This window comes from Lemur catta, chromosome 16 (genome assembly GCF_020740605.2).
Source record: "Lemur catta isolate mLemCat1 chromosome 16, mLemCat1.pri, whole genome shotgun sequence".
Taxonomy (NCBI): domain Eukaryota; kingdom Metazoa; phylum Chordata; class Mammalia; order Primates; family Lemuridae; genus Lemur; species Lemur catta.
Window position 1 is genome coordinate 16,123,736 of NC_059143.1, and position 130,317 is coordinate 16,254,052.

General features: G+C 49.8%; 1 protein-coding gene and 1 long non-coding RNA gene across 3 annotated transcripts; one reads left to right on the top strand and one right to left on the bottom strand.

Moving 5' to 3' along the window:
• Positions 1 to 9,325: 9,325 nt before the first annotated feature.
• On the top strand, positions 9,326 to 112,985 carry CABLES1 (Cdk5 and Abl enzyme substrate 1). 2 transcript variants are annotated; one of them, XM_045527482.1, is made up of 11 exons: positions 10,116 to 10,221; positions 10,329 to 10,412; positions 52,226 to 52,297; positions 57,576 to 57,668; positions 74,673 to 74,750; positions 91,130 to 91,226; positions 92,154 to 92,310; positions 93,351 to 93,454; positions 107,118 to 107,224; positions 108,601 to 108,808; positions 111,705 to 112,985. In XM_045527482.1, exons 1-11 carry the CDS (start codon positions 10,202 to 10,204, stop codon positions 111,843 to 111,845), a joined length of 1,161 nt encoding a protein of 386 aa, XP_045383438.1. In that variant the 5' UTR covers positions 10,116 to 10,201; the 3' UTR covers positions 111,846 to 112,985. The 2 variants fall into 2 exon arrangements, with proteins under 2 accessions (XP_045383437.1, XP_045383438.1); XM_045527481.1 differs by having other exon boundaries at positions 9,326 to 10,412.
• LOC123621618 lies at positions 105,644 to 118,512 on the bottom strand. Its single transcript, XR_006729200.1, has 3 exons — positions 117,815 to 118,512; positions 115,042 to 115,295; positions 105,644 to 105,781 (listed from the first exon to the last, which is right to left on the bottom strand). It is a non-coding gene; the product is annotated as an uncharacterized LOC123621618 (long non-coding RNA).
• Between the last annotated feature and the right edge of the window lie 11,805 nt (positions 118,513 to 130,317).

A 130,317-nucleotide genomic window follows, 5' to 3' on the forward strand; every position in this document is an offset into this window, starting at 1 on the left:
AGCTGTAATCCCATCTCTGAGTTCCTTGAGACCATCTATATCCTTCGGATAAACTCTCCTTAAGCTTAGGTTTCTGTCACCTGCAATCAAAGAAAATGGCTGAGTAATGAGTTGTTTCCAAAGCCTCCCCTTGGGTGTATCACAGAAGGGGGCCAGAATGCTGGTGCAGCTCTGACTTGCGTCCCAGAGGGCAGTGGAGTGTGTGATCGTGGCCAGGGCATGGGGCTCCGAGGCCACTGTCCTCAGCTGCCCACTGCATGAGGCCACAGGTAACCACATGGGAAGGCTGTGCCAGTACAAACCCAACGCTTGCTCCCTTTCAAGCTGATGAAGGCAGGTGACATTGTGATTCAGAAAAATGAGCTGGCCTTGGACTCCTCACTGGGCCACCCTGTGAGGGGGTAGGACAGGAGCTCCGCTCAAACGTAGCCAGCGCTTTACCCTCAGCTCTGTTCTCCCCTCCCCAGGGTGCTTTTGGTTCCTTCAGGAATCACAGCTGCTGCCCAGGTTGGACATGTGCAAGCTGGTTTTTCCTCACAATGTCTCTCATATGTGACCCCTTTCCCAGTCTCACCGCCAAATGCAAGTCTTATTACCTCAGACCTGAATTGTCATAGCAGAGTCCTAATGTCAATGTCCCTGTGCCTATATGTGGCCTTCAACGCCCTGTCTCGTGTAGACTAGGGTCTAAGTTCAAATATCACCCTGTCTCTGGGGCCTCTCTGCCCCCAAGGAGTCACCGTCCACAATCTCGGACACAAACCTCCACGCTGATGCAGCACAGATGGTAACTATTCAGGGCTCAGCTGTGTGACCCGTGGCATGTCACATGCTTAACTCTGTGCAGCCTCAGCGTCCTCATCTGTCAGTTAAACAGCAGGCTGGTGGTGAGAATTCAATGAAACTGTGTACGTACAGATGACCATTTCAGGCCTTGCACACAAAAGGTAACCTGTCCTTGTCCCCTTTGCTCACTTGGCCCAATTTTCTCAGCAGGCTGTTAACTCTTTGAAGCCTGGAATCTTGCTGTTACCCTTGGTGCCTAGCAGAGAGCATGGCATACAGTAAATGCTCAATGAATGCTGAATGAATAAATGCATAGGTGGAGGAATGAAGAAAAAACCCTCTCCACTCCTTTAGACCTTCTCTTTAATCCCTTGTGCACATTTGCCAAATTAATGCCCCTTCATTGTGGCTTTCAACAAACATGTCACTTCTTGTTTAAAAATCATCTATGCTTCCCTAGTACCTTTAGGTTCAAATTCTTTATTTTATTTTTTATTTATTTATTTATTTTTATAGAGATGGGGTCTCACTCTTGCTCAGGCTGGTCTTGAACTCCTGAGCTCACGCCATCCTCCCGCCTTGGCCTCCCAGAGTGCTGGGATTACAGGTGTGAACCACCACACCTGGCCTCAAATTCCTTATTTTAGATTCAAGGCCCTCACGATCTAGCCCTAGATGTGGCTATTCATTATATCTGCCATTTTTCACCACTACAATCCTTCTAATCAGTCATCCTTGGTTCCCTCACCAAGAGGTATTTCATTCTCCTTTTTGCCTAACCACGTCCTACCATCTGTGGCAGAGAAAGCTAGGTGTCTCCTGAGATTCCTAAAGAAACTGAAAAAATAAGTCCCTAATAATTCCACCATGTAACGTTTGGGCATGTATTCTTATTCTTCCAAGATTTATTTCCATGCATTTAAAATATATTTGAAAAAGTGTTAATTGGGAAGCGGTTCCTATCATGATCATGCATATATTTCTATTTAAATAAGCAAAAAGAGGCAATTAAAAATCACCATAACCTTACTAGCCAGTGATTTAACCTTATAGTCATACACAACCTTTAGACATGTATTAGTATTTGACACAATTCTATTTATTTTTTTAAGGTTGAGGTAATTGTTATAAACCTAGTTTCTATTCTATTTTATCTGGTTAGCATTGTTTCAAAAACATTTTTCACATAATTAAGAAAGCTTGGTAAAGATGATTTTTTAAAAAATGGAAGCACAATATCCCATTGTTTGAGTAAACCATAATTTACTTATTTTTCCATTGTTCCACATTTAGGGTTTTTCAAGTTTTCTTTATTTTAAATGATGCTGCAATGAATTCTTTTGCGCATAAATCTTTGACCTTGTTTCTCAATAGCTACTCAGAATTACTACAGTAATCATATTTCTTGAGTACTTACCATGTTCCAATCATTTTTATATGTTACTGCACTGAATTTTTATACAATGCTATAAGAGAGAGATTATCATTTCCATTTCACAGATGACAAAAATGAAGTCCAAATAAGTAGAGGAACATGCTCAAAGCCATGATGGTGGGGCCAAAATTTAACCTGCTTCGGTCTGACTGCAAAGCTTATGCTCTTATTTGTGAACTTTTTAAGGCCTTTGATGCATATTGCTAAATGACTTCCCAGAAGGGTTGCTCCAACTTGCACTCTGCCAACAGCATGAGAGCGTCTATCATTTTCACTTCTTTTAAGTGATCGCTAGGTATTTGCATCTCACGTTCTGTAAGCTCTTCTCTTCATGTAGTGTGCCCATCTACACGGGCAATGAAGGGCTACCATGGCCCACCAGTTAGTCCAGCTGAACTGCCCAGTGGCAGGCAAAGTGGTGATGTTGCCCCATAATCTGACTAAGTCCACCCCACTCTGACGCTAGAATGATCTGAACAAATGCAAACACAAGGAAACAATGCTTTTACGCTGGGAGACTTAGAGCCCTCTAGGCGGGACTGCCTCCTGCCTGCCTATTTGTGCACAATCGTAATTTCCTGACTGATATGGGTGCTAGGAGCATTTTTTGTTCTACTATTTGGCCTTTAATCCTGGTTCCTGACACAGAGCTCCTAAATTCCTTGTAATTTCCTGGGTTACAGGAGTGTCTTTTTTTCTAAAGAGGCAACTCTTAATGGGCTCCCGCAGAGCTTCAGAGTCCGGCTGGTCCCCAGGAAGACCAAGCCACGACTAGAAGCTGGGAACTTTCAGCCCCACCCTCCATCCTCCAGGGAGGGAAGAGGGGCTGGAGACTGAGCTAATAATCAATCATGGCTACGTGATGAAGCCTCTATAAATGTCCCTAAAAGACAGAGTTCGGAGGGCTTCCAGCTTAGTGATCACGTGCACGAGCTGGGAGGGTGGCACTCCCCAACTCCATAAGGACAGAAACTCCTGAGCTTGGGACCCTTCCAGACCTTGCCTTGTGTACCTCTCCATCTGGTTGTGTCAATATCCTTCATCAAATCCTTTATAATAAACCAGTAAATGCAAGTGTTTCCCTGAGTTCTGTGAGCTGTCACAGCAAATCTCGTAGGTCCCGATTTGCAGCCAAGCCAGACAGAAGTGTGGGTAACGTGGGGACCCACTACTTGCGATCGGTGTCTGAAGTGGGGGGCAGTCTTGTGGGACTGAGCCCTTCACTTGTGGGATTTGACACTAACTCCAGGTAGACAGTGTCAGAATTGAACTGAATTGTAGCACATCCAGCTGGTGTCTGGAGAGTCGGAGCATTGGTTGGTGTAGGAACATCCCCCTCATATATTTGGTGTCAGAAGCATTCTGCGTGAGTAGAGAAAACTATTTTTCACATGTGACAAGACATCTATGGCCCACTTGTTCAGCAGCATCCTTCTCTGGGGCTCACTGTTTATAGCAGGCCTTTGAATAATGACAACAGCCACCATATACAAGCACCCTCTACGTGCTGGGCAATTGTACGTATTTTGCATACGCTTTGTTTCTTTCCTTCTTCTTTTTTTTTTTTTTTTTTGAGACAAAGTCTCGCTCTGTTGCCCGGGCTAGAGTGCCATGGCGTCAGCCTAGCTCACAGCAACCTCAAACTCCTGGGCTCAAGCAATCCTCCTGCCTCAGCCTCCCGAGTAGCTGGGACTACAGGCATGTGCCACCATGCCCGGCTAATTTTTTTTTTCTGTATATATTTTTAGCTGTCCAGATCATTTCTTTCTATTTTTAGTAGAGACGGTGTCCTGCTCTTGCCCAGGCTGGTCTCGAACTCCAGACCTCCAGCATTCCTCCTGCCTCGACCTCCCAGAGTGCTAGAATTACAGGCGTGAGCCACCGCACCCGGCCCACCTTGTTTCTAATCTGCATAATCCAGGTGAGGTAGACAGGACTTGCTCCAGCCTACAGATGTAGAAGCTAAGGCCTAGAGGTCACGGAGTTAGTGAAAAACCAGATCTGCAAACCCAAGCCCGTAGTACCCTCGCACCCCACAGGACCCTCTCGTGCTGGGAGTGCTTGCTGAATGGACCATTCATTCTGAATGCCTCACTCCTCCTCCACAACTGGCTGTGCTGCAGCCAAGGGAGAATTGTGGTGAATCAGAGGAAATTTGAAGAATAAATGCATCTGCACTATTGTTCTGGGGTAACTACTCTAAAAAGACTGGAAATGAGGAAGGGTTACCGGGAACATCCACACTTCTCCCCAGATTGACGAGATACCAAAATCCATTCTTGGCATGAGCTATTGTCCTTGATGAATTACTAACACAGGTTGGGGTGCCTGTTCCTACAGTTCAGTGGACACACCCCGTCCCCTATTTTTCTCAGTTTCTCACACAAGTTATAAAAGCCTGAAGGCTCTACATCGTTATAGGCAGAGATTGCAGTAAATATTCCTCTTCCTCTTTCTCCCACATTGTGTCAGGGGTCCGGAGACAAAAAGGAGCCTGTTTGGGCCTATGGTTGGATGGTGTCAGGGGCTGCTGATGCCAGGCACCGAGGGAAGGGCAGGTCCTCAGGCAGGAAAGGAGACTTGCAGAACAGAACTTTGGCAGGGAGTGGCAGGGACACCATGTCCCCTTGGCATCTTTTCCTGTTTAGGGAGAAGAGGGTGTCCTAGATGGGTGGCCTGGGGGATAAAGGTTGCAAAAGCCTCTTCTCAAGGGGATTTAATCCCCTTGGGGGTGAGTTGAACCCTGTGCAAACAGCTCTTTTTTTTTTTCTAACACTTTATGTATTATGGTGAAAATACTAGCATGACTTTCTCTGATATTAGCTCCAGGATAGGACACATCCTGCCCTCCTTTGTACTCACAGACTCTAACCCAGACCTGGCATGGGACTGGCATTTAGGAAATATTGGGATGGGAGTTACAAATAAGTCACATTTTGTAAGCTGCTATGTGGGGCCATATATTACTCACTGAGTTTACTTCTTCATCTAATATCCCTGAGCTTCTAGTCAAGTCTTATCTAAATGTTGTATCTGATCTCAGATGTCCCAGGGGAAAATTAAGGAAGGAAATTAAGGTATTTATGCCTCATTGTAAAGGGGAACAATAACCTCTCATCCTCCCTCCGCCTCCCAAGGGAAGGTGACTCCGGGGAGAAGGGCTGGGACATCGAGGATCACTTATTGGACATTATTTCTAGAGAATTTAACTTTCACTGGATTAAGGACAGCCATAGGTTTCTCAAGGGCACTATGCTTATGTGTTAGATCTACTAGTTTGGTGTGCGCTGCCCGTGCTTTGATGGAAAACACAGTAAAACAATCTTATGTGAACCAGAGGTGACAGCTGAAGTTTCTCACTAGTGAAAACTACAAAAACCTAGAACCTAAAACCTAAAATATTTCTTGTGTGTACCTTCTGTATTTTCCAATTTTCTAATAACAGCTATCCACTGAACTCCAGATACTCGGCTAGTTACATGATTTTTATTATTGGTAATACTCACAACTGTGCAAGGTAAAATATTGCTAAACACCTTACAGATGAGGCCACCAAGGAACAAAGTTTATAATTTGCCCAAGTGGAGAGCTTACAAGCTCACATGCTTATAAGAGCCTACGCTAATTTTCAGACTTCTCAGTCTCCTGAATTATTATTATTTTTTAAGGGTAAGTGATTATTTGTAGGTTCTTTTCTTTCTTTTAAAAAAATTGACCTGTATTATGTGTCATACAAAACAGTACATGTATTTTGGGTTTGTGCATGCGGAATGCTCGCTTGGAAGGGGCAATATGGAAGTAAAGAGGGTTGGGGAACTTGGCAGGCTAAGAAGAATCACATTTCAAGTTCTAGTCCTCTCTGCCTGCAAAGCATGAGGAATCTGTATGTAAAACTTCCTCTTCTGGAAGTGTCGTCCTTCATCTCCTAGGTCAGCTCAAATCTTCGCTTTTACCTGGGGCCTTCCCCGCTAGCCCTCACTTCAAATAAAAACCTCTTCTTCCATATCCTTTTAGCATTTATACATGTGACACAATCAGAGTTGGCTTTGAATTTTTGTTTAAATGTGCCCTGAGCTTTTGTTTTCCACTATTTTAACTACCAAAGGCACTAGGGCTGAAGGCCACACTTCTTTTTATCCTTTTGTCACAAGACGGTACTGTACACACAGAAGTTTCTCAGGAATACTTGATCGATGAAAAAATAGCTGAAAAATAAATTAATTTGCAATGACTCAGGGACTACGTAGATTAGGATGGTGTAAATAACAACTGACATTTTAAAAAGCACTTTAAGGTATATAAAATGCTCCTCGTGTATTCTCGTTTCTACCTCACAATAACCCACAGAGGAAATTGGGTCAGAGAGGTTAAGTGACTTGTTCTTGAAACTCAGATCCTTTTACTCCAAAGCTTGTACCATTTCCATTATATTGATAGTTTACTGTCCAGTATGTGTAAGATTACATCTGGAGACTGCCCCCCATTAAACATCCTCACCAGCAGAGGGCGCAAGAACACGCCCGGGTCTTGGAGTCAGACAGGTTTGCCCACCAGCCCAACCACTTAGAGAAGTAAATGATTTTGCTGAGCCTTATCTGTAAAATATGGATGGTAATGTCCTCCTCAACACCACCACAGGGTGGTCATAATGATCAAAAATATTCTGTGGCTGGCACACAGTAGGTGAACAATAAATTATCTCTCTCATGATCTCCATAACAGGGATCACACAAGCCATTTGGAGGTTAAATAGACATTGATTCTTGTTTGATGCTTTAATAAATATTTGAAATTAGTGTGCATACTTGACACTTAAAATAGGCCAAGAGTTATATCAAATGAGCAAAGAAATGGATATTGAGGGAAAAGTTTTTTATATTTTTTTAATTGATATATCATAGTTGTACTTTGGGGGAGGCGGAAAATTTCTAACACCCAGCAAGATTGTGAGGAAGCAGATTGGAACAACCTTTCTGGATGAGAAGCTTTAAAAACATGACATACCATTTGCCCCAGCATGTATTTAACCTAAGAAAATAATACTGGATGGTAGCAAGATTTAGAAAAACAAAGGATGTCATCATCACCACATTAAGAACAAAAGTGGAAAAAACAAACTTATTAAATGCACAAATTAATAGTGTCTCCACCAAATTGAACACTATGTAGTCATTAAAATGATGCCATAGAAGAATATTCTAAATGGAAAGATGATCACACCACACCAGGCAAAAATCACAAGATACAAACAGCCTGATTTTGCTTTTGTCTAAAAATATACACAAGACAGAAATCAAAATTTTCAGTTATTTCCATAGGAGATGAGATTGTTAGTGATACTTTTTTTCCCTCCTCTTTGCTTATCTTATGTCTGTAATGAACATTTATCATTTTTATAATAAAAGAAAGCAGTTTTTTCTCTTACAGGAGCAGAGTTGGATTCACTTAACACTGCCGGCCTGCAAAACCAAGCCAGCGGTCATGTAAATTAAGTCAATTGTAAAAAAAGAGGCTTGGAATTTTCAAGGTAGTTAGTTAAAGTATTTAAAATCCTGATGAAATTTCACAGAGCTGGCCATCAAGCTCTGACTTAGCGGCTGTGAGGCTGCTGTAAAAAGATACCAGGCTCCACTTTTTCAAAAGGCCTAAAACAGCACAAAATATGAACAATTGTACATGTCGAGGGCCATGTGCCATCATGTCCCCAACAAATGTAATCTGAGACCCACCCCATCTCACTCTCCAGGTTGGCTGCACATCTCTGCACAGGGTGTATTCGCTCTCCGTTACTCAATTTACTTTCCTGAACTTGAAATGGAGTGGAATTTCAATGGTGAGTTACCCATTCGCTCCAGGGCTAAATTTAAACCTTTAATTAAATTAATCCGTTGATCTTAAACACATTGCTTCTCCCCAGCAAAGTGCAGGGAAGTTTCTTAAGTGTCACCGAGCTTAATTCAGAGTGACAATTGCTCCTTACTGCATTTGGCTAAGTCACCCACAGCGCCTGGAGACACCCGCACAAGTTTTCAGATCGCTGGTGGTGAACGCCCTCCGTCCCCACCCCACCCCCAGCCGTGACCCGCACTTGGGGGTAGGGCTGCAACTCCTCCCAGATCCAGAGCTGCTGTTCTAGAAGGGTCATCGCGTCCTTGGGCAGGAACCCACGTGTATAGAAGACATAGGAGGTGCCAAACTGATGTTTATGAAATAAACGACAGAGTTAACTGTCCATTTGGTTCCATTTTATGTGGGGGAAAAACATTTGCAAGGTGACAAGGAGAAAAGAGTGTGAGGCCCTTTTAGCCCACCTTAGTCTTTCATAGAAAATAGCATATTTCAGGGCCAAAGTAAAAATTTATGTTAGCCTTTACTAAAAGAGAGATAAAACGTGACAGCACCACGGAATGAGGATGTGTAAATTAGTCTGGCCACAGGGAAGATGTTCTAGCTCCTGGGCTCTTATGCACCCCAGGGCATGTGCATTTATCTCGGGCTGAATCCTTGGCCTGCGAATGAGACCCAGCTCTAACAGCTAGCGACAGCTCTAAGGTGGGACTGTCCACGTGGGCGCTATGTAACTTTTAATAAGGACCTATTTATTTCTCGGGTCCCCACAGCAACACGGGGTCCAGTTAACTGGCTCGCTGTCCAGAACTCTGCTTCGCTCCAAAGCGTCCTGCAGACCCGCAAACTCTGCCGGGAGCACAGCCCCAGGCAGTAACTCACCAGGTCCTGCTCGCGCCCCCAACTCCCGGTGCTAGCGCGCCGGGGCAACGTGCTCGCCTCCCGCACCTGGCTTCTGCGCGCCCCGGGAGTCACCAACTCTCCCAGCAGACAGCTCGGACGAGCTGGACGCCCCGGCCGATCCCCCGCCCCGCCGCCCGCTCGGCTCTCCTTCCTCCTCCTCTTCCTCCTCCTGCAGCCCCCTAGCCGCCCGCCGCCTGCCTCCGCGGCCGCCGCCTGCGGCTTTGTTTTCCTCCCAGGTTTCATTCCCCACACGTGATACTGTGTTATTGCAAAGAGCGCTTCGGAGCGCGAGCGCGGGGCGCGCGCACCTATAAATACGGACGCCGGCCCCGGAGCCCGAGCCCCGACTAGCAGGCGAGCGGCCGGCGGGCGGGCAGCCAGCGAGCGAGCGAACGAGCGAGCGAGGCGCGCGCGTGGGCCGGGGCGGCGGCGCCCCCCGCCCGAGCACCGAGGGGCGAGCATGGCCCGCCCGCGGGGGGGCCGGGCCGCCGCGCACGCCGCCCGCGCCCCGCGCCCTGCCCAGCCCGGGTCGCCGCCGCTCGCGCCCGCCGCTTAGCACTCGGGCGCCGCTCGCTTCCCGGGGCATCGCGGAAATACCGCCGCAGACGGACACAATGGCGGCGGCCGCCACCACGGCCGCCTGCAGCAGCAGCAGCGCCGGCACCGACGCCGCGGGCGCCAGCGGATTGCAGCAGCCGCCGCCGCCGCCGCAGCCCCAGCCCGCGGCCGCCGCGCCGGCCCGGCCGCCGCCCGAACCCCCCCGGAAGCCGCGCGTGGACCCGCGGCGCCGCCAGGCTGCCCTGTCCTTCCTCACCAACATCTCGCTGGACGGACGGCCGCCGCCGCAGGACGCGGAGTGGGGCGGCGGCGACGAGAGTGGCGCGGCCAAGCCGGGCGCCGGCAGCGCCTGGGGCGCGCGGACTCGGCTCAGCCTGCTCGCCGCCGCCGAGCGGGGCGGCTGCAGCGCGCTCGCCGCGCCGGGCACGCCGCTGGCCGCCGGGTCCGGCGCCTGCTTCCCGCAGCCCTCGCTGCTGCCGCCCCTGGCCCCTGGCGGCCACGCGACCGTGCCCGGCCCCGGCGCGGCGCGGGGATTCGCAAGCCCCCTGGGCGCCGGCGGGGCGTCGGGGGAGCAGTGGCAGCCGTTCCGGCCGGCGCCCTTCCCCGCCTGTGCTCAGCCACAGCTGCCCGACGGGCCCCGGGGCGCCGGGCAGGAGGAGTTGGAGGAGGACGATGCCTTTACCAGCGTGCAGGTGCCGGCGGCCGCCTTCTTTGGCTCCGGGACCCCCGGGAGTGGGAGCGGCAGTCGGGGCCGCCTCAACTCGTTCACTCAGGGAATCCTGCCCATCGCCTTCTCCAGGCAGACCTCGCAGAACTACTGTCCGCTGGAGCAGCCGGGCCAGGGCGGCAGCACCAGCGCCTTCGAGCAGCTGCAAAGGTCCCGGTGAGTACCCAGGATGCGACGCGCACCCAACCCTGCGACCCTCCCTGCTCGGTCTCTGGCCTGCGGGACACGGGTGGTTCCCACTTTCCCACGCGACCTGCCAGATCCTGTGCTCCTGGCCAGAACCGCTGGGGCACGCAAAAGAGGGAGAGTCCCCAGGAAGTGTGTGCACGAGCCTGGCACTCGCAGAGCAAGAGCAGCATGCTCGTGCAGTGGGTCGGGACTTGGGAGTTACAGGAGTCCCCTGAAAAGCGCCACCAAACCTTCCCGGCACAGGGAGGAGGAGATCACGAACTTCCTGAAACCGGGTCCAGACCCGGAGGCGCACTCTCCCCACGCCGGGCGCGACTCGGCCGGGCGCAGACCTGAGCAGTGGCCTGGCCGGCAGCTGAGCGGCGCGCGTGAGCCTAAACTCGTAGCAGACACGCGTGATCCTCCGCAGAAATTCCTGCCTGCGCTCTAAGTATTCTTGCGGCCGGGGAGACTTGGCGTTTTCCTTTTGCTTTCCTGAGAAGTGGAAAGTCCTTAGTTCCATTGAACCAGGCCCAGCGGGTGGGGGGATGGGGAGGAAATAGGGCTTGAGGATCCCCCCCCATTCCAAGATGAATTTGCTTAATTTAGTTGAAAGCTTGTTGTACTTGTTATCTTAAATTCTCTGCAGGTATTAGGCATCTTAGCAAAAATACGAAGTACTGGACGTTATGCTTATTGTTCAGGAAATAGCTGGAGCTTGTTGCCATATGTTCCAGGGGGCAATGGAAGGCAGGAGAACCCAACGGGTCAGGAGCAGGTGGGGAAATGCAAACCTGTTCCCTGGGTGTGTCCTCCCTTGTTAGTTAATAATTAGGCCTCCTGTGAAGTTAGTGATAGCATAGACTCCACCTTGGCCCAGTTATTTTAACATCCCGGGGCCTCAGTTTCCTCTTCTTGGATGCTGCGGGCATCAAGATGGGAAGGAAGGACAATCTCTGTTACAGCCTCAATCCTGTGATGCTCATCTGAAAGCTCAGGCTTGGTCTGACCTAAGTAAGAAGGTGGCTTGTTGGAAAACTCGCTCTCCTGATGGACAAACAGGGAAGAACATGCGGGGCTCAGCCCGAAGTTTGCTCTTAGTGTACATCTTCCCAAGTGGCCTGGGAAGTTTGCTCTTAGTGTACATCTTCCCAAGTGGGTGAGAGTATGACCGTGCTCAGTATGTAGCGTTGCAGTTGAGTGCACGTGGGCCCCCAGGCAGGGGTGTGGAGTCAGGAGAAGCAGTCTAGTGATTGCTGGATGAATTAGCGACCCTGGGCACAGGTGACAGCCCTGCTCTGGCATTTCTTGTCAGAACACGCATCTTCCCACTAGCGGGCGAGTGCCAGGAGGGGAATCCCTTGTTTCTGGGCGAGTCGTGCACTCTCAGCAATTTCTGGGCAGCTCGGTGTAACTGCTTCACTTCACACACTGACTCATGATGACTCTAGACTATGCGCCCAAGCCCAGCAGTCAAGAGAGTTATGACAGGAATTGTAATAAACATACGTGTTATTCTAAGCCAGTGTGCAAGGCTAGCCCGTGTCTCCTAATGGACAGATGTGTTCGTGGTGCTAGACAGAGCTGGAGATCAGATTCCCTCACACTCTTTGTCCAAGGAGCTCATTTCAGGGGATGTGGAGGACCCTGTGTGTTAGTATTTCTGAGCCAAAGACTATGCAGAACTACATCCCCGATCCTGTAAGTGTGAACTTTCTACACGTTTTATTGATCCACGCAGTACACACAGTAAGATGAGCTAGTCACCGTGAGATGCTTCCTTACCTGTCGCATTCGTCTTACTCTTTCTGAATAATCCGTATCTGGCAACTCAATAGGCTTTTACAAATTACAGATGTGAACAGAAACAGCATCAAATTTGATGTACAGAGGGGAAAAATAGGTAAAACTGATTTAGGAAAGGCCTTTTAAAAAAAGGCTAGCTTGGCTGTGGACTGGCTGTGAACTTGAAATATCCTAGGCTGTGTTTCCTGCACTGTGCTGTGTTTATGATCACAAGAGAACTTTCACTTGCCTAGAAAAGTATGGTTTAGACAAACTCATTTGAAGAGGGCCCAAAGCCAGCTTTCCTGGTGTGCCTCCCTTTAAAAAATCCGGCAAGCCTGTGTGGTTCTATATACACTACTTCACTGATGTTCTCCTGGGATGTTGTTTTCATATCAAATGATACTTTCCTTGGATTCATTTCTTGCTATTAGAGGCATTCCATAGACCCTTGCTGCTCCAAAGTGTGGGCTCTGGAGCGTCATTGGGAGCACTTAAAATGCAAACTCTCTGGCCCCACAGGAAGATTCCCTGAGTCCAGATCTGCATTTTAACAAGATCCTCAGGTGGCTCATACACAAATTGAAGTTTGAGAAGCAGTGCTGTAGTGAATCTGAAATCGACCTTTTTTATGAATTTGAGATTTCATATATTAGTTTTGTTATACAGGTGTAAAAATTAGAATTTCCTGATCTGAAATCTTGAAATTCTTTCTTTTTGATTACTTCCATCTGAACGGTTGTAAAACCAATCACCGTTAATTGCTTGCACTTCCAAACTCTGAAATACAACAGGGAGGAAAATTTCTGCACCTAGGCCTTGGCATAAGTGGGTGCTCAGTAAATGCATGTTGATGCAGTGATTACACCATATCTGTTCACTGGGCTGGACTTGACCTCTGTCGCCCTTAACCCTCTCAGTCACCCTGTGTGTAGATGCTCTCACAGGTGAAGAGGTCCTGGGCTCAGAGAGGTTGAGTAACTGCTGTAGACTGGCCCAGCTATGGAGATGCACATACGAGGATCAGACCAAGCTCTGCCACTCTGCCATAGCACTCTGCCTGGCACACAGTAGGCCCACAGATAGTTTTTGAGCTGTTGACTGTAAATGTTTGTGATTCAGTAGGCCCATCACACTGATATGATTCTGCACTCTCTTTCCAAATCACCTCCTCCCCAATTTAGCTTCTTTGTTCAGAGCCCCCAGCTTTGCTGCTACTTCCCAGTCTCTATTCTGTTGGGGTGTCTGGGGAAGCCAGGACGGTGGGTCTGGGGATCCTCCCAGCCTCAGGGACAGGACTGAGTGCTGGGAAACCAACATACTGGTGGTTTGCTCTCAGGTGTCAGAGGAGGGAAGCCAAAAAGATGCCTTTGAGCTTCACACCCTATCGTGTTTCTCCACTGGGCATCAGGAAGGTGTTAATAGGTGAAAGGGAGTGTAAATTTATAAGGTGTGCTTTAAGGCTTCCTTTTACTTTAAAAACTTCGACTCAGGCAGCAGCTGGCCCCAGCCCTCGGTCACTCCACTTCTCAGAGCTTCTGACTGGCAGACTGCCACCAGGAGCACATGGAGTGGAGCCCAAGTGAACCCGTGTGCTGACAGAAGGGGTGCAAGGTGGCCAGGGTGCTGTTTTAAAATTAGAGTTTTGCCTCTTAGAGCACCTGAGTTAGCGTCATGCCTCGTGGAGAGTTTAGGAGGGCTCGTGGTGTAGAAGAGCCCTAAGTCCTGGGTTTGGATGCTGGTGCCACCGTGACATTGTCTGACCCTGGCCGGGTTAATCAGCCTCCTGGGTCTGTTTCCTCCTGAGAGCTTTGGCCTGTGTTTTGGGCCCTTTCAAGTGCTAATTGCTGTTGCATTTATTATTGAGGACTAAGCATGGGCTTGTGCCGAATGCTTTATATCTGGGCTTCTCAAACGTGAATGCTTTTAGAGTCACCTTAGCATCTCTTAAAAGGCAGATTCTGTATTTCCGACCAGCTCCCTGGGAAGCAGATGGACTACACTTTGAAGAGGTGGGTTTTACTGTGATTTGTTCCTCTTGTAAGACTGGGGAAACCAGGGTTCAGAGATGCTAAGTAACCTGCCCAAGGTCATTCAGCCAATTCGAGGCAGAGCTCAGGCTCACACTCACCTTGGAGCTTCTGCCCACCCCTCCCTCTCTGCGTTGCCCCTTTCGGTGGGAAAACTGGGCTTGAGCTGCAACTGTGATCTCAGTGTCTTTACTGAAAAGTAAAATGTGAGCCAAGCATGCATTGAGAACCAGAGTAAGAGAGATGGGTGTCCTTCCTAACTTTGTCACCACCTGCTTTGTGACTTCAGACAAGTCACTCTTCTGGATTTGAGAAGTCCGGGAAGGACTTTGATCTCCGCAGTAAGCAAACACAAGTTAGCACTGAGCCATTTTCCCAGCAGCCTGAGTTATAAAAGGCAAAGCTGCAGCCCAGGTGTGGCTGGGCCCTGCTGATGGCAGAGCAGCCCGAGACCCGAGACCCGCCTGTCGCCCTTCTCGCAGCCACAAAGCCTGCAGTGTGGGCGAGCCCAGAAGGTGAAATCAGTCGGAATCCTGCTCGCTGCTGGCAAGTGCCCAGGGAGGGCAGCGAGATCGAGTGTGACCTTTTGCTCTCTGCAGAGGGTGGGGAGCCACTGCGTGGCCCTGGGCCAAGCTCAGCAGCTGTCCCGGGAAGCTCCGAGTGCCTGGACTTTTTTCACTCGTCGTAAAGATAGTTGTCGGTGGGAGAAGGCCAAGGGCGGGCGATCCTGAGGGCAGAACGGGAGGGAATGGCAGGTGATGTGAGCCGACATGGAATAAGGGCGGTCAGGCTGGGACTTGGGACACCTGGATTCTGGGTCCTTATTGAATTCAGGAGTTGGGACAGACGAGCCTGCTGCCTCTTCCACGTCTTGCATCCTGAGCGTGTCAGTCGTGTGCCCTGCTGAGGCCTGGAGCGTGTTTCGCTTGGGGAAGTGTGCGTAGTCTGACCTTAGACTCAGATGTACAGTGGCGCTGGGTTTGTTCTGGGGAGCTTCCGTGGGTAAAACGCTCATGAATGAATGGGCTTCCCTCAGCGTAAAGAATTTTAAAAATCACCTTTCACTGTGCTCCTTCAGGCAGCATCGGTATCGCATCACACAGCTTTAGGAGGCCATCCACGCAGGAAGCCAGTGCCTGGGGAGGGCGTCAGTCCCCCAGCCAAAACCACCGCCTGTCTCGAGGACGTGATCTGTCGGAACCGCTATTGCTAAAGGGCCTGCAGGTTTGGCGAGTACTTCTGTGGACACTGATTTCAGACCCCAAACGCCATGGAGGGGCAGGAGTGTAAGGTCACAGAGTGGGCAAGGGGTGACCTCAGTGCTTTGTTATTTGTCAGGTATGTAGTAAAGGAAATTCTGTATGTAGACTTAAAGCCTTCTATCATTTGTTCACTCAACAAACATCGAACATGATATCAGTTATGAGTCACTACAGTGATAGTCATGGGTGATATGGACATGTAGATATAAAACATAGTCTCTGTTGGTGTTGGGTAACACGAGTAAATGGGTGCTTTGGTACAGTGGTGAGGGTTTGATTAGAGGTGAGCTTATCGTCTGAGGCCCCACTGGAGCAGGGATACTTCATACCTTCCCCCGTGGGAGCTGGCACAGGGCCTTGGACACAGTATTTTTATCTGACAAACATGTGGCAGGCATTATTCTAAGCACTTTATGGGGATCGAGTCCACACTTAAAATAACCCTGAGACTATACTACTATCATCACCTCCATTGGGAAGCACAGAGAGGTTAAGTAACTTGCCTGGGGTCCTTCAGCCCACATGTGGGAGCTGGGTTTGTAAGCCAAGCGGTCTAGCTTCAGAATCTGCGCTCTGACCCACCTCCCTCCACTGTGCTGTGGTTTAGGGGTCGGGCTCGTAAATGCTTGTTAAAGCGGCTTCAGCCAAACTGGGCAGAAGTTGACCTAAGTGGCCTCAAAGGTCACTGATCGCTTGTGATTTCCTCATTTAGGTTTCCGCCTTTCTGTCGTTCAGGGAGGACCTCTGTGCACATGGGCCCGGAGCACAGGCCAGGATAAGCAGGGATTCCTGTGACTGCAGTAATTAGATCCTGCACTCTGCCGCCTGTGCTTCCCCTCTTCTCAGCCACAGCCTCTGTCACCTCTGTCCCCCTTACGTGGTACTTTGCATGTCTTGCGTTGAGAGAATGGTACAGTGGAACGGGCCCCTGGTGTCCCAAAGGATAGTGTCTGCAGCTCCACCACTCTTCTGACCAAGTTCTTATCCATGAAATGGGAATAATAAACTGCCTCCTTCCTGGCCGTTTCCTTCGTTGGACCCTCTGTATCTTCTCAGCGTCACCCAGCTGCCACCAGCCTGTTTATAAATAACACTTTCTTGGAAATAGTCACGCCCACTCGTATGTGTTGCCTCTGGCTGCCTTCGTGCTACAGGGACAGAATTGAGTAGTTGTGACAGTGCACGTGGCCACCAAGCCTAAGCAGTTTGTTCCCTGGCTTGTTACAGAAAGGTCGTGTGTCCCTAGCCCAGTGCTCTGGTCTCATGAGGTGCAGGGGGCCCTTGGCCGCTCGCTGTCCTCGCCTCGTTCCTGCCCTGAGTGATGTCATGGCCGGGGAGGCTCCTGACTTCTGCTGGGACCCCTGTCAACTGCTTCTCCCAGGGCTGCCAGAGGGACCTTTCTGAAAGCCACATCTGACCCCAGTGGTCCTATATCCGTGTATTTCAGGTGGGGCAGATGCTGGCCTGGCCTGGGTTGCCGCTGCAGCCTCCCCTGCTGCCTGGTCACCCCCAGCGGCCTGTCGCTGCCACGCTGTGCTGGCCTTACAGAGCGCGCCCACCCTTCTCCCCAGGAAGGGTCCCCACCGCCCTCCCACAGGACGCCCCTTCCTTCCAGATCATCACCCCGCAGAGCAGCCCTCCCCGCGCTGGCCCCTGGCTCACCCTCTTCCTTCCCCTCGGGGCCGTGCGCCAGCCTGGCCTGACACCGCCACCCCGTTGGTGGTTGAGGCTCGGCGATGGGTGGGCCTGGGGCTGGCTCTCAGCGAAACGGACCAACTCCCTACGGAGAGCAGAGTGAGCACGGGACACGGACGAAGCCACCGTTCCCTGACCCTGTTAGTAGGGAAGTCTGACCCCAACTACCTGCTCCCCACTCCCCGCTTTCCAGGTCTTTCGTTTTCACCCAGCAGTCACTCCCGACCCTCAGTTCTGCCGTCTGCAGCCGGAACAAGCCTCCCGACCTGAATGTTTCAGTCCCTGTCATGGGGCTGAGGGTGAGACACGCGTGGGTCGCACCACCCGCCTGCGCCTGCTCCTCCTGCTCCCCGGGGAGGGGAGGTGGCACGTATGGAGATCCGAGCACCTCTCGGGTGCTGTGTGCTCTGCACGCATTGTTTCATTTTATTTATACACACGTGGCAATTCTTCGAAACGAGGATCATGTCCATTCTAGAGCTGAGGAGACTGAGGCTGGACCGTTAAGGAAACTTGTCTAAGGACACATAACTGGAATCTAGAGCTAGAATTGAACCCTGGTTTTTCTGACTTCTAAGCTGGTTTCTGCTAGATCCCTGGTGTGCTGTAGCTGGCTCCTTTGGACTCGGTAGAGACAGTTGAGGAATCCGTGAGCTGGTTGGTGACATGAAATCGGTCACAGTGGGAGCATTTACACCACAGGAATCGGCCAAGTTACAAGTCAGGATTTTTTCCCTCTTCCAGAGAGCTGGCTTATCAGCGTGTGCACGAGGGGCTGCCCAATATCTTTTGTGTTCTGTTCTTCCCTTTGGGGGCTGTGCGACATGTTGCTATGGAAGGAAGCATGTTGAAAACCATTAGTTTGTATAAGAATTTGCTGTTTAACATAATGATGTGAATTTTTCCCAGGGTTACCACCCCCCCTTTTTTCCACCTCAAAAAAAAATATCTGTCCTCAAGTTTCATCCTGTGTACAACTTAAAAACCAAACTTTTCACAGACACTGGGGTTCAAACAGACCTCTCAGTATTATGTGTAGGAATCATAAAATCATTAGCTATGACTTTGTTTTACAAACTGTGTAATGTTGTATTTTTATTTTTGTTTGGTTTTTAAAAGCCTCCAAGAACATATAATCAATCAGGGTTTCCTGGGTTTTTCCCCCCTCTTTGTTTGTGTTAGTAGTTTGGGTAATTGCGCACCAGTTTATATTTAACAAGGTTATCATTAATGTGGTTTGGGTTATTGCTGCACATTAGTCACAAGACAAAAGCTCGTAAAACAGAACATGCAGATGCTACGGTTTGTAATGGTAAGTGTGTACAGGACAGGACCCAATCTGGTTCCTGATTTAAAGCACAGGATATGCTTAAATCTAAGTTTCATGATAAATAGAAGAAAAATCATTCAACAAGAGATTAGTAAAATATTCAAGAATGCCAAAGATTTTTATGTGCCTGGCACGTTGATTTTTATTTTATAGCACTTTCCTCCTTGGTCCAATTATTTATAAAGCAAAATGTTTACTTGGATAGTTTTAGGAAGGATGTGAAGAACAAGAAGACAGGCACAGTCTAAAGAGTTATTTGTTTTAGGACAAAAATTGGCCTGTTAGGGGGACAAGATGTTGAAAGGTGGTTCCTGATGAACTATTATGTTTTACTGAGTTGAATAAAGTTTGCTTTTGGAAGATGAATAGTGAAGAAGATAAGATTACAAATGTCTAAGCGAATTGTGAGGTTTCAATTTAGCCATCACAAAACTAACAACTGATAACATATGTTCTATTTATTTGTTCAGTGCTTTACATTTTACAAAGTGCTTTTGCATATATATTTTTATCAAGTCATTTAAAAAAGGCAATGTGGGGGCTGTTTTTGTGGATTTGAAAGTTGCTGTATGAGGTAGAGCTGGAATTTTTAGATCTGTGTTTTCTCATTCAAAGTTGAGAGTTTTAAAACAAACACTCTACCATAGCTGTACCATTTAAGAAAACCTTAAGAAAGAATCCTATTAAGTGCTGTAAAATTTTATTCTCCTTCCTGCCCCGGATCTTTCACTTGTTATTTGTTAACCTCCAAAGAACAAAAATGCAAGGGCCTCATTCATTTCAGACTTAGGGGCTGGAGTCAGTCAAGGGCAGTATGTTAAAGTACAAAGAAATATTGTGCTATAATTTTGGCCGGCCCAGGGCCTTCTCCTCAGGGGAGGATGCTGATTTTTCGTGTGATAACCTCCGGGGCAGGCCAACAGAACCCTGGTTTGGGGCTTAGTCATGGAAAATTTTCCCAAAAATGACAGCTCTCTCCAGATAATAGTTTGGTGTCAGTTCCTCCCACAGGGAGTGAGCTCTTCCTTTATTCCCACACCCCTGCCACAAGTCCTCTGTCCCTGCAAAATGGGTGAGCAGATGCAAGAGAGGAAGAACAAGCTTTGGAATCCGATGGCTCTGCCACTTGGTGGCACCTTTTGAGCAACTCACCTAACTCTTTGGAGCCTCTGTGTCCTCATCTGTAGAATGGGGATAGGAAGTCCTTTCTTTCCGGTGTGTTGGAAGGATTAACACTGAACACCTAGCAGGGTTTTTTGGCCCTTAGTGATTGAGCAGTGAAACTGTAGCTTTTATTTCTATTCACAATTGCACACCACGTAAGAGGCAGTTGAAACGTTGGACAAGGTCTACAATCCGGGGGAGCTGACGCTATGGTGCCCTCAATAGATAAGTTGCTGCACTGTTTTAGTTTCATAGGTAGCAGTAAAATCGGAGCAGCAAAGGAAAACAGTAACCCCCTCTGTTAGGGGCTGCATCGCCCCAGCTTACACTGGAGTCTTGACAAGTCCTGTTGCCAAAGTAAAGCAAGGCAGGGTGAATTCACGTTCATCATTGTACCTTTAGAGCAGTGAGACCGTGAGGAGACGAGCGACAACCGGTCTTGCCCACATGCAGGCCCACGAAGGCGCTGCCCTGCCTGGCGGGTCCCTGCAGCCCCCGTGGGGCACACGTGGGGAGACGATTTGGGAAGATGTGTTCCATTTGCTCTCCCTGTACGGAGCTGTGGCCTTCTGTGGTCCTGTGCTGCCTGCTTGGCCTCCCTTACTAAGCAGGGTACCCTCTCAAGTGTGAGGGCTCCTCAGGGGACCCCCAGGGCCAGCGTGGCAGCTGTGACGTGTGGAGTCAGAGTTGTGTGCTGCTCTGGGGACTTGGCCTTACTTACCGTTCACCTCTGTTTCCCCTCTGCACGTGGCCCCCACCTCCTCTCCCTGAGCTCCTGGTTAAACAGAGGTGGGGCTTTGCCCAGGGCCTCCAGGTGTAGCCTGTTTGGCATTGGGTCAGCAGGGACATCAACTCCGCACACGCATCTGCGTGCCAGGCAGGGGTGGCTTGGCTATTCGGAGATTGATGGGGCCCAGCGCCCACTCCAGAAGAAAACTACAGCTCGAGGCAGCTGGGCTTCCAGGTAGCAGGAGGGGTCTGGGGCCACTGGTCACGCATTGGGAGTGGTGGTCGTATGGAGGTGGCCTTAGAATTGAGCCCACAGGTCGGCTCAACCGACCTTCACGGTGGGTGCATGATGGCAGAGTACACTGGCTGCTCCGTTAAGGAGGGTGAGTTTTATTTCAGTGGAAAAAGGGAGGCTTGTGAGCAGAGCTGTGTTTTTCAAAACTGGAGGCAGATTGAAGGGAAGAAAGAAAGCACAGCAGTGCTTTTTGCCCTTAACCCTTTGGGCATCCTAGTTGTCTCTTCAGAGAAATGAACCTGTGCACATCCACAGTTTGTACTTCTAGGGAATGTGTCTACTTTGACATGTACTGAATTTTAGAGTTTCAGGGGGTTCGTGGACCCTTGGAGATTTCTCCCTACAGGAGACTGATCAGGAAAGCTGGTGTAAGGAGCCCCAGGAAGGGTGGGGCCCAAAGGCAGAGGCAGTGGCCTGAGACTGCGGCTGACCCGCGACACTGGCTTTTCACTGCGGTGCTCGGTCCCTGCATGGATTTGGGGCACGCCCTTCAGCGCATCACTGCCTGCAGCCCCTGGCGACCTGTGGGTCCCCCACCTCTGCAGCACCTTGCTTTTGCTCATGTGGCCTGTACTGGGTTGAGTAACGCCCGTCCCTCCGATTCACACCCACCTGGAACCTCAGAATGTGACATTATTTGGAAATAAGGTCTTTGTGGATGTGAATAGTTAAGGTGAGGTCATGCTAGATTGGGGTGGGCCTTAAATCCAGTGACTGGTGTCCTCATAAGAAGCCGCACAAACGCACAGAACAGAGAGGAGAGCACCGTGTGGAGACCGAGGCAGGGATTGGAGTGCTATGTCGCCGGCCAAAGCATGCCAAGGATCGCTGGCAACACCAGAGGATGGAGGAAGCAAGGAGGGGTCTGCCCCATGGCTCCAGAAGGAACCAACTCTGCCGACACCCTGATTTTGGACTGGTATCCTCCTGGGCTGTCATTTTAAGCCGCCCAGTTTGCGGTAGTTGGTTACATCAGCCCTAGGAAACATGCACAGCAGCATCGCAGAGTCGCAGCTGGGACTGCCTGCTCTGCAGAGGGGTAGCAGCCTTCCCCTCCCTGGCCTGCAGGAGCGGACGGAAGTCCCTGTGCAGAGCCCAGACTCGGGGAGGATCTGTAGGTGGCCGCGGCACTGTGGAATTTTGGGGGAAAACTTAAACTCTATTCTGGATACTTCCATCTTTGTTCAATTCTTTGGCACGGCTGTAGACCAGTAGTTCTCGGAATGTGCTCCCTGGATGCGCAGCTCCCAGGACCTCGCCTCGGCTCTCCTGAATGGGAGGCCCTGGGGCGGGGCCGGAATCTGGGCTTCCGCAAGCTCTCAGTGTGTGTCTCATGCCTGTGTGAGTTTGGGACAGCCACTGAAGACAAGCCTCATGTGTCTCGAGCTTTACTGGGCCTTCTGAAAGATGTGAATGGTATCTAGTGCTACATGAAATATTTTTATTTTACTTCCAAGCATTTATTCTAGCACAGATCAGTGGAAGTTACCCTGTGGCACAGGGCTCCGCTGAGAGCCACGGCAGGTCAGGTTTGAGGCTCCACGTGACCACTATTAGGTTCTTCACCCCCTTTCTGTCCCCACCACGGCCACACTACATCTCTGGTAAACTTCTAGACTCTGGTGAGTCCCTTCCGCATTAGCTTTCCCTGCCTCCTTGTGCTTGGTGTATCTGTTCCCTATTTGTGTCCTGAAGTATTTTATATCTGCCTCTATTTTGAGGTTCTAGCAGGTTTTTCAAGTATTCAAACACATTCGCTGACAGCCTTCTGCCCTGTGCCAGGCACTGGGGATTCAGGGTCCCCCAGAGAGGTGGGGCCTCTGCCGCCGTGGACCTCAGTGTCTCGTGCTGGAGATCGGGGGAAAAGGACAAAAAAAAAAAAAACTACAAGTAAAGTAAATTCTTGAGGGTGCTCTGGAGGGAGTCATTGGGGTCTGTGAACATCTGTTAGATACGGTGGCTGGGAAAGGCCTTTCAGAGGAAGATGAGAAAGCAGTTAGCCACCTAAAGGTGGCACGTAGGTTTCAGGCCTTGGAACTTGTGTTCTAGGGCCCTGAGATGTCAGTGAGCTTGGTCTGTTTAAGGAAGAGAAAGAAGGCCAGGGTGGCAGGAGCACTGTGAACTCAGGGGGTGGAGGAGGCAGCCCCCGGAGTTGGGCAGGGGCCACGTAACACCAAGAGCTCTCGTGTTATAGAAGCTGCAGGGAGTAGTGTGCTCTGGCTTATGCTGGATGTGGGAGCTTGTTGCTTCCGGCTGACAGCGTCCTGCTGAGAGACACAGTGGCCCGGGATGGAGATGGGGAGGGGTTGATGGACTCGGTGCGTTTTGGAGATAGAACTTCTAGAACTTACAGGTGACTTGGACGGTCCCTGTAACCCCAGGGTTTCTGGTGTGTGGACTGATTGGACGGCCGTGGCCGTGGCATCTCTGAGACAGGATGAGGGTGTGGCACGATCCAATGTTAGGAGTTTCAAAAATGCTACCTAGAAGCAAAATTGTGCAAGCGAAGAAACTCCTGTCTCTTCTTGTCTTTTCCTCCCAATCTCCTGCCTTTACTTTCCTAATAGCTTGAGGTAATATATCCATAGGGTCATAAATAACTTTTTGATGGAATATATACATATGGAGAATTTTCTTTTCCTCCCAAGGTGGAAAATGATGTTTATGCTTAGAGATCATCCCAAGTTTTGTACTGATTGCCAACTTATTTGGCCTAAAATTTTTAATATTAACCTTGTAGGGTAAAGGTGGGACATATCAATTTCAAAAAAAAAAAAAAAAAAAAAAAAACCACCCAAATCAGATTTCATTCATTTAAGCAAGATCATTAGATTTTTCAAATATTCCTAGTTCAACTTGCACATATTTGCACCTAATTACCAAGTGCTGAAGTCTGAGCAACCTGGGATGCAAAGAAAGGTCTGTTCTCCAAGAGAAAAAAGATGCCTTCTGGAAACTGCACAATCACATGCTGTGGTAACTAAACAAATGCCCAGTGTGCCCAAGTAAGGCGGGTGTGGTCTCAGTACTACAGCAGCAGCTGCATCTTTCTCCTGTTTTATTGGTAGTTTTTTTATAATAATTGTGTGCTTGTTGAACACTCACTGTATGAGCTGCCTAGCCCTGTAGAAGTCGCTTCACATCCCAGATCTGCCCTGTCCTGGGCGTGTGGCTTTAGGGAAGTCCCTGATCTCCTTGAGCCTCAGTTATCATCTGTGAAGAGTGAGCGATAATATTTGATAATCAGATACTCTGTAGCGTGACTACAAAGAACAAATCCGATGATCTCTGTAAAGCACTTATCACAGTACCTGGAACATAGTTCTTGATAGAATCTGATGTGATTATTGTATCCCAGATACCCTGCTGGTGCTTTACAGATTTTATAGAAGCTGATACCACCATGTAAACAAGGGATTTGAACTTCAGAGAGGTGACTTTTCTTGCCAAGTCACATGGGGCTGGCAGAGTGGGGAGCCCCTCTAACTTTGAGGCTCATGCTGTCCCCAAGCTGCTCTGTTGCCTTTTCACACATGTAACATTTTCAACCCAAACAAGTTTTGTGACCTTCTTGAGCAAAATGAGTTCTGTTTTAGGATCCAGGTGGTGTTTCTTGACACCTACCCTGTTGGGCACTTTCACAAAGAACGTACACTGATGTTCCTGTCATTTACCAATCCAGCCCCTGTTGGTGGGAAGCTGCTATGTATGTACAGAGTGACTAAACCAGACTTTTTTATTTGACCCTATTAGCTGCAAATGTAAGTGAATAATTGGGGGTCTGGTGGATTGGAAGTGATGGGAACGATATATTTCAATGCAGTGATCCTGTGAGCAGTATTTCACAGAACTGGAAAGAATTTAGCATGTAGAGCTTATTATAAGAGGTGCAGTGTTCGTTATGCATAACTTTAGTTCTTTTGGAGCCAGGAAAATAAAAGTCAAGACTGAAATATAAGGAAATGAATAAGATACGTGCAGGCTGGTGAAATCTGGGATAAAACAAAATATTTACATAGGAGTTCAGCTTTGATTTTATATTGTCACAAATTGGTACCAGATGCCCGAATTTCAGACAGACTCCCAAGCTGATCCGAGAGTGTGAGTTGGAAAACAAATCACTTTGCCATTTGGAATGCTGATTGATATTTTAGGAGTTTCTTTTTGTTTTCAAAAGGAAAATAATGCATATTACAGACCCAGAAAACAGAACTTTTATAAATGGCAATTAACAGAAGATGCCCTAGGGAGGAAGTCTCCGGTTTCTTTTTATAACCCTGGCAAAAGTAATCGAAGTGACATTTTATTAACATTGGCATCTTCTGCTTGCACTGGGAGTTAGTTCAGCCTTGTGTAGCCGTGTCCAGAGCTGGTAGCTCCATTTCCATTTTCCTTCAACCTCAGGGCTGAGGGGAAACACAGGAGTATTTCTGTCTGGGGCTGTGGTGGCTTGTGGTCTCCAGATGGCAGGATCTCAGAATCCTGGGTGGTGGTACATTTTTTCCTGAATGGTTTAAAAAAAATGGCTTTTCGTTTTGAGTCTTAGATTTGATCTCAACAGTGTTTCCTTATCCTACAGGCCGTTTTACTTGCTGGCGTTTGTGAATGACTCATAAAATGTGTTTTGAATGGTCTGACACCTTTGCCTGGGCCCTTGAATGCTTTCTAGGAGGCGCTGCCATGCAAGAATATATGCTGATTTTCCCATGTAAGTTGTCAGAGGGTCACCTGGATGACAGGGAGAGCTGAGTCTGTATTCTGGCTCCGACCCTTGGATGCTGTCAGACTTGGGTGAGAATCACTCTCTGAGGCCCAGGCTGGAAGAGAAATGTCGATCCCGACGTGGGCCAGCAGGGTGCTTAGAAGTTGGTATGAGTAGAATGAGGCCATCCAGAATAGAGAGGGGCTCCTTGGAGGGTCTGCCAACCCCCTCCTGACCCCTAGGCAGGCCTCAGTATTTCCTACAGCTGCCTGGCCGTAGACTATCACGTGGGTGAGAAGGAACCCCAACCTTGGAGGCCAAGAGAGGTGAGGCTGTTGTGCACTTCTGAGCCCCGGGTTCATGGAAATGAAAGGGCGAGAGCTCTCATCCCTGCTCTTTGGCCAAAGGCTTCTCAGCTATAAAAAGAGACCCAGAAACCCAGTGAGACAGCGGCACCAAGACTGTTCTTTAGAGCCAGGACTGTGGACATCAGTCTATGCCAGCAGCCTCGACTCTGAGGGAGTGGGTTTCTGCTATAAAATTTTTAGCTTAATATAGTCAATTCTCACTACTCACAGTAGTTTGTTTTATGAAGTTGCTGAAGTCACTGAATTGGAGAATACTGAGCCACGGCTCCTGGGGGGACATACAGGGTGAGGTTCCTGCAAGCCTCTGGCCACATGTTCATTGTCCAGTCAGTATGTAACCTTGTTCCATGTGTGCTTCTGTTTAATACCTACCGTTGGTTCATCATTGAACTCATAAACAACAGCACTGCAACTCGGGCCTGAACAAAGCTTTTCGAACACGCATTTTCTCGTAAGGCGCATGGCAGCCTCCTCCTGCTGAAAAGCACCAGGCAGCACCTCAGCACCATGCTTGGGGCCATTGAAAACAGCAAAATGTGCAACAAAAATGCAAAAAATGTGACACTAAAAGTTTCAAGAAAAGGACACCAAGTATGAGCTGAAATGGCAAAGGGTCGCCTGGTTCACCTCAGCTGGGAATGCGAGTGTTGGGTGACTCAGATTTTTTTGCCACTGTGTCCGTGCACATGACTGTGAAAGTGCAGTGTGTATTGATTTTGGGATTATGAATAAATTGTAGCAAGTAGGTGAATTTGCAAATACAGAATCCGGGAATAATGAGGCTCCACTGTCCTTTATCCAGGGGTGTTTTGAGGTGCTTGCCGTGTGCCGGGGGCTTACCTAGGTGGGCGAGTCCTGGAAAGAGTCCGTTCTGTCTTCTAGGAGGGTGTGCTGCGGCCCATCTCGTTTACTCCTTGTAATACCCTTGAAGTGGGAAGGGCCGGCCTTACCATATTCCCTTTATTGGGGGGGAAGCCAAGAATCAGAGAGCTGACGTGACCCGGGAAGAAATCTGACTTCAAGGCTCTGAATTGAATGCCTTTTCCTTCCCGCCATGCTGCGCAGGCAGTAGAGAGGCAAGATATCAATAGGATGAGCGCCTTACATGATAGAATTTAAATGCTGACATCATATTTCAATACTGTTTAAAAAGTTACCCTCTTCCTGATAATTTCTTGATGAGTTAATTAGATGAAAAGCAGCACGACATTGTGATTAACAGCAGAAATCCTCGAGCCAGACTTCATAGGTTTGAATCCCTGCTTTGCTGTCCCCTTCCCTGGGGGACTCTGGGCAGTTTATAAATAAAGTAAAACCTTTCTGATCCTTGGTTTCCTTATTTGTAGAAAATAGTAATAACACCTAACATGTGGGCCCAGTGTGAGACAGTGAGTTAATTCGTATTTAGTGCTTAGATCCATGCCTGGCACCCTGTAGGCCTTCTGTGAGCCTGAGCTGTGATTATCATTTAGTGATAGGTGCTCAGGGAACGCGTGTTGGGCCCATCCTTGATGACTCCAAATAAATTAGGGAAATGGTATAGTGCGGTTGTCACTGCACGGTGCAGAGCCAAGAAGGGATTTTGCAATTTTCCAGTCCTTTTGATCTGTTTGGGTTACATAGTTCGGGCCTGGAAAATCTGGTTTAGAGCTTTATTTATCCAGTTTAACTGTCAGCAGCGAGCAGATTAAGCAGACCTTTGTCAAGGCTGTGTCATTTTTGATGAGTGGACAGCTAATCAGATGAGCAAATATTCCTGGGCACCTGCCAGGTTTAATAGTCCCGGCCTCAAACGTGTGAAAATTCAAGTAACAGAAGATGAGAATAGGAGATGGCACAAGGCAGAACATAATGAGTCACAGAGAGGGCAAATTTCCGTGCCACCCCAACCCCGCCGTCTTTGCAGCTACTAAAGTATATTTAAAACTGCCGGTTTTCCTTCCCCGCCTTTTACTCGGCATCTGGTAGAGATGTTAGTGAACAGCAGTCACGTGCCCCACAGGGCTGGGCAGGGGGGATGCCACATCTCATGGGGGGACCCTAAACTGAAGTCATCCCTGGACCCATGAGACGTGCACCTTTGTAAACAGACCTCAGGCAGCCACACCTAGCTGGTGCGATGCCTCTCACCTCTCCAGCAGGAGATAATTAAAAAGGACGTAGAGTCATTTGACTCTGATCTCACAGTTGAGTGACACACAATTAATCTTTGGGGCGATGCTTCAGTTAGGAACAAGTAAACAGGACAAAGTCTACGAGAGCATCTTAGGAAATTCCTATTTGCTTTCGTAGAGACAAGGTCTTACAACCTTCCAGGCCAAGGTGAGAGGGGGAGGCGTTCTGTTATTTTCTTATAAAAACTTGCAGCCCAAAGTTCATGTTTGGCCTATCGTCTAGTGTTAACCTTTGCTTTGCCTCACTTGCTTGCATTAATAACCTTACTCTGAAGTGCTTTTGTTAGAAAAATCCTATTTTCTCTAGAGAAAAGGGCACCTTTCCTTATAAGCAAGTAGTTTGTGACACGTTTTAAGTAGATCTTTTACCCTAGTTTTTTTTTTTCTACTTTTTGTCGGTGAACAAGTGATTCATTCTCTGCGTCTGTGTTTATTCTGACAGAGGCGACGGTTCGAGATACACTGCTAAATAGATTCCAGTCAGATGATCCCGACTATGTGAGCTTATAAAAGACATCTGTTTAAGCTTAAAAATAAATAATTAACACACATGCACAGACAAAAGGTTGTTGCTCCTAGCAAGATTAAAATTAGTCTGCTGTTGCTGAGTCTTTATATCTTAAAAGAATCTATGGTTGTGGTTCCCCCCCCCCATTTCTTCTAAAGATAAAAGTTTATGTAGAGAAAATGATAACGGTTTGGTTTTTTCCTTCTTCTTTTAAAAAACTTGTTGGCAAGTTACACAGTTATGACGGTAGGACTCTTTCATCTCTCTGGAGAATCATAAGGGAACTCTTTTCTGTGGCTACTTTGAAATTACCTAGATAAGATAAAATTATCTCAACTTTCCAAAAGGTGTTTTGATTTTCAGGTAGCTGTTTTGGTAGATGATGGATTACTAGAATCTTGAATTTAGAAATGGAAAAGACATGGGCCAAGTTGTCTTTTGCAAGACCCTCCACCCCAGGTACGGTGCCAAGCACAGGGTGTGCACAGAGACCGAGCGGCACCTGCCTCGGGGTCTGCCCTTTGGTCTGGTGGCCGTTCCTGGAGGCACTTTGGGCTTGTCCATTGCCTGAGGTTATTGCAGCAGAAGGTCAGGTGTGGGGGAAGGTGGCCCTGGTCATCCTTCCCATACAGTTACCTGTGTGCTTTATAGGGGCCACACGTCCTATCTGGTCTTCATTCTGGGACTCCCTTGTTAACAAAGGCCCCTTCTAAATAAAAGCTGGCCTGCAGACTGTGATAAAAGTCTCACTTTGAAAATGTAAAAAACAACTCACTTTATCTATCGTGTCTTGCCTTCATATTTTCTCCTAAAATAGTAGTGTTGTGTGGGGTACTGTCTTCCAGAAAGGTGGTATGTAGAATACAGTTGTGTTAAAAGGGAGTGACAATTAAAAAACACTAAGTAAAATGATCTGTAATCACATTGCTGCTGAATTTTGGTACACTTACTCCTAGGGTGGGCTCTGTCTGCCATCCATCCATCCCGTGTTTCTTGAACTATGTGCTGGGCAGCAGGCACCGGGCTGGCACGTGAGATGAATCCCAGCTCTGCTCTTGTGGAGTCTGGGACTAACATATCTGTATCTGTGCATGTGTGTGCTTGTTTTTAAAATGGTATCATGTTTTGCATATGCTTTTGAATTGTTTATTTTTCACTTCAGGCAAAAAAGGACCACATTTTTAAAGTACCAAGAGAACTGCAAGAAATCCTTTGTAAGAAAATTTTTATAATAGAGAATAAAATGTTGCATTCTTTTTAAGCAAGACACTGTTAGCTTAGACAGCTGGCTGCTTGATGTCCTGATGTCCTGCCATAAACTTAGGCGGTTAAAAGGAGGCACCTGACATTAGCTGACATAGTTTTTCATTCAGTTCATTGTTTGGGGAGAGGTTTATTGAACATAAGCCTTGTGCCAGGGCTGGGCATAGAAGGTTGAACAAAATATCCTCGATTTCCACCCTCAGGGAACTTACAGTCCTGGTAGGAGACAAATAAACAAATGAAAATATGAGTATAAATTGTGTTAAGTTCCCTGGGAGAAAAGAATGTGCACCGTGAAAGAGAATAGCAGAGGAGGGGAGTACTGCTTCTGCCTGGTGGAGTCAAGGAAGGCTTCTTGGAGGAAGTGTCTTAGGCCACCAGAGGAGAAGCCACTAGCAAATAAGTGGGAAAGGATTCAGGATGAGGTAATGATGACATGTTCCAAGCCCATGTGGCAAAAAAGGAGCCCCTTTGGGAGAGAAACCAGTGTGGCTGAGGAGTGTAAGCAGGGGAGAGGGTGGCAAGCCTGGTCGTGGCCTGTGGACTTCATTACAGGGTTAGTATTTTTTAGTGCAGTGGGAAAACAGTGGATGTGAAGGATGGAGCCACAATATGGAGTTGGCTCCCGCCGGCTGATCAGGAAACTAGGTGGGAGAGATGGTGGTGAGGCAGGCGGGGGTGGTCGGGCACGTGAAACGTTCAAGGTCTATTTCAGAAACAGACAGGACAGTGCTTGGTGAGGCACTGAAGGTGGATGTGTTGGGGAGAGCATGTTGAAAATAACTCCTGGGTGCCAGCCATGGTGGTACGCACCTGTAGTCCCAGCTACTCGGGAGGCTGAGGCGGGAGGATGGCTGGAGCCCAGGAGTGTGAGGTCACAGTGAGCTATGATGATGCCATTGCACTCTAGCCTGGGTGACAGAACAAGACCCTGTCTCTAAAAAAACAAAACAAACAAAAACTATCCTGAATTTGTGTCTTGGCTTCTTGGAGATCACTGGTACCACTGAAATAGGGCGACGTGAGTGGGGCCAGCTTAATGGGGGAGGAGGAGGAGATTGAATTTGGCACGCGGAAGTTTGAGCTGCCTGTGAAGATACGCCACGTGGAAATTTTAAAAAGGCACTTGGATGTTCTGGAGCCTGGAGCTTTAAAGCAAGGTGGGGAGTGTTAGAGGAACAGGTTTAGACGTCATCAGTATGTATTTAGATGATGTTCAAAGCCAAAGGTGAAGATGAAATCACGGTGGTGGGAGGGGCAGTGTAAGGAGACGACAAAAGTCCGAACCTTGGAGGGTCTTCCGTATGTATGGAGAGGTGGAGTAGAGGAGCACCTAGTGGCAAAAACAGGGACAGGGTGGCCATGATGTGGGAGCAGAACCAGGCAGGGTGCTGGCGGGGAAGCCTGGGCCACTGAGAATAGGATGCAGGAGGGGCTGGGAGAGGGTTTGAAGAGGGAGAAGAAAACACAAGGTAGCATTTTGGGAGTACGGAGAGGGAGTGGATAGAGAAACACAGCAGGCTGTGGGCCCCGAGGAGTGCCTGCTCTTAACTGGTGAGCGTGGATTTGTAGTGACATCAGACTGCTTCACCGTGTGGTCATTTAACACCAGGAAGCAGGTAACGGTGATCGGGAGGAGGGAAGGGTCCTTCCTTCCCTGCATGGAGGAGCATGTCTTTCCCAACTGCCTTTTGCTATATAAATACTTTTATGTTCATTAGGATTTGTTTTCTTTAACAAGTTTTAAAAGCAAAAGCTTAAAAAATATTAACATGTAATCTGTATAAGAGTCCTTTAAGATAGGTCCTGTTTCCCTGGTAGGGAAATTAAAGGAGATTATTGAGGTCATCTAAAATCCCAGGACTAAAAAGTTATGCTGGTTCCAGGATCAGTTTCCTAACCACTACGCCATGCAACCTTTGGGGTTCTGTGGCCACTGTGGTGGCCACACTCCTTTGTAAGGAAGTCACATTATTTCAAAAACTTAATGTAGTCAGAAATACCACTTTCCCCTGAGCACCCAGATATGGCATCAGTGGTTAATTTCACTTTGCAAGTTAGGGTCCGGTGGCTCTCCGTAGCATGCAGGGTGTAGCCATCCCATGCAAGTGTGTTGTTCTTGGTTGGTCCCTATTTTAGGTTGATGTTGGCCAGTGTCTATCATCACAGGACCAGCAGCCAGTGCACACCTGGCCCTGATGGTGTCCTCCCAGGGACTCCCGCCAGCTCCCAATGCGGGGCAGTGCGTAGGCACACCAGCGGGCGTCTGGGCACACGTCCTCGGCTGCACAAGTGGGAATGAGATTCTTTTCTCATGTTAGGTTTAACTAAAGGCCAGGCTCCCACTTGAAAAGTATGATGTCAGGAAAAGGGGTTTCCGTGTGCCAGAAATTCCTTCATGCATCTGCAAATCAAACTGAGCAGAGAGTGCAAACCAATGCCACGCCTAATGCTTTTTTCCCTTTTGCTAGATAATTTTTTTTTATTTCAGTAGATTTAGGGGACACAAATGGTTTTGTTATGTGGACAAATTGTATAGTGGTGAAGTGTGGACTTTTAGTGTACTTGTCACCTGAGTAATGTACATTATACCCAGTAGATAATTTTTCATTGCTCATCCTCCTCCCTTCCTCCTTTCTGAATCTCCAGTGTCCATTTTGTATTGTTTGACCATGCATACCCATAATTACTGGATAATTTTTTTAAAATCTTTAATTGTGGTAAAACATCAAAATTTATCATCTTTTAGCCATTTTTAAGTGTGCATTTCAGTAATGTTTAAATATATTCATGTTGTTCTGCAGCCAATCTCCAGAACTCTTCATCTTATGAAACTGAGGCTCTATACCAATTAAACAGCTTCCCATGGCCCCGGCCCCGGCCCTCTGCCCCTGGTAACCCCCATTCTACTTTCTACCTCTGTGATTTTGACTACTCTAGGTACCTCAAATAAGTGGAATCAGACAGTATTTGTCCTTGTGTGACTGGCTTGTTTCACTTAGCATGACGTCCTCCATACTGTGGCCCGTGTCAGAATTCCCTTCCTGTCTGAGGCTGAGTAATGTTCCATCATATGTGTATACCACATTTCGCTTATTCTTTCATCCTTTGATGGATACTTGGTTGCTTCCTCTTGGTTTCTGTGAATGATGCTGCTAAAGCTTTTCCTCCTGTCTGGAAGGCACCTCTCAATCTCTCATACACGGGCGAGTTACAAGGCAGGAGGGAGGGCTGGTCTGAATGCAGTGATTCCTTTAGCAAACATGATGCCTGAAAATTCATATTTCAAGGGAAATAAGTGATTTTCTGGCTGCTGGAGAGAAGTGACTCTAGGGATTGTGTGTGTGTGTGTGTGTGTGTGTGTGTGTGCGCGTGCGCGCACATGTGTAAGCAGCTAGGAAGTTACTTAATCACAAGCCATCTTATTAAGCTTTCATTCTGTTTCTTGCCCTTCTAGTATGTTCAATAAGGCAGCCAATTGATTTTTGAATCCTACCCAGGATACCATAACAGTATACATATATACATACACATATTTATATCTCCGTGTATAATTTGCATCATTTTTTAAAACAATGTATTTTTTCTCTGATAACAAAAAGGAATACTTACGTGAAACATTTGGAAAAAATGGAGTTTGAAATTCAGTTTGTTCATAAACCTGCCACCCAGAGCTGACCAGTTAATATTTTAGTGCAGGACATGCGCACACATGGGTGGGTTGGTTCTGTCAGTTATAATTTTTAAGGTGTATGTGTAGATGCAGATTTTTTAAAAATTAGAGGCCAAACTGCATGTGCCATTTTTCTAAATGTCCTTTTCTCAGTAACTAATATATTGTGGGGCTCCTCCCTTGTCCTCAGACCCCACTTCCGCGTGTGACGGCGTGTGGCTGCAGAGGGCTCCATTCGTAGGGACACGTGGAATCCTCAGGGCGGCTCCTCGTCAGAAGTTGGGGTGTCCCGCAGTGTCTGTGCTGTGCATGATTTCTCTGCTGAAGGTCAGGACCGAGTAGGACGGGTGGCATTTCCCCCATTTTATAGCCAAGCAAACAAGGAGTCGAAATCAGCTCCGAATGACTTAACCAGGACGGGGGGACGCTGGAAATAGAAACCAGATCACTCATTCCCTGCCTTGTGCTTGATGCACTTGATAAAGCTAATCTTAAGATCATTATCAGCGGAAATTATTTCCCCTCCTCTCCTGGGACTGTGCTTAATTTTATGTTTGCTCAGTGGTCATTTCAATTCTGCGTCTTTCTTTTTTTTTTTAAAGAAAAAAAAAATTGCCAGGCTTCTTTGGGAGACTTCCTGAATGTTTCCTATTATGTGGTTTGAAACTTGAGCAGCCACGGAACAAACGGGACCCAGATATGCTGAGGGCACTCTGCCCCTTGGGCTTGTCCTCCCCCGTGGAGAATCATTGTGCTCCATATGGTGAAGCCGTGGGCCAGTTTTTTCCAAAGCTGTTTGGAAATCCAGGGTCTGTTTCCTTTACCAGATTCCTCTTTCTGCATTATATTAGCTCATGCAAACTATAATTGAAAAGGCTAGCAGGGTGCCGTCCATATGGAAATCATATCGGTTAGAGTCTGTTGATTATCATTTATATGGTGTTGATTTGATGCTAATTATTTTGGACATTTTAGGGGTCCTGGGTATTTTTGGTTTGTTCAGTCATTCAACAGGCATTTATTGTGTGTACCTGATAGGAGTTACAGCCCTAGAGCTAGGGAACCCTAAGTCACTTAGGAGAGCCAGACAAGAAAGTCCACCCCAAGAGCGCAGGACTGCAGTAGAGGGGTGCCCAGGAGGCCATGGGAGCGAGGAGGGGTCTGCATGCTGGTGGGAGTAGGGTGAGAGGGAGGGAGAAGGAGCCATTCCAGGCTACCCCTTCGCCATCCCCCCAAGCCCATGAATATGCCCTTGGGGACTCCAGCAGGTGCATATGAGGGGAGGAGGTGTGTGTTCAGGACAAGACCAAGATCCACATGGAGGGGCAGGGGCTGTGCAGGGGCTTGTGCTTTTCAGTCCAAGCCCACACTTAAAAGCAACTGCGGGTTCCTGTAAACACCACGGAGCTGAGCTGACGGCTCTCAAGGTGACGCTGGCAGCTGTATTGTATGGTCAGGACAGGACTGCACGTGGGAACACAGGGGATTGCCTCTGCTGGTTTTATACCAGAGCCCCTCCGGGCCACCCAAGGGCAACCCCAGCCTGGGCGGCTCGTGGCACTGATGCCAGCTTGCCCTTTCAGAGCAGGAAGAAACAGGCGTGGAATTTGCACACCGTGTTCAATAGCCAGAAGATGGGAGCAGCCTAAGTATTCATTGGGGAACGAGTGGATAAACAAGTGAGGAATGTACATATAATGGAGTATCATCCAGGCTTAGGAAGAAAGTTCTGACACGTGCTGCTTCATGGAAGCACCTTTGAAGACACGCTAAGTGAAACAAGGCAATAATAGAAGGACAAACAGTGTATGATTCCACTTACATGAGGTCTCTAGAGTGGTCAGATTCACAGAGACGGAAAGTAGAATAGTGGGCTTGGGGAAGGGGGGGGAATGGGGCGTTTGCATTTGGTGGGGACAGAGTTTCAGTTTAGGATGATGAAAAAATTCTGGAGATGGATGGTAGTGATGGTTGTACAATGGTGTAAAGATACTCAGTGCCACTAAATTGAAGACTTAAAATGATAAATTTTGTGCTATATATATCTTACCATTTTAAGGGAAAACAAAAAACAGCATGGAGCAAAGCTGTGTCCCCGACTAGGGACTGACATCCGTCAGCCACTCCACTGCCTCCATCCAGAGTCACTCGGCCTGCTCAGCCCCCTGTCCGTGTCCCTGCTGATGGGGCCCTGGATGCTGGAGCAGAGTGATCAGATCCGTGCGTGTGCCCATTGCACGATGCGGGAACCCTCCAGAATGTTTTTAGGCATCTCTGATACGTTATGTCAGAGACTAGTCAGAGGCACCTGAAGACCTGATCTAATGATTAAAGACATTACACACGTCACACCTAACAGTTCGCAGAGCAGCTGCCTGGCCTGTCAGAAATGTTCGTTCTTTCTTTTAATATTGAGATGGGGTCTTACGTTGCCCAGGCTGGTCTGGAACTCCTGGGCTCGAGCAACCCTCCTGCCTCAGCCTCCCTAGTAGCTGGGACTGCAGGCGTCACCACACCCAGCAGCGACATTATTGCTAACGTCACGGGGGCCTCTGAGGTCTCAGAGCAAATCCCCCAACCCTCCAGCCCAACCCAGGCTTCCAAAGTTTATTCTTTTTTTTTTTTTTTTTTTTTTGAGACAGAGTCTCGCTGTGTTGCCCGGGCTAGAATGAGTGCCGTGGCGTCAGCCTAGCTCACAGCAACCTCAGACTCCTGGGCTTAAGTGATCCTACTGCCTCAGCCTCCCTAGTAACTGGGACTACAGGCATGTGCCACCACGCCTGGCTAATTTTTTCTATATATATATTTTAGCTGTCCATATAATTTCTTTCTATTTTTAGTAGAGACGGGGTCTTGCTTTTGCTCAGGCTGGTCTCGAACTCCTGAGCTCAAATGACCCACCCGCCTCGGCCTCCCAGAGTGCTAGGATTACAGGTGTGAGCCACTGCGCCTGGCCCAAAGTTTATTCTTTTAAAACCCAAGTTATTCTTCCCCAGTTCAGTAAAATAACTTTCATTTGAAAAAAAACTTTGAAGCCATTTGAAGCTAAAAGAGCTTTTTTTTTTTCAAACGCAGCAGAAACAGTAAAAGAGCTTCACTTCTTTTGAAACAAACTTCTGGGGAAGTCATCAGAATTTGAAAGGCTGCGGGATAGATGCCGTGTTGCTGGCATGAGTGCGTGAGGAGGTTTGAAGTGGCGTGTGGCTGTTCAGGCTGTCCCCAGGTTCCTTTGAAAACCTGGTGGTTCCTCTCATTGGAGTCTGCCGCCGTGTGGGGTCATGGCAGCCCTGAGCAGGTGGCTCAGCCTAGACTTGGGGGTGGCGATGGCTGCAGGCTGGCCCAGGGTGGGGGAGGGGGGGATGGCCCAGCTGTCCTCTGTCCCTCTGCGGCTCTGGGAGGGCAGAGATGCAAGAAAGAATGGGACCTCAGGCTGCTTAGCAGAGAAGTTATCCTCACCTGCCATCTCCTGGCTGTGTGGCCTCAGGCAAGTTACATACTTGAAACCTCAGTTTCTCCATCTGCAAAATGGGAGGGAGTCAGCATAGTACCCATGTTACAAGGGTGTTGTGAGAATTAAATGCAAAGATGTCTTTAAAGCCCTTAGCAGATTGCTTGGTGCCAATTTACCCAAAAGGAAATATAAACATGTAACTAGGGCCCGCCCGCTTTTGATGTGGTCTGTTGTCCTTCCTAGGAGCCTCAGAGCTGTGTGAAGGCCTGCCTGGCCACAGGTGGAACGATGTCCTCTTTCATCCACACCTGCCCTCTGGCCTCTGGAGGGTTTGGTGGGCAGGGTTGCTCCAGAGCGTGCGTGATCTGAGTTCCAAGACCGCACACCCGGGGCATCTCCGGCAGCGTGCGGGTGGGCCTGGGGTCCATTTATGCCCGTTGTGCTTTTTCTTGGTCTAATAGCAGCAGCCAGATTGCTGGGTTTTTATGAACCCAGAAAAGTGGGCTCTGGACGATGGCGAGGCTTTAATCTCAGTGCCGGTTTCACAGGCTCCGTTCAGCACCAGAGTGAGCCTGGCTCGTCTTGATGCTCGACAGCCTCTGTTTCAAAGAATATTGTGAAAGTGCACTTGGTAGAGAACAGGTGGAGACTGCCTTTTCCCGTAGTGTGGGCTGCAAAGAAGGTGAGTGTTTGCTCTTTCCTTTAGAGATTAGATTATTAGGGGGACAGAGTGGCGGCTGTTTGGTTTCATTAACATGTGAGCTGTACAGATGGGCTGTGGTCTCCTCTCCCAGGTTAGTGATCTCCAGGGTCCGTCCTGGTGCGAACACCAGGAAGCCGTCTCTGATTCGCTGCTACGTGTCTCCACCCTGGGCTGGGGTCCTCCTCCCATAATATATTGGTCAGCGAACTCTCCATTTTTACAATTCTCTCTTAACACATTTTCCCACCAGGTTGCTCTTGAAGGCAGGGCCTGTGCTCTAGCCATCCTCAATTCAGCAGCACCTTGTAGTGGGGGCCTCACACCTGAAGGCTGGGTGACTGCTTGCACGAGTACCTGTCGGTTTATGATGTGGTGAGCTCAGTCCCAGGGTGGTGGAGGGTGAGGAGGGGTCCTGTGCCTTGAGCCTTTCGCTAGTCTGTGCCGTTCTCATCACCCTTGCGTGTCCTTACCCACGCCTCCCTTTCCTGGCAGAGCTTTACCAAGTCTGGTTTGCTGTCCTTTATTCCCCTTTTCATAAAGTGGTATTATTTCTCTTGTGATCCTTGGGAATCTACATTTTCAGAGAGGGACCTCATCTCTTCTTTTGGCGTTGGTTTGATGGTTGTCTCTTTTTCTAAGATCCCTGACACACCTTCTGAACCCGTAGCACCCTACAGAGGCACAGGTTTGGCACAGGTACGCACGGGCTCCCACCCACCACTGTGCCTTTGTGGGAACGCTGGTTCCCCACGACCCCATCAGCCTCACACCTGCTGAGCCCGGCACGGCTCAGAGCTCGCCTGCATTCGAAGCTCTGGCCTGTGAGTATTGACCAAAGCCTGAGAGTTTCGGAGCTGAGTTTGTCCTGTCTCCCTACTAGGTCACGAGCCACCTAAAACAGGGTCCAAGTCTTACATTTCTTTATAATTCTTTGTATCCCCAGCACCTGGGACTGAATATTTGTGTGCATGTGGTGATGATAGCAATCATGATGACGATGACAACTTGCTTAAAGTCACACAGTAGAGACAGCATTGGGTTTGGAACCCTGCCGGTCCTGACTCTGTCGTCACCTCTGTTAGCACCATCCTTTTTGCTGTAACAGTGGATTCTAATCTTTTCTTGGGATCATACACTCTGTTTTAAATAAGAGGGGAAAATAGACACACGTACACACTTTGCATCTGATTTTTGAAGGTTCACAGAATCCCCAGGAGGTCCAGTGACACCAGTTTAAGGATCTTGCCCTAAACAGTGACACCATTAAACAACCTTGGGAAAATCAATGGTATTTGATCACATTTATTTTAGCCTGTCACTTTCTGAAAACGTTGGTTGTAAACAATGTATCCCCCACCCTCCTAGTTGTTAAGAATGTATTATTTTCCACAATAACCAAAGTCTTGGCTTAAAGGGTCCTTTCAGACTTCTGAGATAAGCCAGGGCCAGTAGCAGTGGAATCCGCCTTGCATCTAAGTAAATATTCATGTGGCTTTAGGCATAGCTCTCGTGCTGCAGATTCACTCTGGAAACCTTTCCTGAACAGCCTGGTAATTAGCACTGTGTGACTAATTACGTATAAGGTGAGGCAGGTGCATTAATAATATTTTCAAAAGGGCTCTGAGCGAGCTGTTAAAAATTAAACTACCTCTGCCTGTGCTGACAGAAGCACCCAGAATGGTGTATTGTCTTCCCTCTTGGATGACGAAGGCGCTCACGTGTTCTCCTCCTGAAAATAGGATCAGCCTTTGAAAAAGGGTTTGCCCACGTCCACTGCCTTCGGTTCTAACCCGGCGCCTGCTGCTGAGGGCCTTGGACAGACACTCAAGGGACCAGTTTAACCTGCACTCCAAAGTAAAGGGAACGGCTCTGAAATGAGATCGTGTGGTCTCTGTTCCTGCTTCTCCCACCGTCTAACTGTGGCCCGGGCAAGTCATTCAACCTCTCAGTCTGCAAATCTCCAGTAAAAGGAAATTGAACTAGGTCCATGGTTAGTTTTCACATTGTGTTATCTGGAGGTCTAGAGGTCTCAGCAAGGACTTTAGGAGTTCCAAAAACAGTTGATTCATTTTCACTACATGCTTTTTCCTCTATATTTTTTTACACATGTAAATTTTATGTATCATATATAAATATTTTAATAGCCTTATTGACATATAATTAATATACCATCCAGTTAAAGTTAGTATTCAGTGGTGTTTAGTATATTCACAAAGTTGTGCAACCGTCACCCCTATCTAATACTAGAACATTTTCGACACCCCCATAAAGAAACCCATCGTCATTAGTGGTCACTTCCCAGTCCTCCCTCTCCCATCCCCAGCCCCTGGCAACCACTAATCTCCTTTCTGTCTCTCTGGATTTGCCCCTGGACATTTCATGTAAATGCAGTCACGTATATATACTTTGTGGTCTACTGGGACCGGCCTCTTTGGCTTAACAGTGTTTTCCTGGTTCGTGTTGCAACACGTATCAGTCCTTCGCTCCTCCTTGTGGCTGGATTATACTGCATTTTATGCATCTATCAGTTGGCGGACGTTTGGGTTTTCACCTCTTGGCTATTGTGAATAATGTTACTTGTGAACATTCTCGTATAAGTTTTTGTGTGGATGTATGTTTGTATTTTTCTAGGCCTTACATGCCTAGGAGTGGAATTGTTGGTCATTGGAAGTAACTCTGTGTTTAACATTTTCAGGTATAATTTCCTTGTATATATGTTATATACTATATATATAAAATATATACATATACTAAAGTGTTTTCTGACTGCAGTAAAATGTAAACTCAACAGCATTCTATAGCAAAGCCTAACACACTGGTGACCTACGCATCAATTAACTAATAAACCACACATTAACTAACTCATGCTGCCAGAGATGGTTGATTTTGTGCGAGTAAGCCTCACCTGCCAAATCTATTAAATTGAACTGGGTCCTGAGATGTTTTTAAGTGGTTACTATGGTCACCTACTTATCTCTGTCAATAGTGATTATGTCCCCACTGTACAACCAAGACCAAAAGAAACAAATCAGATGCTGAGGTTGATTTTAGATGAGAAATGTCACCCATAACTTCTGGTTTCACATTTGTGCACTAAAGTTGCTTCACTGCTCTTGCAGTGCTTGAGTTGTGAGTCACTATTTTACACTCAAATTTATACAATTTGTAATTGTTCTAATCTATCTTATATTTTGGGGATATGTTGTAAGATTTCGTTCAGGGGGAAAAATCATTCTGCTGCTCAAAAGAAATTTGAACATCAGTGTTGTAGATGACTTCTAAGGTCCTGGCTTTGGTTTTCAACTTTATTCCTTATACAGCCTGAGTCTGTATTGGTTAGCCAAGGGTCCCAGAAGAGAAGTGTTAAAGATTACCCCCTGGAACTCAGGTAACATGCTAGTCATTGAAGGGGTTTCAAAGAAGGAGTTATTTGTCCTCAGGGTACCTGCATTCAAGTTGGAGATCAGTAAATGTAAAGTAATAAGCATAAAGTCAACCTGTCTATAAGTATTTAGATAGGAATATTTACAAATGTAGTGAAGATACCAAGTGTTACAGGAATTCAGAAAATGTCAGGGACAGCTTTGCAAAGCAGGTGGCACCTGCACTGTGTCTTAGGAGGAAAGTAGGATTTGGGGGGATGGCAGGAGGGTAAAGCAGATTCTGAATTTTCTTTTGAACTAAGATTTGGTGCCCCATGGGGCATCCCCTACTCCATAAATCCCTTATTATGAGGCCAGCGATTCAGCTGTACCCAGTCCCCATTCAGCTTTCAATAAAGGGAATAAATATGGGTGGCCAAGGAGAAACAGCCATTGTTTAAAAGGCTTCCAGAAAGGAATCCGAGATAGTTCAGATACGCAAGGAAGAGGCATCAATCTTTGTTGCCATAAACTGCTATTGAGTGTGGGCCTCAGTTAATCTGAAAACCTCCTAGAAAATAAAGATTTACGAAACCCCATCAATCCCTAATTTGCTATAAATAATTGCATGCTGTTTGCGAGCTGTCAAAATCCATCTCTGTTGAAGGCCCTTCAGAACAGGGAAAGGTCAAGCTGGAAACCGAGGGGGAGACTGCGGGGAGCATTTCTGCTGTGTCCTCCCTGGGAAGGCAGCTTCCTGAAGGTCCCATTAAGTACTGACTTGGCTGTAACTAGCCCCGCCTGAGTCCCTGCTGATTCTAATTAAATTAGCTCCATTGACATCTCGGCTCTCCCAACCGTGCAGGCAGGGAGGGGAGTGCACCTGCAGCAGGGTTGGGCTTCCCCTCACCCTTCTCCGGTCTCTGTGTTGCCAACCCGACAGAGCTGGGCACAGAGGGTCCTCCTTCTCCATTCTAATGAAAAATAAATGTGTGTCTGGCTGAGAAAGTCTTCAGCACGTACAGGCATTCGCCCAAAGCAACAGTAAGTCATCCCAGTGAGTGGGAAAGGAGGGTGAGGTCACCAGTGGTCAGGCCATTGTCAGGCTTGGAGTGTTTAAGAGAAGGCCCCCTCTGAGTAGCAAAAAGTGTCCAGGATAAGACCCCAAGAAGGCTGGAGATGAGTGAAGGCTGGGCTCCATCAGACAAGGGTGCTCGCAGCCCTTCTGAAGGCTCAAGGACAAGTTCCACCCGGCTTTTGTCTGTGGAAGTAACTCTGGCCCACTGTCGGCACCCTCCCACCCTCGATTTCCCACATTAGCCCTGCAGGTGTTCCTGCACCCCCTGTGCTCTGGCGTCAGACTGAACTGCTCTGTGCGTGTGCGTGCATGCACCCCTCCCATGCACACATATGTACACGTTTGTTCCACGTGCATGTGTGGCCAGCCTGTTCACATGGCTGTTGGGGGTCTCTGTCCAATTCCTCGTGGAGCCCACCCTGGCCATCTGGGGGGCAGCCTGTCTAGGTCCTGGCTCCTGAGGCCAGACTGTGCTTCAAGGAACTCTCCCTATGCCTCAACCCGAACGCGGTGTTCCGTCCCGTGTGGCTCTGGCAAGGCACACGTGTGAGAAGCCTGTCCTGACATACACACACCCCTCAGACCTGCCACAGGCTGCTCTCCTCCACATGTTGCACACCTGGTCTGGCCTGGATGCTGCATCCCCAGCCTCCCTCCTACCTGGCTCAGGGAACCCCTTTTGCAGAGAACATCTGGATTTAACTCCTTGCATCCTGACGCCTGCACAGAACATCGTGAGTTGGCCCCAAACCCCTTGGGCTTGTGTTAGATCCACAGGAGTCTTTTCTCTCTAGAGGCAGCCAGCTCTTTTGCTTTGACTGGTTTTTCCTTTCTGGTATCTCTTCCGACCCTCAGCCTGTCCTGGCCTGGCCCCCACTTGTCACCCCCTGCCCCGTGTGTATCCAGTGTGTTCTGTAGCAACATTAAGGCTGTTTATCTCATCAGCCACACACAACCTTTAAGGACCCTGATTTTTTTTTTCAACCATTATGCAGTACCTACTTCTGCTTCCTGCTATTCTGCACATGCCGTGAGCATGCAGGGCAGGGCCCCTCCCTCCGGGATGAGGCTGAGTGTGAGTTAGAATGCAGCTCTGTCACTCGGCCAGCGGCCCTGGGCTGGCCCCTTGATGTCCTGAAACCCCAAGGATGTCCCGGGAGACTGGGCAGGTGCCTTCAAGATGGCCACGTGTGCTGCGTCCGCTGTTGCTTTCCGACCGCCCCTCAACTCCCTTTGTCAGAGGAGTTTGAACTTGTTCCCGGAGGGAATCACTGTGGATCTTTGAGTTGGGGACCAATGTGATAGAAAGGGTGTCTTATGGGATTAGCTGGGCAGCAGCAGGCAGGGTCGGCTGGAGGACCTGCAGGGGTGAATTCCTGGCTGCTCTAAACTGTCCTGAACGTGGAGCTAACCTCACACTTTGGTTTTCCAGAATTTGGCCAGTCTGATGAGAACCCTTGAAACAAAAGCAAACTCAGGCTTGCTAAGTGCCTTTGTATTCTCTGTAAACATTTAGAAAGTCACTTTCTTGACCTGCTTATGAAAATGTAGGAACAGATTTTATTTGAACAAGCTGATTGACAACTTTTAGTATATTGATTTTAATTTGATTTTTGCCTGATTCATCAGCTGGAGACTTTAAAACATAGCCAGATTCAAAATCAGTTTTGTAGCATTTTGTATTTCTTTTAAATAAAAAAATCTAACCATCCTTCCTTTTCTTAAAGATAATCCTATTTTCCTTCATTTGCAAGAAAGACCCCAGGGACTGCCCTGGGGATTTTGAATTGCTTCAGTCTGTGTTCTGGGTTTTGATCTGGCTTTAGGCGTGTTAGCTGGGGCTGGATGAGATGGTTTTCCCTGCATGAAGTGAGCCAGCTCGTGCTCCTTGCTTGGGGCCACGGTAGGCGTCGGGCTGACTGGTCCAGGTTGGGTGTTCTGCAGGTCTCCCCAGCCTGGTGACCTGGCCCAGCCAATGTGCCACTGTAATGTCAGATTCCAGGCTCTCCTCTGGGATTTCTTCGACCGTCTAACAAGCAGCCATTGCCAGGTGAGTGAGTCAGGGCCATGCTTAGTTTCATCAGCATGTTTGCTGCTCCACAAAGCTTTAGGTCCAAAACTAAGCACATATGTACTGAATGTGTCCTCAGTCTGAAGCTAAGGCCATTTTGCTTTAAGACTATGTCTCTTCTATTAAGAGGTGACAGCTGACTTTTCTTTCTTCATCTGTGAACACATATGTATTGGTGCAAAACTGTTTGCTTTTTAAGTGCCCACAGTCTGATTTGACTTCTGCTAAAGGAGCATCTGGAATCCTGGCTTTACACTTTGCCAACTCATGAACAATGTTATTGTAACGTGTTTGCTGACCGGGGAGCAAGCTAATGGTGCCGTGGCCTTTGACAAGTTAAAGCTGTGTTAGAGAAATGAAGGAAATAACAGTGGGGTATTAGAGGAGTGTTTTGCTCTAAGAGAGCCTAGTATTTGAAAACCAGCATTTTCACAAAAGATACGTAAATGATAGTATAATTCTTGGGTTTATATTAGGTCATTAAACATGAAGTGTCCAATTTCAGATCAAAAGTTTAGCTTGTATCTCAAACAAGAAGCAGTCCAATTAATCAAAGTATGTGCCTAAACTATTGTCACAATTTCGCCATCTTAAAGGTAGCTTGTTGTTTTTTTTTGTTTGTTTGTTTGTTTGTTTTTTGAGACAGAGTCTCACTTTGTTGCCCAGGCTAGAGTGAGTGCCGTGGCATCAGCCTAGCTCACAGCAACTTCAAACTCCTGGGCTTAAGCGATCCTACTGCCTCAGCCTCCCAAGTAGCTGGGACTACAGGCATGCGCCACCATGCCCGGCTAATTTTTTCTATATAGATTTTTAGCTGTCCAAATCATTTCTTTCTATTTTTGGTAGAGACGGGGTCTTGCTCTTGCTCAGGCTGGTCTCGAACTCCTGACCTCGAGCGATCCACCCGCCTCGGCCTCCCAGAGTGCTAGGATTACAGGCGTGAGCCACTGCGCCCGGCCATTAAAGAAAGGTAGCTTGTTTATGCCAGCAGCAAAGAAGCCTAAAGAGCTAGTGGCAATGAAATCAGGAAAGGCATTTTCCACAGCTTGTTGAGAATTGAATATTTTTCCTTGCAAGAAGGGGTCCAATGCCTGGAAGAAGGGGTAGTTGGAGCAAGGTCTGGTGAATATGGTGGATGACAGAGAGTTTCCAAGTCCCCCTGCTGTAGTTTGAGCAGCATTGTTTTTTGCAGCATGTGGTCTTGCAAGAGGATTGGCCTGTCTCTGTTGACCAATCTCGGCTGCTTAATCGCAAGCATCCTCATAATTTCATCCAGTTGGTTGCAGTAGACATCCACTGTAATCAGTTGACCAGGTTTCATGAAGCTGTAGTGGATAATACCAGTGCTGGACCACTAAACAGACACCATTAGATTTTTTGGATGAATATAAGGTTTTGGACTGTGTTTTGGCATTTCATCTTTATCCAACCATTGTGCCGAACACTTGTGATTGTCAAAAAGAATCCATTTTGCATCACACGTAACAATATGGTGTAGAAATGGTTTGCCTTTATGTCGTGACAGCAAAGAAAGGCAAGCTTCAAGACAATTTCTCTTCTGATGTTCATTTAATTCAAGCGGAACCCATCTACCCAGCTTCTTTACCTTGCCCATTTGTTTCAAATGGTCCAATATTGTTGGAATAGTAACGTCCAACCTTGCTGCTAATTCACACATAGGTTGAGATGGATTTGCTTCCACTACAGCTTGCAGTTCATCATTATCCACCTTGGTCTCAGGTCACCCATATGGCTCATTTTCTAGATTACAGTCACCAGAATGGACCTTCTCAAACCATTGATGTACTGTGATGTGGGGATACAAAAACCAGGGAATGGAGGCTTTGCCCAAAAAGTGTGAGATCTTGTAACATTTTACCAAGAGATTTTCTAGCTGCCCAAGAGGCAGCTCTTCTTTCTAGGTGCTGTGCCCCAAGCCTTTTCTTGCTGGGTCCTGGTTGAGCACCTTGAGGCTTTGAGACTTTAAATCAGCAAAGGAACCCAAGAGATGTAGCTCACTGAGTGTGTGAGGTTGGAGTGGAACTTCTCGCTGTCCCCAGGCCCTTCCCCATAACCTTGTCCTGAGGCATTGGGAAGCTTTATGAGGATGATTTCTAGGTTCTGTTGACCAGACTGGGAACTCATATATTACATAGATCAGGCCCACTAATAATTGTGTGGAAAAGCATCAAGTGGAAGGTCAGGGGCTCTTTGGGAGAAGTCCAGGAATACACCTGCCTGGTGAGGGCGTTCATTAGTGCATTCAGCAGCCATGATTGGGAACCTGCTGTTGGCTAAGCATGGTCCCTCCCCAGAGACTCACAGGAGGGGACAGCATGGGCCTCCCTGGACCACCTCACTGTCTGGGATGGTTCAGTTCTGTTGGAGGGAGGGACTTCGGTCATTGGCAGAAAGACATAAGTACCAAAGCAAATAAATTACAAGCTTGGCAGATGTCTTGTGACTATATTAAGGTGTTATTTTTATGATAGGGTTTTTTGGTCATAATAACTGTCTGAACAGGTGTGAGGTAGTCATGACCTCAGCTCCCCCATCACCTTGTAATTGCGGTATCCGTGACCCCCTCTCTTCTTCCACCCTGTGAAGAGGTAACTGTGCCGTTTGGTGGCCCAGCTTGTAGCCAGGAAGGGAGATTCCTGCTTAGGGAACACTAGAGCCATACAGAGAGTTCTTTTTTGTGAGTAGAGAGGCGGTTGGCCTAGGTGTCTGCCTGTCCCTTCCTGCTCTCAGAGCTCATGTTTTGCTCCCAGAGAACACAGAACTAGTGCTTTGCATGTAACGTGGATATATTACGTACATCATCCACCTGTTTGTACTTGCAGATCTTTGGTCTTCCTCCAGCCTCAGTTCTCCAGCCTAATTAGCCCCTTTCCTTTTGCTTGTTGAAACTTAAAAGACGCTTATTCAAGGGTAAAAGAGACAACTTACTATTTAGGGGTTGGTTATGATCATTTCATTCCCAGGTTTGCTGATGCAGGAGAGTGAGGTGAGTAAAGGGAGTGTTAGGAGTCGATTCTCAGCCACCTTCGGCCTGGGTGGGACATTGGAGATGGGTGTTCAATGGGACTCAACTGTCCCACTCACTCGAATTCCCTGGGAGCCTTTAAAACTTACCCAGACACACCCAGACCAGTAAGTCAGAATCTTGGGGGGCAGGCCCAGGCTTCAGTGATTTCTAAGGCTCCCCAAGGGAGTCCACTGTGTAGCCAGGGTTGAGAGCACTGACCTAGCCTAACATCCATGCGGTAGACTGGTCCTGACTCTCGGGCCAAAGCTTTCCCCTGCAGTGCCCGTGCCTTATGTTGTCCTTTGGGCTCGGCTGCTGTCCCAGGTGGCTCCATAAGGAAATGGGCCTTGACCAGCTTGTCCCACTGGACCCCAAGATGGCCCTGACGCAGCCTCACTGGTCAGCAGGGACAGCAGCGACAGCAGCGACTGCCACCTCCCGCCATTCCTGGCACTCTGTTTCCCAGGCTAAGGAGAATAGGGCCTTCTTCCAAAATTGCTGATGAGGGTGCCCTGACCATGCACAGCTCCCACCCTGCCCGTCTCCTGCGGTCCTTCGAGTTGCTACTGACCAGGCCAACAAAGCATTAGCAAGGAGGGCCTTTCAGTATGGTCAGGCCTCTGGGCCTCTTTCCCCCTGGTCAGTGAGCTTGGATGGTTGCCCACTGTTCCTGCCCTGGAACTAAGTCCAGTGACCCCTTGATGCTTAAAAGACACTCTAGAAATGCTGGGCCTGGGTCCTGCCTCTCCTAGTCTTTTGTCACCCCAGCCACACAATTTTCTTTGTAATATTTTCCTCCCTCTCTTCCCCCAGTGACCTTTCCTTAAGCCTTCAGTGTAAGTGGACTTACTATAACAGTACGATTGTGACCAGCCCGGGGACCCAGGAACATACAGTGGTTTGCAGCTGCAGATGAACTGTTACTCCTTAATCATAAGGGGATTTGTTTGGTCTAAGTAGGCATGTCCAAATGTGCGATCACGTATCATGGGTTGTGACTTCCTTGCTCAGACAGAGTCGGGCATTCAAAGGATATTGTTGTAAAATGACTCTGGGTTCTTTTGGGAAGCTGGCTCATGCATGAACATTAAGTGTGAACCACATCGGCTTCAAAAGTGTGGCCAGTGTGGAAGGTCCTGACTTGTCATTACCAGATGAGTTGGGGGCCCTGAGTGTAAGCTCCATCTAGAGACTAGACAGACACTTCCATTGGGTGATGTCAGTGCATGATGCTTTTGCTTTGAGCCCTGCCAGTATCTTACTGAATGTCTACTTGGTTAGGAAGGTAGCATGCTATTTTGGTCCAAGGCTAAGTATTCTTTGTCAGCCATTAAAATACGCAAAGACCTCTGCTTGTTAACTGTGCCCATGATGAGGAGTTTGCATAGTAATGGGCTTAGTTTAGGAGGCAAATCGCAGGGTGGAAAGTGGCTGGTTAAGATTGGCCGTCTGCCCTCAGCCTTCTCAGCCGGTGCAGCCCCCTGGGGACAGAAGGGGAGGGGCGTGTTACTGCATACCTTGGAAGGATCTAGCAAGGTGGTGGGGGCATAGAGGAGCACCACTGAGTTCCACTACCAGTTCACAGGGCAGTCTGGAGGCAGGAGACAGGTCCTGTCTAGGCAGGAAGGGCCATCACCTTGGGGTAGAATGATTTCTTTACAATGACCGCTGGTGGTCCCTTTCTAAGCTCTGTGTCACCATCTCAAAGAATATACTGGCTGGTTCCATTCACAAAGAAGGAAAGTACATCTGCTGAATTTAAAGGAATAGGTGGGCATTTGGGCTTTGGATTATTTTTCCTTCAAGGAATCTGGACTTTAAGTGCCCCTGTGCACACACACAAGTGTGTGTCTGTCAGTCTGTCTGAGTTCAGACTGCTTAACAAAGTACTGTAATAAACCAGGTGGCTTATGAACAATAGAAGGTTATTTTTTCACAGTTCTGGAGACTAGAAATCCGAGATCTGGATGTCAGCACAATCGGGGTCTGGTGAGGGCTCCCCCGGGTTACAGATGACAGCCTTCTTGTGTCCTCACGTGGCAGAAGGGGAGCTGGGAGCTCTCTGGGGCCCCTTTGACCTGGGCACTAATCCATTTGTGAGGGCTCCATCCTCATGACAGAATCACTTCCCAAAGACTCTACCTCCTAATGCCATCACAGTGGGGTTAGGGTTTGAACACAGGAATTTTGGAAGGACACAGACATTTAGTCTACAATAATGTGTGTGTGTGAATCTATGCCTGTGCAACTCAGGAGGAGAGTTATTAGATGTGTTAACTTTTAAAAAAATAAATGTTATAACCATATAGAAAGGTAAAGTCTATTTTGGTTATTTTCCAGATAAGCACCTCTCTTTTCCAGTATGGGAAGAGCTGGGTGCAGCTTTTAGAGAGGGGAGTTGTCAGGACGTGTGGTTTTGCAGATGGGCCTGCTTTTTGGGGGGGACGAGAGTCTGTGGGGCGCGAGGCTGCCCGGCAGGGCCATGTGTTTACTGTGGGATTTAGTTGGAATGTTCTCCTTACTGCAGCCCCCAACAGCACTGCAGCCCCCAACAGCATGGGGGGTGGGAGGGATTGTTAATGGGATTCCTCAGTGGCTGCCATGCTGTGGGTTCCCACTTGCCTCTGAGGACAGGAGTGCAGCCTGGTTCAGCCGTGGTCCCCAGCAGGCTGGGCTCGTGGTTACGTGGGTTGAGCAGGTGGACGGGGGGCGAGGGTGCATGGAGAGGATGAACCTGCCTGGGCCATGCTGAGGCCTGGGCTGTAACTGTGCTGCCAGGAGCCCATCCTGAGCTTCCCTGGGACCTCCTTAGGATAACTGGGGGAGGACAGCTGGCCATCCTTCACTGGCACAGTTGCGTCGGTCACCTGGCTTGCAGAGTGAACAAAACGTCCAGTGCCTGTTTGCTGATCACCTGGAAGTGCTGTTCTACAACGGACAGCACACAGCGTGGCAGGACGTGTTGAGCTTTCCAGGATCTGAGACCTATGCATTTCCTTCTGCCTATGGGTATGAGTTATCTCTAATGACAGCTTAGGTGTGCACACTCAAATTAGTCTTTCATTTTGGATTTAAAAACTCAGAACATTCTCCAGAGATAAGCAGAGTAAATATTTTAATCACTACCTCCTGGCTGCGGGGAGAGACATGGGCATTAAGTGAGGGTGGTGCAAGGAGGCCTGGGGACACCAGTTTTTTAGGAGATGTTGCTTCCCGGTGCCCCGTGTTGTGTACACATGCAATTAGTTATGCTTGCGGGGGTGTGGGTGTGAGCCCAGTGCTCACTTGCTGGCTTTCCTAGGATTCACTGAGATTGCAGAGGGGCTGTGCCTCAACTGACAGCCTCAATGCTTCGTCGCTTGTCACAGGAGTCTTGGCAAGCTGAGTCCACAGAGTTACGGGGCTGCACAGGGAAGTCCTGTTAACTAATGACCTGGCCGCCTATAACATCAATTTCCCACCCCCTTAGGTCCCCTTTGCACCATTCTCAGTTAAAACCAACGTCTCCCCGACAGCTCTGGCTGACTTTTGGAAATCTGGCAATATTATGGAAATGGAACTTCATTTTTGGTCAATTGCAGAGTGAAACCGCAGTCCTGTGGCAGGTTGATTATATTGTGAAGACAGAGATGTTGGAGAACTGCTTGGTTCACACACATCGAGGAATAGGATCTGAGAGAATTTAGACCAGTTTACAGTTGGAGGAAAGGAAGAGGAGGATTTTTGGACATAGGGTCTCGCTCTGTTGCCCAGGGTAGAGTGCAGTGGTGTCATTATAGCTCCCTGCAGCCTCCAACTCCTGGGCTCAAGCGATCCTCCTGCCTTGGCCTCCCAAGGAGCTGGGACTACAGGTGCATGTCACCAGACTCAGCTAATTTTTTTGTTTTTTGTAGAAATGGGGTCTGTGTTGCCCAGGCTGATCTCGAACTCCTGGTCTCAAGCAACCCTCTTGCCTCGGCCTCCCAGAGATGACAGCCACTGTGCAGGCACTGAGGAGTATTTTTTAAAGGATTTGAATATCAAAAGATTAAGAAAGGGTCTTGGAAAACTGATGGAGCCTTGGAATAGTTTGCAAAAACGACCTTTCTGATTGTCTTATTAAAGTAAAACATGAAGCAGGAGGTATCAGGGTTGTTGGTCAGAACAGGTATCCACAAAATTTTTAAAAACCAAACAGTTGTTTTATTTTTTGTTTTATAGAACAAATTAGAACATTATAATTGCGTGTTCTTAACCTAACTTTTGTCAAATGTAATTTTAAAAAGACCTTTATATTTCTAGCCCCCCCTCCTTTTTTTTTTTAAAGGTAAAGACCCAGTTGAACTTTCCTATCCACTGCCCCCCCACCACATAATTTACTATGAAATTATGGTCCTTATTCAAGTGGACTTATTTTAAGTTACCACCACCCCACCCTGCTCCCTGCACCTGATATTCTTAGTTAACTAGGACCTGTTCTTATTTCAGCCTGGCAAAAGAAACTGGTAGATTGAGGAGGTGTTAGCAGGTGGTTTGCAATTCTTTAGCAGCCCAGAAGAGGTAATGTTTTGCATAATCATGCCACATATTTATTCTTATGGGTCTCTGAGAAACTCTCCCCAAGGAATAATTTCTTCCTATTTCTAGTTGCTCTTGAAATCATGGCTGTCCAGAGACTATAACTTTTTCATTGCATCCTAGTGCTTTTGAAGGTTTATTTAATAGGGTTTTAAAATTTAATATTTGTCAGTTACCTAGTTCAGAGCACTGATATTTGAATACTTAACAGTATGCTTTAGAAAAACTGCACACAGTGCCCAAGTTATACTGTATGTTACAGGAGGGACCTTGTCTTTTTTTTTTTTTTGGTCTTTGGGGAAAATCGCAGCATGAAAAGGGCCACTTTCTTAACCACCACAAAGAGGCCTTCTACCCGGGGAGAGTGTTCGGAATTCAGCCAGGCAAGATGGGCCTGGTATTCACTGTGCAGGGTGTGGACATGGCATCCTCTTAGAGACAGCTTTTGTCTGATCTATTTTTTTTTTTCCCCTATGGACTTCATTTTGGGGGATAGTTTGAGATTTACAGAAATGTCTGATCAGTTTTACAATACAGTTTTAACTCCTAGAATTTTTTTCCCTCTCTCTGCAGACGGCGCCTCATCTCCCAGAGATCTTCCTTGGAGACCCTGGAAGATATTGAGGAGAATGCCCCTCTCCGGAGGTAAGTCCTCAATGTTTCAATTCATGCATATGTGAATGGCTTGTAGTGTAAAATGACAGCCAAAGATTGATATTTTTTTAAGTCCTTGATGTACAGAATAAATTTAAAAAATGACCGTCTGAATCCCAGGAACTATGGAACATACTTCTAGTTTGGAACCCCACCCCTGAGGAGCATCGGAACTAAAAAATGATCAAATCTCAATTATGTATTAGAACAGCCCCCGTTTGCTTTTCTGCCTGTGGTTTCCTTTTCATTTCTAAAGCTACTGCTCAATGAAAGAAGAGCCCAGAATTGTCCTGGCCCTTCCCACAGGTTCAGTTACACAGTAGTTGTGGTCCTGGACTTCAGTCTTCAGCAAGAGGGACACCAGAGCTCCTTAGGAGGGGCCCTGATGTCACCCCCTCCCTTGTTGCTGGGGAAGCCCAATTAGGACAGTGTGAGTGCTCCCTTGGGTCTGAAAGTGCTCCATTTCTCTCTTGGGATTAGAAAAGTGCTTGCGGGCATCTTTTTGGCTGACAGCAGTTGCTGAGCTGAGCTGTGCTGTGCTGTGCTGTGCCTGGCAGGTTCCTCTCCTGTAGTCCAGCCACAGTGTCCAGCCAGGCCCTCCTTGTGGGGGAGAAAGCGCTCAAGTACCGCATGTGCTTTCATCCTCCCTGCAGCCCTGAGCTGGGTGGGGCTGCGGTGGGGACCCTGCCCTGCAGAAGGATCTGGGAAGATGGACGCAGGGTCTTCACAGGAATTGCGGGGGAGGTGGCAGCAGGGAGGACTAAGGTAGGATGTGAGCACCCAGGGGCTGGCGGGGGAACCCACATCTTCACCCCACGTGCTTTGTCACCCGACCAGGATGGGGGAGTCCCTGGCTCCTCCCTTTGAGCCCAGGAGGTTGCTGCTGTGGAGCGGGGAGCCTTACCCTGGGGCCTGCACCTGTTGTGTCCACAGGCTCCACCCACACAAAGAGCACGGACAGGCTTGGGGTCCAAGCAGAAGTGTCAGGCATCTGTGAACCTCATCCCTGATGTCATCCCAAAGACAAAGTCAGGGCCAAACAATCTGATCTCCACTTTTAAAGTCTTTTTACAAATGTAGGTAACCTGTAGGAGCTTCTTAGGATGAATGGCGTGTGGCTGCGTGGTACACGTGGCTTGGGCACGAGTGTTCTGCGAGGCAGTATTCAGTGTTGGGAGAAGGCTGTCCCTGCAGGAGTCGTACAAAAAGCTACATTACAAATCAAATTAGGGAGTTGGCTTCGGTCCAGACACTCAGCGAGAAGAAACGTTCTCAGGCACACCAGGTGGCTTTGGCGTTAGAGCACGTGAGGTTGCCATCTGACCAAGGTGGTCCCTCACCCTCGCCACAGACAGGAGGATCAGTGAATAAAGCTGAGAAGCCCCCAGTGTCTCAAGAGGCTGCTAGAAGCCAAGGTCCTTGGAAGAATAAAGAATGTGGTAACTGTGAGCCAAAGGAAACCAGGTGGTGCAGGGTACAGGCTAAGAAGTGTTATTCCCTCCTCAGGGATTTCCAGACAGGACTGTGGAGCCTCAGGGCACAGGTGTCCTGGCCTCTCAGGGTAGCTCCGAGGAGGCCCAGGGAAGACCTGTGTTCCTGCTCTGCGCCCTGTCACCCCTGTTCCCTGCGCGAATCTCTGCCCTTTGCTCCTTAGCCCTGTGGTAGCACAAACGAGAGGAGTAAAAACTGTGACTTCGTTCAACTCTCACTTACCGAATACTACGCTGAATTTCTAACGAATCGTGTGTTGTTATAAGATTTAAAGACTAAGTCGGAAATCAAGGGAGTTTGGGCAGTTTTAGAAATCTTTATTCCCTACTTGGACTTTTTTGGAATTTAAAAAAGATTCTCCTATTTACTTAGAAATTAACTTATTCCTAGGAAATAAAACTAAGCATAGTGTGGAAGAAGGGACATGAGTTTGGGAGTCAGGGGACCTGAGTTCTTGGCCTGACTCTTCCAACTGCTTATGTGGCCTTGGGAATTCACTTAGTGTCTCTGGGGCCTCTGTTTTCCCATCTGTAAAATGGAAGGGCTGCATCAGCTGGCCTCTGAGGTCCTTCCCAGTCTGTGAAATGAAGGTACCAATAATGATGCTGAAGTGTTTTGGGAATTGTGGGGGCTGAAGGCTATTAGCCCAACTTGCTTTCAAGCTTAGCCCAAGAACAAATTGCTCCAAGGCATCTATTAAACCTTTTGCATAATTAAGTGTATCCTGTAATCAGTGCTAACAAGAAATAGCTAATCTTTCATTAAATTAGTTTTTAATTTAATTCTATCCTAATTTAATTTTGCATCATTTAAAATGTGTGTTTTTAAATGGATGTTTACAGGTTAATGCAGGCAGCTTTGAAATTAATTGGTTCTTCGCTTAACCTGCCGCAACCTGAGCGCTCAGTGTTCCAGTTTCCTTGGCGATTGTTGCTAACGCCACAATTCTCTTAATGCATTTCTTAGATTCCCTGGTGGTTTAGTTGAATGCTTAAAAATATGCAAGACAACAAACAGCTTGCCGAATGGAGGGCCAGATTAGTAGGGGGTATATATAGTTAGAATTGGGTGCTGATGGAAATAAAAGACCTTTGTTAAGTCCTCCTGTCAGAAGTCATACTTTCCTCTTGTACATCACAGTTTGATAGTGTATTTCCTGTGTCCACCCAGAACTCCAAGATTTAAGCATTTATAACGAGAGGACTTGGACTGAGGCGTTTTCTACCTGCCTGGTAGTTACCCGATGTCCAAAAATAAGGACTTAGGCTGTCTCTACTAGGTGTCGAGAGACCCTTGGTTTGTCTGTGGCAAGTGTGACAGCCGTCAGCACCTGCCCTGGCTTTCCAGACGTCTGTGTTGATGGGTGCTCTGGCCACAGCTGTGAAAGCGATCCCGGCTGCCGCCTCCTTCCCCTGCGGGTGTGGACTGGCCCTTCGGCCAACTTGCAGTTCCAGCAGAAGGCCGAGGAATTTGGGGCCCCTCTTTCGGCAGGCACGGGCGGCAGGGAGCAGCTCAGGTCCTCCGTCCTCTGCTGGCATCGGTGCCGGCTTCCTGCAGCTGCAAGTGGGAGGAGGAAGGTGCTGGAGCGTGCTGAGGTGGCAGGATCCGTGGGCTTCCAGAACCCACTCTCTGTCTTGCTCTTGGCCCGCTGCCCTCAGATTGGCTGGCTCCAGGGAGCTCTGCTTTTGGGGAGGGAAACGTGGGAAGGGTATGAGCACCCCTGAACCCTTGGCCCTGTCCGACTCCATGTTTCTAGAACCTTCTGTGTGTGAGAGACACTTGGGAACCTTGAGTGGCCTGCAGACTCAAGCAGTCATTCTGGCGCTAGCACTGAGGCAGTCTGGGGGTTCTGGGTTTGCATCCAGAGCAGCCGCATGAAGGCAGAGTGAGGCTCCTTCTGCCTACACCCGAGGAGCCGATTGGTGTAGGGGTTGGGAGCCTGGTGTAGGAGAGGGAGTGGCGGGCACCATCCCCTCTCCTCGCCCTGCCCAAAGCCCACAGGAAACCTCTGCTAAGTGCCCTCAAACAGAGCTCTGCGAGTCTGTAAAACCAAGAATTTAGTGCATTTAATGAGGGGCTGCAGTTTTAAGAATATAGGAAGCAAATAGTAACGGAATAGGTACCCTTTGTAGCTAATGGTTTGTTAATAATAAGGACACTTGAAATTTGAATATGAATATTTATCTGTATGTGTAAATGTGTGTGTTGTATTTGAATATGTCACTTGACAGTTTATGAAGCTTACACACGTTATCATATCTAATCCTGATAACAGCAGGGAGGGGTGGAGGGGTCGGGTCGGTGGTGAGTTTGGGAGCAGAGCCCAGGAGGACCATGGTGTGCTGAGGCTTCTTGCTCCTGTGTAGTGGACAGCGACCAAAAGTGGGGCTTTCCTCTGGACCCATGGCCCATGGAACCCCTTTTTCCTGATGAAAGCCACTAAATACATACCTGATAGCATGCCCTTATTTTAGTCTAAATTTATTTACTTCAGTGTCATTTATTGAAGTTAAATTACATTTTAAGATACTATTTCTTATGGAAAATGAATGCTTCAGCACTCTCTAGGAAAGCCTGCTAGGGAGCCCACACCTACTAGCAGGGTGGCTGGGGGCTGAGCCAGGCCTGAGCCCCTGGAGGTGGTCTTTGGGAGGGAGCAGAGACGGAGGTCACTCTGTAGGTCTGCAGCCCGCCCCACGCTGCCCCCTCCCCTCAACTGAGCGTCCTTGTTGGGTAAGCTCTTTGCTCCTGTGTCTGAAGCCTCAAAGTTTAGAACTGACCGAATCCAGGTGACGTCCCAACCCAGACCTCGGCGTGGGCTTTGGGAAGCTGGGCACTGCTTCTCCGGAACTCGCTTTCTAAAGCACAGAGTCACAGGTACCCATGTCCCATGGCAGGAACCGGCCCTTGGGGCCCGGCGGTCAGAAAGGTTTTTTGGTAGCAAACACCAAAATAGAAAAGTCATAGCTCCTTTTATCAAGAAAAGACTAAGCTGCAGGCTCTTGTTTGTTTTTGTTGTTGGTGCGGTTTTGTAACTTAGAATTTGCCAGGTAACTTTGAAAACACTCTACGCAAATAAAATCTTGGCCTGTGGTCTGTTTGCCAGTCCCACAGTACAAGCAAATGTCCTATATGCCAGGGGGAAAAGGATATTTTGAATCCAAGTCATGTTAGTTCAACAAATGTTCATTTAAAATTTATCAAAAAAAAAAAAAATACCCAGCAACAAGCTGGGTCTCCAATTCTCATTCAGTTTAAAGCTGTGACTTCTCAGTGAAGTCGATCACTGAGGCAACTGTCGAGAGGAATTCAGGCCAGAATCCTGTTACAGAAGAAAAATGCTTCAGGGTTGTTTTTAAACTGAATTTTCCAATGTCTTTTCCCCCCTTTTATAAGTCCTTCAAATTTACAGTTTTTGTTGATACAGGAGGATCCTTTTTAAGGTGACAATAAAGAATAATGTCTTTGGAATCTGTGTAGATTATTTTATTGCAACTGGGGACAATAGTTTTCACTTGCTGGCATTTCAGAGACCCATATAAAATATTATCGCTGTTATCAAGGAAGTTGTCTGTCATTGGGTTTTTTTTTTTTTGGTTTTTTGTTTTAAAAAGCGTCCTTGCTGCCAGCCGTATTGTCTTCATTATCCCTGTGACTCCTGCCTGCCTTGGGTGACTCACACCATTTGTCTGGTCTTTCCTTCCTGTCTTTGTGTGGAGATATCTCAGCTGTCCAGCGGGCAACTGACTGTGGTTTTGAAATGACTTTTATTTTTCAGATGTCGAACTCTCTCAGGTTCGCCCAGACCAAAGAATTTTAAGAAGATTCATTTTATCAAGAACATGCGGCAACACGATACCAGGAATGGCAGGTACTACAGTCACACAAAAGCTGCCTGCTGGCGGGTGGCCTGGGGCCGGGAGGAGGGGACGGTTCTAATGGCCAGGACTCCAAAGCCAGGCCCACACTTTTAAGATGAACAGCATCTCATGGAACCTCCCAGACAATTTCCACCCCTCTCACGCCAGAACCACCAGAAGGAATCCGCAGAGAATAAGGCTCCCTCGGGCTTAGTGAGATGTGTAGACCAACGACAAACTGAATTTTTGAATGCACACAGATTTTTAGAGAAACCTTTGAACAGAAAAACAGTTGAGTTTTTATGGGGTTTTGTTTGTTTTCCTGCTTTGTTGGTTTTGTTTTTGTTTTGCACCACCACTGCGTGCTTGGGTCGATAAATGCCCCACCAGATCTGCGCCTGAACTTGGTCTTGGCGCTGGCCTGGGTCTCTCTGGGAGAGCAGAATCCCAACTTCCACCAGCAGATTCCTCCTCGGAGCTGATTCCTGTTCCTGGGCCTGCGACATCTGGAGCATGTGCTTCTCCAGCTCTGCAGTTGCTCTTTGGAGAAGCGCTCTTAAATAAAAATTATTGCGGTTGAAATTTATATGGCCTTGATATTAAAACTCTCCAGACAACAAATAGATCGGAATCACTGTTGCCAGCATGCGTGTGATTGAGTGGCTAAGTCCATTCCTCTCAGCCCCGGCAGGACCTGTCCAAGAGCTCTGGGGTCCCCTGTGCTCCGTAGCCCTTAGCGGGGCTCCTCCCCACTGACTTCAATGGGTGAGTTACAGACACTGCCCAGAGGCAGGTCCTGATGCAAAGACCATCCTGTTTGATCTTCCTCTGATTTACAGAAGACCATATGGGCCCCACTAATACTCTCTAATCCACACAAAATGAAAGTTGCCAAAAGTCTTTCAGTTATACTCATTAAGGCCCGGCATTACTCTATGTAGTTTGGTGGTATAAAATATACTGTACAACCTGTATAACAATTACCATTTTTAAAGGCTTGTTTTCTTGAAGTTTATACCCATTTTTTAAGCCTTATAGGGCTAGGGAACATAATTTTATAACAATTGCCGTGGTTTCAGAATAGCAAAATTGAGCTTTCCAAATAATTTTTACACAGTCAGCATATGTTCGTATTTTAAGTACAGAGCTTTTACTTAAAACTTACAGAGCTGTTATTTGTTAAATAGAATATTCTGAGTTTCTGTCTCTCACTCTTATTTTCACTGTCACTTAGAATTATTTTGCCTTATTTATTTAACTACTGGTTTTTTTTTTCTTTTCTTTTGAGGCTTTTACTGACTTTACAAACTTTGTTCATGTCATTTTAGGATAATTACTTATCATTGATTTACATATGTGATTTTATCCATAATCTCTTTAACCATAAAACAAATGCAGAAAGTCTTTAATTCCTAAGTGAAATTAATGACAAAGTCTAAGGCATGGGTCAGATTAATGGCATTCCCACCTCTGATGCTGGCTGTCGAGGACACAAAGTCAGGTAATTCCCCTGCATGGCCAGGTAGTGAGATGGTGTAGTGAGTAAAAGATTTGGATTAATGGGATTCCCGAAGTCCATGAGGAAGCCACCTTCCCCAGCACACCCTTGAGTCGCGGACAGCAGAGCCTGCGATTGCTGGCAGTGTTGCTGGGGAGTTTTCAGGGAAGCCAGGAGGACTCAGCTTCTTGGAAGATCTGAGCACGGGGCGGGAAGGAGAGCTCTGGGAGCTGCCACCGTGGGAGCCACCACTGTGGGAACCCCACTGCAGGCTGTGGGCTGGGGTGCTGGCCAGTTGTATAATATCTTCCCAGGTGAGAGCTGCTTTTCCTGTGCAAACAGAAGATGAAAGGGCTGGCCGGAAGTGCCGGCCCACCTCCCTCAGGTTTATTAGCCAGGATAGATTGTCCTTAGACAGATGAAAGTGAGAACTTGGGAGGAAGCCAGGAAGAAAATACAATTTCTGAGGTGACGGAAGGAAATTGTGGTCAAGAGCTGATGAATGGTAGGGCGTGTCCCAGCCTTTCGAGAGCAGACTGCAGCAGCTTTGCCCCACAGCAGCTGGGCGACAGGAATGGGGTCTCCTGGCACAGGTGGCTGGGGCACAGGGGGGAGCTCTAGTCCCCACAGTGGTGGGTATGAGGAGTCCTGGTCATGTTCTCAGAGGGAGGGACCTGTGTGATGTGTGGGGGTCTCCAGTCCCCCTGCCTCAGGGGCGGGAGGTGAGAGTGTGGCACCTGCCCAGTGTCCCAGGTCCCCAGCCCAGCTGAGGAAGTCTCAGTCGCCGCTGTCCACTGTGCTGCACCTAGCTGCCGAGTGTCCCTGGGACCCCGACTGGCATGGCCCAGACTCTCAGTCGCAGGCCAAGCCTGGGGCTCGTTTGCTCTTCTGGCCCTGAAGACCCTGGTGTTGAGGCTCCTGCATCCCCAGACCTGCTGACCATGTGGTAGAGGCCCCAGTATTGAGGAGGGTTTGGAGCCCCTGTTTCAGCAGGGACCACAGTGTAACCCAGGAAACGAGCAGGGAGCCTCTGTCCCGAGACTCAGCGTCTGACCTCACCAAGAGTTTCAAGCACAACTTTGAGATAGAAAGGGGAGAAAAATATTTAAAACTGAGAACCAGATATGATAAAAGGCAATACTTGTGGCATTGAAAAAACAAAGCCAAGCAAACCAAAGTATCCCTCCGGATAGGTAGTATCAGGGCAGCTGCTTAGAAATAAACCGTGGGGCCCAAGACAGCTCCATGCTCTCCCGTGAGGAGCCGCTGACTCTGTGACCCAGGACGAATCCCAGCTGCTGAGTGACGTGGAAGTGAAAACCCGCAGTGGACGTGTGTGGCGATGGAGGATGGAGCCCACCTGGAGGAGAAACCGCAGGCATCCGTCGGAATCTGAGTCCTGGGAGGCTGGCCTCGGGCCCTCAGGAGGGATTTGTGTGTGGACACAGCACAGAGAAACCAGGCTGAGGCATGTTGGAGTCGTACTGCAGACCTCTGGGCCGGGTAGGGCCACGGAGGACAGTTCCTGATGCAGACCACAGACCAGGCAGGACAGAGCAAGGGGAGGGGCAGCGCCACTGTTGGGACCAGAGGGCAGAGGAGCTCTTGACAGGCCCTGCCGGTGCCCCGGCTCTGAGGGAGCTGCCCTCAGGAATGATTCTGCCTTGACACGGAAGACAGCTTGGTCCTTGGGGACCTGGGGGACGTCATGCTGAACTTTATAGTTGGAAAAGGAAGCAGTGCTTTGCTGGGATTTAGGAACACGGATTTCAGAAACTTCAGACTGAGAAATAGATTCTTGTGGCTGGGACCATGTTGCCAGAAGAGATGACAAAGTTATGAGGACCACAAGGTGACAATGGGCAGCATTTATTGAGTGCTTACTGGGTGCCAGGCTCAAGTACTTAACATGCTTTATGTCATTAACTCAAAACTCAGTAGGTAACTGTTGAATAAATGAGTAGAGATACCTTTGTTTTTGTTTGTTTTTGTTCTTGAGACAGGATCTCACTATGTTGCCCAGGCTGGAGTGCAGTGGCTATTCACAGGCGAGATCATAGTGAACTATAGCCTTGAACTCCTGGGCTCAAACGATCCTCCCACCTCAGCCTCCCAAGTACCTGGTTATTTAGGTAGGCCCTGGGTAATTACAAAGTCATTAAGAGTAGAAGGAGGGAGACAGGATTGCCAGGGTCAGAGTGACGTGACTGACATGAGAAAGGCTTTGTCTGCCCATTGCTGGCTTTGAAGATGGGGTATGGATGGAACCAGAAGCCAGTAAATGCAGGTGGCCACTACAAGCTGGAAAAGGCAGGAAAACCAGTCTCCCTACAGCCTGCAGTGGGAACCAGCTCTGGCGACACCTTGGTTTTCTCCCCATGAGACTCATCTCAGAGTTCTGACTTCTGTAAGATAATAAATTTGTGTTGTTTTAAGCCACTAACTTTGTGGTAATTTGTTAGTGTGTAACCACAGGAAACTAAAACATTCGTTATCCCAGTTTACAGAGGAGAAAACTAGCGCACACAGCAAGAAAGTGGGAGGTGGAATTGAAATCTCGGCATCAGATTGCAAACCTCAGTTCTGTTCACCGAAGGAAACGGTGGGAGACAAAGGTGCATAGGCTGTGACAGCACGTCATGGTGGGTTTTGAGAACATCCTCTGTTGAATTCTGATTTTTAAAATTGTTAGCTAAGGGCCAAGAACTAATAAAAGAATGGCTTAAGGGAACTTGTAAGAATGGGGTGAGGGAGACTAAAGTCCAGAATCAGCTAAAGACTGTTTAAAGAAACTTGGAAGCCTCACATGTTGCTGGCAGGAATGTAAAATGGCACAGCTGCCGTGGGAAACAATTCGGAGGTTCCTCAAAAAGTGAAACATAAAATTACCATATGACCCAGCAATTCGTTGCTAGGCATATACTCAAAAGAATGGAAAAGATGTATCCAAACAGATATTTGTACACCAAGGCAGCATTATTCACAACAGCCAAAAGGTAGAAATGACCCCCGTGTCCATCGACAGAAGAATGGATAAACAAAATGCGGTGCACACACTGGAATAGTATACAGCCATGAGAAGGAGTGAAGCACCGATGCCTGCTGCAGGGGGTGTGAACCTGGAAAACATCTGAGTGAAATAAGCCAGACACAAAAGGTCGAATATTGTTTGACTCCATGTATATGAAATACCCAGAATAGGTAAATCCACAGAGACAGAAAGTAGGGCAAGAGGGAGTTATTGCTCAATGGGTTTAGAGTTTCTATTTGGGGTGATGTGGAAAAGTTTTGGAAATAGATAGTGATGATGGTTGCACAGCATTGTACATGTACTTAATGACACTAAATTGTACACTGAAAAATGGCTAAGTGGCATATTTTATGTTACATGTATTTTGCCACAATAAAATAAAATGAAACAACCAGTGATAGCCATGGGGCTTTTAAAACCACATTCAGAAGAGGAAGGGAAGGGACAGTGAACTTCTTGGTGATGGTGCAAAGTCAGCAGATGTCAGCCGTGGGCCCCCTTTTAGCTTCTCCATCATGTAGACTCTAAACAAAGCAGTGTGCCAGGCACACAGTAGGCACTCAATATGTGTTGAATAAATGAATGGAGAGGGCTTTTAAGTGAGTTTCAGTCTTCAGGACTAGATCCTGGAGAATGGAAAAGATTTAGAAGTACACATGATCTTTAAGATGCCGTGGAATACGAAAGAAATTCTAAGTGTGATGCCAGACAAATGTTGCCTTGAAAAAATAAAGAAAAGCCTGAGGTGGTAGGAGGGGTAGATGCTATTCTAGCAGTCTTAGACCGGCAAGCCTGGGGCCAGTCACCGGCAGAGTGTAGAAGCGGGTGATCTGTGTGCTTTTGGAGCAGGGTGGAGGCTGCTAGCAGTCAACATGAGCTCCCTAAGAAAAGGTCATGTTCAGTTAGCTGCATGTCCTCATTGATGGGATAGCTGGGTTGGGAAATCAGAGGACTCCCGCGGTTGTCACGTGTATTGATTTCAGCAGAATATTAGGCTGTTGTTCTTCATGACAGCGTGTCCCAGGGGATGGAGTAGCTAAAGGGGCTGGGTGACCGCGAAGCTAGCGAATTTGTTCGCCACCATCGTCAGCCTGAGGGCAGTTTGGGCAAAGCAGCAGGCGGTATTTCCTTCAGCGGGATCTCCTCGCTCCCAGCTGGGGTGACAGCCGTGAACCTCGTTGTCAGCCACGTGGAAGACCAAAAGCTGGGGGAGAAGGAGTGTGACGATGAGAACCAAGATGCGGATACTTCATCTGCTGGAAGCGCTGGGCCCGGTCACTGAGCTTCACCTTAGCAGGGACAAGTGCAGCTCAGGCGGACTATGGGTCACGTTCCTGTATAGGACAGAGACTTTTCTGAAGTTCACGTGAAAGATAACGCGGCGTTTGGATGGACAGTGTGTTCCCATCTAGGCTAGCAGTGTGATGTCCGCGCAGAGGGAGCTACTTGAGCTTGTCAGGATAGAAGGCTGGTGTCACAGTAACGTGTCCATTGTGCTGGGCAGAGGGGCTGAAGTGGCTGAGGGGTCAGGGGGTGTGGAGGGGCACTCGGGGGCAGGCAGTGAGGAGCCCTTGGAGCCGAGATGTGGTGGAGGTGAGGGAGCCCGGGGCCCTCCCAGTGGGGAAGAGCAGTTGGGGTGGGTGGAACAGCAGGGGCAGAGACACTGAGGCCAGAACACGTGGGGTGTGTTTGAGGAAAGCCGCTGTATAGAGTGGAGTCAGGAAGGAAGGAGGAGGATGAGGACAAGAGGTGGCCAGTGGCCACATGCCACAGCATCTGGAACGGCCGTGACCGTCCTGTGATGAGGCTGGTTGGTTGGCGAGTGGGAGCTGCCGCCTGCTGGATGGGAGCCGGTCACCCCAAACTCTAAGCGCTGCGGGCTGGGAGAAGAGCCTACACAGAAGGGACGACACAGCTCTGTCCCGGGGTGCGAGATACCCCCTTGGAAACGACAAGCCTTGACAGTCACACTCGTCCCTGGCCAGGTACACAGGAATCATCAGAGTGGACCACGCGATTCCAGGCAAGCAGATGCAAAACAGCCAGCGGCTGTCCTGACACTTGTGTCTAGCAGCCCTCACGGTCCTGTTAGGAAAGGACTTTCCCTCTTGGTGCTCCCAGTTCTTGAGATCCATAAGTGTCTGTCTGAGAGTGACGGGAGATGAGCCCTTGTTTCAAATGGGCGTCCCTCCTTCAGGCATGCGCCCGGTGGGCATCGCTGGGCGTCCGTCTGAGGTCATCTTGTTTTTGAATGTCTGCATTGTACACAAGCGATGCCTGCACGTGTCCTGGAAGTGCCACCTCCTGGGTCTGGAGTCACCTCGTGGTGAACAGGTAGCGAAATGTTCTTGGCAGTGAGTGGGCTGAGCCGTCTTATCCCTTGGGAGGAATTTTCAAAGAGATTTAAAAGGATTTGAGGTGAGAGTGGATAAAGCACTGAGCTAGAGTGTTTTCTCTTTAAAGTGTGAGCTCAGTAGGAAAACTTAGAAAAGATACAGATTTCAACACCCTTTATTTGCTTTTTAAAGGAAGGTGGAGCCTTTCCTTTTTGTATGAAAAATTTTGGGAGGGGGGAAAAGGGGGATGGGTCATAACTAAATTAAGGCCTTGTTTGTGATCTCATCAGTTCCAATCTGTCAGCCTAATTTAGTTTGAAAAATGAGTTGGAGGAAGTGGCACGTTTCAAAAAATAAACCAACTTCTTACCAGCCCGGGAAAGAAGAAAAACGTCATTTTTTTTTCTCCCCGAAACGAATCATCCAATGTGATAGATGCTGAGTATCCATCAAACTGGATGCAAAGCACCATGTAGCATCAGCCTCTTCCCAAGCAGGCTCTTCCCTCTCAGAGCATTTGTTCTTCAGGAAAAGACTAGAACCCACCATGCCCCCAGCAGCAGGAGGCTGGTAGGGAAGCATCTTCATCCTTGTCATCGTTGGTGTGTTTAGCAAAACCAGGCCAGGTGCAGTGGCTCACACCTGTAGTCCCAGCTACTCAGGAGGCTGAGTCAGGAGGATCACATAAGCCCAGGAGTTCGAGGCTGCAGTGAGCTATGATCATGACCCTGCACTGCACTCCAGCCAGGGCAACAGAGTGAGACCTGTCTCAAAAAGAATTTTAGCAATGCCCCAGTCTTGGGAACAGGGAGTGGACAGCCTGGGGGAGTCTCTAGGACTCCCCAGACCTCAGTCAGCCTCCTGATTTCAGGCTCTTTTACTGAAATGGCTCCAGAGCTGCTCCCAAGTCTTCCTGGCCACTGCTTTTCCTTTGCTTTACCTGCCTGTCACCGAGTGGAGGCGGGTAGTAGGGAGCTGAGGGCACAGGGCAGTCACCCAGCACTGCAAATGCTGGTGCCCGGGGGTCCCAGCTGGGCCCTGGGTCAGCACCACAGCACAAGGTTTTGTTAACATTATTCACACCTCTGAGCCCCATGGAGGTGAGGCTGGCTTCGGTGGTGCTGCGTGGGACTTTGGGGAGAATGATTTGCAGTGGTAAGCAGCTGTGCCCAGCGCGTGTCGATGTTTGCTGCTGCAAAGCTCACGGCCTGCAAGTGCTTGTTGCTTCGTTTCATCCAGTTTGATTTGCCGGAAATAAAACAAGTCGCAGAGGAAAATGTATAGGGTTTGGAAACCGCTTCAGATTGGCCAGAACCTTCCCTTAGCAGTTCTGTTTTCATCCCCCACTTGGCCTGGGAGCCCCAGGGAGACCAGTCCGTGGTCCCCACCAGTAACATCCAGTGCTCTGAGGAGGAAACTAATACAGCTGCAGACGGCTCAGGGGCCCGGCCACGCTTCAGGACGCGGCTGCTGTGCTGTCCTGGGCGAGCAGGAAGGAAGGGCTCCCGAGGGGACTTCATCACAACCGTGACGCCACACTCCGCGTGTTTTCCTCCCACCACCCTGTTGTGGGCTGCATCATGTCCCTCCAAAATTCCTGTGTTGAACTCTTAACCACCATACCTCAGGGAATTTATTTGGACATAGAGTCATTACAGATATAATTCATTAAGATGAGGTTGTACCTGAGTGGGGTGGGCCCTGATCCAGTGTGACCGGTGTCCTCAGAGTAAGGAGAGGTCGGGACACAGACGTGCACACGGGGAACGCCGTGTTTGGTGATGGGAGTTACGTGCCACAAGCCACGGGACTGCCAGGAGCGGGGAGGGAGGCCTGGAACAGACGTTTTCCTAGCGCTGTCAGGGAGCGTGGCCCTGCCGACACCTTGATCTCAGACTTCCGGCCCCCAGAGCTGTGAGACAGTACGTTTCTGTTGTTTGAGCCACTCAGTGGTGCTGACACCCGTCTGACTGTCTCCCGCCGTCTTGGTGAGCTTAGCTGCCCTGCGACACCACCCACCTTCCTCGCCTCGCTGTCCTGGTCCTTGAGGGCCCCAGTCCCCCTCCCCTGGCTGCGGTCCCCAGCACGAGGTCTCACTGACCACTGCTTTTCCTTTCCCAAACCCCGACCCCCTCACAGGGCCCGGGAGGCCTCTCCCCCTCCCCCAGGCCACCCTTCAGGTCTGCGGAATTATTTACAGTAATTGCTCGGCTAAGGGAAAAGGTTAGTAAATGCTGGAAGAAACCCACAGAGATCACATGCACAGCTTAAACAGTGTGCTCTCATTTAAGGCGTATTAGTGATTATCCGTTCAACAGCTTCCTTGGTGCCAGGCCTTTGCAGGTGGGTCCATAGATCAGGGTCCATCTGTGGCATCAACTTCATTGCGTATCATTTTCCCATCCATTGCTGGGATGTCCAGGCTGGACTGCTTGAAAGTGACCCAAGAATCTAAGTGCAAATTTCATTTGGATTTTTACAATTTTCTCTCTCTCTTTTTTTTTTTTTTTTTTTTTTTTTTGAGACAGAGTCTCGCTTTGTTGCCCGGGCTAGAGTGAGTGCTGTGGCGTCAGCCTAGCTCACAGCAACCTCAAACTCCTGGGCTTAAGCGATCCTATTGCTTCAGCCTCCCAAGTAGCTGGGACTACAGGAATGCACCACCATGCCCGGCTAATTTTTTCTATGTATAATTTTAGTTGGCCAGATAATTTCTTTCTATTTTTTAGTAGAGATGGGGTCTCGCTCTTGCTCAGGCTGGTCTCGAACTCCTGACCTCGAGCGATCCACCCGCCTTGGCCTCCCAGAGTGCTGGGATTACAGGCATGAGCCACCGCGCCCGGCCTACAATTTTCTCTTGATCTTTTTTTTTTTTTTTTTTGAGACAGGATCTCTGTCACTCAGTCTAAAATGTGGTGGCATCATCACAGATCACTGCAACCTCACTCCTGGGCTCAAGCGATCCTCCTGCCTCAGCCTCCGGAGTAGCTGGGACCACAAGAGTGCACCACCACGCCTCGCTGATTTTTGTATTTTTCATAGAGATGGGGTCTCACTATATTGCTAATGCCTGTCTCAAACTCCTGGCCTCAAGCAATCCTGCCTAAGCCTCCCAAAGTGCTGGGATTACAGGCATGAACCACCGTGCCTAGCCCCCTAATCTTTTATATTTGTCTCACCCATACCTATTTCAACTGCAGTTTTTTTCAGTGACTTGCCTCTTTCGAATATTTTTTTAAAGCATCAGTGTTGTTTTTATAGAAACAGATCTCTTTTTTCCACATTTTCTTAGTTTGTGCAGTCTTTATTGAACAAGTGCAAATATAAATAACAAGCACAACCGATGTAAACAGGTTTGGCACATACATAACTGACCCTTAGTGCAGAAGTCAGCGCGGGTGTGCCGGAGAACAGCCTACCCGCTGGAGTTCTGCGGGTGCCAGGGGTGCTGGGTCAAAGTGTTTTACAGAGTGAACTAGAACCACTGATGAGTCAGGCGCATGGAGGCCAGTGAGGAGAGTTTTACTATATGCTCAGTTCTCTGAATCCGCCCTACACTCTTTCTCCTCCAGACCTCGTCTCCTGCCAGCTCCTTGGCCAGCACGTCTTCTCTCTGTAGCCTGATGGTCACTTACCCCTTAGCTGTCCCTTCCTCTAGCAAGCCCACCTTGCCTCCCCTAGCCTAAGTGGTCTTCCTAAGTGTTCGATCACACCCTCCACTGTGTCCCTCCCGCCCGGCCCTATGCTTTGTGAGGAGGGAGCTGTCTGTCGTCTGTGTCACTCATCCTCAGTGGGTCCCCAACACCTAGTGCAGCGTCCATCATGGAGTGGGGGCTCAGGAAATGTCTGTGGGAAGGAGGGAGGACGACAGGAAGATCATCTAACTTGTTTCTCAGAAATCTGCCACTCCCTAGATCGTGGGGCAAGGTACACGTCCTTAGCGGGCAGTGTGGCGTGGCAGTCACGGAAGTGTGGCAGTGGGAATAGCGGTAGTAGTGATAGTCATGAGAAGCCTGACACTCCACCAGCAATACCACCACCACCTGGTATTTGTGGGTTGCTTGGTGGGTGCAGCTCTCCGGGCCCCTGTCCTACCTAGTTTGTGCCAGCTGTGTCCCCAGTCCCCCACTCCTGACACCCTGTGCCACTCCGCATGTCACCATGTGGGTCCATGTTTCCCTTCTTCCTAGACTCTAAATCCTCTTCTCACCTGTTGGAACCCCACTCTTCCTCCTCCTTCTCCAGCCCCAGCACCCTCTTCTCCCCGGGGCCCTTCCGCCTCCCAGCGTCCTGCACTGGAATGTGGTCTCCGTCCCACGCAGGGCAGAAGGGAGCATAGTGCTTTGAAGAGAATGTTCCTGGAACCCCCACGGATCCTCTGCTTTGCCCTTGCACCCAGATGGGGCACATCCAGCAACGAGGGGACCCGTCCTAAGGAGGAAAAACATCTCCCCCGTGGCTAACGAGCATTTAAATAGAGCAAACAAGAACATTTTGTTAGTGGTGGTGGTGTTTTCGTTCAGCTCTCATTATGCAATTGCCAGCCCTTCAGAAGAGAGAGAAAGGGGTCAACCCCCCCTTCTTCCAGCTTTTAATCCGGCATTGTGAGCGGAGGAAGGGGCGGTTGTGGGAACAGGGGTGGGAGCCGAGCTGGGAAGAGAACGCGTTTTCCAGATTTCATAATATTCATTTGTTTCCCAACATTAGTCTTCACGGCGTCACCTTCCCTGTGCTCAGCAAACGTGGTGTGAACTAGCAGAGGACCTGCAGAGCCAGCGACGTCTGGCACGGAGCTGCGCGGGGAGGGAGCCACTGAGTGCCAGTTATGTCCCTTTTCCAGGGCCACCCTGCAAGGTGCCACAAACTATGTGGCTAAGACAAGGGATTCTCTTGCAGTTCTGGAGGCTGGAAGTGCAGGGCCGCGTTCCCTCTGAGGGCTTTAGGGAAGAGTCATCCCTCACCTCTTCCCGCCTCTGGTGGTTGCCAGCAAGGCTTGCTGTCCTTGGCTTGTAGCTGCATCACTCCAGTCTCTCTCTGGTCACGTGGCCTTCCTCCCTGTGTGTGTCCAGGGGTCTCCACATCGCTCTCTCCTCATGAGGACATCGGTCATTGGATCTAAGGCCCACTGTAGTTGCATCTGACCTCATCCTAACTCAGTATGTTTGCAAAGACTCCGCAGTAGTCCCCCATTCTCCACAGTCTAAAATTATTAGATGGAAAATTTCAGAAATGAACAGTTTGTAAGCGTTAAATTGCGAGCTGTTGTGAGTGGCATGGTGAAGTCTCTCACTGTCCCCTCTGCCCAGCCTGGGATGTGAAGTGGCCGTTGGTGCAGCGTAGCTGCGTTGTCTACACGACTTGTCCTATACGACGTGACCCTATAGGGAAAAACACAGTCTGTGCAGTGTGCAGGACTATCTGCAGATCCAGGCATCCACTGGGGGTTTGAAACATATCCCCCTGTGGATGAGGGGGGACTACTGTATTTCCAAATAAGGCCACATTCACAGGTACTGGGAGTTAGAGTTTCAACATGTCTTTTTGGGGACACAATTTGACACACAGCGTGAGCATTTTTTAAATGTGTTCTTTCTTGCTTCCTGGGCACGCAGGGAACGAACTGCAGAAGTTACGCACATGTGCCTGGTGCCTAATGTGCACCCCAGGCTGTGTTTGGGCATCGCTGTACTCACACCCCCTTGTTGCAAATGTGATTTTCTTTCTCTGCCTCTTGGAGTTGGTTGCTTGTTTCTATGTCCTTAAGAGAATATTTCTGCTATCATGGAATATTCCACCTGGAAGAGATTGAACCTTCTCACAGCCAGCAGACACACCCCCCTCAAGGGTCTGAAAATACAAGAAGAAGCTGGTTTTCTGGAAAAAGAGGGAACACACGAGGGTCCTAGAGGATGTTAGACATGCCTGGGTAGACGTTGCCAGCACTGGGCTGAGGGGTGAAAGCAGATTCGATGGAAGTGGGCCGTGGTGCTCTGTGCACCGTGGGGGTCCTCGCGCAGCTCCGGGCTGTTGTGAACACTCCAGCGTCTTAGCAGCAAACTGTGGCTGTGGAAGCCTTGTGATCTGAAGCTGCAAGACCCCTCGCGCCAGAAGCACTTTCTTAGAGCATGGAAATGAAGCTCCACGAACGAGGAGGTCAGACGGCGTTCCCGCTGCAGAGCCTCCAGACGCCCCGGGAAGCTTTGGAAAACATCGCGGATCCAGAGGCTGCAGCCCCTGTGGAGCTTTTTCCTTTTTTTTTTTTTTTTTTTTTTTTTTTAAACTCTGGCAGATGTTTGTGTGGAAATGTGACCTTTTATTCCTTAAAGACCCATCTCCCTGGAGTTTGATGCCTCCTTTGAAGTCATAATTTTTTGAGCAACGTTTTCTGGTCATCTTGACTCCAAGTGTTACATGTCACAGATGGAGAAAATGATCAGGGCTTTCCGCATGCCGTTTGGGCATCAAAGAGCAGGTATTAGCAGCTACAGTGCTAGGAAGCAAAGACACGAAAGCTGCCCATTCCCAAAGCCTGCTGGAAGTGGAGTTTGACTTTACAGCACCTGATTTAATTCTTTCAGAAACCACGGAGGTGCTCCAAGGAGCAAACAAAGCTGATTTTCCCCTCGGGCAGCTCCATGATGATAGATGTTTTCCCGACGCTTATAAAGAGCAAAGCTGCACGTTTACAGGAACCTTCCAGGTTCTAAACATCGTGGTCGGTCACGCGGGACCTGCTGTTAGAATCGTGCTGCTCAGGGTTGCTGGTGTAGGAAACCGAGACTGCTAGAGCTCAGCACTTGTTGCTACTTGCCTGCTCTGGCGAAGGCCTGCCGTCCAGGTGCCAGAACTACTTCGGGAAATATGTAAGAGGTGTTCTCGGGAGCTCCGTTGGCAAACCTGTGGCAGAGCCTCTGTGCAGGTCTCTCCTGTGGGTTCCTCCTCTGCCCCTGCAGAAAGTGGAGTCCACGAGATCGTGGAACCGGGAAGGGCCCAGAGGTACGGTGCTCCTGACCACCCCCACCCCCAGCTGCTTGAGACTGGCCAACCAGCGCCGTACCAACCCTACTGGAATTGGGAAACAGTCCATGTTCACAGTTGCTAAACTTGACCTGTGCAGTGGAATAACTTGTTTTTCTGAATGAGATCCGTGTCGTCAGCCTCCCCTGGACCTAATGGTGAGGACCACCCAGAGCGAGCGCTCGCCTGATAGAACAATACAGCCGATTTACTAATAGGCACTTTGTGGTCGAAGCATTAGAGAGGAGACTTGGATTGCACTTGCATTTATAGTCTCTCATTTTCTTGCTCTATTAAAAACGTCCAAACAAATTTGGTGTGTGGGAAGGAAGGACACATTAGTGTTGAGTAATGAAGAAAATGCCGTAACACTAGGCCAGGGGAGTGTATTCAACACATTCCTTCCTCTGTTGCAGAAGACAGCAGTGCCGAGGAAGGAGGAGTTCCAGGCTTTCGTCCCAGGCGGATGGCGGGGAGTGGCCGTGGGGGTGTGGAGAGGCGCTGTCCTTCCATCTGGAAAGGGGCCTTAGCTGAGCAGGCAGGAGTGTGGAGCCTCCTGGGACTTCGGCAGCTCTGATGTCAGGGCTGTTGTGATCTGTCACCCTCCTGCCCCTCCCGGTGCTAGGCCTGGTGACCTGCAGACCAAGCTGGAAAGTGACCCTAGAACACCTGGGTGCAGGCAGACTTCTTGATGTCCACGAAGTCCACAGGTACCCAGTCATGCCCCCAGGAGCTCTGATGGTAGTAAAGAACTCAAGTTCCAATCCCCGCTCTGCCCTGTCTGCTGCTGTGTCACCTTTGGCACATCATTTCCTCGTGCTGTGTCACCAGTTAAAGCATTTAGAACCTGGCACGTAACCGATACTTAATAAGCATTAGCTATTACTAACATCATGTCTGCTTAGGTAAGTTTACACGGGCATTGCAACGGTAGAAGCTGTTGCTGGGCTCCGTGTATGAGAGCCCAGGAACCTGACTGGTGTTTAGCAGGGTGTGCTTGTGATTTACTTAACCCCTGGCCCTTCAGGATTTGATGCCTTTGTCTGGACATGACACTTCTGTCCTTGCTATAGTAACCAGGGTCAGGGTCTGTGGTATCCGATGATAAACATTTCTGCTCAGCAACATATCTGTGTCATGCATGCGTGAGGTCCCTCGGCTGTCCTGCAGCACAGTGGTTCAGGTCTTAGCGGGCCTAGGTATTTAGCACAGAGGTCAGAAGAGGTCCTGAATCCAAGTACTCATTTATAGAATTCCAATACGACAGTTACTCATTTCATCCCATTTTTCAGAAGAGGAGACTGAGGCTTAGAAGAGTTAGTAAGCTGCCTGAGGTCAAACAAAGGTGACAGCTGGTGTTTGAAGCTGGGAGTGTTGTCACTGAAGACATGAACCACTGTGGAGTCGACAGACAGCTCCAGCCCTGCCCCCCCCAAGCCAGATACTCAGTGCTGCTCTGAGGCCCCACACTGTGTTTCAGTGACATCTAATGGACATTTATGGAGGGGCCACCATGTGCCACACTCCTGGACTGCCTTCTGGAAGAAGAGGGAGGCAAAGGATTAGCAGCACTGGTCACATCGGTAGCCTCCTGGGAGTGTGACAGGGAGTGGAGGCAGCATCAAAAAGGGAACAAGTAACTCAGTGCAGGGGTCGGGGGGACACTCCCCAGAGGGGGCTTCTGAGCTACGTTTTGAAATATAAGTAGGAGTTTACTGGGTGTTCCAAGGTGGGACATAACAGGCCAGAGAAATAGCATGTAAAGCAGTCGTCCGTCCCCAACCTTTTTGGCACCAGGGACCAGTTTCACGGAAGACAGTTTTTCCATGGGGAGGGGGAGGCAGAGCTCAGGCAGTGATGTGAGTGATGGGGAGCAGCTGTGAGTACAGGTGAAGCTTCGCTCGCTCGCCTGCCGCGGCTGCCCCCACCCACCCCCATTTCTAAGTTTCATGGAAGACAATTTTTCCATGGACGGGAGTGGGGTGTGATGGGCTAGGGGCCGGTCCCTAACAGACCACGGACTGGTACCAGTCTGCAGCCTGGGGGCTGGGGGCTGGGGACTGCAGATGTAAAGGATGCACAGGCATAAAACAGCAGGATTGTTTTTTAAAGGTGGTACTGGAAGGACTTTGGCATAGGTGAATGGTCAAAATATTGTGCACACAGAGACTGGAGAGACAGTAAGAGCCGGGAGACACAGCCAGGGAACCAGACTACATCCCTGGGATAGACGATTTAATTTCATAGTTTTAAAAATAAGACTAAAATCTCCAGACCTTGATGTATTCAGTAATACAATTTTCCCTGGTCTTCTTATTACGGTCGTTGAAGGAAATGATGACACAAGTAAATGAGCTCCCATATGATGTGTGTTGACCTTGTGCTAAGAAGAATGTTGTTTTTTAATCTCTTCCACTCGTTTCTCCTTTTTTTTTTTTCATCAGCAATTCCCTTTGGCAAAAGTTATCCTCAGATGCCAGGATAAGTACTTTTGAGGGGTTTTGATTTTGTTGTGTTTTTTTTAATGTTTTTTTAAGTGGCTTTTGATTGCATAAGAGCATCTTGTAGAACTGTTTCCAGTAGTATCTTTATAGCAGGAATGGAGGCTAAGACTGATTATGTAATTGTTCCCTTAATCTATTCTCAGAACCTAACATGTTGCCAGCAGATGAAAAACCTAATGATCATAATGGCATCAGAGTGTCTTTCCTGCTCAAGAGTTTCTGGCGCTCTTGCTCTTGCATTGTTCACTGCAGAATAGAAATCAGGGGTTTAAATGTGGCATGACTGTTCGCCCGCCCAGCCACCCCAGACTCGGCTTCTGTCTGCTCCCTCTTGCATCTGCAGCTCACAGCCAGCAACTCTCCCTAGAGAAGGGATTCATGTATACTCATTAGAGACCCTCGCTGGTGTCTCACATGTTAATATTCGGATGGGGAGAGGCAGCCTACGTCTGCTGCGCTGGGGTTGCATTTTGCAAGGAGAGCAGAACACCATCTGTCAGAGGAGGTGGCGGTAGCGTGCAAATACTGCTGCGAATTCCATGAATGCTTAATTGCTGTAGTTTTTTTTTTTTTAATTTTAGTCTTTGCATTTAGTTTCTTTGTTGTTTGTTCTTTTTGTTTTTGTTTTTTAGAATAGTCCTTATCAGTGGCAGAAGATCCTTCTGTAGTATATTTTCAGTGCTGCCGTACCGCGACAGTACCCAAGTCGGGTATGTATATGCATGCTTGCTTTGTAGTTCTCTGGGTGAAAAGTTCTCATGTCTATGTGCATAATGTGGCACCCCTTTCCATTTTTAAGAACTTGCCTCACTTTAACTCTGCAAATTCAGTATTTGTAAATTTAAAGGAAAAAAGGATGGTTCACTTTCTTTTCAGCCAGAAAGCTTCCTTGTTGTGTGTGCGTGTGTCCCCATTATATTGCCTGTTCTTTGTAAATGTGTGTTTTGTGACCTTGTCCAATATTGTAAAATAAGAATATTACAGAGCCCACAATGTTCCACGGGGCCACTCCAACTTTTGGAAAAAAGGTAGGTCAGGAAAGGAATCAGACCAAGCCCCGTGACCATCCTGCCTCCTTGCATCTTGGGCTCGGGGTCAGAAACCGACCAGCAAGCTGGAGCTGCCACCCAGGGCAATGTCAAAAAAGTGGTACCAGATTCAGACACATGTAACTAGCTACAGGCTAGGACCGATCCCTTCTGTAGATCAACATGCCCCTTCTTTTACTCTGGAAAAAGTAAGTACCGAGGGTCCATCCTTGTAAAGCCACTATTCCTCATCACTGTCCCCAAACCCTGTGCTCATTCATCCTCCTGTGCATCTAGACTCTCTCGCTGCCTTCATCTTTGCACGCTCCCAGCGTCTGTGATCAGGGTGCTGCTGGAGTTGAGGGCAGGAGAGTTCGCTGCATAGGATGTTGAGAGCATCATGGGATGTTGGCTCTGGCCTCTGGTCACTGTGACAGCCAAACACTGCAGACACATGACGCCTGTCCCCGAGGAGGGCATTGTGAGCCCTAGCACAGATCTTGCATGTGTTCATCTTCCCCACCTCTGTGACCTCTGCCCCAGGCATTCCTGCTGGCCGTGCCCTTCCCTTTCCACTCTAGATCTGTCAGACATACGGGCTGTCGGATTCACCTCACGGTGGTCCTTATCTGCACTCTGTACTCTCAGCGCCAGGGGATAGAAAGAAGCACATCTTTAATCGTGGGATCCTGACTCAGTCATTGATTAGACGTGTGCCTTTAAGAGCAATAATGATCATACTATTTATTGAACACATACTTTGTGCTGGTCCTTTATCATCATCTGCATCCTTAGAACCACCTTGCAAACTGGATGTTCTAGAAGAAGTAACAGCAAATCCTGAGGCTCAAAGGTGTAAGGACCATCTGGAGGTGGCCAGAGGGCTGCCCTGGAGAACCATCGTGGGGAAGCTTCACCTGACCGACCCGCGGTGGCCCGGGTCTGGCTGTAGGGGAGGAGCAGGCTCACTGCCTGGGAAGCCAGCTCATACCAGCCCCCAGAGCTGGTGTGTGACCCCAGGGAGCCAGTTCATTCACCTGTTACAAGTCGTGGCCTCAGCGCCCAGAATATTTGCGTGTGACCAGCCTGTGCGCACAGGTACCTCCAGGGCATCTGTGTTCTCAGGAGAAGGCTCTTGGCCACCGGGTCCCCTTCTGGCCAGGGCTTGGATGGCAGCACGGTGCCAGCTTCATTTCTTTGAGCTTCCCTAGCTGACATTCTGATTGGCACATTCTTAGCTGTGTCCTATGTGTTCATTTATCAAATGCTTGCTCTGTGACCAGGTACCCAGGGCAAAGGCAGAGAAGGATGGATGGGGCTCCTGTCCTCCTGAACTTACAGCTTAGCAGGAGAGACAGGTCGAAGTCACACGCATGATTAATTACAACTTTTACTAACTGCTAAAGACAGCAGTCGGGTGACTGCTAAGTCTTCCTGGCCAAGGACTCATTCTGCTTCCATAAGACAGTTTGGCTTCTCCAAAATCTTGCCTTTGAAGTAGTTTCATTCTCCAAGGGTGATCTTATTTCCAAGTTCTAGGGTCCCCTCGCTGTGATACCCAAGTGCTTGTCCCTATTTTATCAGATAAGATCGCTGATCCTCAGGGGCCGAGATCTCTCAGACATTAACTTTGGGCCAAAATGGGAACTTGAACCCCAGTTTGTCCAGCCATAAGTTTTCCCTGACCCCCCCGGCAGACAGGCAAGATAAGTTCCCTGTTTGTGGAAGGACCCTGTATTTCTGCTAGCAAAAGAGGAGGGAGTCAGTGTGAAGAACTTCGGAGATGTAGAGTTTTTCACTTGGGCAAATCACTTACCTTCTGTGGGCTTCCGCTTGCACCTTTATAGAATGGGGAAGGCAGGTCACTACACCACATCATTAATTTGAAGATGATGGCATTTTCTACACGGCTAGCAGGAATACATTTTATCTTAAATTACCCAAGTAGAGATCACCCAAACCATCTCCACCGGACATCTTTGTGGAAATGTGTGGCCCTGCACACTTTAAAACCCCTCAGGGAAATGCCAGCTGGTGCTAGAAACAGCGTCCCCGTGTGCCCCTCCCTGCTGGGAGGGCCCCTCACAGGACCGCCGGTAGATTGGGCTGGAGAAGCACAGTGAGCAGGTGGGATGACAGGACGTCACCTTTTACATCCCAGACACGAGCAGTTTCAAATCCACCTCTCCCCGAGTTTTGTAGGTGAGGAAACCAAGCTGCAGAAAAAGTTAATTTTCTATTAACAAAAACCATAATCAGATCCTTTGTCATACCTAACAGAAAGGAACAGCACGTGCTACTTAAGTACTCACATAAGAAACTGTGAGCATAATTCAAAATATTGTGATCTAGAGCAGGATTAAGAAGCATTCTTCTTTAACTTCTTGATGAGCAGGCATCCTATTTATAAAAACTCATTTACTATAATTATCTTAAGGATTTTTTTTCACTGATTATTGGGAAACTGCTCAAATAAATATACTCGTAAAAATTTACTAGTAAATATAATATATACCTATTAATATTTTAAACTAGCTTACGTGCACATGAACTAATGCCTTTCAACTGTGGAAAATCCCTTTACTTTTATGCTGAAGCTCTTTCTGTGACTAGGATGTAAGTCATAGAATTTCGGGAATGGACAGGCCTCCAGAGATGATGTGGTTTGACCTTCCTGTGTCGCAGCCGAGGCACAGGGAGAGTCTCCCCCACAGCCCCTGTCCGCAGAGCCCACAGCACTGGAACTCAGGGCCCAGGCACCCCCAGCCTGCTGAGGCTGTGGTTGCCAACTCCTGTGGTTCCGTTGTACTTGCACGTGGACCGGGCCACACGTGCCTGGTTATTCCAGAACATAACACCCCCCCACTCCCCCAGTGAAGAGGATAATATACAGTTCCAACTTCGTCACAAGAAAATTCTAAAAACAGGAAACTCACAAGTTCATCCGCGGGTCCTTGAACCTCCCTCACATGGAAAGCGTCCATCGGGGTGGCCTGATCTTTCTGGGTTTGTTTTCTGGCTTCTCCTACTGCGCTTGGAGCTTCCCAACTCTGGTGCCACATCTTGCCCTGCCTCTGGCCTGCCATGGCCCACAGATTTTATTCTTGGTTTTAACTTGAACACTGATTTCCGTTCCTGACATCAGTTGACCAAAGCAGAGACCCATCTTAGGAGAGGTTTTACTGTCCATTCATTCATTTGTTCGTGTATTAGGTCATTCATTCGGCCCCCCGTGAACACAAGGTCCCCATGGGGGAACAGGGGTGAGTTCGCAATCCAAGACAGCAGGGCGCCCCACGGAGGCACGGGAGAGCACTTGAACTGCCCACAAACCCTGGCCAGCACCCACGTTTACAGTAAATCTACACTCTTAAGTAAAAGCAAAATGCTTGCTCTGCTAAGTCCGTTTACCCCCACCCACCTCTCCAAGTACATGGCCATCCTGGCACGCCACCGCCGTACGGCAGAGTAAATTCACTCAAAGTCTTTTGGGCACCTACTGTGTGCCAGGCACTGTCCAAGGCAGTGGGTATACGGTGATGGAAGAGAAAACGTCTCTTTCCCTCGTGGAGCCTACTGTCTGTGTCCTCTGTCTCAGTAGGAGACAGAAATAAGCTAGCAGACAAACTAACCATCAAACTAGAAAGCAATTAAGTGAGTCCTAAGCAGTGTGTGGTGCACAGAGGAGGGAACTGAGTGAATTCAGACAGAGGGATTGGGGTGTGCCCCCCAGAGAAGATGGCTCTTCAGCTAGACTTAACAGTGTGAGGCCTGAGAGATGTGGAGAAGCATATGTCATCCTCAGTGTTGACTTCTAAGAATGACAGGTGGTGGTCCAGCTCCTCGTGAATTCCCATGTGGGGCCTTCTGTGTTGAGAGATTCGGTGGAGCACCGTGCAAGCTGGGGTCCCTCTTCTCACTGACACTCGGTGTCCAGTCCTGTGTAGTGAGGAGCAAGGGGGATGGCTGGGGACAGGAGTGAGCTCTGCTGGGAGACCAGGTCCTGGGGTGTTATGGACTCTCATGGGCCCATCACTCAGCCCTCCTGAGTCTCAGTTTCCACATCTGCAAAATGGGGATGTTTAACTAGACTCCTCAAAGATCCTGTGTGCGCAAGTGGGTGTCCTCATTCTTGCCAGCGCTGCTGACAGGGAAGTGGTGAGCCTTGTCGAACAAGGAATTTGTGAATGAGACACGCTGTTCATCCTCCCCATCCATCAGCTTCTAGAGCTCATACCTGAGTAATTATTCACCCAGTTTTTTAAAATTTGAGATTTTTTAAAAAATGTGCAGATCTGGTGGCTTTTTGCAATTTTATTGTTTTCTGGTTTGGGCCACAAGGATAGGGGCTTACTCACCCTGGGCTTGAGAAGGATGGGAAATGTTTGGGGTCATTGCGCATACCTCTGGGTTTGTACTATGCTGATAATAGGATCATTCCCAAAGTGGTCTCTGGAGCTGCTACTTGAAGCAGACTGGCTGATTATTTAACAACTGCCACAGTCTTCAAACCGCTCTTCCCTGCCTTGGTTTATAGGTATAGATGTTTGGGAAAAGAGCATATTTCCTTAGGATTAGCTGAGGGTGTAGTCCAGTGTGTGAACATGATCAATAGCAGTAATAATACAAGCTGAAACCTAAACAGTGCTTATGCATGCCAGGCACTGTTCCACGTGCTTTATATACATTTCCTTGTTTCATCTTCCCAACAACCTCATGAAGTAGGTGCCAGTATTACCATCTTACTTGGGGAGGCTGGGGGTGGGGAGAGGCCCAGCAGCTGCCCGGGGTGGGAGGCGAGGGCAGGCAGTGTGGCTGCAGCTTTGCTGTGTGAAGTTTGCTGCTCGGGCCAGCTCAGCCCACAGAGGCGTGCGTAGCAGCACCGAGTGTGTCCCTTCACGGTCACCCCTCCGGGCAGGCTTGCTGGCTCAGGACTGGTGACAGACAGGCAGCTCTGGCTGACTGTCGTGCGCCTGGGTGAAGGTGGAGCTCTTGGACACACAGGTGCCACACGAGGGCCACTCTTGGGGCCCTGGCAGTGGAACTGCTAGGCGCTGGCGTTCAGAAGGTTTAGGGGTCGCTGGTTTACCCTGTAGACCCAGATGCTCCCAGGGCAAACCCCAGGCATCCCTGGGTGGAGTCTTGAGTGAAAAATAATCTACAGCATTTCCCCATCTGAGTATTTGTCATCTTTAGACTGGGAAGGTGTGGGAGAGTGGGGAGCTGGTGACACTCTCCAGGTGCCCATACGGTATTGACTCACCGGCTGTCCACGGAGGTGTGGGTGTTCCCGGCTCCAGGCCCTGAAGTGCTGCCACTTGAGTCTCCCCCGGGCACCACTAGGAAGCGGGTTAGGAACTGGTAAGGGTCTTTCTCAAATCTTGATACCATGCATGAAAAATTGGGAAAGGGTGCAAAACAGCTACCTTAGAGGACTACTGGTCACAGTACCAGACATGGCTTCACGTCACAAAAGGATTTGTGGCAGGGCTGTGGGAAATACTGAACTTTCTTAGCTGCTCATAAAATAATTTTTTGATTTACAGAGTTTGCTTGCATGAGACACTTCCAGGAAATCATCTGTTAGGTAAAATGAGATGCTTCTAATAAGTGTCCTTTTACTTTAGGAATTCAGTGTCTTGCCTGCAGCATGGACCCGTGGTGGCCCTGCGGGACACAGAGGGGTGGAACACAGGGTAGTGTGCGCTCTGTGTCTTGAGTTGCAGACAAGAGTCCTCTCTGGTGGTTGGAGTGAGGCAGTGGGTTTAGATAGCTCACGGAATCTCTGGGACAGATAGAGAAACCTGCACAGACACCCAGGGCCAAGCCACAGCCACACTCTGGGGCCTCTCGGTGGAAACTGCCATCTAGGGCCCTGCTCCCAGCTTGCCAGAAGCGCTCATCTCCCCAGGTGTTCTCACTTCCTCTGCCAGGTTTCTCATGAGCACTTCCGCTTGGCAGAACCTAGGTCCCCTGGGGAAGTCTGGGAGACGTAGTTTTTAACCTTCTCCTGGGTATTACGAGCTAGTCTATGTTCTCTGCCACAGTGGTTCGCCAAAGAGTCCACCGGTCCCCAAACTGGACCTGGGGAGGCCACTGAAGACCCCAACCCAAGGAGAACTCAAGGCCCTGATCCAGCCTCAGCCCCCGCAGGGAGCCCTCAGGGAGGCTCAGAAGGTCCCCTTGAAGACAAGACCAATTCTAACCAGTCTCCATAGATGTTCACGTGGACTTCCAAACCCCAGGAGCTCCAAGTTCAGCCGGAGCAGCTGTGCACAGCACACAGCACCACCCCTCCTGCTGCCCGGCGTCTGGTCCCTGCTTTGCCCACCCGGTGTTCCCTCGCAATATCCCTATGGCCCCTGACCCCAGCTCAGATCTTCAATTTCTCTACTGTTCAGGAAAACGGGACCAAAGTTGGACACATGGGAACCCTGTGCCCCTGGTGGCTCCACTCTTGTCTACTTGTCCTTTTTCTCATTCGAGGCTCAGGCCCCCCTGCTTAAAGTCTCTCTCGTGGTCCCCCAGACTTACCAGTGACAGAGCCCCTTAGGCCTGGCCTCAGCCCTCCTCTCTATCTCTGGCTCCCAGCACAGCTCCTCAGAGCCCTGCTTCTCTCCAAGTGGCTCTGTCACACCCACAGTGACAGTTCCTAAGCCTAAAGTGACGAAAGAGTGTACCAAGCCGAACATAGACACAAGTGCAAAGCCCCAGCTGGTCCCCTGCCCAGCCTCACTGGCCAGGTGCCTCCCCCACGTCGGCTGCACAGCTGGTGCAGTTCTCACTGGGCTCTGCCAACACGCCAAATCATGCATGCTGCACACCTGCAGAGCTGCTCGTGGACACTTGCACCTTGCATGTTAAACCCAAGAATGCAGAGGGCTTCTGCTAAGGTCACACCTGGCTTCTGCAGGCTTTGCCTGAGCCCCATGGGTGTCCCCGGCTCTCAGCTGGCCTGCTTACCTAGTCTTCTGTCAGCTCAGGTGGCCTGAACTTCTCCAAACCAGCAGCATGTGGCCAAAATATAAGTGAACAAACACAGCCCTGTTTGGAGCAGAACAACTCGTGATTTTCCTTTTACATACACTGCTTTTGCTTATGTGGACTGAATCTGGTGTAGAGGTAGAAGAAGGCAGTTTTCCCAAGCTTGGTTCTGTGGAGAGCAGGGGAGCTTTATCCTGTTCCTGGAGCCCCGTTCTGTCTGGGGTGAATTGACACCCCTACCTTGGTCCTCCTCACCACCATCCACCCACGCTTCTAGTCTAGTCCTCACTGCCAAGCCCAGCATGGCCATCCACACAGGTGCACCATGGAAGAAGGTGGCAGGCTTTATTGGCAGGCTCAGATTGAAGACTGGCTGTGAGTTATTCCCTCTGCTTTCAAGTAACACAGCCATTGAGCCCAGAGTCCCACTGATTATTACGAGGATGGATTGCATTTCATAACCCATGAGCTCAATGAACTAAAAATCCTTTGGAGGTCATGAAAGCCCTTATTGCTCGTAAGGACACTGCCATTTCTTGGGGTGTTCCTGTGCTAATTCATTAAAGGATATTTGATGTGGAAGATGATTCAGGAAATGCCAATTCAAACGAGTTCAGTGATAAGGAGCGCTGGTCAGCTCAAACAGACTTTCAGAGCTAGAAGAAACTTGGGGGCTATCTATTGGTTTTCACTTTTTTGTTGTTGAAGCTGCAGAAGCCATTCTTCCAACTCAGGTTTACACAGAACGCTGATAAATAAAACAACTAACCACAGAACTGTCCTGGAGAATTGGGAATGGGGACAAGAAGTCCACTCCTCCCTTCCACCTCCCATCACAGCCCCAGTAGGGAAACCACAGTCCTTATCCGTCCTTGCCATTGCACCGGTGGGCGTCTGAGGACAGGGAGGCAGTGTGGTGCCTGGGAACGAGCTAGTGATCGGGCAGAACCATCAGTCCTGGCAAATTAACTAGCCTAGCTGACCCCAGGTTCACTCTTATGCAAAATTGACCATAACATCAATCTCACGGAGTTCTGAGAGCATTAAATGAAATATTACATATAAAAACTCTGAGCACCCTGGCAAGATGTACTAAATATTCTTTCAGCGATATCTTTAGTTCTGTTTTTGTCCGGTCACAGAGCTATTTTATTGCTCTTTCTAGATCTGCTCCAACGTGGCAAACCCTGGTCTGGTTCACAGTGAGTTCACCAGCCGTGCAGTCCTACAAACACAACAAGTTCATCTTCGGATCTGCTTTTATTTGATCTTTTTTCGATTATTTCTCAGTGGTACATGCTGCTTAAAGAAAATTTGAAAAATACATAAAAATAAAAGATAAAAATTACTGAGCTTCACCTACACAAAGCCACTGTTACCATTTTGGTCTATTTCCTTCCAGTCTTTTTTTCTCCCCCCGCCCCCCAGTGCATATACTTCTTTGGAACATGAGGAGATGATTATTTTGCTTTGATCTTTCTTGCCAAATCCCACCTTTCAAAACAAGCTAGTGGAAGCCTGCTGCAGAGAAGAGGAACAGATGTTGCCCATCTTTTTCACTATAACTGTAACATCAAACCTTCCCATAGCTGTAAACACTCTTCTCAGATGAAGCTTGTAAATTATGCCATTTTCTGGGAAGAGTCCCAGCCTTGAACCAGCTCCTCTTCCCTCAACTCACGGTTGCCAAGGCCAGCCTGAATCTTTTTGCCTTTTATCCACATTAGTCACGGCCTTCTCTATTCTAGCGTGGATTTGTGGTTTGGCTTGGTGACCCTCAGCTCACAAAGCGAGTTGCAAGCAACTTTCTCGAGTCTCTGAAATAGGCAGAGCCCACTTAGTAAGCAGCTCATCTAACACCTCGATCTGAGACCCCGCTCCTCCCCTGTCCTCCTGGCCTGCCGTGCCACCGCCACGGGGCCAGCTGGAAAATCTGGGAGCTGCAAAGGAATTTATGGGCTTAGATGTAGAGAGAAGGAAGGCATTGTGGAAAACAGAAACCGCTTAGGGGAAAGGATCCTGCAGTCCTAAGAAGGAGGTGGAATAATGCAAACTTGAACATTAGCCTGTTGCTCAGGGTCAGCCCCAAACCAGGAAACCAAGAGACAGAGATTCAACTTCCTCCTGTTTCTCTACCCTGTTATACCCTCTGACCTTTTGCTCTTATGACCAGAGCTCTTGCTGAAAGAGCCTTGTGTGGGCTAATCTCCATTTATAACATTACATAGCTGACAGAATTCATTCTGAGTTCCACACGCCAGCTCAAGAACTTTTGGAGCACAACCCACTGGGGAGTGGGAGACCACAGGTGTTACATTGAGGGTTAGTCCCAGGATTGTCCCTGTGCATAAGGGAATTGGCACCAGCTACTGAATGTTATTTTTTCCCTGAAATATATGCACATGGGTAGGTATTTCTGTATATGTGATCTGACCTTAAGAAAGTAAGAATGAACCTAGTTAACTTGTGATTGGGGCTTACGTGAAATAACCAAACCATGTGATTCCAGCAAAAACCGCTTCTCTGATGTATGTGGGGGTACAGACCAGTTCAGATGACCACACTCGAGCGAGCGGTGATCGCCGGGTTAGCCGACTACACACGCATCAGAGCCCAAGTGATGAAAAACACGGCTTCCCAGTGGAGTGCAAGGTGTCTCTGGGGGTGTGTTTTTAAATTGTCAACAGCTTCCACATGGTGTTTATGTGGGCATTTTGGCATTCGGGGCATTCAGATGAGGTCATCCGCTTGGGTCCATTTCCTGAGTGTTGATCATTTTGTGACAGGGAGAACAGCGCCTTCTATTCTTAGAGAGAGCCTTCGGGCCTAAATGCCCCCTTCCTCCCCACCCACTTTCCCCAGACAATTTTCGTTGTGGAAAATTACACATTCACAAATTGTGTTTCTTTCCTCACACCAAGCATATTCCCACACAGAGACAGATTCTGGAATGATCTCATGGGTGAATCATGCCATTATCCGGCTGTTTATAGGAGCTGCCTTTAGACAAAGATTTTGGTGTAAGCTACATTAAGACCCCTTCATTGTCTGCCAGCTGCCCTTGGGGGGATAGCTGTGAATGAAGTGCTGAGTGTGAGACGGACAGGACTTCTGATTTAACTTTTCTCCAGTCAGCTGTGGGCCCCGTTCCATCGACTCTGACTGGAGGTGTAACATGGTGCTTGATTCAAGCCAGGCCAACGGTCCCAAGATGGCTGCTGCACCTCGTCTGAGGAGGCAACAAATGGCACTTCTTAAGCTGAGATAAATACTTGTGTCGCCGAGTTCCAGTGGATGTGTGATCTCTTAATTAAAATTAGTTCACGAGCGGTCTTTCCTTCCTAAGCCAGCTTTTTCAGGCTTGGCTTTCTGTGCAGAAAATCTCCCTCTATTCTTTTTGAAGGGTCTGGAAATCCTGTTAATATTTAATTGGCTTTTAAATTATTTACACATCAAAGTGTTCAACCTATTGTTGTCCTTTAAAAAGGCAAGTGCCCAGGAGAAAGCTCCTGGCTGGCATTCTAAAGTCTGAAGCTTAGAGCAGCGTCAGGGAAATGATCGTGGGTAGAAGTCAGGACTGCCGCATCTTGGGAGCAGAAAGACCTGGGACCTCGTTCGCTGGCTCACACGCACTTTTTCCATCTCCTTCCCAGGTGAGAAGTATGTAAACCGTCCATCTTTTTTAAAAGAGTAATATTCATTAGTCATGCTCCTGAGGGAAGGACCAGAGCTTGCTTGAGCTTCGGGCTATCTAATAAGGAATCTTGTTTGCCCACCGAGATCAGTTCCGTTGCTCTGCAGCTGTGTGAGCAGCCACCTGGGCCTTTGTCACTGAACCCCAGGAGAGGAAAACAATAATCATTGCGCCTTTTACAAAACATGAAATCCAGAGCTGGCCACTTTGTGGCTGATAGTGACCTATGTAATCCCCTTTGGGCACCAAGATATCTAGACTGGCCATCTGCTGTGATCCGATGACTCCTCGACTGCACACATCTGCATTGTGCTGGGGAAGCCAAAACGAAGACGGGGTCCAGGGGGTTTCCAACATGAAGGTACTGGCTTTCGAGGAGAGCCACGTGAAATGAATTGCGGTGCTGCCCTATGAAGGATAAGTTTACACGCCCAAAATGAACCAACTTGTTTTTCTGCTCCTTGCTTAAGGGTATAACTGCTGCTTGGCTGTCTCCCCAGATGCACTTCGATCGCCTGTTTCAGTCCCCGCTTCTTCTGTCGACTCCTCCCCTGGTCCCCCTCCAACTCTCCCACTCCCCCACCCCCATGGGCCAGTTTCAAACATCAGCCTTTGTTTAAAAAAAAAAAAAACAAAAAAAAAACCCTACTTTATGTGTTAGAGTGAGCTTGTTGCCTACAGCCTCTGCAGAAGCTACCAAGCTTGCATAGAATGAGAAATCAGCTCTTAAGGGTCCCCAGGGCTAAGCTGCAGCCTTGCCCAGCGCAGGGGAGAGAAGGAGTCAGAACCTCGAGTTGCCTAAGGTTCCTCACCAGTGGTTCTGTTAGGGTGTCCGCGGACATGAGATCATTTCCTATAACCTGACTAACCATGTTACTGCACTTAAATCTTAATATACACAGTTTTGGATGATATCCACATCTGCTATTTGAACTTCCCTCTATTCCATTTTTAAAAGGAGGTGGAATATAAATACATTAATTTGAACTCGAGATGCGTCTGGGAAAAACAATAACCTAGGCTTTACGAAGAAATTGAAAAGTCCAACTTCAGTTTGCTTTTAATTACTTTCAGCTGCATTTCCACGTTCTCTGGCTCTGTCTCCTGGTGCTGGAGGGTTAATGCTGGCATTTGAGCCAAACAGATATTTCTATTTTTATATACCGTTTTAATGAGAATTTAGAACAATGATCTTAGAAGGAAAACATGAAGATTTTATGACCACTGGGACTTCTGATTAATTCTTTTTCACTGGAGGTTTTTAAAGATTCTTTTTGGGTGACTATACACCATTCAGAGTTCCTTTCTGCAGACGACTCCAGCCTTCTAGGCTTCTGAAAGAGGGGTCAGCAAAGACCTCGGGTCTCTCGCTTTGCACTCACACATGGGGTCTGAGTAGTGATCTGTAGTGTTAGGTGGCATGATATAACATTACTGTTTATGTAGGTCAAATACGGCCGAAGACTGGCAATTTCATGTGATTCATGTTAATATCAGGAAGTTTCAGTGACATTTATCAGAGCACTTAGCTTAAGAAAATCAACCCAGAGAAATTTGTCAGCCTCTTTGTGAAAGATATATTTTTGAGATCCTGAGAGTCTTAATATATAAAATTCAAATGCCATGAAAAGAAACTGCCGTTATTAGAAACGGCTTAAACGAGATGTGCTTCATTTTCTGTGGACAGGTGGCTCAGTAAGTATCAGTGTGTACTCGTGTGGTCTGAATCCAAACCCGCCAGAATGGCAGCCCTGAAGTTAGTGACAACCTCTCCCAGAACCTGCGGGAGAAAAAGTATGGAAACGTGTCCCCTCGGCTGCCATGAAGCAATCAGTGTTCTAGGGCTATTGTGATGTCGATCATGCTGGTGAAGCTTTGAAGTGTGATTGTGGTAGATACGAGTATCTTGAGTGTGCAAGAAATACCTCATTTCTTTTAATCTACTTGGTGTGAACTATTAGCCCCCCTTCTACAAGGCTGAAGGAAAATTCGAACTCAGTTATCACTGGGCATCCCTCCCTAAGCCCCCTCCAGAACCGTCTGAAGGGCCTGGAGTCTCCCGTAATGGCTAGGATTTGGGGAGCACGTGCTGGTTATTGTTCCTTGGTGGGCTCCGCTCTGCCAAAACCCCATTGCTCCTGCCCCCATGACCCCTCCAGGCAAAAAGATCTACTCTGTGCCACACGTGGGATATGAATTTTTATTACCGCTGGGAGCCTTGGCCTGGGAGTGCTGATGGGGTGCAGGGCCTGGGTCCCCTCTGATCGTGGACCCCACAGGCATTGCTTCCCTCCTCAGCGAGGATAATCCTGCAGCACTTCTCCGTCTGCAGGGCCCAGAGGTGGTGGGCAGCAAAATGGCCAGCCACTTTGGAGAGGAAAACTGAGAGACCAAATCCAAGTCATTAAATATACATGGCAATGTTATCTTGCCATAGGAAGTTCTAAATTCATGGTAGCCAAAGTCCCGGCAAGGAAGCACTCAGACTTAGTCCAGTACAGCGGTCACTAGCCATGTGGGGTGTTTAAATCTAAACTAACTGAAATTGAGTAAGATTGAAAATTCAGTTTCTCAGTCAACTGGTCGTGTTTTAAGCACTCAGGTGCCACATGCAACCACCGTATGGGACAGGGCAGATAGGGACATTTCTGTCATTGCAGGAAGTTCTGTTGCAGGGTGCTGGTCTTTAGTGAGCCATGTGTGTCTCTGAGAGCAGTTGAGGGTGGACCCACTACTCTTGTCACTTACTTTCTTACTCGGCCTGGCCTTAGCTGTTTAGAAGGTAGCATGATGTCAGTGGAGAGCCAGCGGGAAGTGGTGCCTGCAGTTAGTCACGTTAACTCTCGAGAGGTCGGTTCCCGCGGGTAGGTGGTGGAACCTTGCCTGTTCCTGTAGTGTGCTCCCAAGCGTCCCTTGGGCACTTGGACGATCCACTGGGTCTGAGAATCCCTGTATCTTTAAATAGGGTTTGGGGTTTATCTCATGGAGAGGAATCTTGGATTTTATGTGAGCACATAAAATATATTTTTTGTTACGGCTTCATTTCCCGTGGGGGAAGCACCAAGAAGAGGGGTGTGGGAAGAGGCACGGCTGGTTTAGTTCTGTTAACTGTGAAGTGCACATTTAACAGCCAGCGGACAGCCAGCCTGCCAGGGCAGGGCTGCCCCAGGGACAGTGATCCTGGGAGCATACGGAAGACAGATGAAAAGGGGACCGGTGGCAAAACACCCACGTTCCCTCCATCTGTGTAAACCAGGACTGGTGAGACAGCAAAGAGCCGGGCTACCCACCCTCAATAGCTACTCCCTTCAGCGTCTTCACATAGACGTGTTGTGTAGACGGGACGAGAAAGGGGAGGGAGACTGTTCCTGCCTGCAGCCAGCTCCCATCTGGGACCACTCTTAATATAGGCTGGTTTTCATACTCCTTGTTTCCCTTGGCCTTCTCACCCCAGAAAGATATTCCCTGCTTTTTATTAATTTCAGCTGTAAATAACACTCTACATCTAGCAAAATGGGAATGAGGAGAAAATTGTCTGGGAGTTGGGAATGTGGGGAACATTCTTGCTGGGTTTGGCTTGGGGAAAGTAGGAAGTCCGTGGAACTGAGCTGCAACCGGTCCTTGAATGGACCCCCACTCTTTTGTCGCAGCTCACCTGTTCCGCCTGTGCTCGGTCCCCTGACTCCCCACCCCCTACAGGGAGTTTTGCCTCATTGCCTTGTTCAGGTTTTTGCTTTGTAGTCATTTCTCCGTGTTGGTGCCCTGACGCATTCTTCTTCTTCATCCTTAATTGCTGTAAGAAGTCTGAGAATTGTCCTGGTAGCAGGTGGATTGTCTTGGGGGTATGAACAGGGTTGATTGTTGGCTTTTTCTCCTGCTTGACTTTGGTGTTGATTCCAAAAGGGGCTGCAGAGATGTTTGGAGCATGGTGCTACCACGGCCTCCCAGGGAGAATGGTGCACAAATACAGCACTTGGCGCACAAGGTCTTGGGTATTTATTTTGGAAAGCTGTCATTAATCAGATTCTGTATTATAGGTTGGATAAGGGAGCCGGTTCATCCGTGGAATGCCCACAGGCTGCGGTGGTGGCTCAGCACAGTCAGAGAATCCCTGCTTTTCTTCCGTATTTGGGGATGGCTTTCTTTTCTCTTGTCTCCCCACTCACCTGGTTCTCTTTCTCTCTCTCTTTTTCCCTGATTACCTTTGTTTGGGAGCGCGTTGCCTTTACCTCGTATTTGTTCTTGCTCAGGTTGTAGCAGACGGCCTCTGAATACGCTGCCTCCCTCCGGGCCACACAGCACGTTTGCTGGCGGTCTGAGGGTGGCTTTGACTAATAAGCACTGGGTGTCATAGAGACAGAAGCTGAAGACATTCGTTCCCAAATGTGGCTGCCATTTAGAATCCCCTGGGGAGCATTTGAAATTCCCGGGGCCCAGGCACACCCCATGCCAACTAAATCAGAATGTCTGGGGGTGAGAGCCAGGCAGCAGTTTGTCAGAGATCCCCAGGTAATTCTAATAGGCAGCAGAATTTAAGAATTACTGCAAGGGAAGGGGATGGCCCTGGGACCATGAGAGCAGTGACACCTGAGCATAGTCACAGCGAGCCCAGCCTGCACCTCCAAGGCAAAGTGATCTACTAGAAAGAGCATCAGTTGCAAAACCAGTTGCTCCAACCTCCTGCCCTGGTGACCTTCGCAAGCTGTTTACCTACTTGGGCCTCAGTTTCCTCCTCTGTAAAATAGGATCATAATAGTAGCACCTTTCTCACAGGGGCCTCTTAAAGAACCAAAGAGATGACGTGTGAAAGTCTTTGGAAATGGTCAGGTGCTATATAAACACTTGTTGTTAGTGGAGATTATTCTTTTATAAAAAAATATTCATTTTCCAGGTGGCTTGGCCAGGTAGCTGGGGTTACTACTGTGGCATTAATTCTCTCGTTACCAGCAATAAACCTGATGGCTGTTTAAAACAAGAATTTACTTCTCCCTTCTAAGAAAGGGGAGTGGCACGGAGAGGGGGTCTCACCCCATGTTAGAAGGAACCCAGGGGCTACTGCCCAAGAGAACCATTTCCCCACAGTGCTCGGGGACTGTCCCTGGCTTCTTACTGGCATCTCCAGGGAGGGATATCTGTAAACCATAGGCTTCATCTTCAGCTTTCTGTTCAGTTGGATTTCGTTTATGTCACAGCAGATGACAAGGTAGAACTGCCCACAGAGAACCCCTGGCAGGCCCTCGAGGAGGGACAAAGGGCCATCCCATCCACCAGGGCCACGTGGTCATTTTTGTCCTTGTGGCCATGGTATCTCGTGCAGTAAGGATCATCGTGGCTCTTCGGGGGTGCACACAAAAGCATTTTTTCCTCTGGCTTGTCCTTCTAGGGATTTGAAGTTGGATGGAGGGAGACAGTCAGCTGGTGCCGTGAGCTTGAAAGAGATCATTGGTCTGGAAGGTGTGGAGCTGGGTGCTGACGGGAAGGTAAGGCCGCCTGGCTTCCGGTCTGGGGCAGGTTCCCGGGCGCGTGACGCCAGCCCGCCCCAGCGTGGGGTGGAAATCCACCAAGCCAGTGACCCCGTAGCAGCGTGGCGGAATTTCCCAGAGCATGTGTTTTTCTCCACCAGTGCTGTTTACAACTGAATATGCCGTACTTCCGAGCATCTCAGTGGCTCGTATGTGTGCTCCAGGACGGAGTGACGGATGGTGTGAACATCCACTAACTGGTGGTGTCAGCAAGCAACATTCCGGCTCCTAGAAAGTGTTTTAGCTCCCTATGGTCCTGAGAAGCTAAGAGTCTCTCAGCCTTACACGGTGACCACCAAGCAGTAGGGCTGTCCCCTGACTTTCATCTACATGCAGTGAGCTTTGGGGTTGGAGTCTCAGGAGTAAAAGGTTGAAAAATGAACTTGACCTTCTTGTGCTGGGTCCAGGCAGCCCTCATGAACCCTTCCAAAACTTGCTTATGGCAGTGGTGCAGGTGTTTCTTAGGGGAACTGTCCCTGGATCCTTCGCTTGCAGGTGAGGCTCCTGGGATGGTGAACACCACTTCCCCTACCTGCCCCCAGAGCAGCTGGTCCCTCTGCACCCGAACGATCATCCCTGAGCTCAGGGTGTAGGTAGCGTGCGTGCGCAGTGCTTTGTGAGATATGTTCATATTTCTGCCATGTACCAGGAATAGTCAGACCAGGTGGGATAAATTAAAACTATGCATAGCCTAAAGTCAGTTCGGGTTAGGTGTTGGCACACATGAGTGCCAAAACAAATTTCATTTTTTAGATCTCATTAGATTTTCAAAGGGCAATGTGAGAACGTGGACCTGAACTCGGGGTGGCAGCTGTAGCTTAATCAGAGTGCAGACCTGGCGTTGCCTGGGAATAACCACTGGCCTGTGTTGTCTTCCCCTTTTAGACTGTTTCCTATACCCAATTTCTGTTACCCACAAATGCCTTCGGAGCCCGGAGAAATACCATAGACTCCACCTCCTCCTTCTCTCAGTTCCGTAACCTGAGCCACCGCAGCCTCTCCACGGGCCGGGCAAGCAGCACCCAGGGGAGCCTCGACACAGGTAACCTCGCCAGGTCCAGGGAGCTCGTGGCGGGAGGTGCTGCAGTGTACAGCATGGTGCAGACTGGAGGACAGGTGCCCGAAGGCGATGCGACTTTTGGGAAAGCCTGGGGTCAGGCCGTGCAGGCTCACAGCCAGGCCACAGGTGAGCTGTCTCTGATTCGAAGCCTCAGTCGCCGACTGCCTTGAGCTTCCACACCGTGACCTGGTTCTGTCCTGCATTTTCATAGTGCTCAAGTTTGGCTTTTTGTTGTTGTTGATGTTATTATTGTTGTTGTTGTCATTGAAATATTTGGGCCCTGAAGTGCAGGATCTGGTATGAAAGTTTCCTTTGTGATTATCAGAGTGGGTGAGGCAAGTTGGCGGCTGGGGAAGACTCGTGTGCTTCTAGCTTCACCTGTGCAAACCCTTGTAAGAACTGATACGAGGGAGAAAACTATTGATGAAGCCGCCCTCGTTCTACTCTCAGAGAAATTCCAGGTGAATGTGAAACTCCTAGGTCTGCCCGAGTGCTGAGTTCTGAAGTCCTGTCCTAACGTTCCGGCCACCCCTGGTCATTTACAATTGTGTGCGTTGGTTGCTGCTGTTATTTATGTTCGTACAGACACAATAGCCTGCCTGGAAGCATTCGCACAGAACAAATCATGCTGCTCAGATGGCGCGACTTGAGTCTATTCATTTGATCTGCAGGTTTAGAAAATGAGCCTCTTTGGGGCCACATTCTATAATATAATCTGCAAATGCTGTCTGCGTCTTGCATGCTGTGTGAAGTTTTGTGGTCTCCTGGGTCAGGGAGATTAACACATAATTCTCTGAAAAGGGAAAAAATGTCAGAAAGCTAAGCATTTGGTGAACTCTTCTGAAGGGGCAGTATGTGCCACTGGCATGCAGAGATGTCTGCCAAAGGTCAGCGAGCCAGTGATGCTGAGCTAGAGCCCTGGAGCTGGCCCTGCTCACCCTAACTACACTTGGCGTCCTCCCAGCTGCCTCTGCTTTGGAGGGTCCAGGGCCCCTAATTATCATTTTGCCTGTGATCTTCAGGTAGTGACCTGGGAGACTTTATGGACTATGACCCAAATCTCTTGGATGACCCCCAGTGGCCTTGCGGGAAGCACAAACGCGTTCTGATCTTTCCTTCGTACATGGTGAGTAGCTTCGGGTGGCTGGCTGTCTCGCCTGCCGCTTCCTCTGTCCCTGTCCCGGCGTGGGCTGGCCAGCGTGGCTTGGGGCTGGCTCGTTCACGCTGACAGACAGGCTGGGGGCCGGTGCAAAGACTGCTGTGCCTGGGGGCTTTTGGAGGAGCTCCCCGTGTGCGAGCAAAGCTCGACACCTGCCTGGTGTCCAGAACCGTGCTGGTTACCCGGCCTGTGAGCACCACTTTCCAGGCAGTAGAGAAGGCTGGGTTGCCAGTGTCTAAAGTCACCAGCTCAGGTTGGGGAGGACCCTCACCTCTGAGGGGGCATGTCTGAGCTTGTACGTCCGCTGACCCCACTGCAGGAGGACCAGGCCCATCCCAGGGAGTGCTGAGTTCAAGTCCGGCTCTGTCTGGAGCTCCTCGATGATGCAGGCCTCCATGTGCATTCTGAGCAAACATTTGGCACCAGACTAGGGATGACAGAATTATCTCTTGGGAAAGTGAAAGTAGGACACTGTGGGTGTTAAATGCAAAACCTTTCTCTGCTGGCTTTATTTTTTTTTTTTTCATGCACTCTTCCTGTTTTTCCCTGTGTGCAATTTTGGTTTCTGCTTTGGCTGACCACCGTTTCCCACCACTGAGGGCTGCTATTTCTCCGGACACCAGAGGGGCCTGCTGGGGTCTTTGGGCAGACTTGCCCTGACCGGAGGCAAGCAGAGCCCCAGCTGCTGTGGGAGGAGGGGAGAGCTGGGCTTTCGTGGGAACCGGATTGAGCCGGCCTGCCATGCCCAGCGTCAGGTGGGAGAAGCTCTAATCCAGCACATCCCCACCGTGCCCTGCCTCCTGGCCCACAAGCCAGGCCCTGGGGGGGTGACACGGGGTGGCACAGAGGAGCACTTCCTCCCCTGGTTCCCTTCCTCCATGCTCCCACACTGTGCTGCTCTCAGGAGTGAGCCGGAGAGTCCTTTCTCTCTTCTGGGCTCTTGGATCTGCAGCAGCTAGAGTGGGCACCAACCCCACGTGCTCGGGGCACCCGGACCTTCGCTCAGAGCTCAGCATTCCCAGCTGTTTGTCAGAGAAACTCCAGGCAGAACTCGGGCCCTTGCCAGTGACTTCCAGCACGTATCCTCTTGTGATCCAGCACGTAGTTCAGAGGTCATTCTAATATGCCACTTGGAGTCGGAGTGCATTTAGTCACTGGAGAATGCGTTCCACTCAAAGGCAGTTTAAAGTTGCCCCACCCCTCCTGCTCCCACAGCATCCCTCCCTGCTCCTAACACAGAAAGCAAAGCCACACCGTGGGTAGTAACTCTTCCCACTCTGTGACCCGTTCAGGAAAACCCAGGGCTCGTTCCTCTTCCCCAGAGGCTGGCACACAACAAGTGCTCAACACAGGAGCAGAGTCGTTGCCCTCATATTAAGGAGGGAGCAACTGAAAGGCCATCGCTAGTATAAGAATAAAGATTCTTGGTATGGTTCGCTGCTTTATTTATTAAAGTTCACTTGATTTATCACGTAACTTGGGCAGGAAACTGTGGCTCAGGGAGTCCGAGTCCTGTCTCTGACAGTTAACAGACAGGAAATGGGGGACCCAGGCTAGAACCCCTGGCTCAGGGCTCTTTTCCCTTTGCCGGGTAGTCTCTGAATCCCACACCCCTCAGCAGACAACGGCAGAACTGCCAACCTGAGGGTGGGACACGAAAGTGATTCTTCAGGCCAACAGTTTCACAAGTTTCCAGGTAAGCAAGAGAATGAGATGCCATTTCTGATTGGCATCGGGGTTTGGCAGGGAGCACCCCCTGCAGACATGTCGTGCCCGGTCATAACATCGACCTCCGCTTTTGCAGGCCTAGTGTCAGGCTGGTGCCAGATCTGATTGTTGTTTTCCTTTAAGTGATTGCATTGGGAGCTGTGAGGCTCTGGGCTGCGATACATGTGTGCACACGTGCACAGGAATAACGCTTCCTCCTTGGACAGCGTGCTGGAAGACTTGCCAAGTCAGCACATATGTCCTACCCTCTTTGTTGCATGTTCTCAAGTGGATCATTTTTCATTCCACTGTACTGGCTCTGCAGCCTGTACTTCCTGTAATAGCCCGTGTTTCAAAGAACAAAATTGCTCATGAAATGCATTTCCTGGTCAGCTCCATGAGACCCGCGTCTCCTGTTCTGGCCGCAGATGTTGGTACTTTGATAAAATGTGGAAAATCCACTTTTCACCGTTTTCATCTAAGTTAGGGATGGAGCGTTGTGTGTCGCAGGGGGCCTCACCCCACCACCCCAGAGATTTCCTTCCTAGCAGCAGGCGTGGATCACACGGCTGTTCCTCGTGCGTTTGCACTGAGCGTATAGGAGAAAGAGTGGGGCAAGGGGTTGTTTTTGTTTATTTGCTTTGTGTTTGTGTGTCAGGAACAGGTATAGAACTGGCCCATTCAACTAGTATTGACGGAGGCCCTACCCTGTGCCTGGCGAGGTGCTTCCTCATCCAGTGGAGAACTAAGCAGCCGCAGACCTCTTCTCCCCGACCGTGGAGAGAGCGGGGAAGTCAGACAGTAAACAACAGACAAATCACCGTAGTGGGGAGGAGGGTGAGGAAGGAACCGTCTTGGAAAGGGGGTAGGAGATGGCCGACGGGAGGGTCAGAGGTGGGCTCCGATGGGTAGGCCTCAAGCAAGGCCGCCCTGGAGAACGGCACCGAGGGTGAGAAGCAGCAGCCGCACCAGGATTTAGGAGGGAGAAGGGAGAGCCCGTGTGGGAAGACCCTGAAGTGTGAAAGAGGTGGGTTTTGTGTAACATCGATATTTCTAACAGTAAAAGTCCCTGCCCTTCCCTCTGTACGTTCTCTCTCTCACTCTCTCTCTCTCTCTCTCTCTCTGGGAGGTGGGGAGGTCAAGCCCACAGAACAACCCTGCCAAACCTTCGTCCCCACTAAATCGGCCCCAGGTGCAGGAGCACGTGAGAGAGACAGTGAGCACTGCAGGGTTATTTGAGCCGGGTTGTTGAAGGCCCTCAGTTAGGTCAGCCCCTTTCCTCACGGGCGGCAGGGCACCCCCGGCAGGTGGACGGCAGGCCTGCGAAGCTGGCCCTGCCCACTCCTGGGCTTCCTGCTGCCACCTCTGCTTGGTGACTGGGGACAGAGCAGGCCTGCCCCTCCCAGGCTGGCTGCATGTGCAGCGCCGCCCACCTCCCTAAATACTGGGCACAGGCCCTGGGGCCCCCTAGAGCAGTCCAGTTAGGCCAGGCCATCTGAGGTGCCAGTCTGAGCCCCCCGGGAGTGTTGTCCAGTCTTTTGGAATGTTCTGTACTGTGGAATTTCAGGCCCTGAGATGTTCGTGTGGCCTCTCCAGAATCAAGCGACCCTCGCAGTGATGAGCTAATCCTTTCCCCCATCAAACTCTGCTGCAGCCACATAAGGAGTGATTTATGTTCACTCAAAAGCACCTGTCTTGGGGCTGGGGGAGGGGTGCAAAAAAAAGCACCTGTTTTAAGTGTACAGGTGCATGGATTTGTAACCACCACTCTGATCCAGATAGCGTTTCTGTGCCCGCAGAAAGTTCCGCCTGTGCACCCCACTCCTCCCATCCCCTCCCCACAGAGACAACTGCTTTTCTGACTTCTGTCACCATAGATTAGTGTCACCTATTCTGGAACTTGATGTGCATGGGATCATCTGGTAGGTACTCTTTTTTCCCCTTTGGTCCATCTTCATTCATACAACTTACTGTCTGTGAGATTCCCCCCTGTTAAGTGTGTCAGTGTTTTGTTTTTTTTTTTAATTGCTGTGTAGTGTTGGATGTACTACAGTTTATCCCTTCTCTGGCTGATAGACATTTGGGATGTTTGCAGTGTAGGGATGTTATGAATCCTGCTGCTTTGAACATTCTGGTACACATCTTTTTGTGGGCATATATTTTCATTTCTCTTCGGTAAATACCTAGGAGCAGGATTTCTGAGTCATAGTGTAGGTGACATTAACCAGCCAGGGTGTAGTTAGATGTATATTTTCATTGGTGTTTGTTCTAAGTGTAATATAAAAAGGCCACTCGTTGCCACAGTTAGGACATGCCTTCAAGTTGGAGACTGTCAGAGGTGAAGCCTGTCATTTGCAAAGTGCACCGGGCACCCTTCCAAGTTGGCCTCACATCCGAATTTGCATTAACTTTGATCTGTATGTGTCACTCCTCATTTTATCCACTGAAAGGGCAAAGGTGAGATTTTGAATTTAAAAAAAAAATTCCCGAGGCAGGTGTGCAAACCAAATTGCAGCTGCCCCTGTGTTTTGGTCTTCAAGTTTCTAGAAGGCGACCACAGAACATGAAAGCTGGCTGCGTGCAGGTTCTTGCAGGGCATTAGCTTAATGAAGGTGTGTCTCGCTGCGGCGAGGGCGGGCGCTTCCGGCACTCTGCACCCTTGGCGTGTAATTACAGTTTCACGAGAGAGTGGTTATTTATCACTGGAACCTGGCTGTCAGGTCGGTAGTGGGTTTTTGGTGTTTTTTTTCCCCCTCTCTTTATGGGTGTGGAAAGCAATTAAGAGGAGAAAGCTGAGATAATGCCGACAAAATTAACGTTACGTGAATGGATTTCTGGATCTTTTTTCTTTCTGAGGAAGAGTCCCTCACACAGCTTTGACATCAGAAAGAAAACCTGTGACATCTGTAGCTATATAATTCTCAAGAGAACATCTCTCAGATTGGTAGCCATGATAAAGTGTCTATTTTACTTACTTAATATCAAAACCTAAGTATTCAGACAGCCTTCCCTCCACCCTCGAATGTCCCCAGTGCTGTGGGACCACATCTTAGAACTTAGTCTTTCCGTACAGTGTGAGATGCTGAGCAGTGGGAAATAATTGACTCAAAGGAAGATGAATTCAACCTTCCATGTGGGAGGTGGATTGGACTCTCTTCCCCCCGTGTGTATATATATATATATATATATGTATGTATGTATGTATATGTATGTGTGTGTATATATATATATATATTTTTTTTTTTTTTTTTCCCACTAAACGTTGCCGTGATGGCGTGGGTGCTTGTCTGCCTGCCTGCAGGGTGGGCTGCTTGGGCCGCTACAGCAGATTGAGCCCCAGCCCCTCTCTCACAAGGCTCCTTCCAGGGCCCTCAGGTTTCAAGGTGTCTGACGGGACGGGCCCTCTTTGAGGAAAGTAAGGCCACCTTACAGAAGCACAATATTGGGCACCTCGCTCAGAGCCGAAAGCACTCCCTCAAGTGCACAGGCCTGGACAGTAGCTGAGGAGCAGGTCTCTGAGGCCTGCCAGCTGCAGGTGTGAGTGCTGAAATAAAATGCCCTCAGTGCCTTACTGTGCTGGGTGGCAGGGGAAGGTGTGGGTTTTTTTTTTCTTACAGCAGTATTAGACATAATTAACATACTATACAGTTCACCTCCTTAAACCCTCTTTTACAATTCAGTGGTTTTTAGTATATTCATAAAGTTATGCGGCCATTGCCCCGATCAATGTCACAACGTTGTCATCATCCCAAAGCCCCCAGACCCTCCAGCTGTCACCCTTAACCCTGTGCTGCCTCAGCCCTAGGCAGCCTGCTTCGTCTCTATGCATTTGCCTATTCTAGAGTCATACCATATATGGTCTTTTGTGTCTGGCTTTTTAAACTTAGCATAATATTTTAAAGGTTCATCCGTGTTGTAACATATATTAAATAGCGTTACAGTGTTTTTTTTTAAATCATTTTTCGCTTGTAAAAATAATACAAACCGAAATATGACCTTGACATTTTACCCAAGATGTTGCAGCATCTGCTCTCTTTCTATGTATTGGTCTTGGACTTTTGAGAATCACTTCACGATTTGGAACGTGACATTCCGTGCAGGGTTTAGTTCATGCTCTGTGGCCACTGTTTAAGAAGCTTGCGTTTAAAAGTGCATCCAAGTACCGTCTGGATGTCATCTCAAGTCGGGGGTGGAGACGCTACTCCAGAAGTTCTATAGCACCAGATAAATATTTGACAAATATCTGACACTGAACGTGCTTTGCACCACCTGGTAAATCCACGTGGTAAACCTGAAGCACAGGTGACTTTCCATGTGTCTCTGTCCCCTTGCAAACCATTTCATTTCAGCGAGGGAAACTGAAGAGTTTCTCCCCTAACAGGAAGGGACGGAGAGTCAATCCAGGATTACGTACTTGGAATTCGATGGGTAGAAATAGCAACAAATGCAGCCCCGGGCTGCATAGGCTGCCCCCTCATTTCCATAGTTTCCTGTGATTTACTTTCCTCTTAGGGAAAGGATTAAATGCATAGAACAGCTGAAATGCCCATCTGTTGGTGGTTAGATGGATTTAATCGAGGACTGCTGTGCTGCTTAATTACCTTAACAAGCACGAACATCTTTCCCAGTGCCCAGCTGAGCTCCAAACGCCTGTATACAAGTGCAGCCAAAGCAGGAGAGCCCTGGTTTTCCAGTGGTGTCAGCACTGGAAGGAGCTGTCCAGGTCATTGGCGTGTGTCCCTCCCTCTTTTCACAGACGTGGCACGGAACCAAGGCTTGGAGAGACTGAACACCTGCCCCGGGTGTCGCAGCTAGCTCCGGGGGTGCAGGTATCGCTAGGGCTGGGCTGGAACCAGTTCCCTTGGAATGTTCCTGCCCACAGGTCAGAGGAAAACAGTAGCAGAGTCTACGACAAGCTCACATCTGTTCAGAGCTCCTAAGAATTCCTAGGGAGGTTTGGAAGGCAGGAGAGTAGGACATGAAGGTGGCTAGAGCTTTACCAGGCCCTCGAGTGAAAGCATCTTTTCTCTTGCTTCTGTTGGAACCAGAACAGCAATCTGTCGGCTCGGAGGCCCTCCCTGTTCTCCAGGATTGTTCTTGGGGCACACGCACCCCACCCTCTCTCGTATCACCCCATCCCTATCTGAGAGGCCTCTATAGCGTTGTAGCTGGTCCCATGGGCCAGGGTGGGGCCCAAGTTCCATTCCATGGAGGTCCCTCTCAAGTCAAGCCTTTGTTTTTATAAAATGCAAAGGGTGTCCCAGTGTCTCTGTGGTAGATGTGGTAGACTCTTCTAGCTAGATAAGTACGTTGTGGGCTTATCTTTTCCTGTTATCTCAGAAGGGAATCCCGGTGTCTGCCCCACGCTGGGCCTTCCTAACTCTGCTTCCCGTCTCTGGTGGGGCAGCTGGGCAGGGCTCCTTTCTGAACTCCATCCCTCTGGACAGAGCGTGCCTTGGGTGGTCTCCTCTTTCCAGCTGACCTTCCCCTCTCCCCTTACGCAGCTGTGCACACACAGCTTCCCTGCTGCCACGCAGCTGCGAGAAAGCGCATTGAAGCAACCCACCCCAAGAGTGGAACGACCACCTCTGCAGAAACACAAGTGCTACAGGGCTGCAGCCGCCCATCCGTCACACAGCCCGGCCCTGGCGAACCCCGGAGCCTGAAATTAGGTGGCCATGAAAACAGTGGTCATTCAGACTGTCCCAGACCAAAAAGGAGCCACAGCCTGTTTAATTAGCACTGTGATTTACAGTAACATGCGCTGGCAAACCCCCGGCCTTGCATGTTTTCATCACCCATACAGTCAGACTGGTAGGTGAGCTCAGACAAAGCCTTGGCCTCACCTTTAGTTTATTCTCTCCCAAGCCAGAAAGAACGAGCAGCCGGGGGGACAGTTGTAACCCCACGCCTGCAGCTTGGTCTCCTAGCACTGCCTCCGTGGCTCACCCCGTCACTGAAGAGAGGGCGGCTGTCTCTTGGTGTGGCTAGGAGGTCCAGCCTCTGAGGGTCATAAGATTCCCCGAAGACAGGACACACCGAGGAATCATAGCCTGCCACACACTCCAGAGAGTGTTACCCAGAGGGACCTGGAGCCAAGAGAACATCAGCGACTGTCACCCCTTTGGAACCCACTTGGAATGGATGGCCCTGGGCTCAGGGTGATCCATGCAGTCCTCAGAGTCTGGCCCATGCAGGATGGCTCAGAGCAGTGGCCTCAAGATGCTGCGTGTGTGCAGGGCCTCTTCTGAGCACGGGTCTGGGAGCAGACTGTCACTTTGAGGGTCGCCCCTCAGCCGTCCGCAGGCGGGGGAGCTCTGCGTGCAGCCTGAAGGTGACGGCTGGGGTCAGTGCCCAGCCAGCCTGCATGGTGGCACCGTTAGGAATAAGCCACTGCTGTGGGCCAAACTGTGCCCCCCAAAAAAAGGTGTTGAAGTCCCAACCTCCAGTACCTCAGAATGTGACCTAATTTGGAAATGGGGTCATTACAGATGTAAACGAGGTAAGATGGGGTCATACTGGAGTGGGCCCCTCAGAGACGTGAGTGAAGATGGACACAGAGAACACCTCACAAAGGTGGAGGCAGAGACGGGAGTGACACATCCCAGCCCAGGACACCTGTGGCTACCGGAAGCCAGGAAGCAGCACCAGAGGATTCCATCCAGAGCTTCAGAGCGAGGACAGACCTGCCAACACCTTGATCTCAGACTTCCAGCCTCCAGGGCTGGGAGACAACAGATTTCTGTTGCACAAGCCCTGGGTCTGTGGTAGTTGTCACAACAGCCACAGGGGCTAACATGGTCACTTTCCCATGCTCCACCAGCCTCGGGTGACTGCCGAGCAGCATTTACCATCCTCTGATGTCTTGAATTTTGGCATTTCATTGACCCAAAAGCTAACCCACCTCACCCTGATACAGATACGAGACGAGAGTGACTGTATGATCGGGCACCCGCCTTGGTGCAGGACGTGGGAGTCTGCAGCAGTCCAGGTTCACAGCCTCTTTCTCCAGGTGCCCTTGGATCCCCAGAGCGGCCACCCCCGGGATGCTGGTCCCAGCTGACCTGTGTGCACCCCAGACCTTCCCCTGGAGCCCTTTCTCTAGACCTTTCCCTCCCTGTGCCACACCCCCTTGAGGCCAGCGAGCCCAGAGCCACTCGCCACGTGGAGGTCAGGAAACCGGGGACGGTGCAGAGGCTGCCAGTCCAGTGAGGATGGAGCTGGAGTTCTGGTCCACGCAGCGGCTGTCTCTGAGACTTGACAGAAAGGTCAAACTTGCAGAGACCACCACCCCAAAACATATTTTATCTAATTTTTAAAAGACTCAAGCGTAGTCAAGTGCAGGCCAGAAAGCTGAGCGAGTGGCAGGTCAGGTTCCTGCCTGGCCTTCTACTCTGTGCTGGGAGCAGTCACAGGGACACAGCCTGCAGCTGGGGACTCCACACAGAAGGACGTGAGAGTGGGGAGTGAGGATGCCACTTGCACCTGCAGGCGGCACACCTGGGATGCAGCAGACCCTGTCACCTAGCAGATGACTTGAGGGTTCTGCTGTGCTGGCAGCTGCCACACACGCCCTGCTTGCAGGGGGCCGAGTGCAGGGCTCGCTGGGCCAGGGGTCTCACAGTGTCGGCTCATGAGCCCTCCCTCCACTCTTGTCTCCAGGGCCCATCCCGGAAATAAATACACATTTCCACTCCTCTCACCGTCAGGAAAGGGGGAGGGGGCCCCAGCTCCGTACCCGAGAGCTAGGACGAGGCTGCCTGTAAAGACAGAGCCTCTCCTGCAAGGCCCGGGCGGGGCTGGGCCTCGCGGGGCTGGGCCTCGCTCTCCTTGCCCCCTGCAGGGCTGGGCGGGCTCGTTGGCTCTCATGGGTCTTCTAAGCTGGGGCTGCTCAGGAGGTGGGGGGCAGGGCCGGGGGCAGCACTCAGAGCTCCAGTGGACTGATGATGTGGTGCCGTTAGGGGATAAGAAGCTCTTCCTCTTCCCACCCAAAGCGAGGCTCAGCTGCAACGGTGGTGACTGCCGTCAACGACAGCGCAGCGTGTGCAGCAGGCACGGTTGATTGTGAAGTTGGCGTCCTCTCTAGCTAGTTTAAGAAGAAAGGGGCGCTGGGTGTCACGGCGTGTGCTTGTCCCAGCAACTTGGGAGGCCGAGGCAACAGGATCCCTTGAGCCCAGGAGTTCGAGGCCAGCCTGGGCAACATAGCATGACACTCTCTTAAAAAAAAAGAAGAAGAAAGGGATTCATCACAGGGTGTTCACTAAATACCTTGTTAGAATCACTGGGGGGGAGACTAAAGGAACAGCCTGAGTCAGGATCCCCTGGCCACATCTCAGAGCCGGGCCACCAGGGAGGCCGCTGCCTCGCCTCTTCTGGGATCGGGACTCCGGCTTCTGACCCGGGAGCTGGCACAGGCTGTGGCCCCCACCACGCCGGGGTCAGGAAACCACCACAGTTAGGGACCTGCTGCCGGCTGCAGACCCATGCTGCCTTGCTGTGGTCTACACCCGCAAAATGGGCACCCAGAAGCTAGTGACTGGACTCAAGGACTCCTGCTGCAGCCCCTCTTGGCAGCAGGAACAACAGAAGCGCAGCCCCTGGTTCAATTCTGCCTTGTCGTACCAGAGCATGCGACAGCAGGAAGAGCTGGAATTGAACTTGGAGTTCTAGCTGCAAAGGTGTCAGGGCAGTGTCACCCTTAGCTTTCCAGCCTCCGTCACACAGCGGGCGTCCCAGGAGGAGGCTGGATATTCACCCCATAGCGTGCGGCGAAGGTGAGTCCTGGGAGAGCGGCCTGAGCCCCGTGGGGTTGAGAGGATGAGCCTGCGGAAATGGCGCTACAGACTGAACCAGGAACGGGCGTTGGCCGGGCAGGGAGGATCAGATCTGCAAGTCCTGGGCCTTTAGCACATAGAAATCACCCGGGAAACTCACCTTGGTGCAGACACCGGGGCCCCGCCCGCAGGGACTGTGACTCAGTGGGGCTGGAGCGAAGCCCAGACCTGCTGCCGTCTCCTGCTTTGTGCTCTTGACGAAATTTCCAGTGTCCCTTAGGTACGTTCTGTTCTCGCTTTGATCATCAAGATAAACCTAGGAAGCCGCCCCATGGAATATCCTCATCTCAGTTCTGAGAAGGGGAAGGTGAGGCTCAGGGAGGTTAAGTGACTTTCTCCGTGTGGCCCGACTGGCCACAGTGGAGCTGCCCAGCCACCACCCAGCCCTCGGGTGGGGAGCTGCCTCCGCTGCTCGGTCGGTCCAGCCGAGGAACGAAACGCAGGAAGGGAGTGCATGGGGCCAGCTGGAAGCAGCCAGAATCCCGGCACTGGCCCTGCCCACGATTCACTGAGGTTCAAGGCGAGCCTTGTCACTTTTCTGAGCCTCTCTCTCCCCACCTGTAAGATGGGGTGGCGGGACGCGCTTGCAAACTTCTTTTTTGGCAGCGGGAGCCTTCTTTCAAGAGCAGTGTGGCATGTGTCTACATTTGAGACCAACCGAAATGGAGCGGCTGCTGCTGCAGGGAGGGACCCAGGCCCACAGCAGAGCCTGGTTTGCAAATCCAGATGACTGTTAAGCAACAGGATCTCCTTGCCTGGGGCTTACAGGGCTTCAGGCCCCCAACAAAGGCAGACAGGCAACTTTTTCACTTAGGCCTGCTCACGTGGTTGCAAACGTCATGGCTTTGGGCCACGAGGAAGAGCAGGAGGCCCTGTCTGTGGGGTTCGGGGTGCCTCGGGGAGAGACATTGAGAAGAGAGAGGGTGGCACTGGATATTTAGGAAACAGAACGGTTGGCTGGTGGGCCCAGCTGGAGGTGAGCATGATCGAGGTGGTGCCCATTCTACTGCCTGTTTCCTAAACAAAAAAATCTTACATCCTGTTCAACCCAGAGGAGACATTTGTTCGAGATGAAATGGAGCAGCTCTTAAAAGTAGAAAGGGAAACAGACTATGTTGGAGGGCTGCCACAAGGTGTCCACCCTACTGGACCTCAGCAGTGAGAGCAGCAGCACACACGCCTGGGCACACGTGCAGATGCTGTGGTCCCACACGGCTGGGCTGCCACTTCCCTGCTCCGCACAGGGCACATCGCTAGCAGGTACCAAGTGGGCACGCCCTGGACCAGCTCAGGGAGACCTTCCCGACTGGGCCAGAGAGACCATGTATCCAAGGAGGAAGACCCCAGTGGAGTCTTCTTCCAGCCAAGCATCACAAAACCCAGAACAAGTGTGGTGAAATTGTTCAAGTCAATAATGCCACCGTTTGCCTTCACTCGCTGGGGAAGCAGAGAAGGTAGCACTGAGGTCACTTTGAATTGGGATGTGCTGGCTGTTTGCTACTCTTGACTGTTAAGGGATACCAGAGGCATTCCACATGTCTGCCATAAAAATCGTGTGTCCTGTAGATGGGGGTGTTCAGATAAAGCCACCAAGTTTTGTTAGAGCCATTAAGGAAACCTTTAATATGTTTGGCTGGCAGTGGGCCACCCATGGGAACAGACTTTGGGATCAGAATCTCTAGTGTCTTCTTTCCTAGGCTTCAATTATTGCTTGTGGTCAGCCAGACTGGACCGAGCCGTGGCCAGCGTACTCCTGCAGAGGGATGAGACTGTTCAGTTCAAAGTTAACGCAGGGCACAGAGGAGCAAAGAAGACCAGAGTACTCAGAAAGGGCTTCGAGCAGCCAGTCCTTATGGGTGGATAGAATTTAGAAATGAGGAAGAAGAAATTCAAGTTTGAAGGGATCATTAATAACAGCTACCATTATATACATAAAAGGGAATGTTATTCAACCTTAAAGAAAAAGGAAATTCTGACACGTGCTTCAACGTGGGTGAACCCTGAAGGCATCATGCTAAGCGAAATAAGCATGTAACAAAAAGGCAAATATGTGATTGCACTTACGAGGCACATTTATAGAGACAAAAAGTGGGGTGGTGGTTGCCAGGGGCTGGGGGCAGGGAATGGGAGTTACTGTTTAATGGGTACCGAGTTTCAGTTTGGGAAGAGAAAAAAAAATCTGTGGACGGATGGTGGTGATGATTCCACAACAGTGTGAATGTACTTAATGCCACTAAACTGCATACCTAAGAATAATTGACATAGTAGAGTTGTAAATTTTCAGACCTGGGCATAGTGTGTGCATCTGCCATCCCAGCTACTCGGGAGGCTGAGGCAGGAGGATCGCTTGAGCCCAGGAGTTCGAGGCTGCAGTGAGCTATGATCGTGCCTTGTGAATAGCCACTGCACTTCAGCCTGGGCAACACAGGAGACCCTGTCTCTAAAAAAAATTTTTTTTTAATTTAAAAAAAGGTAAATTTTCTGTTATGTGTATTTTATCACAATTTAAAAAATAAATTAAAAAAAAATAGCTAACTTTTATCAAGCACTCACTGTATGCCATGCCAAGCATCCAGAGCACTTCTTGTGTAGTTCTCAAAGTAGCCATGTGAAGTAGGCACTGTTACTGTTTTTGTTTATAGATGTGGAACTTGAAAATGGCAGTGATTAAATAAGTTTCCCAAAGCCAGGTGACTAGTGAATGGTCCAGTGTGGATCTAGCCGGATTTGTGCAAGTCTGAATCCCATGCCCTTCAACCCTGTGCTGTGTGAACAACAGTCTGAGACACGGGAACTGGAACAAGATAACCCCCCCACCCCACCTCCACCCCACCCCAGGCACCGACTTCTGACGTCCTAAATGTCACCTCATGTTGTTAATGGAGGCAGCTTGTTTTCGTCTGCCTCCAAGAGGCCACGGCTTCCTTCAGGCTCCTGGGTTCAGCAGAGCCCTTGTTGCAGCTTTAATCTGACTTCCCCATTGCTTGATGGTTTGGGGAGTTGCAAGTTGGCTGTAGTTGACACCTAATTATTACACATGACCCTTATTGTGAGGAGTGACCCGTGTTATGTTGCCCCGTCTGTTGCAGACCACAGTGATAGACTACGTGAAGCCCTCGGATCTCAAGAAGGACATGAACGAGACCTTCAAGGAGAAGTTTCCTCACATTAAGTTAACCCTCAGCAAAATTAGGAGGTACAGGCGTCAGCACCCCCTTGAACTTTCCCTTCAGATCCCTCTTCCAGCGCACATTAAACGTGTGATTTGCTCGATGGTTCTTCCCGTTGTTCTAGTCATTGAGACAATATCATATTCGGCAGAAAGAGATTCCCCGATGCTGGCTGACTTGTGCCTCCGTGTGGCGGGAGGTTGGAGGTGGGGAGCGGGACAGAAGGCTACGCCCCAGACACCCGGGTGACACAGATCTAGGGGAGGGTCCTTCAGTGAAAGAATCACTTCACGCTGTCTGCAGCTCGCTGGTTCCATACGAGTCCCATTGTGGAAAACGCAGAGGATGGGCAGCACTCGGGTCTCTGCTTTCTCAAGTGTAGGCCAAGCAGAAGAGGAAAGAGTTGGTATCTCAGGGTGTGAGATGATGACTCTGCCCGAAGTTGTGCACCCACAGGTGACAGCCAGCCAGACCCCATCGTTAGCCATCGCCACAGCAGCCAAAGCACAGCCAGGCCCGTATTTCCCTGTAGCTGGATGGATTCACCGTGTGGTGACCCACGTCTGCCGGCCAAATAGTCAAGACGACTGGCAAACGTGCAGTGCACACATGCACACGTGTGTATAAATGCATGTGTAGTAATGGAAGCTAGATACACACCAGTGTGATACTGGAATATATGCCAACATTTACATGAATGTGTCTCCTAATACTGATTCAATTCTGGCATGTTCCAAACCAAAGAACCAAAAAAATTGAGAAAAATTAAGCATTCACACTTTGTCCGTTTGCTAGGGGGATTCCTGAGGATGCTGATTTAAGTTATGCTCTTAGCCTAACCCCTTTTCCGCCCTAGTTAATGAAGTAACAGGTATTGGCAGGGCTCAGGCCAACGGCCCGGCTTATTTCTGTAGTCATCCCTCTGGAATGATTATAGTTTCCTAGATGTTGTGCCTCCATGTTGTACAGCTTCATTGCTGGTTTTCAGCGAGACTCTGGGACATCCACTGTGTTCAGTGGAGTCCTCCTGTGTCCCGTGTCATGGTCATTAGAGCCCTGGCTGGCCATTCTCCCCACCTAGGCTGCTGTCCCTGTCCCCTCTCTGTCACCGTCCTGGCAGTGGTGGTAGCACGGCACTGCCGGGTCAGGGGCAAGAATAAAAGTAAAATAGCATGTTGGTCTGTACAACTCGACCAACAGAGGAGAGGCCAGAGCCCCAGCTATGTAAGTCACCTCCCCACACACAGTGTAACTGTCACACGTCTAGGATATGATCCCCGTCCACGTCACCCTCTGGGAATGAGAAGGAGAATGTGGTTTCGAGAGGGAGTCGTCTCTTTCTCTTGGCTCCCGGGAACTCCAGGTTGTAACAGGACTCTCCCTCCTTCCTGTCTCTCTCTAGTCTGAAACGGGAGATGCGGAAGCTGGCTCAGGAGGACTGTGGCCTGGAGGAGCCCACGGTGGCCATGGCCTTTGTCTACTTCGAGAAGCTCGCCCTCAAGGGGAAGCTCAGCAAGCAGAACCGGAAGCTTTGTGCTGGTGCATGTGTGCTGTTAGCAGCCAAAATCGGAAGCGACCTCAAAAAACACGAAGTCAAGCATTTAATTGACGTAAGTGGCCTGTACCCTGATAGCAGGATTGGGGGGATCTCAGACTCCACACACCCCAGTCCAGGGTTCCTCTCTCAGAAGGACCCGGCCGGCGACCCTGCCTGGAAGGATTCTGGTCCTTAGCGGGCAGCAGAGAGGAGGGCTGTGAAGCCGTCCTTCCAGCAGGGATGTCAGACGCCCCATCCCAGGCTGTCTTACAACAAAGGGATGATCCACTCTGGTGAGACCAACGATCCCCAGCGTTGGGTCTGGCCATAAAAGTCCATTTGCAGACACCAGTCGAGGTGAAGTCACTCTCACAGCCATAGAAGCCACGGTATCCACAAGGGGTGTCGTGGGCAGCGTGGCCCACAGAGCGTCCAGTGTCGGACACGTTGGTTCAGCAAGACCTTGGCTTCCTGCTGCCTTGGTCGGCTCCTCTTTGGGGAAGGGTGTGGGTTTGACCGGCTGGTATCTCTTTTCCTTTAAAGGAGAGCCCTTACCAAAGCAAGGAAACACCGATCTCCTTGGATGGATGTGTGAATGTCTATTTTAAAATTCAGGGTAATAGAAAATTGGAGGTACAGTAAAGCCAACAGCTCAGGAAGGAGACAGTTGTCATTGAGAAAATAGTTTGTTACAGTTCCCAGGAGGAGAGGGGTATCTTAGCTGGTGCTGCCGTAACAAAATACCATAGACTGGCCAGGTGCGGTGGCGCACGCCTGTAATCCCAGCACTTTGGGAGGCCAAGGCGGGAGGATGGCTTGAAGCCAGGAGTTCAAGACCAGCCTGAGCAACATAGTGAGACTTCATCTCTACAAAAAATTCAAAACTTAGCTGAGCCTGGTGGCATGTGCCTGTAGTCCCAGCTACTCGGGAGGCTACGCAGGAGCATCACTTGAGCCCAGGAGTTTGAGGTTGCTGTGAGCTGTAGTGACTATAACACCACTGCACTCCAGCCTGGGCAGTAGTGAGACCCCGTCTCAGTAAAAACTGAAACAAAAACAATTACCGTAGACTTGATGGCTTAAACAACAGAAATGTATTTCTCTTATTAAAGTTTTGAAGGCAGGGAAGTCCAAGGTCAGGGTACAAGTTGCTTCTTCTTCCTGGCTTCCAGATATCTCCTTGCTCTTTCCTTAATTTTGTAGAGAGAGAGGGAGCAAGCTCTCTGGTTTCTCCTAATAAAGACACTGATCCCTTCATGAAAACTCCATGCCCGGGTCCTTATCACTCCCAAAGGCCCCACCTCCTAACACTATCACATTGAGGATTTTGCCATCGGCATGTGAACTTTAGGGGGACAGGAACATTCAGTCTCTAACAAGGGGCATGGCATGCCGTGGGGGCCATGCAGGGAGGCACTGGGCTTGGCGAGGAGGGAGGGGAGAGCTGTACACCACAGCCTTTGTTGAGGTTTTCACAGAAAGGAATGGGCAAGGCAGGGTGCACAGGCTTAGGATTGGCTAGTTGGATAATTTCAGTGGGCTCCGGGCCATCGGGGCTGCCCCTAAGTGGCACCTGCCCTGGGCTGATTGGGCAACGCAGAGAGCCCAGAGAGGAGGTGGGGTGTGAGCGCTGGATTGGGTGGTTTCCATTTGAAAAGTGCTCTTGAAGGGGTCTCGGTGGAGGACTGGGCTAACCCTGGGAGGAGCAGTCCCTCCAGGGTCAGCAAGACCCCAGATCACTTATAATTTTTATTAATATTTATCATCTGAATACCAAAAATAAAAGACATGGTTACTACTGTGCCCCATATGTCTCACTGTCTAGCCGTCTCCAGCGGCAAAGGCAAAAAAGCGGAAAGGGCACTGCTGTGGCACTCCCATGTGAAAAGGAGTGTTCTTCAGGCCAGTGCTTTATTGATTTTAAGAAAATGGTACGCAGTCCTCTAGCCTGTACGGTAAAACACAAACATGGAGGTGATCATTGGATACCAAGTCTGAGCTGAGAATTGATCGGCTTATATGGATATTTGTTGAACTGTTGAGTCTTTAGATGTAACAAATGTTAATGAAAGTTATAAATGATATTCATATTTGATCATAGTTGAGTAATGTACCATGCAGCAAAAGCTGGTGGTATTCACGCAGAATAGAACAGTGATGGTTTGATGAGCCATTTGCAGTAGCGATGACCTAAAGCCAGATCCCACCCAGTTAGGATCTGAACATGGTCAACAGCTACCTGGGTTGGTGAGCCTTCTTATTAAGCCAAAAGCTGAGTTTAAGCCCAAGCAGAATGTCCCCGAGCAAAATGAGGCCTTCCCTGCCCACCCTCACCTGGTGGTCCTTCTCCATTCCTCAGTCCAGCAGCCCCTACATTTGGTGGGCAGGTAGGACATGGCTGGGCACCAGCCCTGTTTAGCCGTGTGACACTAAAAGTGGGGCGACGTCCCCAGTACTCAGGTCCTTGTGTGTAAGGTGAAAGAACCGAACATCGTATTATCAGCTCACCTGCTTCGGAACTTACCACGTGGTTGTTATTGTGGATAGTTTGCCCTATTCTTAGTCCACCCTCTAAGCCTGAATAACTTAGTTTTAGCAGGTAAAGTTTGAGTCCCCGTTAGGTTTGAATCTCAGTGCTGCAATTTACTGCCCCTGTGACCCTGGACAAGTTCTCTGACCTGTTGCAACCTGTTTTCTCATCTGTAAATACAGAGAAATGTAGCATCAGCCCTGTAAGATTATTGAGAGGATTAAAGGAAGTCACATGCCATGGGTGAGGCTCGGACAGACCGCCAGCCCTCAGAGAGGTGCGGTTCTCTCACCCCAGGACTGAGGGCAGGAAGCACAGGCTTGCCCGGGGTGTGTTTCCCCGGAGGTGCTCACTGGCTGATGGACAGAGAATTTGCACGTGGAGAAAGCCTAGGACTTGAATTTCAACACTCACATTGCTTTGGGTTTTCTTGTTGCAGAAACTGGAAGAGAAGTTCCGGCTGAACAGGCGAGAACTGATTGCCTTTGAATTCCCAGTGCTAGTGGCCTTGGAGTTCGCCCTCCATTTGCCAGAGCACGAGGTCATGCCCCACTACAGACGCCTGGTGCAGAGCTCCTAGCACCCAGCCCGGGGCGGCCCAAGGACCGTGTCCTCTCAGCTTGGTGGCGCAGCACTTGCTACTGGAAATGCAAAAATAGAACTCGAAATAGCAGACTTCTCTTCCTCAACATGTTTTTGTGGAGGAGCCGTACCGGAAACCTTCTAGGGACTCTTCGGTCTGGCTCGCGGGGAGGAGACACATGCTGACAGCAGAGGCCCCTCCTGCTCCTCACTGTCTCGAACTCGTAGCTGCCCCCACCCCCGTCGTCCTCCCGGGCACGCACCAAGCTCTCCTGCGGCCCAGGGCCTTCTCTCTAGACCTGTTCCTGCTCGGAGTGCGAAGGGCTGGAGCAGATGCGGGAGAGAATCTGCAGGAGTCGGGGGGGAGCTTGGAACAGACACCCTCGCTGTGTCAGAGAGCGTGCCAGGCTATTTCTGTACCAGCCACGGGAAGTGCACTTTCCCGGGGCGTGTGGGTGTGTGAGTGTGCACGTGTCTGCGGGATGCCGCCTCAGCCCTGGACCCCCAGAGCCGAGCCCACCCTCCACAGCGCAGACCTCAGCCTGGGGTCGTGAGCCAGGCTGACCTTTGGCAATTCTTCCTAGATGATTTCTGGCTAAGAATCATTCCCTCCGTACCACACTGTTTGACGTCCTCTGCCCTTAGAAAGTGCTACTGTTTCTGTCACCACCAAGGGGACAAACAAGACGAGTGCTCGGTGTTGGACCAGCCGCGTGGAAAGGCAGGGGGCGTGGCGCTCCACACCTGTGTGCCGTCTGCCGCCGCGAGGTGTGCGTGTGTGGCCTTGGCACTTTCCCCGCTGTGGGGCCCGGTGGCGCTCCGCAGTGAGTGTTCCTGTGCTCTATGTTAGAGTGCGTACTAAGCACATTGGCCGTGCTATATATATATCTATATAGAAAAGTGTTTTATAAAAATCCAGAATAGAAATAAGACACGGGATTGCTGTTTGGCATTTGCCGGCTGAGACAGACTCCGGTTTGCTCTGAGGCTGAGCCAGCTGAAGAGGCGGTGGCTCTTGTCATTCCCACGTACCCAGGGCTGTCGCTGCAGGATTTTAATTGTGACTTGTCCTGACTCACTGGGACAACCTGCGGTAGGCACATCACCAGGCCGTGACCTTATAGTCACGAGAGAGGGAGGCGCCAGGTAGGGTTCCCCTGACTGAAGGGAGCCTGTGACCATGTAAAAAGAGAATTAAACGCTTTTATTGTTTTACATATACCTGTATGTGTCATGCGTAGACACGTGTGTCTCCCCAGTCACCTATGCCTGCCACTGCTGATCCGTCCGCCACCCCAGACTGCACACTCGGATTCGCGTGAGGTCACACATTCGGAGCTTCTCAGGGCACCCGGAGAAGGGGTGATGGGGGAGCGGAGTGCAGACGCTTCCCTTAGCAGAGCTGTCAGACTCTTGACAGCCCCGTGGGATGAAGAAATTCAGGCAGCAGCTGGTGGGGGCCCAAACAGAACACTTGGCTTCTTTAGAATCTTAGATTGGACTGAGTTTATTTTGCTAAATATTTTGCTAACAAATTTCCTTGACTGGAATCAGTTGTAAGATGGTGATTTGGGTGGGGACAGGGGGATATGGTTCATGTGGTCTCTCTGGCTGATCAAAGGCTAGATCAACTAATACTTAAGGGGCACCTACTGGTTATAAGGCAAATCGGGAAGCACAGTATGTTCAAGGTGTTGCCATTGCCTGAACTGCAAAATGCCCTAGCCCTTCCTCTCGTGGTGTTGGTCACCTTGCATCCTTCTGGTGACCCACCTGGCTCTCCACCACCCAGCTCCCTGGCCGGGCCTGCAGGTGGACAGCCTTCCTGTGAAGCAGGGCCTCCGGAAGCTCCCCACCACCCATCTGCCTCGAGTCTCCTGCCGTGCTCAGGGGACATCCGGTGGACAGCACAGGCCACCAGCCCAGACATGTCGAGGGAGGCCCATGTCCTTTCATGTGTCTTCAAATCAGGCTAATTTTCTTGGACTTGGGATGATTCTTTTGGTTTTTAGTATTTATGAGATGAACTCATGAAGTTATTGGTCCATTTCTATTTAAACACACATTTTAATTTTAAACTCTGTTCTGGCCTGTGGCTTTGTTGAGTGGGGAGTTTTGTTGGTTTTAATTTATTTGGGAGGGGTGGAGGCATTTTCTCCAGAGGTCTCCTTTTGCACATCCATAACATGAGCTTTCCAGAGGCAAAGGAAGATGAGAAGGGGGGGTGAGACACACGGTGAAAGATACAGGTCACTGCCAGTGTCGCCACTGTGCTACGGAACATTCCAGACACTTCGCAGCCTTGGGCTTTGGCAAGGAGGAAACCTGAGCCTGTGCACCCGGAAGGCCACTTAATGGACTGGTTCTGAGGTTTTGCTCTTTTGACCTTCACCACTGACCCTGCAAGCCCCTCTCCTCCCTCTCAGGACTGCCCTGAAGTCTCCCCCACCTTCTCCCCGCATACAAACACCTGCGGAGAAGCCCCTTGGGACAACACTAGCCGGTTCTGCCTGACTCTGTGTCCCCAGAGCCCCTCTCTGGTCAGCCCTGACTGTTAGGTAAGAGATGGGGACCAGGTACACAGCAAGGTTGGAGCAGCTGCCCTCGGCAGGAAGCGGGCAGCAGGGAGCTGTCCCGGAGCTGTGGGTCTCTACTGTCCCTGCCCTAGAGCCCGAGCCCCAGCCAGCCCAGTGACACTTAGAAGTGACCACTTTTCCTTCTTTTCTTCCCCCTAATAAAATCTATGTTAAAATAGGAAACCCATACTAAACGCAGATGCCTTTGTTTTCTTTGGCTTTTTTCTGATCACAGATGCCCCTGTGGAGTTTCTGCTGTCCTCAGCATGGGGTGGTCACCAAGTCTACCCAGATCACACTGTGCCCTGTGCCCTCCCTTAGTGACCAGGGAGCAGGGGAGGTCGGAGCTTCCTTCCCCTCCTTGTTATTCCTGCCTGTTCCCGTCGTTCCCCAACAGCAAATAAAACTGTTTCATGCTCTCGCTGCTGAATTCTTTATCTCCCACTCAGACGTTTCCAGGTCGGCGCTGAACGGCTGGCCCTCCACCCTGCCCACCCCCCTGCCTCCCGCGACTCGGGACACCCTGACGCCTCTGGCCCCCTTGTAAGCTGCAAGTGGGGGCGGCAGGGAAGGGGGACCAGGAGAAGAAAGTAAATTTGAGCCAGGTAGTTTTGGTACCTGTTCATTGTGTTACCTGTCCAAGGTGGAAGAAGTCCTTCAAAGCCAGGGGAGTTTGTAGCGGGGGTGTCTCCAGGGCTTGCCTCTCCCCAGGGCAGCCTGAGGTCACCTCCCTGGGGCTGGCGGTGCAGTTTGGTAAGGACAGTGCCAGCCAGGACACGGCTGGCCCAGGTAGGGGAGTGTTGAGGGCTGGAGAAACCTCTAGAGTCGCGCGTTGTTCACACCAAGTTAGAAGGTGGCTCCCAGTAGCGCAACTGCAAGGCAGAACCGAGATAAAAAGCTGGAAAAGAAGAAAATGACAGTCGAAGGGAAGGGTCCCCTTGCCACCTCCACCTGCCCAAGCCAAAGGGCCCCAGACTAGACGAGGAGAGGTGCTGTCTCGGGAGCCCCACCCCATGCGGGACCACTCTGACTTCCACGAGGATATTCCAGAAAGTCTGCAAACGCAGGGCTGGCCAAACCACGAAGGGACCTGACGAGGACTGTGCCTCCCTACACGGATGCCTCTGGACTGAACCATAGGGTCATGTCCCGATAAGCCCATAAGCTGAAAATACCAGGTCAAACATGCGTTTAATACACTTGACCTACGGAACACCATAGCTTAACCCACCCTTCCTTAAACACGCTCAGAAAACTTTCAGTACAGTATTCAACCAATAGCATGAGGCACTCAGCGCCATTATAAAATAGGCTTTATGTTAAATGATTTGGCCCAGCGTCAGCAGAGAGTGTGTACGGCACACGGCTAGCCAAGTGCGGTTTCTACTGAATGCTTTAGTACCATCGCAAAGTCAAAAAACCACAGTGGAACCATTGTAAATCAAGGGCCAGCCGTGTACCATCTCCCACTACCATTCTGCTACTCAGTGTAGGCCAAGGACCAACAGCATCCACATCACTGGGGAGCTTGTTAAAAATGCAGAATCTGGCCTGGCATGGTGGCTCCTGCCTGTAATCCCAGCACTCTGGGAGGCGGAGGTGGGAGGATCACTTGAGGCCAGGGGTTTGAGACCAGCCTGGGCAACATAGTGAGACCCTCATCTCCATAAAATATAAAAATTAGCGGGGCATGGTGGCACCTGCCTATAGTCCCAGCTACTTGGGAGGCTGAGCCAGGAAGATCATTTGATTCCAGCAATGTGAGGCTGCAGTGAGCTATGATGACGCCACTGCACTCTAGCCTGGGCAACAAAGTGAGATCCCGTCTCAAAAATAGAAAACATGCAGAAGATACATCCTAAAGTTCCTGGGTAATTTGTGTACATATTAAAGTCTGGAAGGCACCATTCCTCCATATAAGCACAGGACATAAAATCGTTTAAAAAAATATACTACTCATCATGTACAGAGTTGGTCTAAATTAGAGAAAATGTAGATGTTCTTTAATGCCAAAAAGAGAACTACCAGCCTCTCACTGTAAGGTAGTTTTGACTTCTGTTTCCCTAGCTGCCTCATTGAATATTTTTTTGGATGCACAAGTCCAAAAAAATTTAAACCACAGCAAGCTACAGCTAACGTACAGGTCCCAAGCACAGAGCTGACTTACAGTGCATCACCGCGGCTAGTGTCAGTTAAGGTCGCTACTCGGATGGGGCCTGTATCCCAGGTTCTCGGGCCGTGGACAGAGAGTTGGGATGGGGGAGAGTCAGGGCTACGACAGTGCTGGAGCATGATTCTCATGGTAGCTGGGGGCCGTACAGCGATGACCTTGGGTACGTCATGGATGAGCATGCCTCCAGTTTGACTCACATTTATTGAGGTCACCTGGTGTTTATTAAATGTCTCACACTGGGTCTCACGCCGGGTTCTGTGGGCTTCCAGATGTTGGACAGAGACCCCTGGGGGCAGGTGGAAGGCATCTGGTGACACTGTCCTCCAGACGGAGCCTCAACACGGAAGCTCAAAAGGGAAGGGACAGAGGAGGGACAGAGACTCGGCCAAGGCCAAAGCAGCAGTGTTGAAAATCGGTGCTCAGGAATCAGCCTGGCACATGGATGACGGCCAAGATAGAGCAATTGTTTGGCCTCAAGAGTGAAGACCAAGAAACTAGAAATGACAAGTTGGGTGCTTGCCCAGAAGACGGGTAGGAATGATATCTGGGACTCGTTACCAGGGCACCTGGACAGTTGGCGAGAAACTGGAGACATGAACTGCAATAGGCAGATAAACCCTTGGTCCCAGTGTTCGACAAGGGGCGGAGCTGGACAGGACTTAATATTAACCAAGCAGAGATCTCGTGCCAGCCCTGGGCTAGGCACTGAAGGCACCCATTTCACAGATGAGGAAAACTGAGGCGTTGAACCATTACATTACGTTCCCAATGACACACGGTTATGGAGTGACAGAGGCAAAATTCAAACCCAGCTCTGCCTGATTCCAAAGTCCAACCAGCTGTCCTTCCTCAAGCTTAGGTGACAATAGAGAAACTAAGAAGGTGGTGCACCAAAGCCAGGCTGAGCCAGATGCTGCCCTGCAGGCTTCAAGTTAAACGGGGCCTTCTCCCCGCCCCACCCAGCCACCACCAGCCTGTTCCCATGCAGAGAGAAGGAATCCCGGGCCACTAAAGCCACAGCATTGTCCTCCTGGGTATGAGTGGCCTCCAGATCTGATGTGTGGCACTTCTGGGCCCCCTGGTTGAACGTGGACTGTTTGGGAAACTTGCTTCTGTAACAGGTTAGCTAAGGGGCTTTGAGAGTATCTGGAAGATTATGAGCTGTCCGAGATTATTTATGCCTCAGCCCCCAGATGTCACCGGCAGACTGTGACTCACCTCCACTGGCAGAACACGGGCCCGTCAGACGCGCTGAGCGGCACCTCCACAGACCTGCTGCTCTAGGCCACACCCAGCCCGTCCACCGCCGCAGCCCGGGCGCCTGCACAGCGCCCAGCACACAGAATTCACCAAACACGTGCTGGCTGGGCCTCGTGAACCATCACGGGAGATCACCCCACCGGGCAGACTTCTCTGTTTGCTCCTCTGAATCGGTTCTCTGCTCAGCGTCTCCCTCGGGGCCGACTCCACAGACCACAGCACCAGCTTCCCGCGCCCTCCAGCTGCCGGCTGTGTTCTGGAAGGAAATCAGAGAGCAGGAGGGGACCGGGGTCCGAGTGTGTGTTCCGCAGCCCAGCTCCTGCCCCCCACCAAGGGCTGGGCCCGGGGTCTCACCCGCCCCTTGACTAGTTCCTTCCCTGAGCTCACTTCAATGGCCCCTATCACACGAGCCACCAAGTTCCTGTTGTGACCTGCCCGCTGCAACAGTTGACAGAATAGGAAGTGCTGTGTCATCAAGCATGGGCAATGCAGGGCCGTCTACGCTTCCAAAGCGTTCTGGCAACAAGCAGGAGGAATCGTCCCCAACAAGCCAGAAACAGGCAGCAAAGGTCAGGAAGAAGCACATGCCTCTGAAATAAAGGTAGTTTGGCTGCAGTGACCCTGACCCTGATGCAGCCCAGCAGCCCACCTGCCCACCTGCCCACCTGCCCCAGGCCCCTCCCACCAGCTGCACTTGCCCCATGGGACATTCTCTCAGAACCCCGGAGTTTTGGGGGTTCTCTCTTGAGAGGCTGCTGAGCATGAATGACGACCAAAGAGAAAGCCCTGTGGATCCACCGGGCAGGGTAGGTGGCATGTTCTGCCAGGACCACTCGCTATAAATTACTTCGTAAAAACGCTGGCTTCAAAAAAAGGAACCAGATGCTCTTTGAGGCATCTCTCGAAGCCCCTGAGGAAGCCAACACACCATTTTAGCAGCAACATTTCTCCTCAGGCAGCGGCCTTCTCCCACGAAATCAATTTTCATTGTTATTTGCAAAATAAAAACAAGACACAAAGGGGAATAGCTCGCTTTCCCTGCTCGTTTTTTGTCTGTATTGGAGAGAGTGACTTTTGCAGGAAGCCTCGGGCCAGAACGCTTTTCTGGGAAGAGCACGCAGCCAGAAGCAGGAGGGCCGGGAACAGAAGGGACAATCTTCCAGCGGCGGCCCCTAGGGAGCCCCGAGGCGGCTGACCCTGGCGAGGCAGGCCTGCGGGAAGGAAAAGGTTCTAGAACCGGGCAGGCCGCTGGCCAGCCCACGCCTGCTGGGGGTCACAGCAGCTCCGTCAGAGGGGTTCCGGAAGACCCAATGAGGGGGCACAGTAAACCCCTGGACCTGGGCCTGGCAAACAGTAGGTGCTCAATAAATGGAAACAATGATTATTTTTACCTCCACTGAATTTGACTGTTAGAAAAAAAAACCTGCTTTATGGAGGAAGACAGTGAAGCACAGATAGGGCACTTAGGACCACACGGGGACAGTAAAGTAGCTCATCTGGGTTCTGTTTCTTTCTTGTTCCCGTTGCTGGGGCAGACAGAGGCGTTGGTTGCAGCTCACGGACGCAGGAGCTGGGACAGGTGGTGTCCCTGGAGAGGCACGGTGATCTCTTCACCTAGGTGGCCCCTCACCTGTGCGACAACAAAGGGACTTTGGGTGCTTTGCTGCTGCTGCCTTGAACCCGAGTCGCCCCAGGTGCCCCCTGGAGGGGCCCCGTGGGGTGATTACGAGACCCCGTGGCATCGAGGCTCAATGCTCAGAGTTCCGCGGCCCGGCCAGCTCACCTGGACAGCGGTCCTCGAAGGCCGCCCTTGGAGCCCACTCAGGTGCCAGCCAGGTGGAGCCACCTGTTGGCTTCTCTCCCTGTCCCCTCCCTCAGAGGTTCCCACGCAGAGGCTCGGGCGGTGACTCCCGGCTTGTGGTCAATGAGGGGCTGGCGGGCTGCCTGGCCTGCTGGTCTGCACCCCCCAGAGCCGGGGCCCCCACTCCAGGGCAGAGCCTCCCCCCAGCAGCCCAGACGGAGGGAGCCGCGCCCCCACTCGCCCCACCCCCCGCCTGTACAGGACACAGAAGCAGGTGCCTGACCTGCCACCCCCAGGTCTCAATCAGAGCCTGGTTAAAATTGTCACTGGCCCCTCCGTGGTGACGTGAAGAACCGGGGGCAGTTTTGTGAAGAGCTGTGGCCCCGTCTTGCTGCTGGGGAGGCTCTGCCACGTCCTTCGTCACCACCCACAGACGGAAGGGGCTGCCCTGCCCTGCCCCAGGTGTGCTCTGCCGTCCAACATAGACGCGGCCTCGGGTCGTGACTGCAGGTTGCACGGGGATCTCAGAGCGTGTAGTACACGCCGCCAAGCTCAGCCCCTCACCAGGCCTGTTCAGGTTCTGCAGATGCGTCCGATCCAAATCCAAACAAGCACTCCTGGATGGGACGACCCTGCTGGCTTCCACTCAGATGTCCCCGACCGGTGGGCCTCTTTAGGTCCAAGGGTGTTCCGTTCCATCTTCTTCTCTCAGAGGGGGCTTGCTTCCCTCTCCCTGGCAGGACATCCTTTACCTCCTGGTCTGTGCCGTGAGGTCACTCTCAGATGGCTGCTCTCAGCTGCCTGTGCCCCTGCTCTCCGGGCCACCCACTCCCTGCACGGCCGGGCTTCTCCCTGAAGTCTTGTCTCTCTGCACCCCTACTTCACATCTGGGATCTCCTGCCTCCACTTCCTTCCTCAAAGCTCCCCTAGGTCCTGAGCTGCCACCTGTCCTGCTGGTCCCCTAGGGTGTCCAGATCTCCCACTTGTCACACAGCCCCTTCTCCTTCCCAGGTGTCTTCCAGCCCTCAGGACACGTGCCCATGTCACAGCCACTGAGCACAGATCAGCCTTCTCAGCCCCCAGAACGTCCTACGGTTTCAACCAAAAGTTCTCTGGCCACCCGATTTGGGACGTCCCTGGAAGTCCCTGTCCCTTTTGGGTGTGGGTATTTTCCACAGCTGTTGGTCGTTTAAGCCCTTGAGGCCTTGCTTTTGGGAGACACACTTTGTAGGTTCCCGGAGCCCACACGCCGAGCCGTTTGGCCTCTCCACGGCCCCCCAAGAGGGTGTCTTAACCTTCCCAGAAAAGACGGCAGGCTTTTTATGTGTCCCACAGTAGTCACCATTCAAAATAATGCTCAGAAAGTCCCTACCACGGCTTTAAATCAAAGAATAAGTCCCAGAACTAAAATCAAGACACACAGAGGCAGAGAGGAAGAGAAATAGGTATTGATTACACGAACTTTCCAGGATTGAAACGGTTCTTCTCTGGACTCCTGTTAGCAGAAGACCTGGGCTTGGAGAGATTACTCTTGTTGTTGCCAATGGAAGTTTCCAAACACCAGTAGTATTCAGGACCATATATTTCACTGGAAAACTAAAGAATATTTGATGAGCACTTGTCGAAGTGTGGTCTTAGCAGGGCCAGATGCTTCAGAATCCCCTGGGTGCCTTTAGAAATGCAAATCCCTAGGAGTTCTTGAATCTGAGCGTGGGGTCTAGGATTCCGTATTTGCAACAACTTCCCTGGGTGAGTTTTCTACATTCAAAGTTTGAAAGTCTTAACCTCCCACTATGGGCTCAAGGGTCGAGGGGCGTAGCAAGCAATACGTGGAAGGCAGTCCAAGATTCTGGTCCTAGCAGAGCACTTGGATGACCTTGTTAAACGCAGATGCCTGGGCAGCAGCTCTAAGGGGCTGGAGATTCTAGGGAGACAGTGTTGCTGCTCCTCAAATCACATTTTAATACTTTTAGAAGCAAGAGGCTGGAGGGCAGGTTTCCCTTTCACCGTCTACCTGTAGGGGTGTATGTGTGTACACGATACTACGATCATAATAAATTAAGCACCTTCACGTGGTATATCTCCCACAACGAAATATAATGAGACTGTTGCTTCGATAATGATTCTAAACCTTACATAACCGTTGCTGCCCCCTTCAGCAGTCAGCTGGGAGGCAGCACACAAGAGCAGTTCAAAGAAGGCTGTGATGTCAGAGATAGAGCTTCTTGCCCTTCAGTAGCTGAATGAGCTTTGGCCAATTACGAAACGTTTCTGAGCTATAGACGTTAGCTATGAAAGGGAGCTGACGCTGGGCCCTTTCTCAGGGCAGATGATGAGGAGTGCGCAGATAATAAACATAAAGCGTGTACACGGTGCCTGGCACGTGGTCCCGTCAGCGGGTGTCAGCCATGGGCACCAGTCCATGCGGAAAGTGGGGGGACTCCTCTTCGGTGTCTGGCATGGGGGACGTGACACAATAAGAAGTATATGTTTGGTCTTTATCCCTGGTCTTGACACAGAGCTTCTAAAGCCCTTGGGATTTCCTGAGTTACAGGAGCGCCTATTGGTTTTCATGACAAGCCCCTTTCAACCATACCTGAGTTTTTGCTAAGGAGGCCATGCTTGCTGGGCCCCTAGACAGCTTCACCTGTGTGATTAGAGGCTTGGAAATTTCAGCCTCCCCCCAACCACCACCACTCCCCCACCTCTGGGAGGGGAAAGAGGCTGGAAATGGACTTAAATCACCAGCGGCCAAGGATTCAGTCAATCATGCCTACGCAATGGAACCTCCCTATAAAACCCCGCGTCACAGGGCTCAGAGGAATGCGTCCAGGTGCGGGAAGGGTGGCACGCCAAAAAGGCACAGAGGCTCCGCACCCGTCCTCCCTTGCCTTGCCCTTCTGTGACACTGCAAAATATGTATTTGGTCCTCATCCCTGTTTCCTGACAGCTCGTAAGATCTTGGAATCTCCAGAGTGTCTTTTGTATGCTAACGGCTGTGCGGCCTCCTGCCTGACTTGCCCAGCCTCCTTTTGGCTTCCATTGCGAGAGGCTGACCCGGTGTGGAGGCGACAGGTCCCCACAGAGGGAACCAACCAATGGAAGCCACCTGCTCCTTGTCTGTCTCTTCTTCTCCCCGACCCAGGACAGGGCACTGTCTTTCACAGCTGTGGATCGTGCCTGACGTGTGTCCCAAAGGAAATGCTCCCCCAAAGTGGCTGTTAAGCTCCATCCACTTCTCTCCCCTCCAACTTCACCACAGAAGGGGACCCAGGCCCTTTATTCCACAAAGCACAGGCAGCACAAGGCTGTTGTGCATAACCGAGGATAACACAGGGCACTGGCTGAAAAACACACACCTAGCCCCAGGGGCCCTGGAAGAGCGGTGACCACGCCCCTCCTGTCACCTCTCTCTGGAGATTCCTCACCTATGGCAACCCGAAATAAGTGACTGAGGAAAAGATCTCAATCAATGGGAGTTTATTAAGCCGAAGTTTGAGGATGCACCTGGGAAAAAGACAAGCCACAGGTGCATCTGTGACTTTTTCTGAAGGGGGATTTGGGAACTCCATATTTAATGGGAGAGGCGCACAGAGAGAAAAAGGAGGAGGGGGGTGGGCAGCGAGGCAAATGGTTCCATTCTTGCTAGAGCCAGGGAATCTACAATTTACATAAGATAAGGGGAATGTTTGAGAGAAAAAGGGAGGGAAGGAAGCATCAATTATGCAGATATCCCTGGGTAGGTGGAGGAATGACTGATCTTGTCCGGTCTCGGTTTTGCACCTGGGAAGTTAACCCTGTCATCAACATGATTAGTGTGGACGCAAACAGACTTTAGTTTTAGGAGACCTAGCCTGCAGATCCAAAGTTACAATTTGCATGTCCGTGTTTATGGGAGGCCAGCAAGGAATTTCCTGTTGAATGATCCGTGGGGGCAGTCCCACAAGGACTGAGGCCTTTTACCGTTCCATGGGGATCTGGCTAGTGCATAATAGTAGTTACAGCTATTCATTTGGAAGGGGTGTTGCATGACTCAGCCTCCAGGCTTGACCTTCCCTTTTGCATATGGAGTTGGAGGTGGGTGGTCCTGAGATGTTCATTTTCCCTCACACCTATCCCCAGGTTCCGGGTCCCTTAGTCCCTGCCCACCACTCTCCCCATCGCGGGTAGGGAAGGCTGCTCTGATAGAAGTACACAAACCACTGATAGAAGTACACAAACCACTTAAAACCGTGTCTAACACAAAAGGCCCCATATTGCATGGTCCTGTCCGTAGGAAATCTCCAGAACAGGCCAGTCTACGGGGACAGGAAGTGGGTCAGTGATGGCCTCGGTCAGTGAAGGAGAGCGGGAAGCATGGCAATGGGTGTGGGGTTTCTTTTGGGGGTGAAAATATTCTACAATTAGTGGCGACAGTTGCAGAATTCTGAATATACTAAAAACTACTGACTTGTACACTTTAAATAGGTGCATCTGAGGGCATGTGAATTATATCTTGTGAACTAAAATAAAATCTTAAGGCTCCCCACCACCAGCTGGCTGAATGGAACCCCTCCTGGCCAAGGAGATATCTTAAAACTAAATTGCCTGCCACTAGCGGGGAGGTCAGACTTGCCTCATCACGCGCCCCCTCCCTTCTTGGAGACAGCCTGTATAACTCATTAACAGGCCTAAGGGTATGCAAGACAAACCTGCAGGCCTTCAATTGACACAATAAATATGTCCCGTAGCTTGTCTCTAATTAACAGATCTCCTCGTCTTAAAACATTCCAAGCCCTAATTTAGACAAAGCTTCATGTCTTTAACCAATTACAAGTCAAAGAATCTTCAAACCCACCTATAACCTGTAAGCTCCGCCCACTTCAAGATGGCCCACCTTTTCAGGCCAAACCAATGTATGCCTTCCACATATTGATTTATGACTTTACCTATAATCCCTGTCTCCCTGAAATGTATAAAACCAGACTGTAACGCAACCCCAGCGAGTCCACTTGCTCAAGGCTTCTTGGGCGTGACTCCGGGTCATGGTCCCCAAATTTGACTCAGAACAAACCTCTTTATTTTACAGAGTTTGGCTTCTTTTCCATTGACAATCTCAATGAAGCTGTTATTTACCAAAAAAAAAAAAAAAAATCTCTGTGTCTAAGAAGACACCTCCCTGAGAACAGGGAGTGTGTATTTGCTTTCAGTCTCCAGTCGCCTAGAAAGTCGCCAGTTTTTCCTGCCAGAACAAGGGGGATTCTGCCTGGAGGACAATTCAGTGCCCAATCTGCCCGCAGCCTCGCGGGTTTGGAGTGAAACCTCACCCCAGCAACCGGAGAGGCCACTTCCTCAGGATGGCAGGTCAGCCCTGCTGGGGGAGACAGGGACCTCTGTAACGAAGACCAGCACCCAGCGGGCATCCATCTGGATGTGATGAGTGAAGGAATGAGGAAATAAATGAAGGAGCAATTGGAATCACTTGCCAGAGCAGTGAGAGCAGCCTGGGATAGAACCCAGGGTTCTGTCTCCTACTCAGAGCCCTTTTAGCTAAACAACTTCACTTCACTTCCATTTGTCATGCAAATCAACCGGCCCAGGCCCAGGGGTGCCTGCATTCTCTGTCCCAAGTTCCAAGGGTTTCCTTGCTCCCCCCAGGCTCAATCAGGGGGCCAATGGGCACAAAGGCCTTGCCTTTGCCAATCCTATGGGCCTTTCACACAGAGCAGGAAATAAATGACTCAAATGTTCCTTTTGGCTCAGGCAATTGTTTAAATGAGATTTCGTCCTCTGCTGCCAAGGAAGGGGGGCTGCTCCTTCAGACCCCTCCCCAGTTGATCCGGGATGGAACTGGACGAGGTTTATACGCCATTGTTTGTTTTACTAAGGGTGAACCACTGCTAGTCAGGCCACCGAAAATCAGCTCAGCTCACCGGGAGCACAGAATGTCTGCCGTCTCAGAAATGCTTCCAGAACAGAGGGAACCTTGTGCGAGCCCCGCAACGGCCCGGCCTTCCCAGGGGTCTGCTGCCCAGTTCAGAGGACGGGAGCTGTCCCACAAGCCGCCGGGGCCTGGAGATGAGCAGCGGTGCCCTGGGGCCCAGAGTTGTCGTGGGGGGCTCAGAACCCAGTGAACTGGGGTGAGGGAGGTGGAAGGCGAATGCCCAGAAACGGTCTGGCCCTGGGGAGGTACCAGGGTGGACTGGTTGTGAAAATGACTTTGGAATCTTGGCTTAGTAGTGGGTGATCTTGGGGAGGTTTCCTGTCCTGTCAGGGACTTTCAGGCCTCATCCATAAGACAGCCTGTTCAGGGTGGTGAGGAGGAGGTGACATAACACGTAGGAGACACCTGCACTGTGTCTGGCACTCGATAAACGTTATTCCCCAGCCCTGTACCCAATCACGCCCCGGGCTGGCCCCACCTACCTTCCGTCTCATTCCACGAAACGTAACTGAACTTCCCCACATCCGGCCCAGGTCACCAGTCTACGTGGCCTTTCCAAACCCCAGCATTCCGTGGGGTGGGGGCAGAACACCAAGAGAGTTAAGAGGCAGGGGCTGCTGGGGGCTGGCCCCTCTACCCGGCCAGGGGCTTTCGGGAAGGTGCTTACCTCCTGCGTCTGTCTCCTCTGCAAAACGAGGCTGTCACAATCCCCCAGCAGAGGCTCTTTGTGAGGGCTGAGACGCTGCACTCTGAGGCCCCCAGCAAGCCCAGCGACGGGCCACACAGCCAGAGGGCACTCCTCCCTGCCTGGCATTGCCTCAGCACCCACCCACACATCGCAGACCGCTTGGCTCCTGTGCTGCGTGGCCTGAGGGCACTCCAACAGCAGGCCCACGCCTCCGATGGCCAGCTGCCAGTCTGCACAGGGCCGCCATGTGGCCTGAGTGCCCTGGCCTCCTCCAGAACCAGCAGGGGAGAGGGTGGCATGTTCCATCCATGGGGCTCCTTGATGTCACCTTTGTGTGCCCAAAAGTGGCTCTCATTCACCTTCAACCTGGAATCCATAGCCTTTAGAGGTCCGTCCTCAGACAGACTTCAGGGAGAATGAATGCCACCAAACTCTATGCTAAATGGGCGTGTGTGAGATACTGCACATTCTGGAAGAGAAATTCCTCACCTTTCATCACATCCTCAGAAGAGTCCATCTTTGTTACCCTTCTCTGCTTTATTTTTGTAAAAGCACTTAACTCACACTGCAATTCTATTTCCCTGCTTGCTGTGTCTCCACTGCTAGAAAGTTCCGGAAAGGCTTGGCTCACTCGTGGTTATGTTCCCAGATCCTACAAAGGGCCTGGCGCATGGTGGGTTCTCAGTATCTTTTGCATGAATGAATAAATGAATGAGTGAGGTACTTTGACCCGAAGGCCAAGGCCTGCAGATCCTGCCCTGCAATGGGGGCTGGGCAAGGCCTGGACGGTCTGCAGGGTCCCCCTCCCAGGACAGTGTCTGGGCTGGGTGAGCTGGAGCAGAAACAGTGCTCTGGATTCAAACCTAGTCACGGGAGGGGCTCAGGGCGCCCAGACTGGATCTCCCTGAGAGGAACAGAATTCACGGGCTCAGAGTCCAGCCCACTTACCCCAGCGTCTTCCAGAGAGGGCAGGGTGGTGGGCTTCTGCTCTATTTTCTGTTGCTGTATAACATGCTGGCCCAAAACTCAGCGACTTAAAACATTATTGTATCTCATGCTTTTAGGGTCAGGAATTCACTCGGGCTGCTGGACTGGGTGACTCTTCTGCCCCATGCCGTGCTGACCGAGGTCACCTGATGGCATCAGCTGGCAGACGGGCTGGGCTCCGTGGGGCCTGTTTACTGGAGTGCCCACGCCTGGTCTCTCCAGCGCAGCAGCCGGGGCTCCCAGAGGCTGTCAGAAGACCAATGCAGACACCACAAGGCTGCTTTTGACCTGGCCTTGGAAGACACATTTTACTGGTCAGCCCAAAATCAAGAGAAAAGAACAGAACTATACAGCGGCATGAATACCAGCTGGGGGTGGCACCTTTGGAGACCACAGCCTCCCTCTGGGCTGGGCTCAGGGACGGAGCCTGAAGCCAGGGACACCTGGTGGGGCCAGGAGAAGCCGAAGAGCCTCATTTTGACTGGCTCTCCCCAGAACAAGCATCAAAGGACCATTAATTGACCCCGAAAGAGTCACTTGACTTGCACTTGACCTTCCAGCTGATTTTATATTCTATTTTGATACCTTGTCCAAGGCAAATTCTCAGTAGAGACATCATGTTTCAAGCATTACTCACCACTTACCGTATTACCTGCTTGTATTTTCATCCAGATCTGTGACTGTACTCCCTTCCTCGGGCCTGCAGCCCCAGTGAGAGGAAGGTGTCTCTCCCCTGACACTGTTTCCCAGGCTCTGAAGGCTGCTACTCTCTCTTCAACCCTCAAACCCCTCAGCCACATGAACGTGCCAATCCCTGAGAAACCAAGCTTGAGAATCAACAGCGGCTGGTTGTGCTGGAAACACTTAGGGGGACAGTTCAGGTGAGAGCAGTACGATTCCCAAAGTGCTCCTGTTGCTCCAACCCCATCCATGGCAGATCTCAGACAAGCCCAGGGAGGAGTCCGGTGGGAGGAACTGGGACGCTCTGGGAAGCAGCCCAGACCCTGCCCTTTGGCAAAGGGAGGGAATATGGCCCGCAGGAAGAGTCACAAATGGTCTCAGGGATACCAGGAACCCACATCTCAGCACTTCTTGGAGAACTGACAGCCCCCTGTAAAACATGGGGGCCTCATTTCTCCTTCTCGGCAGAGCTCTCTAATATTGGAAGAGGGAGCTCTGGAAGACCTGGGTCCAAGTCCCAGCTGGGAGGCCCTGGAAAGTTACTGAATCTCTCTGATCTCCTCAGTCAAATGGGGAGAATGTCCCCTGTATTACCACTGGGAAGGATCAATGACACGGAGCGTAGAGCATACCCAGCACAGTGCTTGGCATACACTCAGCATCAATACCTGATAGTCTTAAATGTTACTACCAGGTTGGTAACCACAGTGGCTGCCGCCAACACCCATCTCCTCTGCTGCTTCTCTGGGCCAGTGTAGAGGAACTGCTCTAGGTCAGCACTGACCGACAGAGATACAGCACGAACAACATGTACAAATTAAAATTTTCTAGGAGCCACATTAAAAAAGGCAAAAAGAAACAGGAGAGGTTAATTTTGATAGTATATTTCATTTAACCCAATATATCAAAAATGTTATCATTTCAACATGCAATTAATAGAGAAATTATTGCGAGGTATTTTACATTTTTAAAGCTATTAATCGTAAAAATTAGTGTGTACTTACATTTACAGCACATGCGAATTTGTGCCAACCACACATGAGTGCTTCATAGGCATCGGGGCCGTGGGACCCGCACTGGACGGCCCTGGGCTGGACGGCGTTGGGTGGGCCCTCAGTGCCCTGGGGTGGGTAGACGGAGTCTGGCCTGGAGTTAAGATACAAGAACTCCCTCCCCGGGGATAACAGTCTTTTTTTGCAATAGTCCCCTGCTGGGGTTGAAAGGAACAGAAAGAAAGGCAAATGACCAAGAAACGAAACGGTTTATTTTTCTTTATATCCATAGCAGATTAGTAATACACAACCATACAGAATCTTGCCTCTGTTGACAAAAAGCATATTCTTCATTTGTACAAATAAATAACCCCAGACACCCTGGCTCTGACTAGGGGCCAGCAAGGACTAAGGTAATCGGGCCCTGAACAGGACATGGGGTAAAAGGAGTGTGTGGTTACCTGGAGATTCCCTGCCCAGAACACAAAAGCCTGTGGGACCACAGAGATGGGGGCCACCCTGTCATTCAGACAGACCTCTGGGCTCGCTTGAACTTGGGCATACAGGATGGTAGTTAAAGCTGAAAGAAAAAAAGCCCAAGAACAGAAGGAAACAGGATGGTGTATTGAAGAAACACCTTATCCTCTGCCTCTTGCTTCTGTCAAAATAGGAAAAGACCAGAGATTTTAAAAACAATGGCACTTTGGAATGCAAATCTAAACCCAACAAAAACAAAAACACCTTCACTAGAGATCCTTTTTTAAAAAGGGCCTAAAACTTTTCAGCAAAAGTTTTTGAGGTCAGTCTTGCTAGAAACAGGACAAGGCTTGATAACTGTGTGGTTCTTTCCAGCTTTAGGAACCTGTTTGCTTAAATGGCACTAGGAAAGGCAGGCATAAGATGACATTTGGACAGATGTCACTTTTACAAGTAGGAAAGCACTGGTCTCAGTTGTATAGAGTTTTGTGGGAGAGAAGAATATTCTATTTGATCCTCAGTCTACAGAAAGTTTGACATCCTAGATGAAGAACAAAAGCACGTTGAAAACCACGTATGCGTCAGTCAAGGTCACTCTAAGCATTTTTACCCTAAATGACAAGCAGAGACCAGGAAAAGACAAGAAAATGCATTTAAGGTACTCGAGTTCCAAATATACGAATCCATTCCTATTTGTTTTATTTTCTTTTTCTTTTCTCCACAAGTTGGGGAAAACGTGCAGAAACAACGGCCACTGACTGAGCTGATGTGATTCGTTCCAGGGCTGAGAACAGACAAGGCCTGTGTCCTGGCTGCTGAAGGGGGGTCACCACCAGTGACGTGCATCCTCAGAGCTACAGGGCCCGGCTTCCTGCTTGGGGAACTCACTGATCACCTCAAAATGGCCAAAAC

What these genes read in the sequence shown, in the direction of transcription:
- CABLES1 (XM_045527481.1), top strand. Translation starts at nt 9,586, where the DNA reads ATGGCGGCGGCCGCCACCACGGCCGCCTGCAGCAGCAGCAGCGCCGGC. An exon ending in CGCGACAGTACCCAAGTCGG is followed by an intron (nt 74,751 to 91,129) that starts GTATGTATATGC and finishes TTGTCCTTCTAG; the next exon opens with GGATTTGAAGTTGGATGGAG. An exon ending in ACCCTCAGCAAAATTAGGAG is followed by an intron (nt 107,225 to 108,600) that starts GTACAGGCGTCA and finishes GTCTCTCTCTAG; the next exon opens with TCTGAAACGGGAGATGCGGA.